The 144,179-nt window shown below is 46.7% G+C and overlaps 3 protein-coding genes and 1 pseudogene across 4 annotated transcripts in view; 2 read left to right on the forward strand and 2 right to left on the reverse strand.

Moving 5' to 3' along the window:
• Window positions 1-15,112: 15,112 nt before the first annotated feature.
• Window positions 15,113-31,470, forward strand: LOC146187983 (uncharacterized; annotated as a pseudogene).
• A 1,374-nt stretch (window positions 31,471-32,844) lies between these two features.
• On the reverse strand, window positions 32,845-96,612 carry Rpn5 (regulatory particle non-ATPase 5). Of its 2 annotated transcripts, XR_014707457.1 has the most exons (11): window positions 96,513-96,612; window positions 94,642-94,759; window positions 94,491-94,550; window positions 92,454-92,690; window positions 90,409-90,663; window positions 73,336-73,470; window positions 66,476-66,588; window positions 58,374-58,536; window positions 50,697-50,944; window positions 40,434-40,511; window positions 33,085-33,222 (listed from the first exon to the last, which is right to left on the reverse strand). XR_014707457.1 is itself a non-coding variant. In XM_084603577.1 (10 exons), the coding sequence occupies exons 2-10, from the start codon at window positions 94,744-94,746 to the stop codon at window positions 32,977-32,979; spliced, it is 1,392 nt and encodes a 463-aa protein (XP_084459703.1). In that variant the 5' UTR covers window positions 94,747-94,759; window positions 96,513-96,612; the 3' UTR covers window positions 32,845-32,976. The 2 variants fall into 2 exon arrangements, 1 of the variants encoding a protein (XP_084459703.1); XM_084603577.1 differs by lacking the exon at window positions 50,697-50,944 and having other exon boundaries at window positions 32,845-33,222.
• A 102-nt stretch (window positions 96,613-96,714) lies between these two features.
• On the forward strand, window positions 96,715-107,723 carry LOC146187985 (uncharacterized). Its single transcript, XM_084603579.1, has 6 exons — window positions 96,715-96,852; window positions 97,534-97,632; window positions 98,800-98,946; window positions 99,306-99,481; window positions 100,532-100,613; window positions 107,614-107,723. The coding sequence occupies exons 1-6, from the start codon at window positions 96,751-96,753 to the stop codon at window positions 107,698-107,700; spliced, it is 693 nt and encodes a 230-aa protein (XP_084459705.1). The 5' UTR covers window positions 96,715-96,750; the 3' UTR covers window positions 107,701-107,723.
• Window positions 107,724-116,529: 8,806 nt separating this feature from the next.
• osp (myosin phosphatase Rho interacting protein outspread) overlaps window positions 116,530-144,179 on the reverse strand; it is a 183,299-nt gene continuing 155,649 nt past the window's right edge. Inside the window, exons 22-25 of the mRNA XM_084603580.1 lie at window positions 142,851-142,937; window positions 130,248-130,371; window positions 118,705-118,815; window positions 116,530-117,980 (exon numbers count right to left, since the gene is read on the reverse strand). Of these exons, the coding sequence (XP_084459706.1) occupies window positions 117,922-117,980; window positions 118,705-118,815; window positions 130,248-130,371; window positions 142,851-142,937 (381 nt within the window). The 3' untranslated portion in view covers window positions 116,530-117,921. The remainder of the gene's footprint in view (window positions 117,981-118,704; window positions 118,816-130,247; window positions 130,372-142,850; window positions 142,938-144,179) is intronic.

The following is a 144,179-nucleotide window of genomic DNA, read 5'->3' on the forward strand; positions in this document are numbered from 1 at the left end:
AATCTGTCACAGCGGTAAAAATTTGGAAAACGATCCAGGCTGGTGCTTTGAACTTCAAGATCAGAGAAGGTCAAAGCAGGACTTAGTCTATTTCGCTACTGTCAAGCTCCGGAGCTGGAGGCGGCCGCGGTGGGTATCGCCAGCTACGCTGTCGTCTGCTGCAATGCGCGAATCCCGTTCGGTTCATGTTGTCGTATGGCGTTTGACTTCTTTTTAAATGTAATTCTGTCTAAGACATATCACTGGAGCGACAGTATTATCAAGCTTATATTTACCTTATGCGGCAGCATATCAGACTGTAAGCAAACCTGAGCGATTCGCTACTCCCAGCTTGCCTTTTGGCGGCGTCTGGATTCATAACACAGGTTATTCGGGGAGTTTTAAAAGTAGACTGACTCCGTAATGACGCACCATACACTTCTCACTTCAAAGCGCTGGTCAATGTTTAACGACCGGCCACCGCTTTTGATGCTCTGCGAAATGAGAAAAATGTTCCGGTAAGTTGTGTTTACGTGTATTTCTACGGGTCGCCATCCCAACTCGCACCCCAACATGTTTCTCGGTGTTTTAAAAATACTTCGCCTTGTTAATGAGATTTCATACTTTCGTGATCTGTTCTAGGATGTTCATAGTTGCTTTGTACCGAATAACGACATCACAGGTGCCCTGTGAAATGAGAAAACTGCTTAGAAATATTTCGGTTCCATGTATTCCTATGGGTGCTAACCCTATTTTTCACCCCCAGTCGGCTGCGACGCCGCGAGCGCCCCCTTTGTTTCTAAAAACGGTGTTGGTCTATAGTCACAATCCACAAAAGAGGAACCGGAACAGGACAGGATAGAAATACACGTTATACCAGTTATTATGCATTGGGTAAGCCCGAATAGGCTATCATCTAAGCGACTACCACTCGTAAACCCGTTCTGAAGTTCTCCAAACATCTTGTTACCTTCTACCCATCAATGCATTTTTAATTTCAGCTCCTGCGTTGTGGGGCTGTATATAACAGATTATCGTAGTCAATCTGCAGGATATTATTTTCCGCGTATCTGATCTCCGTTTAAACTCAAATTTATGTAACTAATACCAGCTGTCTGACATTTGCTTGATCTTTATGACAGTCTTCAATGCATTGAACAACGTTTTCTTGCTTTTTGTAAAGAATTAGCTTGATTAGAGTTTCATCTATTCTTGGGGGTGTGCTTTTTGTGAATATTTGCATCAGCACATTCTTAGATTTGACTGGTCTTTTCTAAGACATTTCTTTTATGTCCTCTGTTTCTCCCTCCTTTGCGGAGAGTACCACGTCGTCGCTCCTAAATGACTGAGCTATGACTGATGTAAGGCAGTTTGAGGCGTCGTCTTCGTCTAAACATTTTCGTCTCAGCATCCTGAATCCGTTCCTGTTTTCTTTGATCCCTTTTACGTCCCCGGCCAACTTGTTCCGGAAACCGTCTAGCGACTGGGGGATCTCTACATTTTATTTTCGTCGAGGTTCTATATTTCTAGTTTCTTATGTCGATAAGGTTCACATTTTTGGTGTATTTCCTCCAGAAATACCTGTGCCTTCTATCCATGCTCTCTTGAAGCCACCCGTTAATGCTCGATGGCTTCCTTTATTTCCTTATTCCGCCAGCTTGGCTTCATCTATCCGTTCAAGCGGTTTGCTGCTTTTACTTCACATACATAATTTACATACTTATGCATAGTTATACTGATTATAATCCCACTTTTCTATAGTGTTCGTCTATTTCTGGTTAGGTTTGTGGGGTTTAACGTCCCAAAGCGACTGAGGCTATGAGAGACGCCATAGTGGAGGACTCCGGAAATGTCGACCACCTGGGGTTTTTTAACGAGCGCACAGCACACGGTCGCCTTACTTTTTGCCTCCAAAGAAAAACGGCCGCCGAGGCTGGGATTCGACCCCGCACCCTTGGGAACACTAGTCGAGCGCCGTAATCACTGCGCCACCCCGGCAGGGTGTTTGTCTATTCCTTCCTCAATTTCTGCTGTTATTAGCGCTATTTGTTCGTCGTTTAATTATGCGCTCGCTTTTTGTCTTTCCTGCATTTCTGTTTTAATTGTTGCCCACATCATCAACCAAATGCATCTATGACAACTTACCAGCATGCTGGGAGATTGTCGCGCCTCTAGCGGCAGCGGAAAGCGTGACAAAGGGAGAAAAATTAGCAGCGGCTTAGCTCCCCTATGCCTGGATATACGTAGCTTAAAGCATGCGCAGTAGCGCGCGACGCAACTGTCGTTAACACGGCTCCACCTAAACATGATGAATAAACAGCTCTACAGACTAGGACGAAGGTTAAGAATAAACAGTTTAGCGTGACAGATTCAACATTTGCCAAAGTATATGGCACAAGTGCTGCTGAAAACTTGTGTTTGGCCGAGTTGAAGCATTAGCAATCATCACGAAAATCTCACATTCACGAGATGCAGACAGCCCTCCAGCCCATCGAAGGTCGTGGGCTCTGATCAAACCAACTCCATATGGTTGTTTTTTTTTCTGCAACGTTTTAACCAATTGTCGTCATTGTAGCAATATCATTTCACAGCAAAAAACGCCAAAACTCATATGCTTTCTTCGTAGCCATGTGATGTTATCGCGCTTAGTAACGAGCAGCTCATTTGCCTGTATTTGCTTACTACCTTTGGTCGAGAACGAGCTACATATGCGTATTAAAGCACGCGTTCATTCGGCTGGGTCAAAAAGCAGTATGCGATCGCACGAAGGCTCTGAATGTCAGTCTCAGCGTCATCCAGTTTAATCCAACACGACAGTAGAGACACTGCGGTATGATGGGAGAAGTTAGGTGTTGCTAAGAACATGACAACTATATTTTATGAAAATATAGTTTTTTTACGTTTACTGTTCGGAATCCTTATTCGCGTGAGATAACGTTCCTGTTATGTTACTTTCAGCAAAAGGCTTGATGTACAACAATACGAACCTTATTTTCTGGCAGATGCCTTCTTGGAATATAAGCGCAGCGAAGATGACTAAAACCTTTAGCACAATCATCGTCTGAAATTTTTTTTCCGGCTCTACAGAACTATAACCGGCAGTCGTCGACAACGAATTCTGTGTATAGCTCCACGCAGCGTTAAGAATCCGCACTACAAGACTCTAAGATCATAAAAGATGGTAGATGCTATAGTTCCTTCAGATGCTCAGCTGTCGTTTAGTGTTCGTTTATAGTCTGAAATTCAACGACCATTCCATTATTTTCTCTTAAAAATACACTTTCTTGCAGCTGTGAGATCTAAGGCGCCTCTTAAAATTTAGACGTCCCACACGTTAAACTGAGCTGAAAAATGTAAAATGCTGTCTTCTGCCGTAACAGCATCGACACAATTACACGCATGCAAATATGAAAGCGAGGTATCCCTGAGTCGAACTGTCAAATGCTACTTTGGGCAGCAACATCAACTAGGCCTCATTTCAGCAACATGGAAACATATTGGAAGAATTATATGGCTTTATGCATAGGCTATTTTGGAGTTTATTTAGATTGCAGATGATTTTATACTTGCCCCTGTGGTAATATAAAGGCGTATAAAAAGTTATTTATATAAGCTGGCAAAGCAGCCAGTCATGACAGAAAATTCCCTATTGACGCATACTAGCAGATATACTACCTGAAGATTTCTATATATTAGGCAAGAAACTAATTTTCGTGGCTACACTACTACAGGACGATATTTATAGAAATTTTCAGGCGCACAAAAACAGCGCTTCCATTAGGTGCCCTTTTTGCACAATCACATTCAGATAAAAGCCGGACGAAACAGTATACGTGCCATCGGCAAAACACCAGTTTCCACCCGCATGCCTATTTTCAGCGTGCTCATTCGCAGCCGATGAGCAGCGCAGGTTGTGTTTTGTGTGGCACGGCGATGAAACTGAGCAGGGCCTGGCGCCCGTTGAGAAAACAGAAAGGTTAGCTTACTTGAGGTCAGGTCAGGTCAAGTGAGGTCGGGTCAGGTCAGAATAGGAGGTTAGATTAGGCTCGGTTGGGGTGGGTTAGGTTAGGTTAGTTGGGTTAGGATAGGGCTGGATGAGGATAAAACAGAGGCTACAGACGAGTTCGAGAAAAATGTGGAGCCGACAATTATCTCAACTGTTGCATTAAGTCAAGAACAAGTAGTGTCAAACTATGTCGAAAGCTCAAGATGTCAAGGCGGAGTAGCGATTTTGAAGAACAGCGCGACTTGGACAAGGACGGAAGGAAGACATACACGGACAGGCGCTGACTTTCAACTGATGTTTATTGCTCGAAACGTGGTAATATGTATATCAGGCTCCAAACAACGAAAGAAAACACAGAAGCAATACACACATGATTGTGCACTGGAAAACACATTTTGATGCCACCACGTCACTTCCCTGTAGCTAGATATCTTATTTCCTTGGCTGACAACACCAAGCACGGGCTGCTGACACAGGCGTCATTTGACCAAGCAATCAGTGCGGCTTCAATAATTTCACGGTTTATCTTGTCCCGATGCCTATTTAACAGTTTTGTTTTCTTGAAATTTGACTGGCAGTCTTTACTTTTACAATCTCTGCAATGGATGCCGAGATGCCCTTTAATGGAGTTAAAATCAAATTTATTGTTTTCTTAGGAGCTCTTTAAGGCATGTGCCCGTCTGGCCGACGTACTGTTTGCCGCAAGATAATGAGATGGAGTAGATAACACTACCTTTGCATACAACAAATTAATTTTCATGTTTTGTAGTGCACTTTTCTCGTGTAGATTCAGCATTAACAAGCTTAATTGTGCAAGCAGACGGGCGCCGCGGGAAAATTGAACAAATTAACTCATGTAACATCACACTCCCCGTCTGGTTCTATACCACTATATGGTGTTTCAGTCCTCGCGCGGAATAAGCAGGATCGTTTCCGTCACAGGACGGTATCATTCCCCGGGTTGCCGTTTTGATCTCGACTTTTCGCACATTGCCGTCCACACTTTCGATAGCGTTCACAATGAGTCTCATGGGCCACTCGTTGCGATGAACCTGGCTGTCCCTCAGGAGCATGATGTCGCCTGCCTTGGGGTTACGAGTTGGGTACTGCCACTTGCGACGACACTTTAGCGTAGCAAGGAACTCGCGTCGCCAACAGCCCAAAAACGAGTCTGCCAACTTCTGCTGTAGCTGTCTCCCTCGGAGTTTGCAACATGTAACACAAATGTGCATGTAGGAAGAAATGTTACGCTTAGCTCCGAGGATCTAGAACCCAGCTGCTCTGACCGCTCCCTCAGTGAAGTGGCATCCTTGATGTCTGATTTGCTCGTGGCAAGGCTACACAATCAAGGTGGTGACGTGGTTTCGCCACGACACGATGATGGGCTTCTGCTGGTGGAAGTGCATGGTTGGCTCTGTCGAGGCGGCCACCAATTCTCAAAAGGCCGTCGGAATCAATCCATGGATCCAGTCTCCACAGAGAGGTTGACTTTGAAAGTCGCTTTTCATGTTGCAAGCTCTTCAACTCACCTGAATAGACTTCTTCCTGCACAGACAGGATAATGATTGCTTTCTCTTGAGTCACGTGTTCTGCGGAAGGTCGTATTTGGTGATGAGCTGTTGCGCGGACAGGCCGCCGACATATCATGAAAAGTACTCCGAAATCTGCTCGCCAGACGTATGTTATAGTTCAGATAATAATTTATACACCACTAGCTGCAAATAGCATTGAGTGAAGGATGCGTTAGTAAAGTAATGTATAGCTCCAAAGGTGGGGTCTTGATCCCCACCTATTAATACAGTTTTAATAATCTCTTGGCACGAGTCAACCTAATGCAGCTTGAAAGGCACTCGAAGCCGAGTTCTTTCGCACTTACGCACGTTGCGAGAACATTTGCCTGGGGCCGCACCTCCGTGTCAGAATCAGCATCAACCAGGTCTAACTTGCTCTTCAGTACCCGCGAACAGTGTTCTTGATGATACAAGAACTCCGGGCCCGTCAGCCATGTTGCTCCTGCCATTTGGGCTGCAGGCATAAACCTTGTTCCGAGATCCGCAGGGTTCATGTCAGAAGGAACGTAATGCAACTGTTCTGGACGAGTCGAGCTTCTGATGTGTTCCACCCTGTTACTGACATACACTTAAAATCTTCGGGTCTCATTATATGTGTAGCCTAGGACCGCCTTGCTGTCAGTGTAGAAGTTTACAGCATCAAGTATCATGTCCATTTCACGATTAATGACCTCTGCTAGCTCTACTGCCAACACTGCATCGCAAAGCTCAAGCCTTGGGATGGTATGTTCCGGATGCGGTGCTAGCTTAGCCTTTCTGATGACGAACCCGACGTAGTACGTGCCATGTGAACATATCACTCTGAGGTGAGCCACTCCAGCCACAGCCTTGGATGAGGCATCTCAGAAGATGTGCAGTTCTTTGCGCTGTGCGGTGGTGAGTGAGGTAGGGGCACAAGTACGAGGTATGGCCAGCTGCTCGAGTACTTGTAAGGAGGCTTAGGACTCCCATCTGGTTGTCTGGTTATCTGGAAGTGGACAGTCCCAGTCGCATGTATCGGCGACAAGCTCTCGGAGGAGAGACTTCCCTTGAATGGTGACTGGAGCAACAAACCCAAAGGGGTCATACAGACAGTTCACCACTGACAAGACACCGCGCCGAGTGAATGGTTTTTCTCGGATTGGAGTCGTGAAGGTGAAGATGTCCTTCATCAGGTCCCAAGAAATTTGCAGACTGCGTTGGATCGGCGGTGCACCTTTTTACAGACCAAGATCCATCAAATCCTTAGCGCAGTATTCCTCAGGAAATGCTTCTAACACGGTTGGGCAGTTAGAGGCTATTTTTTGGAGCCTAAGGTTTGATGCTGCCAGCATTTGTTGTGTGCGGCGTATCAAGCTGATGGCTTTTTTGTCTGTAGAGAGATACTCTAAACCATAGTCAACATAGAAATCTCTCTCGACGAACTGCCTGACGTCACTGCCAAATTCTTCCTCTCCTTGTGCTGTTCTTCGAAGTCCACGGGTTGCAACTGCTAGTGAAGGGCTATATCCAAACACATGTACCTTCATTCGGTACTCCACTACGTCATCTTGGATGTCGTTGTTGCGGAACCACAGATATCTTAGATAATTTCGATGGTTGTCTCGCACCAGGAAGCAGTAGAACATGTGCCTGAATGTCCATGGTTACGACCACAGGTTCTTTCCGAAATCTGATAAGCACTCCAAGCAGGCTGTTCATCAGGTCTGGTCCAGTAAGCAGCACACTGTTCAATGACACGCCCTTAAACTGTGCATTGGAATCGAACACGACTCGCGTTTCACTGGGCTTTCACGGGTGGAAAACACCAAAGATGGGGAGGTACCAGCATTCTTCTTCATCTCGAAGCGATAGAACTGATAGAACTGAGGGAACAATTCACGAACTTCATGGACAAGATGTGCAAGAACGGCCATGCTCAGGAAGCCCCACCGCTTCGAGATGAAGAATGCTGGTACCTCCCCACCTTTGGTGTTTTCCACCCGTGAAAGCCCAGTGAAACGCGAGTCGTGTTCGATTCCAATGCACAGTTTAAGGGCGTGTCATTGAACAGTGTGCTGCTTACTGGACCAGACCTGATGAGTTACTGTCCTTGTTGCGGTGCAAGCCCCACTCTATCACATCTCTTGGGAATGCCAGGACAAACCTGACCCAACGTTAATAGTGCCATGCCCGACACACGAGCAGTGGGAGGCGGCCCTGACCAGCGACAACCTGGACCAGCAAACCTGAATTATCCAGCTAGTCCGCAAGTCAGCTGCTGCCAGCGGAGCCCTTGACTAGGGGCACCGACCACCCAGCTCCTGCGAATTTTTACTGATTATATGCTCATTAAAAGTTTTCTCTCTCTCCCTCAGTTCTGATTTCTTCTTCAAGGTCCGTTGGAGAGAAGCGAGACGTGTCTGGGCCAGGTTCTTGTTATTCGGAAGCCTAAGTCTTGAGAAACGAAATTTGGGAAGAGGCGCTACCCAACTGTTTGATTCGTCCCGTGAGAATTCGCCATCCATTATCTTCAAGAACGTCCTGTACTCCACGGAAAGTGAAGCTTTGTTGTCACCCTTCGTAGTCTGGAACAGCGTTTCCGCGGTTCAATTATCATAGCTGTCGTTCTTAGCAGCGTGCTGAGCACGTTGGAAGCAGTGTATCACCTCAGGAGTGCTTGCGATTGTCTCCTTGACCAGGAAGTGATTCTAGCATGGCTCAAAAAGGGAGGGACGTCCATTTTCGAGGACGTTTGTCTTGAAGTGGTTGACACAGTCTGGTGTGCGACTTCGACTTACGCAGACATTCCCTACAATAACCCATCCCAGGTCCAGTCTCTGAGCAAATGGTGCATCAGCTGGCCCATTGCGCTGTTGTTGAACCTTGTGAACTCTGAGGATGTCTCACCCGAGGACAAGTACAATTTTGGCCTCCGAGTACAAACAAGGAATGAATCTAGCGACAGATCTGAGATGAGGGTGATGCATTGCCACTTCCGGTGTAGCAATCTCGTTCCTGTTGTTAGGCATGTCGTTGCACTCAATGAGTATTGGTAAGGGCAGCTTCAAGGAGCCATGAATGTCTTCAATGAGAAATCCGGATGCCATTCTTCCAACTGCTTCCGTAATTCCAGCACACGTCCTTAGAGTGTAGGCAGAACTTTGTCCATTAAGAACGAAAATGTGAAAGAATTCCGTTCTTGGAAGGGGCCTGTTGCTCTGGTCGTCTAGGATGGCATACATTTTTGCAGTCTTGTGAGGCTGGCTCGGATGACTGACTTTAACCAAACAGATCTTTGAGCACGACTTATCACTGTAGCCTTGCCCGCACACTTCTGTACACTTGAACGATACTTCAAGTGAGGAAACCTGGTCTCCTCTGGCGTCTTCAGTTCTGCGTCAAGGACAGAAGGCCCATGGATGACGTTTCCTGCGTGGAGTGGTATGGCATGCCTATCGCTACCACAATCGGCACACTTGATAACTATTTTGCAGTCTTGCAAAGTGGTCTGTAGAAGCGCAGCACATGAAGCAAATTTCATATTCTTTCAGCAGGGACTTTCATTCATCCAGTGGCTTTTCTCTGAAGGAGCAACACTTCCGGAGAGGGTGAGGTTTCTTGTGCAGAAAATAATGCTTGGTTGCATCCTGCAGCTTCGGCGTGTTTGGGGGTGGATGCTCAGTGCCTGCCTCCACGTCAGTCGGTTGGACTGGGCTGGGTGCTCTTCTCATGCCCTCATTCGTTGCATATCTGTATGCTTTTGGGAGACTTGAAGGGGAGCTACTTGCTGAGCTCAATTTGAAGCTGGGGTCCTTTCTCATTTTTGCCTGGTCCCTGACAAAGCTGGAGAAGATCGCGAAGAGGGGTAAGGCGACCTGATAATCTTGCTTGTACTTGGAGCCTTTTGTGATCCACATCTCCTGCAAGCGGTGCGGCAGCTTTTCTACGATGGGATTTACCCCACTTGCGGTGTCCAAATAAGCTAGCCCAGTCGAGTGAGGGTCCTCTTTTGCAGCCTCAACCTCAACAAGCAGATCTCCAAGCTCTCTCAATTTATGGGTGTCTTTCTCGGATAATCTGGGGAAGCTTGAAATTCTCATGAAGATGGTCTCTTCTATAATTTCTGGGCGGCCATAACATTCCTCGAGTCTTTCCCATTCTATCTTTAGCCCGGCCTCGGGGTTGTCCACGTGCACTGAACGTAGCCTCTTTGCATAGCTTGACGACTCTGCCCCAAGCCACTTCACGAGGTCAAGTTCCTCACTTCCCGTGACTTCAAGAGTCCGTGTCATTCTCTTGAACGTAGATTTCCACGACCGGTAGTTTTCAGGGCAGTCATCGAACTTCGTAAGGGCGGTACTCACAAGATCGCGTCGAATCAGATACTTTGCCGTGGCGGTTAGCTCCGGCGCATTAGCTTGATCAGCTTGCTGACTCGCAAAATTCGGCGCGGCCCCTTGGTTGCGAGCGCTTGGTGTGTATGGAGCGTGGCCCTCAGGTGCCGTTGTAGCATTCTGAGCGACGTGGTGCTCCCCGCCGTCATGCTGCTGCGATTGCGGACGCCGGTTGTTGCGCACGTGAGCCTGGTTAAGCACGTAGTCCAAAGTACGTTGAGCACGGTCTTCGGATGCCTCAGAGACAGTCCGACAGATGTGATGCTCCCCGCCGTGCGGATCTACGGCAGCTTCCAGCACCTCCGCTTGTGCTTCCGCAGCGGCCGCTTGCCTTTCCAACTGCATGACTTCTAACTCTGTATCCAGCTCGGCTTTCTTCCGCTCGATTGCTGCAGCTGCGCTTTTTTCCTGCTCTTCGAGTCGCGCTTTTACCAGCTTCACATCAGCTTATTTCTTAGTCAGAGATGCTTGCACTCGCACCGCGGCGGCCTCCGCCCTTGCTCTGGCGACGAGCATGCTCGGCGTGGTCGAGGCGGCCGAACGCTCCGAACAAGCTCACCGTGACGAATGCCGTGACTGCAGAGGGCTTTCCGTTCTCTCAGAGCGTACAAAGAGGGTTTGGTCTGGACTCACGTGAGCAGAGGGCGACTTACGGTCGGGAGACGTTATATTGTCCGTGACTGCGATGTGAAGTGACGAACATCCCAGCCAGCGGAGCGGCGGCGATGCCTAGGCCGGCGGACCGGCGATCATCGCTTTTTTACTATTCTGATTCCATGGCACGCGTTTGGGGTGCGGCCACTCCTCAGATAGATGACGGGTCGCAGAAACACAAGGTAAATAATCTTTATCCGGGCATTTTACAACCTGTAAAAAACGCGGTGCTGCCGCAGTCGCGCAGCCCAGTTAGAAAACGTAAAGTTTCTCACGTAAGATGAAACTTGGAGAGGGAGGTTTGAGACAGAGAGAGAAAGCACGAGGGCGAGAGAGAAGACACGTGAGGAGAAGGAAGAGAAAGCGCGTGGAGAGGAGTCCAGTGTTTCCAGATGATGGTTGTGCGTGGCGGGAAAATTGAACCAACTCATGTTCACAGCAGCACAGGGGCACCTGAAGCTTTTCCTGAGCACCCTGGTGGGTGCGATGTTAGCTAACAAAATTAATGCTGCTTCCCAAAACAAAGCAAGAAAGATCGCACTTTTATAAGGCACCATTCTCATTCAGAAAGGAGGTCGCCTGTCAGGTAGCACAACTACTGTGTGACTTCGTCTATCCAAATGACGACTCGTGGGCATACACAGCAAAACTGTAGCTGCATAGTGCATTGGGCTTCTCGAAGGTAGTTTACCCACTGACGAAGCTCACTAACAGGCGAGACCCGAATATCATCTCTTGGAATGAAAAGGCTGAGGAAGCATTTTGTGAGGAGAAAAGGGGACTGACGTTGTTGCCAGAGTTGGTCACACCTGATCGCAATCAGAAGTTCCTTTGAACAATGGACGCCTCGGAGGTAGCAATGGGATCACGTCTGTCACAGTCAGTTGAAGGGAGGCAGAAGCCGATTGCATTTGTGAGCAAACATTTGATGCCATGCTCTAAGCAAATGGTGCACTATCGAAAGAGAAGCCTTGACACTCATGTGGGCATTGGGGAAACTAGAATTGGAGTTAACCTAAGACCACATCCCGCACACCTACCTGCCTGTTCAACGCCCACTAGTACACTGTAGACACGTGGTCATAGCACAAGTATGACCTAGAAGATGTGCATATCAAAGGTTCACTAAACAAGTGCGCTGATGCCCTCTCGCATCAGGAATACAATGAACAGCCGCCCTACGAGACGTTTTTGCTTATATCTATTAGCTCTTCTACACATGTATCGGTTGTGGGATGGTGCTATTTCGCTTGCTTTGACAGTCGTGGTGAAAGGTGAAAATTAGGGGCCAGCCTGGCAGATGGCACACAGAGAACGGAAATGGCAAGTTCTGGAATGTGCTCCTTGTGCGCGTGGAACGAATCAATTCTGCGTGTGCGCGCTGTGATGCTCGAAAATTTGCAGCTGAACTGACATCTCACACTGATGTAAAGTGTGCGCGTGATATTCTTGGTTGGGAGGTGAAAAGTTCACAAACTTCCCGATGCGGTAATTCGTCCTCCGCATAGAATACATTACCCTGGGTAGCTGCTTCGAGATGGCAGTGTGCACCTGCGGGCCCCAGTCCCGGTGATTACCAAGTTAGTGGACCCACACCCTGTTCTTTCTCCCTGTCGCTCATCTCTGACTTCCTCTACCGCTTCCTCACTATCCCTTTATTTCCGCCGCCCTGGTTCAGGTGCTTCAGATATCAGGTATCAGGGCTGGCAAACATATTTTCCTTCTGTTTGGATATATTGTTAAGTTTATTTGCCGAGATGACTCCACATTAGCCTGGGGAGTTCACTGAACGTTGGCGAGCTTCCTCACCCTTCTTCTGGTTAGCTTCTTTTCCGCACTTCATTTGTCTCTCCTCTGCGCTGCCTGACATTTCGCCCTTCGCAGACGAAGCCCCCCGAGCTATCCGTCGGAGTCCCAAAAGTGGCAGCGCTTCATTCGTGCAACATGTACAACTTGTGCTTTCCGAATGGGGCGGCCTTGAGAACATTGGCGAGACACCCCGTAAATCAAGTCATTGATGCGTGTGAGCACAATAATTAGGCCTGTGCTGTGCGACAACAGCTTCTGTGACAAACCAGCTTCTGTGACAAACGGACGCCTATGAGGTCAACACCCACTTGCTCCTATGGTGTGGTTGGTGGTGTCACCGGATGTAAGCGGCCGGTGAAGTCGTGGGAACCTTGAATCGCTGGCACTGCACACAGGAGGTCACGAAACGCTGAGTCGTTCGAAGCATATTTGGCCGGTAGAAACGTTCCTTATTGCGGGTAAGGGTCCTGGCAAACCCTATTTGCCCAGCTGTAAAGTCATCGTGCATACGGTGTAGAACAGAGGTGTAGAGGAGTAGAGGCTAGCCAGAACGACGAGCAGAAAGCGCGCACCGCCAGACGAGTAATTTTTATTTCGATACCAATACTGCGCCAGGTTTAGTGCCGTCGCGTGGTCCCGGCTGAGGCCACGCTTGACCTTGAACAGCCGAGGAGGAGGAGGAGCCGAAGAAGACTAGTAACTTACGCTCTCGCGTCATACTCCGAAAGGATGCGCTTAATTTTCCCCATTAATGTAGCACTTTACACTGATAGGGCGTGATAGGGGAATAATATAGCAGGCAAAAGAAGCTTCCGCCGTTGCTATCGCAATTCAACTAGGGTTACCCAAAGTTAAATCACAATTAATTTTTTTTCAGTAGAGCAAACCATCCTGAATGCAGAAACTTCAATAAAATTTCCATGCACTCTTGGAGTGGTTCATGCCATCTCTCTTACATGTGGAACGACCTACATCGGACAGACAGGCCGCTGCATTAATGAGCGACTCAGGGAACATGCGCGAAATGTAAAAAACAAAGATGACAAAGGTTTGCATATCATGTCGCACTTTCTTGATTGCAAGTGTGCACCGCGATTTTCTGATACGTCGATTCTGGGCAGAAGCAGAAATGATCGCGCTAGGTTGGCACTGGAAGCCTTTCACATAAAGAAAAAAAGAGGAAGACTGCATTACCGATACTTCTACTTCACTTTGCGCAGCCGAATATAAGTTCATGTGCTCGCGGCGCTGATGATTTGCATTGAATGACTTGGTGCCCTGCATTGAATGAGTTATCGATTTTGCTTGTTTTGCTCTGATTTTGCCATGGTGGCAGAGGGTATATATATGCGTTATCATGAAGAATAAAGCAGTTGTTAATTAGCGCCTGTCCTTGTGTTTGCCTCTTCTTTGTGGATCGTCTTTTGTTTGCGCTTCAATTTGCCTTAGGAGTGAATGCAGAAAGGGTTCGCAGATGCTGGATCACGAGCTTTTTTAAAAAGTGTTACCAAGTCTTGACCTTTTCGTTGTGCTCGCTGGAATGTGGCAAGATCCGGAAATTATGCGGAAATGGCGGCAAGACAGTCGCCAAAGTTGTCGTCAACGCAACGAGTTGTCGCAAGAGGCAGCCAGCGTCGGCGTGTTGGCGGCCACTTTTGTACGACACTGTAAAGTTCAACTCCTGAAGGCACACGGCTAGATTATTCCCGAATAAATCCTTGTTGCGTCATATCACGGTCCTGCTCGTCAATTATCTTACGTTCTGAAGGTAAGACACGGTATGACGTCTGTCCAATCGAGTGTGCAGACCCAGTGTTAATCATGTGATGGGTGCGGGAAGGTGGAATCGGTGGTGGCTGATCTCGAGCAGAGTCGAACCCGTCCACATGTTTCATAAGAATTTCCATCAATATTCGGCGTCGTTGGTGGATACCGATTCGTTCATCATCGGCTGGAACTGGGAATCGGTAAGATCAAGACGTCTAGTTGAACGTTGAGCAACTCAGCCACTGAACGCGGCGAGTTTCAAACCACGCGGCAATACGGCAGGTTCATTGGAGTGGTTGACAGTCCAAAGCGTGGTAAAGCCCTCGTTCCTTCGAACAACGCTGCGGGGCACCAACACAGTTTTTCGCGCCGGAAAGAGAAGCGGGTTCCACCAGAGCGTTGAAGGCGTTGGGAACTGCACCCGAAGACACAACTGGGACGAAGATGGCTGACGTCGCCGGAGCGACGGTATCTTCGAAGACAGAAAACGCTTGAGCAGCCTTTCAGCTTTATTTATGCAATAGGGGGCACTTTGGACCACTAAAATGTGATGAGGCGAAAGCGTCTGCTACGCGGTGGTCTGAAGTCTTGTGAACCTAACGAAGTCTGATTGCTTGCGGGATAGAAAATATACTAGTTTCTTCGCCGATGAATGTCATATAGTGAGACATGTTTCTAGGAAAGCTGAGAAAAACTGAGGCGGAATGGTGAATATCTGATGTTGTGTGTGTGGTGTCACTGTTTAGCTTTTTTTACGTTGCATGTTGGCAACCAGTGTAACTCACTGAGTGTGCTGGTAACCGTGTGCCGTAGGTTATATAAGCTCGCGACTGAAAATAAACGCTCTCTTTGTTGTGTTCACTGTTAGTTGAGATTAAGGCTCTCCGCCCGGTGTGTCCTTTCTTCCGCGCCCTTCGCACAGGCGCCTCGCGATACAGCTGAAATGACAACGGGGTAAAACTGTATTCTGCATGACGCACGCCTACCAGCCTCCTCCCGGTGCATCGTCTACTTCAAGGATGCGAGCTCGAATTGCGCCGTCTCCGACAGCAGCCTTCATCGTTCGCGACACCACGCCGGCAAGTTAGACCTCGCAGATCGCTGGCCCGCTCTGTTGACGCCTGCCTACGCCTCACTCCACGCCGGTAAGCTATGGCTGCCTTCTTCAATTGCAACCCGCCGCCACCTCCATTTCTTGCTACGCCCGGTCCTGCATCAGTGCCATGAAAACAGTGGAAGCTTGCTTTCTTGAATAACGTATGAGGACCGTTGGCAGTATCTCTCCGGCCATCTTTTGTCTTGTTCATGTATCTACTGTGCCTTTCTCATTCCTCGGCTCAGTCACACATCCAACTCACACTTTCAAAACACCGAAAGGTATATGGAATGCCTGTTGCTCAGTGGAATGGCTAGAAAAAAAAAATAATGATAATGAGAAGCAGGGAGGGCACCTTTATCAAGGCCAGGTGCTTTAAAAAGGGGACTTGAAAATGAATATACCCAAGGGTGCTCACACAATACATTATGCGGTTCTTACCTTTTTTTTTCCCCTGAAAAAGGCAAAGTTCTTAAAATTGGAAAGCGTTAAAGAATGAGCCTGGAAACACCCCCAGCCTTTTTTCGAAAATGTGTGCTTTTGATGTGATGTTTTGCTGAATTCTGTCGTGGGGCACGGTCACTGGGTCTAAGTGTTTGAAAAAAATACCACTTCAATCGCACTGCGTGGTTGGGTGCAGAGCGAAGTTGACTTCAAGGCAAACCATGAAAACAGAGGTGGTAGAAAGGAAGTTGCGATTCGGTGCTTAGAACCTGAGGACAGGGGGGGGGGGGGGGGAGGCGCCGCTCGCCTCCGCACCGGGTGCGGGTAACCCTAGAGACGCCACTGCGGAGAACGTCGCGCAGCGACACAGAAAGGCTATCCTACTGAATGCACTGGGTTTGGAGGGGCAGCAACCATATTACAGTTTGGCGCCACTAACCGAGTCGGATCTCATCAACGTAACGTCAAGACCGAGCCTAATACCGATGTTTTCGACGACGCACTTGCAATACTCGACAAGCATTTTTCTACAAGCGTCAACGAGCTGATGGAGCGACACCGCTTTCGACAGCGCCGTCAGCTGCCGGATGAGCCCTTCGAAGCGTATGCCGCTGCACTGCGCGAGCTCGCCGCTAGCTGCGACTTCGGTGCCCAAGCAGAGAAAGCCGTAAAAGACCTGCTACTTGAAGGGATTGCATATACGTGAACGCCTGCTTTTCGAGCGAACATGCCTTACGTTGAGTCGCGCCGTGGAGCTTGGAAAGCACGTCGAACAAACGCGTCACGAACTCAAGGAGCTGTCAGCTGATTCGGTAGTGCAGAGAATAGTTGACAAGCCTGCACATGGGACTGCTACTGGCTTTACAGCATGCTATCGTTGCGGGTGTACCGATCATCGTGCGAATGCAAGAGAATGTCGAGCCAAGGAGGTGAAATGCCGAAATTGCGGCAAAGTCGGACACTTTGCATCGGTGTGCAAGTCAAGCGATAAATGCGATTCCCGTTCTCAGCCTCAGTCCTGACAGTGCGCGAGATGAACAAGGCCATCTTAGTGGATGGGTTCTCCCTTCCGCACACGGAGGAACTGCTGCATCATCTGGTATCACAAGAACGAAGCAAAGGCTTCGTAAAAAAATATTGGTGGCCCAGAATGGACCCAGAAGTGGAACGTGCTGTTAGAAGTTCCCATGCTTGTCAAGCTGCTGACAAGTCTGCAAAGCCTGATAATGCACCTCTACAGCCTGTCACATCCCGGAGCTGCCGTGGAAGAAGCTGGCTATTGACATTGTAGGTCCCCTCAACTTTCAGCAAGCCTACCCGAAGTTCATAATCACTCTCACATGCTATCTATATTGTCTGAAGTGTACTTCGTCAATACACTGACATCTCAAAATAGTCATAAACTTTCTATGTGATGTCTTCAGCCGTGAAGGCTACCCTGAAGAACTCGTCTGCGGCAATGGACCGCAGTTTAAATCCCAAGTGTTTAAGAATTTCCGAAAGGAGAGGGGCATCAAACATAGTGGATACTCCGTGTTATCACCAGCAAGCCAATAGCTCAGTGGAAAGGTTTCACAGAAGCTTGACAGACTTCATTGAACTTTCTACTTTGCAGGACCGATGTGTCAAGTCGACTGTCGTGGAGTATTTGGCTGTGTACCGGGAGACCCCATACGCTACTACAGGAGAATCCCCAGCTGTGTTATTCCATCGCCGCCAGCCCAGGACTCGCCTTGACATTGTAGGCATGCCGTCCAAGGAGTTTTTTGAAGAGCCCGCTTTGGCTATGCGCCAGCTACGTGCCCGTGTGCAAGCAACGCCAACATATATGAAGGCTCATACGGACGAAAAGCGAGTGGCGAAGGCTCCAAAGTTCCTGGAGGGTGCCTACGTGCGAGTTCGCACCCCAGAAAATTCAGGAAGGGCGAGACTGTCCTATTCGAAGTCTTTGCGGGTGCTAAAGCAGCTGGGATCGAACACGTTCCGGCTGGAGGATGGAAAGACCTGGAACTCATCCTAGCTGGTGTCTGTTCCTTAAGATTACAGATCAAGTCGAGCCTCCTGCCTACTGCGGAGGATCCAGACCCGGGTGATGAAGTCAGTTCCCAACCGTTTCCGAAAGACCCTTCGACGCCTGCGAGATCCCCACATAGTTCACTTCAATCCCCTGCAAACGACAGATCCGGGATTGAGGTCAAGAGTGCCGTCTACAATGGCCCGACGGATTCCCTCGCCTTTTTAGGACTTCTACCTGTGATTTTTTTTTCTTTGCGAATGGATGATGTGGTGTTTCAGTGTTCAGCTTTTACGTTGCATGTTGCCAACATGTTAGCTCACTGAGTGTGCTAATAACCATGTGCCGTAGGTTAGCTCGCTGCTTAAAATAAACGTTCTCTTTGTTGTGTTCACCGTTACTTGATTTTGGTGCTCTCCGCACGGTGTGTTCTTTCTTCCGCGCCCTTTACACAGGCGCCTCGCGATACAGCAGTGTGGATGTACTAATGAGGTACAGATTTTCAGGGAGGAAGTTTCTCCTTCAGAAGTCTGTTAATTGGCTGAAAGATAACTTCTTTTTGCTTCCTGCTGATAAAGATGGAGGTTTTGTTGTTTTGGACAAGGATGCATATGCCTCGAGAGGTTCGGATGCTCTCCTCGCTGTGTTTGACAAACGTGACGACGTCCAAAAAAAAAGCAGCGCTGTGTTGTGTCCTCCTTTCTTGTCCCATCTTTCGCGCTGTGTATACTCCGTTTCATACATCAGGTGCAACGCAGCGAAAGCTACCAAGTAGTCCCGCAAGAAAAAAAACAGGAGGCGTATCACTACGCGCTCGTTAGGTAGGCGAGTGGTTCCTGCCGAAACGGGCTCTATTCCGAGCATACACGTTTGCAATAACATGCTTCGCATGCTTAGACATCTTCAAGTTTTTACAAAAATCATGAGAGACAAGCATGCATCATCACACACGGAACTGACACAGATTCAATGTATATATCCACAGGATACTTTGCAGACTTATATACTAAATTCGTTCAACAGTGCGCTATGACCAGTGACACATCTCTGTTATTCAGAGTTAACTTATTTAATTAGACCAGGACTTACAGTGGACACAATAAAATCATTAATAAGATTAAGTGGTATATACTTTTTGTAACAACTTAAATTTTTCACTGTTTTCTCTTTATAGAGGTATGTATATATGTGCACATCTCAGTCAGATATCACTGACTTCACTTTCCCAATGTTTCGTTACGACCAATTAGAACCAATGGAAAGCTCAATTGGGCGTCCCAATTGGTAGTGAAGGCATCCCAACTGGGGTTTGAAGAAACCCTTTGGGCTTTCCAATTGGGATGCCCATTGGTTTCTTCACTCCCAATCGGGACGCCCCAATTGGTTTCTTCATTCCCAATTGGAAGTCACGAAACCAACTGGGCGTCCAAATTGGGAATGAAGAAACCAACTGGGCATCCCAATTGGCATTGAAGAAACCCATTGGACTTCCCAATTGGGAGTGAAGAAACCAGTTGGGTTGGACAGTACCCACTGGACAAACCATTTGGGACTGGCATAACCAATTCAATCTGACTGGTCGTTCCAATTGGACCCATCGATTTTTTTTTTACTGGGCTGCTTATTTCTGACTGATCTGTCACATGTTCACTTTATTTACCAACAGCGAAAACAACGTTAGCAGGTGTTTGATGTCGTAGCCGTAGTTCAAACTCGCCGGGCTACGCTTCGACAGCTCACGGGCTCTGTGAAATGCCTTCTCGCCGAATAGAGTTGGCCCAATGACTCAAATAGTCTTCAATAGGCCTAGACCGAAATGCATATGCAAAAAAATAAATTAATTAAGCATTAAAGCGCAACTAAACTGTTTAGGAAAGCATCACTCAGCAGCAGCTCAACGCGCGTTATCCTACTTTGTGCGTCATGCGGCGCATCTAAGAGGTGGCGCCACGGTATGTCCTCGCGCTCATATCATCCCGAAAAAGTTGTGTGAGACGTACATGTGAAGCCTCCGTCTGTTGATGTTGTCTGAACCCGAGGCTTGAGGCGATTGCGGGAGTGTTGGCCTTATAAAGGACCGACAAACCCCCTTTCATTGCTATAGATTGTAACTTGACAGGTTCTGTACGCTTTCATAGGAGTTTTTAACACTTTCTTCACCTCTTCCCTGAGTTGGCTGAATGTTTGTTTTTTCTGCCTACTAAAGCAGCACGAATCAACCAGCCTCTTCTTCAAATGAGGAGTCGCAAGGCGCACTTTTTCCATTGGTTACTATAGTGCACTAGCTTCACTAATGCACTATAATAACCTACCTTTCTAGACAGGAAAAGTAGAAAGGTAGGCTTGAAAATCAATATGCAGAAGACTAAGGTAATGTTCAACAGCCTCAGGAAGGAACAGCAGTTTACATTAGGTAGCGAAATACTGGAAATAGTAGGCGAATATGTCTACTTAGGACAGGTAGTAACCGCAGAACCGGACCATGAAAAGGAAATAACAAGAAGAATAAGATTGGGATGGAGCGCATTTGGCAAGTACTCGCAGATTATGACTAGCAGCTTACCGGTATCGCTCAAGAGGAAAGTATGCAACAGTTGCATCTTGCCTGTACTCACCTATGGGGCTGAAACATGGAGGCTAACCAAGAGAGTTCTACTTAAGTTGAGGACAACCCAGAGGGCTATGGAACGAAAAATGGTAGGGGTAACATTAAGAGATAGAAAGCGTGCAGAGTGGGTCAGAGAAATAACTCAAGTTACCGACATTCTAGTGGAAATTAAGAAGAAGAAATGGACATGGGCAGGACATGTAGTGCGAAGAGAGGATAACCGATGGTCGCTGAGGGTAACAAACTGGATTCCAAGGAAAGGAAAGCGTAGCAGGGGGCGGCAGAAAGTTAGGTGGGCGGATGAGATTAAGAAGTTCGCAGGGGTCAAGTGGATGCAGCTAGAACAAAACCGGGTTAAGTGGAGAAATATGGGAGAGGCCTTCGCCCTGCAGTGGGTATAATCAGGCTGATGATGATGATGACGATTATAGTGCACATTTTCTTTTCGGGGCCTTCACCATTTTCAAACACTTTACACCCCTTTTCTACCTAATTCAGAAATTCGCAATGTTTTTGGTAGGCAGTCCCTCCACTGTTAAAGGTGCAAGAGGTACTGCATAGTTTGCAAAGCATGCATAATCGCCTCATTTGCAGTTACATATATGAGCTACATTCACACCAGTTGGACAGACATTCCGCAACTCATGAATTCGCGGACCCCGGAACTAGCTTTTAGTGATATTCCTGCCTCGAAAAAAAAAAAATCAACCTATGGCCCATTTTTATCCGGAGCCGCCGATCTCTAAATAACCATTAAGTGCTATTTTTTTTCACCAGTTGATTAAAGTTCATTCAGCTGATTTACTCGGTATCTCCCGAATGTTGCTTTGGGTTGTGCCACTGCTTGTAAATTCTCTGTCTTTTTTTTTAAGATTTCTGCCTTTTTTGATTTAGGCAGGATGATTAGGACATGTGCTAGGAACTGCATCATGCTTGAGGGACGTACCATGCCGCCCTCTATATTGTGACCACTTCTTTGGTGATCGCATGTTTATAGAATTTAAGGATATCCACTTCCCAAAACTGTGTCTTGCACACGCTTCATGTTGTTCACAACTTCTTGTCTCTCGGGTGTACCGTTCTCTCCCAGTTACAAGACAGCCATTGAGCGGCGGAGAGAAGTGCCTCTTCTCGTTACGTCGGTGACTGTTGTAAGCATGGCTCAAAACGCATTGGAATATGGTTGCTCACTATAACACATCCTAAAAAGATATCTGAAAAAGCCCACTATGCTCTGAGAGCGATAATTTTCAATTTGCACTCGAGATATCGCATGCGCCAGCGCATGCTCCTTGTCGATTAAAAATTTATGGACAATGTCGGCCCCCCAACTGAACTGCAGGGTAACCTGTTCAGAACAGCCGACAATGCACAGGCACTCTGAATAACGGGATATCTGTATTTAAAAAAATGCGAAATAAATGCGCGCACCTACTGCAGCATCCGCAGCGCTGCCGTATCTGTGCTTAGGCGGCATGGCTCAAACTGAAAACCCTTCAATAAACTAAAAGTAGCGCCATCTCCTCTCTCCTCCTAAAGCGCCGCCGCTACACCTCTCGCATTTCGACCGTGGCATTACCTACGCGGTGCAGGGAGAGAAGCGCGCTTTAACTCGAGACCGGCCGTGTGCCGCGCGCGCGCCGATCGAGGCGGCCGTGCGCCGGTAAAAGCGCTGGCGCCGGGTCTCACTAAAGCATTTCAGCTTGGATTTTGCCGCAATGTGTTCAGGTTAAAATATTACTCGCTGCTGAAACATCAATACCGAATGTTGACGGGAATTTCCCGCCAAAATAGTTTCAGCTGTCAGTGTCTTACACCACACGTACGCAATTTCGGCATTTCGGCGTTGGTTCAACTCGCCTTCACCTCCGTGCGTCCGTAGTTCGTCACCCGTTGGCCAAATTGAGCGGCATGCTTTAAAAAAAATTGTAACTAGGCAGCTGACCGTAATAATTTAGCAAGAGCCTGTGTATGGTTTCTTTGTCGCTTTGACTGGTTTGCGAGCTGCCGGTAAACTTGAGAAGCGTGGCAGCAGTTGTCTTCCATGTATTTTCAACTTCAATTGCAGATCTATTAGCGCTTGCATGCGTGGCGTGCGAAATCGAGAACTAGCGCACCAAACGAAAGCAAAGCACGAAATATGCGGCTTTATCCGGTCGCCTAAGAGCCGTCACTGTTTCGTTAAATGCGGCGACACACCGAAAACATGCACAGCTTACATTCACGACAAATACGAGGCTGAGTAGCCAAAAACCATGGAGCTTATTCTATAGGGAACCTACAATGAAGTTTGCTGTATCGATTGCCGCGCTGTAACACAGACTGGCGAGAAGAGCAAATACTTTATAGGCGCTCCCGTAAGGCGTCTTCACGCCACCTGCATGTGCTTACAGGGGTTAAATTGCACGCACTGCCGAACCCATGCATGGCGTTCCTCAGTAACTGGGCTACGCCGAGAGCGTCTGGGCAAGGACGTTATCTGCCACACGCGTATCTATAGACATTTTTAGTTTCGATGCCTGGGTGCAGCCATCTTAGTTTGATGGTGGCGCCCCGTATGAGCCAGACTGGGAATGTCCGCTCCGGCGCTTCTTGGCGCCATCTTGGGCTGTGCTGTGCGTGTTGATGCTGCGGTGCGGCAGTGTAAAAGTGCTGTTTCGCGGTGCTCGTGAAAGCTATCCGACACCTTGGTGCTATCTGTGCTTTGTTTGAACGCGCCAGCAAACCGTATAACATTCATTTGACATAGCGGCTGCTGTTGGAAACGGCACTAGCGGCCGGGGTGGCTGCGAAGGACTGCGCTCCACTTCCGCAGTGAGAATGTATCTGTTATATCTTTCACGATACATGTATTTTCAATTATATTTTATAATCGCAATGGTAACTGCACACACAAATACACAGCGAATGAACCGTACGGGCAGCTACCGAATTTAAAATGCAGATACTCCGAAAGATGCTTTCCAGTTATCGCCGCATTGATTTAACACGAAGTGCGACCCATTTCGATATACGATCGAGCTGTCCTGCTTCAACAATGTATACTTTCAAGTAAAAACATGGTTCAAGACTAGCACTTAAAAGAAGTAGGGTCTAAAGTGCCACCTGTCGACGTTTTTATAAAGCCTTGGTGTTCGTCCTGCGGCACAGCAACGTATACCCCCGTCCCGTACGTCGTAGCAGCATCGTTTGCACGACGTATTGTTGAACAAAATGTCGAAAAACGTGCGCTCTCAGCTGCATCATGAAAGAAAACGACAAGTTCACAGCACATACAGCGGCGCTTACGAAAGCGGCGCCGCCCGCTGGCGCCGCGGACTACGGCACTCTCGTCGAGCGCTACTCCCTAGTAGTCGCTAAGCCTAAATTGTCTCGCATCGAAGGCACACTCGATGACGTTTTGTAATTGCTCAGCGCAAGAGTAAATGGTCGCTCATGAAACTGCCTTACTGTCGATCCCATTGTATCAGTCAGTAAAAGAAAGATGTAAATTTCGGTGACGCCTTGGCAGCGGAGCCAGCGTGCAAACGATGAGCCGCGCGCCGCACCAGCGGTAACGTGTTGCGTAACTTATATGTATTGCAATTATCAATAACACAGTATGAGTCAGAAATCCGCAAGAAAGATTTTTTTTTTTTTTTGCTGTCGACTTATTGTTTAAGTGAAGAACATATTTTAGCACGCTCTTGTGTTGGCGGAAAAGATCCACTGCATATCGTTGGCGTGCCCCGCCGGGGTGGTGCAGTGGTAGACGCCCGACTATTGTGCCGGAGTTCCCGGGTTCGAACCCGACCTCGGCGGCTGCGTTTCGATGGAGGCGAAACGAAGTGGCGTCCGTGTGCTGTGCGATGTCAGCGCACGTTAAAGATCCCCAGGTGGTCGAAATTACTCCGTAGCCCTCCAGTACGGCTCCTCTTTCTCTCTTTCCACTTTCATTCCCACCTTCCTCCCTTCTCTTACGGCGCGGTTCGAGTTTCCACAGAGCAAGTGTGACAGTTACTGCGCCTTTTCTTCCTGTGAACCAATTTAATTAATTTAATATTGTTGGCGCGGAGGGCTTGCGGGAGGCACGGCCTGCCCGGCGTGCGTGACTACTACAGCGGAGGAAGTGAAATGGTCATCATAGTCGTCAGTCCGTCATTGGTATTAAGTTTATCTGGCTTACATAAAACGTTCACAGGCGAATTAAATAAGGTTAGACTGAAAAGTGGTGAAGCAGAAACATATCACAGCCGAACTCGGACTGTTGATGCATGCTTCCCACATACGCTCTCGGCAATCATATGTTGCGATTTCTTTGAATCTTTGCGCAGTCCACGATCACGCATTGCTGTCCCGATGACATTACCACTAAAAGGGGCGCTAATAAAGGCATTCAAGTCTCTCAAACGACAATATACCGAGGTGCAAGGTCGCTCTGCTATGCATGAAGGATGCGAATGCACAGCCCACTCGGTGCTGGCAACAATGGGCCGGCGCAAGGAATCTGGTTAGAGAGTATTTTCCTCCTCTCCTGCTCGCTTTCGGTAAAAAAAAAAAATATGGTCGGTCGTTTATCTCGAACTAAGCGGCTAACAGCAGCAGTTTTTAGGCACGCCGTAGAACAATTGCAGCGCCGCCTAAACAGTGCAGGTTCCCCATCCTTAGATATACAACGCGAAAAGTGTAAAAAAAAAGATATGACGCGCGGGCATGTGGCGCTTGGCAAGGCGAAAAAAATTAGCAAGTTCATAGAGAGTGTGTGGCGGTATATTAGTTAAAAGATGAGCAATTGCTCACTCACAGAGCCGCGACCGGCAGATTGGGTGCACCGAAACCTTCCTCCGCGCTACATCTCGATTCGCGGAAGCAATAATAAACAACCGTTTGTCATCATGCCCAAGAGTGCTGCACCAGAAAGCGCAACGATATGGCATTTCGAACGAAGCAAATTAAAAAAAAACAGCGTGAAAGAGGCGCGAGCCGTAGCAAAACACAGGGGGGTAACGAGGATATGCGCCGCGCGCTAACGCCACCTAGAGGAAATTCTTCCAGGCCGTGGAGCTCCCGTGGCCACGTGATCATGCGTCATCGTTGTGGGGCCGTCGTCTTCCAACGGTCGTCTTCTGCGCGGCGGCGGCTGCAGTGTCAAGTTTTAACGCGCACGTGGTTGCTGAAAAATGTGGTCGTTTGCTGGAATCTTTATTTCGGTGCGTGAACCTGCGACTGACATCGGTGTTTATCTCGTGTTATGTGTGCCGAACAGGGCTGTGCAGAATTAGAACCAACTGCGAAATACCTGGGAAGTGTTGTGTGCCGCTGTGCAATGGCAATTACAAGACAGGCCCCAAAGTGCACGTCTTCTCGTTCCCTAAAGCCGACGAAGCAAGAAAAGCCTGGATACGTGTAACTCCACTTGAGAACCTGATCGTGTCAGCAATTTCTAGGGTGAGATATCTTTGCTGCTTATTATTTTTCCAGCAAATTGGTTCTACCATCGGGGTTGCAAGCTTTGCTTCAACTCCTTTGTGGCACGTAAAGGATAAATGCGTCACGTATAGCTCGCGATGTCAAGTAGCCGTACTTATGGTAGGATATATTTATTTTGTTTAGGTCTACGAACGTTACTTTAAAGCCAAAGACATCATTCGAGAAGCAAGCTATAATGACCAAGCTACCGGCCGCACAGTTACCGAGTCACACTTGCGTTTGCGGCTTCGAACTGAGGCCGTACCGACGGTATTTTCCCATTGCCCATGCTACCTGTCCAGAGATAGGACTACACGAGAGGACCCAGAGAGCAAGCGAATGCGCTTAGACGCCGCTGCCCTTGAGAAAGTGCTCGCGGAGTCAATTATCATTGTCCAGAATGAAGACGAAGCAGACAAGCCTTGCGATTTGAAAGCTTTGGCGAATGAATGAAAACTTTATTGGTTCTTTAAGAAGTAGTAGCGGTAGTGGACGGAGTCTTCGTCTTGAAGTCTGTGTCCACCTTGGCCGTGGGTGGGCCCCTAGTCCAGGGCTCCACTGAGTCGGGCCACCTCGCTTGCGTGTGCTATGAGTGCCCTTTGGGCCTCTAGCTCGCAGCTGGTGAGCCGGCTCTCCCATTGCTCCGCACTTGATGTTTTGTGTTTGTGAAATGCTTGATTCCTTTCGCACTCCCATGTGACATGATATAGTGTTGGTTTTGCTCCGCACCACGGACAGTTGGCGCTATACTGTGTTGGGAACATCTTATTTAATATGTATAAATTTGGGAAGGAGCCTGTTTGCAGTCTTCGCCATCCGGTGGCTTCCTCCTTCGATAAATGTTTATGTGGTGGGGAACTTCTTTCGATACAAGCAGCTGACATTTTGGCATGTCATCGAGTGCAATGAACACGTCATTTTGGCTCACATTTGTAATGATGAGGCTCCTTGGATTAAATACTCTGTTGTTATAAAAAACAACCTGACTGTGACAGTAAACGTCGTAAAAGCACCAGTGAAGCTGCTCGGGTCCCAAGTGCTAGGTCCGTCGGCGGTCGACAGCAAACGACGGCTGCTATGTTTGTTTGAGGGAGTCGAGGATTTTGAAGTGCCGTGAGTTCAAGTTCTGAAAGTTCAGACGTGCACATCAGCGAGGCTGTCGCTTCTCTTCTGAGCGAAATATCTGCAGCGCAAGATGATAACTCCCCGACCATTCAGCTGCTGACCGAGCAAGTGCAGCTAATGTCAACAAGAAAAGAACGACGGCGCTACTCTGCACACTTCATGGTTTACTGCTGCATACTTTTTAAAATATCGCCTCATACATACAAATACACGCGAAGTCACGGGAGCATCATCATGCCACACCTAAGGACTACTCGATCAATGTGTTCATCACTCGAGTCTTGGGGTGAACCCACAATTAAAGCAGCAAGACGGCACATTCCTCCGCTACATCGCCAAGAAGATATCCGAGTTTAATGGAGTGATTCGAGTGATTGGAGCGAAACACAACCTAAAACACCACGAAAAACTGCCAGTTTCATAATAATAAAATTGTCAAAAATTGTCCTACGTCAAAACTCCTCTCAAGTGACTCAGACTAAGAGATGAATATCAAAAACCCGTCTACCCTTCTCCATTCGACTCGAGGCTTTGCTTATTGAGCGATTTCCTGGACTGGTTGCAGGAATGGAAGGAAAGGAGGGTGGACGCCTGTAAGTTGTCTGGTGAAAATTATGGCGCTTTGAACCAGACGACTCAACCATTTGTTGAGATTGCAAGATACTGCTTTGAGGAGCTCAAGATGTTCTTTGTGCTCCAGACCGACTTTCTAGAAGACCACTATGGACGTTACCGACGACTGGCTGGTTCTCAATATCATTTGCCTGTAAGGCAAATCTGTGAATGTGAGAACAAGTTGCGACTAGAGAGCACACTTCCACAAATGAGCGCGGTCTCTGCAACCGACAATGAGAAAAATCAAAACTGGCAAGAGCTTCAAATGCAAGCAGCCGTGCCAAGCAGACAATTCAACATTGTTATGACCGGACAGGCGCTGTCAAAACTGAAGGATGCAATTCCAGTCATTGCATATGTGGCACCCCCTTCCCCTCTAGGCCTCAGGTCATCCTTCTGAATAGATTTATGAATGAATGCGCAGTTCCAGAACTGAAAAGGATCTATAAACGATGGTCTCTCCCCACGTTGTTTACATTTATCGTCCTATTTATCATCTTTCTGGACGTGATAGGCCCAGACGTGTTTGTAATTCCCTGCCTGTAGACGCCACTCTGCGGTTGCCTCTTCGTTGCTCACACTCTTATCCGGTGGTGGTGTCACCAGTTTTCTACTTTGTCTATAATTTTCGACTATTCTGTACAATTTAATAGACGTTCGAACATGTTCTAGAAATCGGGTGGCTCCATGGTTACTCGGAAGTAGAGAGCTCGGGCTAACTCGTGTGCCGCCTCGTTACCAGGAGCAGACGCACTGGTAACGTCACCACCATGTTGTAACATCATGACCGTATGTGATGTACTCGTGACCGTACTAGTCTAGTTAGCCGTTATATAGCACTGGTTAGTGACTAGTTATAATATAGCCATTAATTACAACTTGTTAGTTACTAGATAGCTCTTAGAACTACACCGCTGTTGTAGATCACCAAATGTGGTGTAGGAGCGGTGCGACCCCGGCTCGGCCACCGCCAAGAATGCAACTTGGCGACCAATGTAGCTATCGCATGGAGGAAGGAAAAACTAGGAGGGAGCATGACGTCACGCGGCCAACCTCCCCTGATGGTGCTGGGACAGGTAGGCGACGGGGGCTAGCCTGCCACCGAATTTTTCTGTTGTAGGCCGTCATTGCACCCGCCACCGTTTCGGTGGTGGACGACAGCTGTTGTTGCGGCGCGCGTCTTTCTCTCCCTCTTCCTTTTATTCTTTATTTTCTCTTCTGTCTAAGACGCCCGACTACTGTGCCGGAGTACCCGGGTTCGAACCCGACCTCGGCGGCTGCGTTTCGATGGAGGCGAAACGAAGAGGGGTCGTGTGCTGTGCGATGTCAGCGCACGTTAAAGATCCCCAGGTGGTGGAAATTACTCCGTAGCCCTCCACTACGGCTCCTTTTTCTCTCTTTCCACTTTCACTCCCATCTTCCTCCCTTCCCTTACGGCGTGGTTGCGGTGTCCGCAGAAATCAAGTGAGACAGTTACTGTTCCTTTCCCTTCCTATAAATAAATCAGTAAATCTTCTGTCTGCACGAGGCAGCGGAGGTGGCTCAGCTACAGAGCCAGTAGTAGGCTCGTGCATTTTGCTGGGCTTCGGAAGCCGCCGAAAGACACGGTCTGACGGCCACATCACGAAGCCAACGAAAAGAATCCCATTGATCGTCTGACAAATGTTTTTCTTTTTTTTTTCTTAACGGAAAAAAAAGTTTTCACCACCACCGGTGACTCCGTTCCATGCATACGTAGGCGCTACCGGCATTTTCTCGCTTAACGATGTAAATCCAAGTTGCAAAGCTACGTTCACGATAACCGCGGTTAGCAGCGTAACAATATATCATAAACGAGGTCGGTTTTGCATGTAAACAGCAGTAACCATGCATGTTTGCGAAAAGCACGGTGTAAGCTAACATGCCCGTGCGACATCGCGATGCATTTTTAGTGAAACCATGTACTGAAATGCACAAATAAACTGAATATTAGCTTGGGGTAATTATGACTGCAAAAAGCGTCACTAAACTTGCCCGTGTGACTGGGGTGTAACCCTCCACTACGGCACCTCTATCTCCCTCTTCTTTCACTCCCACCTTCCTCCCTTCCTTTACGGCGTGGTACAGTGTCCGCGGAGAATTGTGACAGATACTGCGCCTTTTCTTTCCTGTAAATCAATTTCAAACGCCATATTCACAAGGGGTATTTCATGGAGGAAGGAAACAACTTAGGAGAGGCCCTTGCCATTCATTCCCAATGCATTGGAGATAGTGTGGCGGAAATGACGTCAAAATTTAGGGTTAGCCAAGTCGGGCCATTAGCAACGGCGACGCTGTTGCTATGAGAACTCGGACCACTAGCAACAGCGTTGCTAAGGGCCCTAGGTACGTGAGCGTCGCGCAGAAAGAGAATGCGGAGGGTAAAGGAGGAGGAAAGACGTTGCAGTGTCCGGTCGCGGCGCGGCCACGCCGGCTTCAAAAAGTTACGTCAGGGCCTCTGCTAAGTTCTTTCCTTCCTCCATGGGGTATTTCGACGAGGATGGATGTGGAAAGGAGGTGAACGATGTCACGGGCTGGGCAAACTCGCCGCCGCTCCCGAACTCGCACACACGGGCGATGAAGAGTCGCCGGAGAGGAGACTGTTTCAAGCCGCACGTAGCAGGACAGGAACGGAGAAGTACACAAGACAGCCGTTTCTGACCTACTAACGTTTCTTTGCCAGTCAGTGAAAAAAAGCACGCAAAATAAACTCATCCGAAATGGAAGGGGCCCGCCGAAGATAGGTCGAATACAAAAAGCCCGGTAGGGTAGATTTTATCTGCTCGCACCCTGCAGCGCGCTTTTCCCCTCTCAGGGTCTCTCAGGGAGCGTTTGTACCGGCCGGCGTTTGTACAGCGGCGAAAAACCGGAAGCTGCGACGTCCAGCAGCCTCTCGTAGGCGTGACGTCAGCACAGTCGCCGTCGCTTAGAGAGGGATTCCAGTGCTCGTGTGAATGCCGCTAAAGCGCTCGGCTGGGGATCCGAGGGATGGAGGTTCGATTGGAGGTGGAACCATCTCCCTCGAAAGTGTGACATCCTCTGCCGACAGCTCCTGCTGACAACGATGAGGCGTTAAAGGCTTTAGAAATCAGAGCAGATCGCGTCGAACCGTGATCGAGCCAATGCGTTTATCGGGTGCGCCGGGGAACTTTGCATGCCGTCTAGGAGGGAAAGTGTAAGGCACTGTTGCTAGACATGGCCGTTCTGAGGGAGAGCTTCTAGCGCACCCCCTCGAGACCGTCCGTGGCCTAGGGGGCTCGCGCCCTGTCTCTGCAAGGTGGAGCAGTCCATTCTTGAGGGTGCGCTTACCTTTGTGTGCTGCACTATCCTCCCATATTTGCTTTGTCCAGGCCCCCGCTTCGCGGTAGCACACTTTAAGGCAGGCGTGCAGCAGCGTTTGTGCGCGTATTTCTAGCGTGGTTCTCCTAGTGTGCCATCATCGTTGCCATGATCTTGCTGGCTCTGGATTTTCCGTGAACAGCAATGGAGGATCCTCCTTCAGGAAGCGCGATGCTAGAAGTTAAGCGGAACATTGTACGTGAGCACAAGGACGGTGTAAGAAAATGCAACTTGGTGCGCAAGTACGGCCTGACGCAACCGACAGTATACAATCATCCACAATGCACTCAAGATTGAGAACGAAAGTGATGCCAGTGCTGCGCATGCAATGGACGGTCAGAAGAGGGTGCGACACGGGGCCTGCAGAGACGTAGAACAAGCGCTCTAACAGTGATTCTTGCACGCCCGTGCAGCGAACCTACTGATAGTGGCCCGATTTTAGCTGAGGGCGAAGCACTTCGCATACCTCCTGCGCAACACCGACTTCCAGCCTGGTGGTGGTTGGATTCAACGGTTCAAGGAGAGACATGGAATCATCTACAAGGCAGCCATGGGCGAGACAGGATCACTCGATGTTGACGCTAGGCAGAAGTGGCTTGAGGAAACACTGCCCTGCATCTGAGGACCAGGACTTGTACAGTGGAGATGAGACTGGGCTTTATTCCCAGATGCTTCCATCAAAGGCGATCCCTCTAAGGGCGGAAAGCAGATTGCTCGTGACCATTTTCTTGTGTGTGTACATGGACGGCAGCAACAAATGCCCTGCCTTCGTCAGAGAAATCCAAGAATCCCCGCAAGAATCCCGGTTGACATTTCCGCGAGTTGCTGGTCTAGCTTGATCAGTGGATGCAGCGCAAAGGCAGGAAGGTGGCATTGGTGCTCGGTAACTGCACTGCGCGCCAACAGCTCGGAAGATCTCACATGTGGAAGTTTTTTTCTCCCACCTAACACCACTGCAGGCTTGTAGCCTATGGATGCAGGCGCGATTGCTTGCTTCAAGGCACTGTACCGCCGTATTTTTAGCAGGCTGGAGCTGAACCTCGACATTTCTGTCCAAGGATGCCGACCAGCGCCAGACTTGAAGATTTCGCTCTTGATGGCAGTGCAGTTCATTTTTGAAGCATGGGCAGAAGTAAGCTCCTCCATCATAAACTGCTTCAGGAAGGCGGGCTTCGCTGGAGATGCCGGTGACGCGGAAGGTCGCGAAGCTCCTGCAGACACAGCGATGACCGAACTTTGGTCTATAATGAGCGTTAGTGAGAGCGACGCGTCGGGTCTTGAGGAATTTTTATATGCCAACGATACAGTCGTGACAGATGAGGCTATCTTCGAAGCAGTTATTGGCATGGAGGACTGCAACAGTAGTGACGACGAACCGGAACCTGTGCAGGTTGGGTCTCACCAGGGGGTTTTGAGAATGATCCGACTCCCTCTGGGACTTGGTGTTTGCTAAGAACCTTCCAATGCACTATGTTCAGCAGTTGGATGCCCTGCAGAAAGATGCCGGCCAGATTGCCGTGAACTAGAAAACGCATGCAGATTACAGGTTTCTTCCTGCTACGAAAAAAAAGTTTAAGCTACCTCATCCTCATTAAATGTGTAAGTTATATTGTTTTCAGTCTTTTTGGCCAAACCGATTATAACAATGACATTACCATTGCACTTCAATATTGTTATAAGCGGTTTTGACTGTAGTACAATGACAAAGAAGAGAGGAACGAATTGGCTAGTGTGACATGAGTTAGCGACCATAGGACCATTTTGAGAACGACGTGGCACCAATTTCGGCGCAGTGTGAATAGACACAGACATCAGAACCTTTCCCGAATTTTCCCACTGAAATGTGTAAGCTGCAGTCCCATTAACATTATCACTTTGAACGCATCGAAGCATATCTTCCTGGGAAAAGAATCATTTCAGCACTTGAACTTTCAGCTTTTCCAAAATGTGTATGTGTGTGTGTGTGCGGGGAAAACAAAATGGAAGACAACTGAAATGCAGCCTTTGGAGCAGCTTTTATGCGACGTGTGTCCACGAGAAATCATGCTTTGCTGAAACAACAAAGGGAAAAAAAAAAAGGATTGGGTCAGGCTGTCTCTATGTACAAGGTTGATGTTTCACAGGGGTGTCAGGTCTCGGCGGTCGTGGGTGGTGGCGTCTGGGCATGCAGGTGTCGGTGTACCATCTCCTCCTTGGAGATGAGGTGGCTCGTCTTGCTCAGCAGGGCCATGAGGCTGTTGAGGTTGTGCGACCACTCGTTGAGCACCTGGTTGGGTTCCTTGTGGCGGCTGAAGCAGACCACGCCTGCCAGACGGTCCACCTTGGCCCACACCCGGCCGGCCACCACCAGCTCCGACAAGACTTCCTCCGTGCCCTAGCATGCGCATGCGAAAACCATGAAACCAAGGCCGAACGTGAATGCATCATGATAAAAAGAAAACACAGCCCACTTGAACAGAATGCAAATAGCAAGAACACCACCAGTGCTGACATGCAACTGAAGTTTAAGGGGAATAAAAAACGAGCAAGTATGTACTCTACAATCATCTGAAACTGCACATATCATAGCCATGTGGAAGCAAGTTAACATGCGTGGCATGAAAAAGGTTATTGAACAGGAGTGGAGAATTTCCTATCCAACAGAGCCACAGCTGATACACCTTTCCTTTAACACTTTGACTGTTTTTTCCGTATGGGTACTGCCGCTGCATTCAGCCCCGTGGAGTAAAGCTGTATGGGTACAGCGCTAAATGCATAGCTTAAAAAAAATTTGCCATTTCTTCTGCTACAGCAAAGAGTTTTTGATACAGCAAAGAAAGCATGTCTTTTGTTTGGAGGAGCCTTGGTAATTCAACATAAGACATTGTGGAGAAGATTTCTATTTCTAAATGATCTAGAGTTACCAAGAAGTGCAATAAACATATTTGAATATTCTAGGATAATTTAGATGAAAGTTACAGCTCATCAAACTTGAAAGAGAAAAAGCCTGTTTCGGCAACTCATACAAATTATATATTTTGAAAATTTTCTTAACCAGCCAGTGGCTTAGAGTTAACATTATTGCATAGCCGATTGGTTTATCTGCCTAGCAAAAAAAGCATCATAGCAATAGCTGATATAGAACCAGAGATATCGCTCCTCCAAAATGCCCAATGTGACAGAAATGCAGTTTCTAGAAATTGAAGAAAAACGCATTGGCAAATTTTTGAAGCACCAAAGCTATAAGTAACTCCTTAAAGTGGGTATTGACAGCTTCCGATGTCAATGCATCATTTACCATCGATATAATTGCCCTCGAAAGACTGAAATTGCCGGCGAAAGAAATGCATGGTCCAGAGGACGAGTGCATTTGCATCGTGATCTCCACAAAAGTTGGTGCAAAGTTCTGGCGCGTGATCACCATTCTCACGTTCAGGCTGTAAACGCAGTCGGCCTCCCACTAGTGATAAGTGCCAACTGCTCGTCTTGCACCGTGTAGCATTCAGAAGCAAGTTTATTTCGACAGGGTTTGGGATTCCGCGTCGCGAGACGCCGTTTCACGACTGCCGCTGCGGCTGGTCGCGGCACTGCCTCACAGGGCGATCTATCCGGCGTTGAAGGCTGCTAGGCATCACTTGCTCATCTGCACCATCCCAATTAAGGTGCCATATGCGACAGAAATTGCCTCGACAAGGTCATGCCGCTCCTCACTGTCACGTTGAGTACGACTGGCTATGCTACGCCATTATCAGGCCATCACTTCATTGATTGCAGATAACCAGATACAGGGATGCAGCGTCCCCGGGCGTTTATTTCGTTTCGCTAATTTTTTAGGCTAATAACGAAGCACGAATCTAAATATTGAGCATTTCGCGCTGTGGTCACGACAAAGGAACGACGCTAGGCCGACTAGGCCTAACGGAGAGACCTCAAAATGGCGCCGGACTGCGAGCAGACGACGTCGCCAGCCAACCAAAGCTCGCCATTTTGCTCATGTGCAGCGGGAGACCAATAGCAGTGCGTGTTTCATGCAATTTTGTTCCTGTCTTCCGCTTCGCAGGGCTCGTTGATGGTCGCCAACCGAAATATAGGAATGGCCTGAATCGCGATCTTTCAAATGAGACCAAGATTATGCAAGCAGATCGCATATTTATCCAACTGCGGGCGATCGAAATTCGCCGTGATTTGACCTCAGTTTAAAGGGCCATGAGCGCAGATTCCAGTCTTTGGAATGCTGTAAAGTGAAAAAAGAGGCGATAATTATCAATAAAACTTCGGAGGTGGCTGCGGAAAGATCTCAAGAGCGTCAAATAAGGAGATCGAAAATCCACTTCTCTGACCGATTTTCGGATCCCCCCCTTAATGTAAATAGGACACTCTATTATCTCACAGATTACTTGATCTTGGTTACAGAAGAAAACAGCAGTAATTGCAAATCTGGTAGTGTGCAGATAACTTGTTTTGCGAGTCATTGCGAGTTGGATGCAACATCCGCCCACTAGAATTTCTATATAATGAAAAATTGCTGACGCAAAACATCTCAGAAATAATTTTATTACGATATTAGCAAACCTGACCAGAAACATTGATATCTATGAAACTGATCATGAAATTTGGCATATCCCATCAGTGCGCACAAACTACGACACAGTTATTGCAGTTCACGCTACCGTAAATACTAAGCATGCATGGGCTATGAACTCTGACAAAAAAGGAATAATAGATTGTGAAAGGCAAGGGAAGGAAGGGAAGAGGGGAACTGGCTGTCTTTTTTTTTTCTGGTTCTAATCTGAATTTCATCCCAACTTTTTGTTGCAGTCCTATTGTATATTTTTTGTTATTATACCTTCTATTACAGTAAAACCTCGTTAATTCGGATCTCACCAGAGTGAAAAAAATGTCCGAATTATCTGAATGTGAAATTATCGAATGAGCAACAAAACCTGCATATGAATTTTTTTTTTTGATTGCATACTTTTACTTCGTGAAGAAGTTAGGAAAGCTTGTTTGCTTTTTTGCGGAAAGCTGGGCAGTGAAGACCAGTTTGTGGACATGGGACAACCCTTCCAGGGCGAGCGTGTTGCCAGGAGCATCGTAACAGAAGTCCTCTAAAGCTGCAAGAGCATCCGCGACTTCTGTAGCAGTACAACGCACCGGGGGCTCATCACTCGGGGGTTCATAATTATCGAGCGAGCCCTCTTCGCCGGGCGCCTCATCTGCCACATCGAGGGCATCGCTGATGATCTAATCATCGCTTACGTAAATACACAATTTTAAGTAGACCCCTTTTTTAAAATTCGAAAATCGAAGTTGGGGCGCCGATTCACAATCGAAACCAAAGCATGGCACTGATAACAAGAGCAAGACAATAACCATATCAGGGAGGCTACGGCAAATTTCTTTGCTCTACGGCTTTAAGTGCACCATTCAGTTACTGTGCGTGCTTCTCTGGAATAATTTTTCTTGAGCTTTTACTGCGCAGCACAAACTGCAGCTGTGCGTGTGTCGATAGTTTACGGAAGAGCCGCTGTTCAAATCGCGGCGATGCTTCCTTGACACGGCGGCACTTCCAGGGAGTGCAGATGGCTGATGGAAGAGCCGGCACCGATCATTCGTTCAGTTCAGGCTCGTTGCACGTTGGCACATTTAACTTTACGACCAGCTAAATGCTTCGTCACTCTCCAGTCCAAAAAGCACACGGCGCTCAATCCGTGCAGTGTTCAAGGAGGTGGCTATCATTTATGCCGAAGAAACAACTGCGCCGTGGGTGTTGGCCGTGGGCTGCAAGTTCGAAGCTTCTTAACAGGTTCCGGGAGTGGCGGTGGTAGCGAGGGCAGCGAGACAAAATTTTGAACTTTGATGCAAAGCGAAGAGGCTTCCAAGAGAAACAGATGGTATGCTATCCAGAGCTTGGATGCCAAGCTTGCCGTGTATATCGCCGAAATATGTGATTTAAGTGGAGACGAGTTGTACAGCCAGGCAATAAATTTTAGTGGTCGAAAGCACTGGAGTTACAATCGTATAAACATGGTAACTGGCCAGTGACACCGCCATCATCGATGGAAGTGTATTCTGCGAGATTCACTTTGGTGGGCAGCTGGCTGACGAATGACCCATCGTCGTTGTCTTACTCTGCTGTTGGTGCTGCAGGCTTCTGTTAAGCTTGCGGTAGGCTGTACAAATCCATAGTGCCTGGAGTGTGTGCCCACACGCGAGTAAGAATATGAATGGCACTCAGAAGCATGATGACGCAAGCCTGCTTCCGATCCATGCAAAGAAGCATACACTCCAGTACCTGCCTGCGACTCTTTGATCCGTAGGGCGAAGCGCGGCAGTAGTGTTAGGCGAAACACCAGCTGGATCGTCGGCACACCAGCGGAGTTGAAGATAGATAGATGATGGCTGTAGTGATGCGTGCCTAAAACCCACTATTTTTGAGTGTGTGTGTGTGTGTGTGTGTGTGTGTGTGTGTGTGTGTGTGCGTGTGTGTGTGCGTGTGCGCGCGTGCGGAGCAGCGCCACCTTCCGTACATTATTGAAATAGTGGTTTCCGGTGTTTCCGCTCCTTGAGGAACGATGGCCGCAGCGATTCGTGCTCGAAAATTAATTTCCGTGGCAGCCTCGGCCTGCCTCCAGTCCGAATTAACCGGTGTGCACGTAATTTAGCGCCAAATTAACGAGATTTTGCCGCTATAGACCTATGTACATTTTTGAAGGGAGGGAGTGAGCAGGCCGAATTATTCGAATTAACGAGGGCCAAATTAACGAGGTTTTACTTACTTGGCTGCTAATAGCATTTTGCTGTCACTACAATTATAATTTTTATGTTATTAATATTTTTCATGCTTTGTATTGCATCTACAGTAGAATCTCGATGATACGAATTCCAAGGGAGCACGCAAAATATTCGTATCATCAGCTTCCACATGGGAATGAACTGAAAATAAACCAAACTTTATTATGGCGAACTACTTGCGGCCGAAAAAGTCCGTAATGCTTGTCTGCCTTTTTTGCTGTTGATGTCGCGGACAAGCTCTGCCTGAAAGGCACAAAACCGTGCCGCGGTTTCGTCGCTCACGCTGCCTGCACTTACGGTGCAGTGCAGAACGTCTAAAGCGTGAAGAGTACCTGCCGTTGACGGCGGCTGATCACACTCGTCGTCAGCGTCACCATCGCTGTCAGGCTCATTTTCGCAATCATTCGCTTCATTGACCAAGTCTTCAATAGACCTCAGCCCACAGGTCGCGACATTGTCGTCCGCGGTAACGAAGTCCCGAGCCGAAGCTTCAGTTTCCAGATTGTCCCAGCCATCAATCGTGAGGTCTTCATCTGGCTCTTCACAATCTCCTGCCGAAGCCGCATCAAGTCCGATGGCAAATCCGCACTTTCTAAAACAGTTCGAGATTGTGTCTGAAGTTACGCTATCCCACGACATGGCTAGAAAGTGCAAAGCATCTAAGAGATTGATCCGCAAGTTTGCTTCTTTACGGTCAATTTTCGCAACCAGACGCCTCACTAGAAGTCCTTTGAAATGATGTTTCACATTTCTAATTATCCCAGCGCCCAATGGCTGAAGATGGCTGGTAGTGTTCGCCGGCAGGAACCTGACTTTCACGTTATTGAATGTCATTTCCTTTGGGTGCGCAGAGCACTGGTCCACGAAAATCAAACTTTTCCAGTTTCTTGACGCCATTTTCCGATCAAGGCTTGTTAAGAACTCGCGGAAAAAACCTCCAGTCATCCACGCCTTTCGGTTACCTTTGTAGAAGACAGGCAAACACTCCGCCGATCGGAAACACCTCGGTTTCTTCGACTTACCGATGACGGTAAGCTGGAGTTTCTCGGATCCATCCGAGTTACAGCAAAAGGTAAGAGTACTGTTACTCTCGCCTTGCTTTTCTGGCCGCCCTGGCATGCCTGGCCTTTTACGCACACACTTCTTTCCGGTTGAAGTTTGAAAAAGAGGCCCGCCTCGTCGGCATTAAATATGTCGCGTGGTGCGTACTCCAAAATCAGCGCCGGTAGCGTGTTCAGCCGCTCATCTACAGCTGACTGGTCCACTTTCTTGCCTTCACCTGAGACGACCCGGTAGACAAGTCCGTGCCGCTCCTTAAACCGGTGCAGCCATCCCCCAGACGCTTGGAAATTTTCAATTCCAAGCGAAAGCACAACAGTGTCGGCTTTTTCACGTAGTACTTTGCCGTCCACGTTGACGCTGGCCGCTGTCACTTCGCGGAACCAAGTCAGCAGAACCTCTTCCAGCTTGACATGGGTCGCTGTTTTAGCCTGCTTCACGTTCACACCGAAGTGCTGCACATTCTTCAAGATGACATCTCGCTGTCCAACAATGGTGCAGAGCGTCGACGGTGCCAACCCTAGCTCTTTTGCTAAGTCGACACGCTTCTTCTTAGGGTTTTCGTCAACCCTCTTCAGCACTTCAAGCTTTTCCTTAAAAGAAAGGGCTTTACGCTTCCGCGACATTTCGGCAGCAGCAAACGCTTGCATCTTTCTAACGTTTGGGCACTTCACATCACAGCGAACTACAGAAAGAAGCGGCGAACGGAGAACTACTGCAGCGGCAGCCAGCGTCAGAGGCCTCGTGGGAACAGCTGGCGAGACAACTTTTCGATAGACCAATGAGCTGCCAGCGAGTGAGTGACGTACACGACTGGGCCCGTGCTAGTCGGTTTGCTACGAAAGGGAGGTGGGGGTAGGGTGGCTAGTGGGGTGAGGGGGGTTGGAGTGGAGAGGCAGCGGCCACGGTGGGTACCCTCTCCCCCTGTGAGCTCTTGCGCTGAGCTGCTCGGTGGCTTTGTGCGTTTGTACAACGTTCGTTCGTATCATTCGCGGCGGGGGGGTGGAGGCGTTAGCAGCGGCCGCGTCAGTTATGTTACCCTCTTGAGGCCAGCCGCGCCGGCCCGCTCGCGTGCGCGACTGGTTTGCACGTTCGTATCAACCGCGGCGGGTTCATAAACTCTTCGTATTACCCCGAATCTTAACATATTCTATACAATGTAGTCCGTTCAAAGCATTCTTAAAATTCGTATCATCCCGAAATTCGTACCAGCCGTAATCATATCGTCGAGATTCTACTGTATTGCCGTAAAGACTTCCACTGCCAATGCTATCTTTACAATTAACACATGTACATGCATTGTAAAGGGGCACAGACACAGTCAAGCAGTCTTCAGCATTTTAATAAGAGCGAGTTGGCGGGCTAGTTGGTTTTGCATATTTAAGGAACAGCGCAAAGGATGGGACACAAGAGTCCACTTGCTTGTGTTTGTGCCTTCTTGCGTCTCTGTGTGCAGTCCTTTGCGCTGCTCCTTAAATAAATAAATAATTCAGCATTTTGTCTGTGCTCCTGACCTCTGTAAAGAAGTCGAATAAAATGACTGATTTTTGAGTAAACTGCGGAGCTCGAAAAGCCTCACATAACACAGCGCCCTGTTTGGCTTCCAGCCATTGATTTCCAGTTCATTTGTGGTCAAATTGCAGCCACTAACTTTGCACATGAAGATACACTGAGGCACACAAAATGGTGTGAAGGGACAATTAAATGTGCACAAAAGCATGGCATTAATAAACAACAGCAAAAAAAACCCACCTTTTTAGACAAGTCGAGGAGCTCAGACATGCGTTCCAGCGCAATGCGTGTGTAGTACTGAGACATCACCCGGATGTTCTGCAGAACAGAGAAAGAAAACATGAAAATACAAGTGTTTACGTCCTGTCCAAACAACCATTAAGTCTTGAAATATTATAACAAAAAAATACTAAAGAAATGGCTGGCCAAGAAATAGGCTCATTGATTTCCTGGGATTGACAATGTGGCTAGGGCCAGCTCGAATTAGGCTTGTCTCAAAATTTAAAAGCCTTGCGGTATACCTCAATGAACAATTATCATGGAAAAAGATATAGACCCCAAGATAAGCAAAATAGCTCAGGTAGTGGGCATTCTGTCTAAGCTTTGGTATTTTTTACCACAATGTGTCAAAATAATTCTCTTTCAGTCATTGGTATGGGAAACAACCACCTTTTCAAACCTTAGCAAGCTTCACAAACTACAAAAATGAGCCCTTTGAATTATTGTCAGCATTTCCTGAGACACATCTATATTTCATCTCACAAGATGTTTGCAGCACTGCCAAAGGCAGAGGCACCCCGGTCCAATCAGGATCACGCTCACTACAATAGGCAATTGTGCTCCTACACACCCCTCACCCCTTAAATTGGTGGGGGTGACAGTACGAGCACAATTCCACACCTGCCAACTCTTCCGAATTTTCCGTAAAATGTTTGTGTTGTGTTGTGTTGGGTTTTATGGCGCATAAGCAACTAAGGCTATCATGCGCCAAGAGCAAGGTTAATGTTAAATCTATAGTTTATTTAAAAAGTTTCCTTCTTCTAGGAAACTGAGAACAGATGCTAGGTTTACAAGTGCTCTTTCTCCTAAAAGCAAGGTGGGATGAAATGGGATGGTATGATTGTAAAATATAGTAAAATGTTTTCTCCGTAGTGCCTCAAGTTTTGAGCATGTAATTAGAATGTGGTTTACAGTGAGTATCTCGTCGCATTCTTCACAGGTCGGTTTGTTATGTTTCATTAGCAGAAAGTTATGTGTAAGATGAGTATGTCCAATACGAAGACGGCATACTATCACTTCCATAAAACGTTGTTGATGTGTGCTCGATTTCCATTCTCCTAGTACAGGCTTTATGAGACGCAACTTATTATTTTCTTGGTTGTGCCATCTGGACTGCCATTTATTCATCTGTTTATGTTTTATTAATTTCAAGCAATCACTATGTGGTATGTTTGCTTTCTGAATCAATTTGTTGTGGGCAAGTGCAGCACATTTGTCTGCTCTTTCATTGCCGTCAATGCCTACGTGACTAGGGACCCAACAGAACACTATGTTATGTCCTTGTGTTGTGATCATTTTTACATTATGTATTATGTCACCGATTAGAGGCATGGCAGCATTTCTGTGATTTAAAGCCGTCAGTACACTCAACGAATCGGTGTAGATGACACTGTTCCCAATGCCTTCATTCACTATTTTTCCTACAGCTGTCAGGATAGCATAAGATTCAGCTGTAAAAATTGATGCGCACTGAGGAAGCCTAATTATTTGTTCCCAGTTCTCTTCAACTACGGCACAGCCAACATAAGTAGAAGTTTTTGATCCATCTGTATAAAACTCTGTATAATTACTGTACTTTTCTTTTATTGTGCGAAATTCTTGTATTATATGTTCTTTAGGAGTTTGGCTTTTGTTGAAGCGTGTTAGAGTGAGATCACAGACATTTGGAAGTTTGTACCATGGGGGTAGGGGCCTGTTTTTTGGTGCAGTGTCGGGCAAGGTGTCCAGAATTTCTAGCTCACTGCAAATGTCTTCGAAACGCATTATCAGTGGCCTCGTTGCTTGTGGTTTATTTGTGAAAATTACTCGTGAGCGGCATGTTGAGACTATTGGATAGCAGAGGTGTTTTTTCTGTGATCTTATTCTAAGGACATAAGCACATGTGAGTGAAGCCCTTCTATCTTTCAGCGGAGGCTCGTTCGTCTCTGCATACAGACTATCAACAGGGGATGTTCTGTAAGCGCCACAAGAAAGGCGTAAACCTAGGTTATGTACCGGGTCCAATTTCGTTAAATATGATGGTCTAGCTGACCCGTAGACTATGGACCCGTAGTCCAAGCTAGACCGCACAACAGATCGATATATATGTAGAAGACACGCCCTATCAGACCCCCAATGTTTCCGAGAGAGAACCTTCAGTATGTTTAGAGATTTTATGGCTTTCCTCTTTAGGATGTTTATGTGAGGCAGGAATGTTAGTTTTCTGTCGAACGTTACACCCAAAAATTTATGTTCGCTCTTTACTGGCAACTCAATCCCATTTAGGTGTAGCTTGGGATTGATCTGTATACCTCGTTTCAGCGAGAACATTACTGCCACTGTTTTCTGTGGGGAAAATTTGAACCCATTTTTAAAAGCCCATGAGTCTAGTTTATTTAGTGTTAATTGTACTTGTCTTTCACAAATTGATATGTTTGAGGATGTGCAGGCTATTTGAAGGTCGTCGACAAACAGCGAGAACATAATGGATTTTGGGATTACCTTGCTAATAGAATTCATTTTTACAATAAACAAAGTTGTACTTAAAATGCACCCCTGAGGTACCCCATTCTCTTGAATAAAGTTCCTCGAGAAGGTGGTACCGAGACGTACTTGAAATGAACGACCTGATAGAAAGTCCTTCAGAACATTTAGCATCCGGCCTCGGATGCCCAAATCTGCTATATCGCGTAGGATCCCGAACCTCCAAGTCGTGTCGTATGCCTTTTCCATGTCAAAGAAAACGGCCAGGCAATTTTGTTTATGTATGAACGCTTCCATGACAGTATTTTCAAGACGCACTAAGTGGTCGGTCGTTGCGCACCCTTTTTTAAAACCACACTGATGAACATTAAGAAGTTTGTGAGATTCTAGGATGAAAGTTAGTCTGATGTTTAAAACACTTTCAAAACATTTTGCTAAACAGCTGGTCAGAGCTATGGGTCTGTAACTGCCCGCTGAGGTCGGCGGCTTTCCTGGTTTCAGAAACGGAACAATAACAGCTTGTTTCCAAGCCTCTGGGAGTTTACCCAGAGTCCAAATTCTGTTAAAGAATTTCACAAGTGCCTCTACAGAGGATTCAGATAAATGAGCCAGCATTTCGTAATGAATTTCGTCAGGGCCAGGTGCAGTCTGTTTTCCAGCAGCAAGGACGTTCTTTACTTCTTGGAGTGTAATAAAACTATTATATGATTCATTTCTGCCACCACTTGTTGGGAGTTTTTGTTTCTCAGCTATGTTTTTGTATTTTAAGAATGTTTCTGTGTAGTGTGACGAACTTGAAACGTGTGTGAAATGTTCGCCTAGTATATTGGCCTGTTCTTCTATGCTAGTCTGAATACCAGGGGCTGTGAGGATGGGAATTGTAAACGGGGAAAAGTTTCCACTGAGTTTACGAACTTGTTCCCACATTTTCTTAGACGTCATTGAGCTATTTATTGACGTGACATACTTCTGCCAGGATTCTTTTTCAGAGTTGCGACGGACGTATCGAGCTTTAGCTTTGGCCTTTTTAAAAGCTGTAAGATTTTCGTGTGTAGGGTACCTTCGGAAAACACCCCATGCTTTATTTTGTCGCTTTTTGGCCTCCTTACATTCCCGAGACCACCACGTCTTGTGTTTTTGTCGCACCACACCTAAGGACTGTGGAATGGTGAGATGAGCGGCAGTGATAATGCAAGTCGTGAACAACTCATTTAGTCTGTCGACACTAAGGGCATCTGAGAAAACTGCTCCTAGATTCGCCTCTACTTTAAAAAGCTCCCAATCTGCTAAGTGAAGTTTCCACCGTTTCGGTTTGGTCGGCATGACTGATGGTGAGGATGATAAGCTGATTATTGCTGGCAGGTGGTCGCTACTATACGGGTTGTTCAGAACATCCCATTTAAAATCATTAAAAAGGGAAGGTGAACTAAAAGCCAAATCTAAAAAACTCATTTTTCCTGACCTTGGTGAACAGTACGTGGGCTTACAGGAGTTCAATAAGCAAATGTCTGAACTAAGAATAAAATCCTCGATAAGCTGTCCACGTGTATCACTTTTTTCACTTCCCCACAAAGGGGAGTGTGCATTAAAATCTCCTACTACTAGGTAGGGCTCTGGTAGTTGGCAAAAAAGGTTTTCTAGATCATGGAGTGTTATTTTAAGATTTGGTTCAAGATAGACAGAACACACAGTAAGAGTTTTAAAGGCAATTATTGTGGCTGCTACAGCTTTTAAGGGAGTGTTTAATTTCAGTTCTTGAGCTGGAACTCCACTTTGCAATATGATGGCCGCACCACCCGAAAGCCTGCTTGCTTGCTCTCGATCTCGGCGGAAGACTTGATATTTTTTCAGTATATTCGAGTGCATGCAACCTAAATTTGTTTCCTGTACGCACAGTGCAACTGGCGAGACTGTATCTAGAATGTCTTTTATGTCATTAATATTCTTTAGAAGTCCTCTACAGTTCCACTGTACCAGGAATGCCATCTTATTTTGTTGAAAGCTTAGAAATTAAGTTAGGTTTTTTCCAGGGCCCGTGATTCGGGCCTTGTCTGTTTTGGTTCTTTCCAAGGAGCTCTGCCGTCTCTGTGACGAAGACGGCAAAGAGCTGTCCTGGCCTATGTCCATTACCTCGTCTGAGGTGCTGGACGAACGTGCCAGAGGCACGTGTTCTTTCTTTTTAGACCTTGCCTCGTGGGCGGAGGTCTTGTGGCCCGCCGACCCTGAGGGACGCGTAGCCTGTTTTGGGGGTGGTGGAGGAGCGGGAGCTGCTTCCACCGGGGCAGGGGATGGCACTACCTCAGCCTCGTTTGAGGTCTGGGTAGGTGCCGAAGGCCGTTGTGGTGCCCCGCCCTGTCGCACCACATCGGCGAGATTTGGTTTCGCTGTGAACTGAAATGCGTTCTTGGTTTTGTTGTACTGAGTACGTGCCTCTTTGTATGTGATGTTCTTTGTTGTTTTTAGTGTAATGATCTGCTTTTCTTCTTTCCATTTTTGGCAGGATCGAGAGTATGCGGGGTGATCCCCCTCACAGTTTGCACAGCGTGGGTTTGCGGTGCAGTTATCAGAGTTGTGGTCGTTCGCAGCACATTTCGCACAAGTTCTGCGGCCACGGCAACTTTGCGAACCATGGCCGTATTTCTGGCAGTTGAAGCATCTCCTCGGATTTGGGATGTACGGTCGGATGTTTATTTTGATGTATCCGACTTCAATTGACTCTGGGAGGGTGCAGCTATTGAAAGTCAGAACCAGATGTTTTGTAGGGATCTCCTTGTTATCCTTTCGGATTTTTATTCTGTGAACTGCTATGACGTTTTGGTCTGCTAGTCCTTTTGCCATTTCATCTTCAGTGAGAGCAATGAAGTCTATCTCAGATATTACTCCTTTTACAATGTTCAAGGATCGGTGGGGAGTGATGACGACAGGGATGTCCCCAAGCGACACAATGTTTTTCAGGTTGGAGGACTGGCACTTGGTTTGTACTTCTAGCAAGAGGTCACCATTTGCAAGTTTTGATACTTTATATCCAGGGCCCAGGTCTTTAGTGAGACACTTTGACACTATGAAAGGGGAGATTTTTCGAGCGGGTTTTTCAAGCTCCTCGCTATGTATGACATGGAACTTTGGGAAAGTCTCTTTTGTTTTCACAAAGAAATGGCTTGTAGCATCGGTCCGCCCTCGTTTGTTTGGAGGGCGATCATTTGTTTGGGAGAAAGAATCCATGAAAGGGTTTGTGTTTTCGGTAGTTGTGCCTGCCACCCACCATGGAGCCCAACGAGGGGACGGGACAGGAACTTGCAAGAAGTCCTGCCCACGCCAGCAGTACACCGCTACTATAACCAAATATGGGCAACTCAGGGTAGCTACTCCACACAAGGTTAACCCTCGCCGCCAAGAAAAAAGGAAAAACAAGAAGTGAGGAGGAGACAGGACAGTGCTGAGAAAAGAGATAGGAAAGTGAAAGATGAAGTGGAGGACAGGAAAAGGCGACTGCCGATTTCCCCCGGGTGGGTCAGCCCGGAGGTGCCGTCTGTGGGAAGCGTGGGCCAAAGTGGTGTGTTGCCTCCGCCGAGGGGCCTTAAAGGTCCAAACACTCGGCATCGGCTCAACCACCAGGATCCCCTTTTCCCCAGACATGGCGATGCCACGCACGGCTAAGCGTGGGTGCTCGGGGTCCGTGGTGTCGCACAAAACACACAAACACCTGCTTTAACAGGTGCCCCCTGCGGGGATTTTTTCCGTAAAATGTATGAATTTTGACCAGTCTTACGATTTTATGATCTTGCGTGACATTTTACAAAAAATGTTTTATTTTTGAAAAAAAGAAGTGCGGACATCTATTAACACTATTATGGCACCTTTCGCGGCCACAAGTGGGCAAAAAATGTTTGTGATATCATCAGCAGCCGCAAACGTTGCTGTGGCTTCTGCCGTCTACTCGGAGAGACACGAATCCATATCCAAAACTCAATACCGCCTCTGCCAGACTAGTAGCTATAAGACACGAATCCATATCCAAAACTCAATACCGCCTCCGCCAGGGTAGTGGCTATAATATCTGTAGTCAGGCTGGTCAAGCCTCCATGCGGCCTCTGCAAACCTTTGTTCAAGTGTTTGGACAACTTGGGTGTTGGCCTTTGTTTTTGTTTGATCTGTGGCCACATCCAACACAGTGAGACTCCAGTGTTTCAGCAGTAGCGGTTTTGCGGTGCGATGGCGGGCTCAAAGCCGCAACAGTACTTCGAAGTATTTTTGAAGTCGTACACGTCAGAATTTCCATGCTTCGTGCTGTCTAAGAAAGGAGAGAAGTTCGGATTTTGCACCATGTATGCCTGTGATGTTAACATTTCACATAGCGGCAAGTCCGACATTAAGCTCCACATCGCTTCAAAAAAGCACCAAGGATATGTGTGAGCCACGGACAGCCAGCCAAGCCTGACAAGTTTTGTACGCAGTGATAGCGACCTCGATGTGGTTCGTGCAGAATGCCATTTCACGGCGTTTTTAGTTGAACACAACATCCCGCTAAATGTCAGTGATCAAGCTGGACCACTTTTAGCAGGCAATGTCAGCAACCGTAAAAGCATTACAAAAATAGTGACACAATGGAGTTTTCGCTCATTACTCTACAGGACACTGATTTCGCCTGTGGGTGAGTGAGCAAGCTTGTTGCTAAAGGTAAATTCTTGGAAAGAGAATGGCGTGAAAACACTACATAAGTGGCGAGAATGGACTGGCCTGGAGAAATCCGCAAGGACCATTGCGGCGACTCAATGTCGCAAGCGGAGTACCACACGTGACAACAAGGGCGGCGTGGAACCTACATTATGGCTATGTATTCCGCCTTGCCCTCTAAGTACGCATTTTTTATTTTCGGGGGAGGGGGGGGGGGGAGGTGATTTTTTTTCACCTCTGCTGACCGGCGCTGCAGTTCTTCTGCATGCACTTTTGGTACAGTCTATGGGGAGGGGAAAGGTTCGTCCTCCCTTAGCATGATGCAAAGACCTGACAGGGTCAGAACTCTTGGCAATAAAAAAGGAATGCGCTAGGTGCAGCGCATGCATGGCATTGCTTGTAACGGATGCAAAGATGCATGGTCCACTTGCTTGTGGAGTTAACCATAAGAAACCAGACAGAGTTTAAAAGGTAAACAGAACCTTGTGATTTGAGAGCCTGTTATTGCGTGGCTGCTAGCTGAGCACCTTGAGAGTGCTGCAAGCCCGAAAGAGAGCTACAGAAAATAACAGCAATAAAGAGGCAAGTATGAAATGGGACACAGCAGAAGAAAAAAAAAAGACAGGCCCATTCAATACCCTTTTTATGTGTGATGATGTGAGCTTGTTTTAGAAATGCCCTCATTCCTCAGCTGCATAGTGCAAGTACCACACCAAGCCATATGAATGTGCCTGCGTGGGCTAGGGGTTAACGCGTCTGACTCGAAATGCAAGGGTCCTGGCAGGCTGATTTTGATATCACCCTCCCGTAAAGAAAGGAGAGCGTTGGCAGCTGTTGCCAAATGTAACATCGGGCAACCAAATGTCAACTTAGTGCTCAGCCAAGTCAGCGGCCACCTGCCAGCCCCACTACTAGTAATGTTTTTATCGGAACACAGACAATGGTGATGCCAGATTTTTTTGGTGACTGGGGCCTTTTAACGCTATTGCATTTATAAATGCTCCTCTACCAATTTATCCTATTGCTAGCAGAAAATTTTATTATGTTTTCTGATAAATATCTGGGTGTCCATAGAACGCTCATAATAAAGCTTTACTTGAGACATTTGTGACAAAACAAGCTAATCATAAAAAGAACGCTCATGGTGCCGTCAAATGCATTTTGCAAGTAGTCCACTTTACGAAATCCCCCCCCCCCCCCCCTCCATTTGCTTTGCTCTAGATGAGTAATCATGCTGTTCAGAGCCTGAAAACGCATCATTTTTTTTTTTATGGTTTCTTATCTTGCTCCTTCGACAGTGTGACAATGAGTAATTACACAAGCAGGCACACCATGGATGCAACAGTTTGTACAGTTTGCAAGGATACAATGCACATGGCATCAAATATTTGGCCATGTCAGATCTCTGCCTTACAGAACCTTGTGTTGAGACACTTGATGTTGAAAAACTGCCTAATTTAATTAGGCCCAGAGTTCAAAAGAACCTGCATCCCGTGTCTATGTGCAGTGCAATGAACTGCACGACACGACACATGGGACACAGTGATTTGGCCACATCAAAGCTCTGCTTGATAATGCCCTGTGTACTACGCACCAAAAAAAAGCAATATAAGAAATTCTCTTCGCACATTCATAGAAAGGTGCAGGAAGTAGTCTTGCGCTAGAAAAGATGCTTTATCCTCTTTAGGAATTACACATGTGCACTGTCAAATTCTCAAATAGGAAGTGCAGTGTGGGTCCCATAAATTGCCGACCCGTGCTATCAAGACCAAAAATGGTACTCAATGCCTAGCTGCCGGCAAAGCTTGGGACGATCGCACAGCGATGCACTCCTAGCTAGCCAGCATCTGGGAGCTCGCACTAGATATGTTGATGATGATGATAGCTACAGCCCACTGACTATACACACAAAAACGGCGGTTTCTGTCTTACACGAAAGTTGCGAGCTGCAGCACTGTTAATTTTAGTTGAATTCGTAATACTGATGTTCCTAGTTATATAGGAAAAAATAAAATACAAGGTACGCTATTCTGAAATATATGTTACATTGACATTTGTAATTCTGCAATAGTTTGACACTGGAAACATAAGAAATCTGCTGGGGATTCTTGAAAAATTCATTAATGTGGTGTTCGTAGTAACGAGCTTTCACTGTACACACAAGCGAAGAAAAATGGGACAGAGCCCAATTAAGTGTAGAAAGCTGGGCTAGTTGGTTTCTAGTACAATTGTGAGACATTCTTCCAGTGCATGAAAAGACATGGACGAAGGTAGAAGAGACAACACGAATGCCGGACTTCAACTAAGGTTTATTCCACAAACATGTGCCTAGCCAGTAAAATGTGTTTTGGTTTAGACTTTGCTTGCAAAAATTTCGTTGAAGGGGAAAAGCGCCGCAAAAGTGGGTCATTGTTCAGAAAAATTTAGAGCATTAATTCCAATGGAATATCAACGAAGAATAAAAATATTCTTCATTGTTGCGGAAATTTGGTTGTCGCAGTATGTGTTGTGGCAGGATTCAACTGTATATGTACAAAAAGGGGGCAAGTCAATAAAAGTATACTGCGACCAGATCGAAACATACATAATCAGAGACAAATGCAATGTCACTTTTTTCTTTATTTCCTATGCTGATGTGAAAAGAGAATAAAAAAAGAAAAAGAGTGACATGGCATTTGTGCCTGATATGTATGTTTCATCCCTCCCTCCAACGAAGTCAAGCTGACTAACACGGAACTGAGGTTTTTTCCTCCGAATTGCATGTCTGTTCTGTGATAGCCTGAAGTGCGCTTACCATCATCATCATCATCATCAGCCTGACTATACCCACTGCAGAGCGAAGAAAGCCTCCCCCATATATTCCTCCAATTAACCCGGTCCTGTGCTAGCTGCATCCACTTAACTCTGGCGAACTTCTTAACCTCATCTGCCCACCTAACTTTCTGTCACCCCCTGCTACACTTTCCTTCCCTTGGAATCCAGTTTGTTACCCTAAGCGACCATTGGCTATCCTCTCTTCGCGCTACATGTCCTGCCCATGCCCATTTCTTCTTGTTGATTTCCACTAGAATGTCAATGTGCGCTTACCGCACGGGGTTAATTGAGCGGCTGCTCTTCAACTGTGAAACCGGAGGAGAAACGAAGGTGGATATGCACATGGCACTGCAAATGATGTCTGCTGCCTGGAGCATACTGGGGCACTCAGTAATAGTGAACTGCTTCAGGAACGCTGGATTTGCCGAAGCTCGACCAGTAAACTTTGCTGGGGAAGCACCAGATGTTTCAGACGTCGACGACGATGAAGAGGTGTCACCGGCTCCGGTCATCACGGCCACCTGGACAACGGTGGAAAAAACGGGAAACGTGCCGCCTAACCACGAGCTCGACGAGTACATTGGCGCTGACACTTGTGTGAAAGTTCACGAAGAACTGAGTGTTCAGCAGATCATCAAAGCCGCCCGGAATGAGGAGGACTCTTCCCATGACGAAGATGACCTGCAGGAAGGACGTGCTCGCTGCTGCAACTACTTCACAGGTGATTGCCACTTTCGATGTCATCAGGCATTTTTTTGCTACCCATGATGACCAATGGATTTACTGATTGAATGTGAACATCGCGTGACGGCATTTGTGGCTGCTTGGGCAATTCTTTTCGCGTTTCACATCGAACTTTTGCTTTTTTTCCATGCACCATAAATTTTGTGCGGCAGGATTCAACTGTATGCCTGTTTGTAGAAAAAACCTCAGTTGAAGTCCGGCTTTCGTGTTGTCTTTTCTACCTCCATCAGTGTTTTTCATGCATTGGAAGAATGTCTCACAATTGCACAAAGTGCCATTCATAAGTGGTATATATGTACAGTAAGTGTTTTCTGCACCACAAATCAGTTGTGAATGGCACTCTGTCCCGTTTTTCTTCACTTGTGTGTATGTGGGTGCGTGGTTCTTGGCGCCTTTAAATTAACAATGATCAGCTACCAAGTAGCCCAACAAGTTCTCTTGATTCATTTTCTTTTAGTAGTTTTGAGACTAGTTCTTATGATCTTACGACACGAATGAGTCTAAAGCAATACAGTATAATCCACTTATAACGATACCAGATATAACGATATATCGGTTATAACGATCAAATAATTTAAATTTATCAATTTTCCCATTGCCCCTATGTAAAAATAAACCACATATAACGATACGATTATCGGCGATATATCGGATACAACGATAGAATTTTGACCGCCTGGAAAATATTTACTAGCAAATTTCGTATGAATATTTGCGAAAAATAAAATTATTTGATTAGAATGACGTGAAAAGTGCCGCAAATAGACCGTTGTGGAGAAATCCGCAAGGAGGCGATGCGTACGGCCTTTGGAAGCGAGCGCCATCATCATCGCAATCGCTGAAGAGAGAAGGTGGGGAGAAGGGGAGCGCGTCCTTGGCCGTTGTACGTGGAAGATGGCGCCGACTAAGCGGAATCTCTCTCGAGGTGAAGCACCAAATTCACCAGGATTTTCGGCAGGGCTTCAAGGTGGGAAGCCTCACTAAAAAGTATGGGCTTTCGCAGTCGACGATTTCGACCATAATCAAGGCTGCAGATGTCCTCGAGAAAGCCGGCTCCAGCGGCCACGACGACCAGCGAAAGACGGTTAGAGACCCTTTACACAGTGATGTGGAAGAGAGTCTCTACCAGTGGTTCCTGAACGCTCGCAACCAGAATGTTCCCATCACAGGACCGATTCTTTGTGCAAAGGCGAAGAAATTCGCTTTTCTTCTGAGACGTGAAAACTTCGAGCCTGGCGCAGGATGGATCCAAAGCCTCCCCGACCACGTTTCTATAAACGTGGTCGGGGAGGCTGCCTCGCTGGACGTGCCGGCGAAAGACGAGTGGCTGGCGACGAAACTGCCCAAGCTGCTGGAGCGCTATGAACAGAAGGACATTTTCAATGGGGACGAGACAGCGCTTTTCTACGAAATGCTGCCTTCAAGGACGCACGCTCTCAAAGAAGATCCGTGCAGCGGTGGGAAGCACAGCAAAATCCGAGTGACTGTTTTTGTGCGCCAGCATGGACGGTACCGAGCGTCTGAAGCCGTTTGTGATTGGGAAATCGAAGAGGCCCCACTGCTTCAGGAACCAACACATTCCGGTCCGCTATCGGAATAACAAGAAAGCGCGGATGACTCGCGACCTGTTTCAGGAATGGCTGCTTGAATTTGACGACCTAATGGAGCAAAAGAAGAGGAAAGTGGTTCTAGTCCTCGACAATTGCACAGCACACAGCGTCAGCGTGAAGCTGACGTCTGTCGAGTTGCTCTTCCTGCTCCCGAACACCACGGCAGGTCTGCAGCTCATGGACGCAGGCGTAATTGCCAATTTCAAGGCCCTCTATAGACGTCGTATGCTCGAATGGCTGATCTTAAAAATAGACCGTTTGGGATCGCCAGAGGATGCTTCCGGGCCTGCTCACCTGAAGGTGAGCTTGATCGAAGCGGTGCGGTTTGTGTATGGTGCGTGGTACGAAGTGAAGCAGTCCACAATCCAGAACTGCTTTAGAAAAGCAGGCTTCGTGCACCACAACTGTGCGGTCTCAGAAGAGACAGATACAGATGACTTGCTCCCCGAAACTGCCGATGTGTGTGCACTATGGGATCATGTTGCATCTTCCGACAATGCCGGCGGAGCGCTCTTGGACGACTTTTTAAACGCTGACAGCGCTGCTGCTTCGTGTGAGGAATTTACCGATGAGGCCATTGCCGAAGAGCAGCGACAAAAAGCGGCATCGAGCGATGGTGAAAATAGAGACGACGATGACGCCACCATGGACAACGATGGCAGTGACACCACCACGCCAGCTCCATTGTCGTCACGAAGTGCAGTACAGTCCATCCAGTCGCTGATAGGCTTCATCCATGCTACAGGACTGCCGCACATGTACGCGCAACAACTGGATACTATGCAGACTGAAATTATCAAGCGTCAGCTGCCACTCAAGCAAGCGCGGATTTCCGACTTCTTGAAGCGAGATTAAGTCATTTATTCCCTTTATATATAGTACAGCAATAAAGTGTTGAGTGTTCTTTAGTGACTAGCTTTGTTTTATCCGATTGAATCATCGCTGGCAAGTAGGTAAGTCTGCATGCACGAGCAAATGCATGTGCGCTCTCTTGCTTTTTTTTTTTCTTTAGTTTTTTTTGCCGGTCCAGATACAACGATAATCGGTTATAACGATCGGATTTTCCCGTTCGCTCAATATCGATATAAGTGGATTGCACTGTACAGTCGAATCTGAATAGAACGACCCTCAATTTACAAAATATGCAAAGTAACACTTTTCTTTTTTATATTCCAGCCACTGCCCCATTGAGATGAAAAGCATGAATTTCTTTTTTTCCGATTTAACAGAATCAGCACACTTTCAACCTGGAAAACTACTCGCACATCACATCTACATAACAAGAAGCCTCCTTAAGATGACAACGAAAAGTTTCAACGAAACAGATCATGCGCAAATGTAAAACAGAACAAGAGCTAAATATACTTCTGAGCCATCTGTTGTATTGTTGAGAATCCTGCAATAGTACACTCCACCACTAGCCACTTGTGTAGTGTAGGGAAGCCTGCCATCTGCCATTGGCATTGCCTGTTGCAGAAAGCAGCTCGCTATGTTTTCAAGCCGTCGGCGTGGCACTGTGCCCCGTGACCATTGCCTAGCAACTGTCACGTGGCCTAGACCGAGAGGTGGGCCAGGAGCTGGAGGAGGAAAGAAGAAGAAGAAGGTAAAAGAAGAAAAAGAAGTAGAAGACAGATAACTCTCCAGTTGGTAGAGGCGAACGACAACCTCAAGTTGCTAGGACAGAAGGTTCGTTCAAACGCTGTGACGGCGGCACATTAAATCCAGGTGTCCGCAAAAATATTCTCTGCAACACTCACAGCTTTCGTTCCATCACTAAGTTCAAGCCATGCTTAAACCCCAACAATCCTTTCTATCTTTTTATTTATTTATTTATTTTTTTTTGCTGTTACAGTAGAACCTCGGTGATACGAATCTCACAGGGTTGCGAAAAAAATCATATCATCCAAACGTTCGTATCATCAAAATGAAAGAAAATAAGTGAGCAGAAGCATGGAAAAGGCAGGTGCACAGACCTGCCTACAGCCAAGGTTTGTTAAAGTTGCACGGTCACAGCTTGCCGCTCGCGGCGCACACAGCGCGACAGGCCACGTGGCGCCACAGACTGCTCACGATGCATATAGCGTGACAAGTGGTCGCAAAGTTTACGATGAGTGACCCGTGCGTGCCTGCTGCTGACTACTACTCATGGCCACACGCTGCTGCAAACTTTTCGCGGCGTGGAAAACGATTGTGATGCCAGCGATGTGTGGCTTGCCGGCCTCCGTTACTTTTTGTGGCGTGTACAAAACGACAGGAGAAGGCGACATGGAGGCCGCGCAGCACCGCAAACTGCTCGCAGAGACGAAGATGTACGGTCTGTGTGCGCCCGCCGCCGCTAAGTGCTGCATTTGCGACATCTACGGTTTGTGGGCCACGCGCCGCTGAAAACTTTTTGTGCTGTGAGCGCAACAGACAATCACAATGTCGAAGAGGTATGGGCCCCGCATTATTGAAACTGCTCAGCGCGGCTGGTGACCACAGAGTCTACATGTGCGGACAGTGAGTAGTGCTCAAGGTTGTGGTCGCAGTTCACGCGTTCGTACCATCCGCAAGGAGGCGGGCGAATGTTCGGAACATTAAAGTTTTCCACATTGTACGCAATACCCTTTGGCCAGAGAATTTAGCGATTTCGCGTCAACTGGATTCATATCACCAAGATTTTACTGCATTTTTATTCGGACAAGCCCGTAATGCAGTCTTTTTTCCGTCTACCTGTTGTGCCACAGTCCCTTCTGAATGACATCACCATGGCTGGATGCCTGGTGGTTCGCACGCTTGTACAGTAAAAGCTCGTTAACTCGAACTTCACGGGACCGGGAATTATCCGATGTTCAAGCTATCGAATGGCTTCGAAAAAACTGACCAAAACCGTTTGTACTGCGGTAAATGTACCGTATTTAGTCGCGTAACGAACTCGCTCGCATAATGAACCCACCCAGCCCCGATTTCTGCCTAGGAATCTGAAAAAAAAAAAAAATTATAATAATAAAGGCGTCAGTCGTTAGCGCGTCCCTCTGTTTCGGGCCTTCACGGTCCACAACACATTTCTTGGCAGTGCGCCAAGATGCTGCGCGGCGATAACGGTGTGTTTATCTTTTGACTTTAGCTCGGGCAGGGGGGGAGGAAAGCGAACTTGGCAAAGTGCCAGCGCTTATCCGGTTGTGCGGGCGGCGCCGTCTACTGCCACTCCAATCATCGGAGCGAACGGCGCTAAAAGCCGGCGTCATGATCGCGGCTGACTCGCGTGCTTCCGTTGATGACTGATGGGTGGAAGGATGGATGGCTATCGCAAAAAAAAAAAAAAAAGAAGAAGTTTAACCCATAGTGCCCGTCCGAGATCATAGCCTTTTATGGGCATTGGCTGGGACCGCGCCGACAGTACTTATCCCCATCTCCAAATTAACTTAGTTGCGAGCTACGGAGGTTGCGCAGAAGAGAGAGCAGGCAGCCGCCGCCGCGCGGCCATGCACTGACCTTGTCGCGGCCGCGTCCCTTCCCTTCAACGTCGCCGACCGCCACGCCGGTCATGGCGCCATTTAAGTTTTACCCACTGTTCCATGGTTTTACCTGGTTCCTTATTCTGCCCCCGTTTTGGACGTGCGCAGCCTCTAATTATGCCTACCGATCGCGGAGGTGTTTCTTTACTTTTTTTTTTTGCCGCGTGATGTGCGCCAAGCCGCCCGGACGCGGCGGCGCGTAGTTCGAATTGTCCGTAGTGGAACCAACTCGCGTTCGAATTAACAGGCTTTTTTATACACAGATCTCTATGGAGCTTGGCCGGACCAAGTAGTGTAGTTCGAATTATCCAAAAATTCGAATTATCGAGGTTCGAATTAACGAGCTTTCACTGTATCATCAGCTGCGGCTTGGGAAATTGTTTGCAGTAACCCAAGTCGTAACGTATTGTATATAGCACATTCTGGCTGGGCTGATTCCAAAAGCGCACCATCTTGAAATTCAGATCAACCATATGATTCTACCGTATTTACAGGGAGTCATCTGACCACCAGGGTGTTTAGCAAAGCACTATTTTCAATATCCCTGTTTTTTCCAGGTTTTCTTGACCATTTCAGCACAAATTCCTCACGAGTAAAGAGGTTAAAAAATGTAGCTACTGATAATGAGCATAGATGAATAATTCACAACAAAAAGCAATTTATTAATCATATTCTGCAATTTACAATAGTGAAAAGGCTGGCATCAGTGTTAATGGCCATTAAGGGCGTCAAAGTTTACTGAGGATTAAAAGCACACACATGCCATACTCGGAGCACGCGAGCCGCCCACCCTTCAAACAGCCGAGTCAATCCAATCCAATAATGGCTGTGCGCATGCTTGGCAGCCCAGCTATGGTGCTTGCCGATCACTTTTGCACTGACAACTGCCGGCGCAGCTGTTCCTGCTTTTTGTCACGTACAACTCTCACGCAGCGCTTCCGCATATATTATTCAGTACCCACCCCGCGTGCGCATTGGTTCTTCTATTGTGGTAGCTCAGCCATACGCTGCCTCGAGTTGCGGCGCAGCCGCCGTGACAGCCGCGCACTAGCGAGACAGCACAAAAAAAAAAAAAAAAATTGGCTGGTGGTTAACTCTGATTAACCAAATGATGTTGCGAAACCAACTTGCTGGCTGCCTTCAGAGTCGCCGAACTTGAAGTGTCATCTCTGAACGTCGTCACGGATTCACTGTCTGAGGCTAAGCGAGCTCATCTAGCCGCGGCGTCATTATGACGCTTAACTGGCCGTTCGATACGCTCTTCTTCGCTCTCTTTGGCACGCTGTCATTTCCTTGTTTCGTTTCGATGCCAAAGTCTGGCTTCTTTCAGTCTAGCTGACTCGTCGCTCTCCATAATGGCTTGCCTCCTGCTTTGCCAAACCGTATATATACACACACTGCGACACCTCTCCCCTCCTCTACCACGCATGCGCACAATTGGTGAAGCGAGCGGCGGCGGCTCTGCAGCCGGCGTTGCGCTCGGCACGCCGACAGCTGTGGCGGGTGCTAGGCAACAGCTCAAGGTCAGAGTGCGACTACGGCCATCGCGCGCCGTTACGAGGAGAGGCGCCGTTATGCTACAATGCAAACTGGCTGGCGTAGTGTTGCTTTTGCACCAAAAAAAATATCTGCATGAATAACACACTTGCTGTGCGCTAGCTTAAAATGGAAATGCACTGCATAGCACATCGTGCAATTTTCCCTGACTTAACGAAATTTGTTACTGTTTTCCTGACACTTCACTAATTTTTCCCGGTGCATAAAATTTTCCTGAGGATTCCCGGTTGCTAGACACCCTGGACCACGAGTCTTTTCAATGCAGCTCTATTTGGACTTCTGAATCACAGGGACTGCAGCTTAATATTTGTGATTTAATGAAGTTCATGGCTGCAAATACAGCTTTAATACATTGAAGTTCAACTGTACAATTGCAACCAGTAAACGGCCCTAAATCACAATGGGGAGGTGACCTAATCTGATGAAAGTCATTCATCTTATCTGGGAATTCATCTTGATCGAGTTCTCTACTGTAAAAAAGTAGACTGGAATCAGCGTCAATGTCCACTTGGAAAAATTTGCCTCTGTGCTGGCCAACTTACATGTTCCACAACTCGGCTCTTGAAGTCGTTCCAGCGACGGTCGCCCATCTCATCGCCCACGGCGAAGATGGTGCCAGCCGTTGTCCGCAGTTCCTTCTCGTATGCCTCGCACATGCTGCGCCAGTCGATCAGTTCGGGCGTGATGAACAGCTTGAGCAGCTCCCTGCAAGCAAGGCACCGTCAGTTTATCTGCCGCACCCACGTCAAAAATGTAGGGAGCACTGGGACCAAGAATGGCCAAAAGCACATGCAGTGTCATTACAGGGCTTTCAAAGGTAATGCAATTGCAATTTTTGTTCCTTGCAAACACATATTCTTGTTCAGTCCTGGTTGCTGCTGTTTTTTTTCTGTTTCAAAGCCTTAAAGGGGCGATGACAAGGTCGTTCGATGTATTGCCGTTTTATACCTCTGTGAATATACAGGTCTCTGATTCTGCTCGCAAAGTTTGAGTGCCTAGTGCGCGGCGGATGTTACAAAAGAATGCGATAGAAATCAGACACCGAGAAGCTCCTCCCACCGAGAGCGATTGCCATTTTGAAATGCTCGTGTTACATCACAGAAGATACGCGGCAGAGCGTCGTCTGCAATATAGGCTGCAATATCAAAGGACACGTATCTCTCTATTTTGTGGACAATTGACACAGTAGTCGTACCTCACGCAGATGTGTTACTGCACAAAAGCGATGTAGAGTAAGGCATGTTTTCTTCAGTGTAAGGCGCTGTCACAGTCAGTGGGCTGGACAGTTAGGCTCCTTAGCTTATCGATGCACTCATCTGACACATTACACCGGCGACGACGCCAGCGCAACCAACGGTCGGTCGCCTATCACTGCAGTGTGAGGTTTTCGGCCCCGCTACCCCGACAGAACTGATCAGCGGACAGTCGCCCGATCTGTACTGGTCGGATAGGAGGCCGAGTGAGAACTTGACACCCGATGAAATAAGGCTTGAACAGCTGCGCTTGTCTGTAACTTAACTGTGTTAGAAAGAGGAAAACAAGCGGCTACACTTTATATATTCCCCCTTTTCATCAGCAATGACCTCGGCCAGAAATGTTAGTCGGCACCGCACTGCCAGCCTGTTTCGTGACGAGTAGGCCTAGCGTCAGTACGCGGGGCTCGGGTCTAGTGTCGGCGATTACGGAGCGTGCATTCACAAGATTTAGCGGTTGCATGTGGGTGCAACCGCTAAATCTTAAACGCCTTAAACGCATCAACATTGCCATCACCAATATGGCCGCGACCAGAGAGTTGTTTTTTGGATTTCTCTGCTGTGATTATCGCTTCGCGTTGTTGCATCCTCCTCAGCGTGCTTGTGATTGCTATGCAGATATTTGAGCAGATTAACGAGCTTCTGTGATTCGGGAATGGTCAGAAATCGACACTCAATCGTTGGCAAAAGCTTGAGCAGTGAGTCGTCATCGGCTGATGCAACAGAATCGGCTGCCTGGATTATAAACGCAGTGCCAGATATCCTCGAGCACTACGATCCAGCAGACATATATAACGCCGACAAGACAGCATTGTTCTACTAGATGCTGCCTAATCGCACACTGGCTTTGAAAGGTGATCGTTGCGACGGTGGCAAGCATAGCAAGCTACGGATCACAGTCCTCCTGTGCACCAACATGGATGGAAGTGACAAGCGTTTGCCGCTTGTTATTGGGCGCAGCAAAAAACCACACTGCTTTAAGAATTCGCGGCAACTCGAGATTGCCTATAGAGGTCAACGACCGAATTTTCGGACATGCCCGATATTCCGGACATCTTCGCGGCACCGCCACGAGCCCCATAGAATCAATGTATAAGGGCATCTGAAATTTCGGAGGCTCGAACCCCTGCCATCCAATTTTTCGGACTTTTTCGATGCGACGGAAGGTCTGAAACCGCAACTGCGTCATACAAAGCCGCCATTTTGGCTATCTCCCAGTCTGCGTACCATGTCACATCTTTGAACAACTAGCCTTACCAAGCCGCCACGCACCGATTTGGTCTGGCCACTCTAGCTATGTTCACCAGCGCCTCTTCCGGAGTTTTTGGAAGTGCCGTCGACGCCGCGACCGTTTCGCCTTTTCGTTGCGCAGACTTATCGCAGACCACATGGTTTTGCTACATGCTATGTATTGTGTCAAGTGTGCTCTGCGACGTTAGGCCTAGGTGCTTCGACACTTCGCAACAAGAGGATTTTGCTTGCCCACTATAGCCCCCACTCCGTCTTCGTCGTCCTCGCCGATGGCATCGATCCGCGGAAAACAGTACTGTCGGTTAACGATGGAGAAGAAAGCTGCCATTATTAAAAAAGTAATGAGCAGATGATCGCAGGTTGACGTGGGTTTCGCCACGCGGTCTTCGCACTCACCACAGAGGCAGCAGACTTGCCTGAATGTGACAATGTGATTGACATGTGCCCGCCCATGAATGTAGCGATCAACGACCTCCGCTCTGCTGGGATTTCCATACCGACGGAAATAACTTTTCAACAGTTTGTCGACGCTGACGACGAGCTCAACGATGCGAAAAAACGATACTGTATTTGTCGCGTAATCAACTCACTCGCATAATGAACCCACCCTCTACTTTTGCACTCGAGAATTTGGAAGAAAAAAAAAGGCGTTAAGGCCAGCTCGCTCACATGCAAGCGATTAAGCGATCTCAGCGACGAGCGGCAGCGACAGAGCAAAAAATTTCCAACTAGTTGAAACTGCGTCCCTCTGCCGTACGAGCCACCGCAGCAGCTCAAAACAAAGGTTTGTGTCGCCGCAGCAGAAATCGCCAGCGTTATCGCCTGCATGTCGCACTCCGTTTCGGTCGTCTCAACCACAGCTCATTTCTTGGCAGCGTGCCAAGATGCTGTGCAGCGATAATGACCCAGCGTGTTTATCTTTTGATAGCTCCTGCTGCGGCGGGGAGCGAACTTGGCAGACTGCCCATGATGGCTTGATTGCACAAGCCTGGTTCGATTTATCACGCCGCGCTTGGGGCGAGTGTAGTCTACTGCCACAAAATCATTAGAAAGCGTGATAAAGTAGCTGCAAATGCTGTTTGATGCGCAAAATGCTAAAAGCCGGTGTCATGATCGCAGCTGACCGCGTGCTTTCGTTGATTCATACATGCAAGGATAAACGACTCCTGCACACACACACAAAAAAAAAAGCCGCTTCGTAACGCCATATCTTACGTTACGCCACGGGTACAGCACAACGATAAGAACAAACGACTCTCGCAAAAAAAAAAAAAAGATAGATCTGCCGCTTCTTAACTTCCGCAGGCGCCATAGCCACGTCAGCAGTCGCGCCATAGGGTTCCCAACACACGCTGGAGAAAGTGTCCGACGTTCTGTCTGAAAACGGGCTGAGCTGGCTTGGCGTACGCGTAGCACGTGCTACTGTAACGAAGGCCGGGAAAGAGGAAGGAGAGGGATAGCTCGGCAAAAGAATGGGCACACCCTTGTGCTTGCTCCATCACGTTTTTCCCCTCTCATTCCCACAGGTTCTTTCTGGTTCATTCACACACATGGCTTGCAAACGTCACATGCTGGCACGTGGGAAACGATAACCGCAGATACGCGCGCCTTTGAGAAGTGGGCGCGGCGCTGCCCTAGCCAAACTGTCCCCTCTCATTCCTTCCGCACGTGGCTTGAAAACGTCACGCGGCAAACGGCCAAGGGTGATGCGATCGTCTTGGGGAAGGCACACTTTCCAGTGCGTGGTGCAGAGTTCGATATATCGAACGACAGGTGAAATTGAGTTCGATATATGACGAGGCTTTCCTATACTTTTACATGGGATTTTCAAGGGGATATTCCGTAAGTTCGATATAACGAAAATTCGATATATCTGGGTTCGATATATCCGGGTTCGACTGTATTTCGCTGAAGTGCCACATGCTGGATGCGAACTTCGGACCACAGAATTTCAATCTTTCCTGCAAGCACATGCCTCAAGGCCACACGGCGGAGAACTTGAAAAATGCTCTACTAGAGCTTGCTGCTCAATGGGATCTCCCGCAGGATATTCCAGTCTATATTGTCACCGACAATGGACGGAATTTTGTTTCAGCAGTGATGTGGACGCCTTGGCCTGCACTTCAGTGCTTTGCACATACACTGCAGTTGTGCATCAGTGACGTCAAGAGCAAACATCCCACTTTGAGGTGCTTTGCACCAAAGCGCGAACAATTGTCGGACATTACAAAAGGAGTGCTGTAGCTAGGACACGCCTCAAGGATGTACAGTAAAACACCGTTAATATGTAGTTGGCGGGGACGCGGCAAAAGTATATACTATCCGGCAGTACACCTTAACCGATTACAACAAATTTGCCATTATTCACCTTCCAAAAGTGAAGAAAACATCTTTAGTCAACTCCAGAAGTTTTGAAAGCATGTTGGGTTTAAAAATCGCATCACATTCTTTAGTCTCCTCTGTCTGGTACAATAGGCCATTTTCCAAAATATCAAGTATACAGTAGAGTCCACTTATAACGATACCGGTTTTAACAATATATCAGTTACAACAATGAAAACCTGCTGTACCGTCCACTTTTGTATGTTTTCTATGGTAAAATAACCCGCTTACTACAATGCCCCCTTGCCACATTATCGGATATAACAATGAAGTCTCGTGCCAAGAGGTAGTTGAATGCGAAATCCTTGAAAAGAAAAAAAAAAAAAAGAAAGAAATTCCAGCTGCTGCACCCTCCCCGCCGCGCGCTCATTCAATAGAACCTGTTTTCTGGCCTTCTCCGCATTGTAAGCCCGCGCGCCTTTCTCCCGCTGCCCTTCCACCCCTCGGAACACAAATGGACTGCGCCCATAGCTATGCGCTGCGCCACCCTCCAAAACACAAATGGACTTCCCCAACGCGCCGACAGCGCTGATCCGCTGATCTGCTCACTCACCCGCTCGCCCCTCATTTTGCGCAGTTCTGCAATTTTGCAAACGGATTTGGTTGTTTGTGCAAGTTGATTGCCTCGAAGTCGTTCCTGGCCACGCGGTTTCTTCGTCTCGTTTGAATCGCCGCCGAAACGTAAGATGGCTGATCCATCTGCTGATTATCGGACAACGTTGCCGGTGAAAAGAAAGCGCACAGCACGGCTATCGATTTGGAGACGACAAGTGCAATATCGCGAAGGAGTACGCACTATCGCAACCGACGGTGTCGACGATCATCCGCTCCTCTGAGAAGTTCAACAAAGAAAAGTCCTCGCTTGACAGTGGGCGCAAACGCGTTCGACAAGGCGCCTAACGACGCGGTAGGGCAGGCTGCCTCAACGTTGTTCTCGCAAGAGGCCCTGCAATTGATTCAGTCCCTCTGGGGCTTTGTTTTCGCGAGGGACCTTCCGCTGCACTACGTGGTGTACATAGATGCATGGAGAAGGATGTCAGCACGTTTCGCGTGAGGCGAGCAAGGTTAACGGACATGGGGTTTTCTCGTGCAAGCCAGTGAGATGTACGTGGTAAGATGCTTGCGGCGATTTCACCCCAGGGGCCTGCATGCTCCTACCTCTTCTGCTTTTAAATAAAAGTTTCGTCTTTCTCTCTCTCTCTTCACCCCAGCGTTACTTCGGGATTTCTCAAGCTGAGGGGCAGCCGCGGCAACCTTCCCGTATTTTTTACAAGGCCCCTTTCGGGGCCACCAAAACGATGTCTCGGCGGAGCTCGCATGTCACTTGCCGTCCGTGACCCCTCTCTGCAGTTTTTATGCTTTTTTTCGTGCAAACCGTTTATAACAATTATCGGTTATAACAATGGAAATTTTGCGGCACTTGAATAATGTTATAAGTGGACTCGACTGTAGTCGAAACTCGCTATAATAAACATAGATATAGCGAATTACCAGATAAAACGAAATAAAATCAAAGTTTGGTTGGTTTATGATTTATTTCTGTGGGAGTTCTTTGTATATAACGAAAGAAAAATTTCATAATTTGACGCTAGATTGGTTATAAGGAAGCAGTATTTTCCCATTAAGACTGCAGAAAATGCATAAAGAAGCTGGAAAAAACATCAAGAAACGCAATTTTTAATCTATCGAATCGCCTGCAGCAAAAGTGTTTAAATTGCCCGTGCGTTCGCGTCACTAGCGGCGGCAGCAAAAACTACCGCCAACAGCTTATGGCCTCGGAGATAACACACCCGCGCACGGTGATCTTGGAGATCATGAATGGTCATGGCTGGACTGGAGCGGGCGTTGCCAAAGTGTATTTAAATTGCCTGCGCGTTCACGTGCCGCGTCATCTAGCGGCGGCGACAAAACTAGCACAAACGGCCCATAGCCTTCACACATCCGCGCGTGGTGATCTCAGAGGCCATGAACGGTCATGGCCGGACTTGAGCGCCGCTGCTGCTCAAGTCCGCCTATGCAATAGATGACAGGCATGTGACTGCCTATCACCATTGCCTCGTCATGAAGGGAGCCCCTGCCATGCCTCTGCCACTGCGGCCGACCCGTGCTTGCGGGCTACACTCCCCAAGTCCGTTGGCTCTGTCGCGCAAATTGTGCGCGGAGGCAGCAGCCCTTCTTAGTATTCATGCTTGTTCTCTAATACAGAACAAAAAGCGAGACTTCATGCTTAGACCAAGCTTTTAATTAAAAAATTGTGAGTTTTCACACCTTTGTGTTGTCCATATTAGTGTGCATTTTGTTTCGTTTTATTAGCAGACTTATTTACACGAATTTGGGCATGCACTTTTATAACGAATATCGGATACAAAGAACAAATTTTCGGGCCCGTACTACTTCGTTATAACGAGGTTCGACAGTACAAGTATCAGAAAGGAGCAAAAACCAGGAAACCGAAAAAGAAACCCACCAGTGACATGACTAGCGACCAGTGACATGACTACTGACCAATATGTGCCCTTGATATGGCCACAAATTGTATGGCATGTTCGCATTGATTAGCTAAAATGGCAATTGCAAGTTACAGCTAAAGTTACTGTCTAAAATGGCCAAAAGGAAGGCCAAACTTTTGTCCTGCATTAGGCACAAAGCAAATACAGACAGCCATGCAATGAGTGATGGCAAGCACTTATGGGTGTCCAAAGAAACCTCCCCGATTGAGGCCACAAAATGGGAAACTTTAAAAATAATTTTCACTGCAACAACATTGAATCCCTGCAAAATCTGGCACAAATGACCAGCAAACTGAGGAGGACATATACTAAAAGTTCCAGTAAAATCCAGCGAAGTTAAAAAGAAAACGCCAGAGTTGCCCTTTAAAGGGTCCTGCAACGTATTTTGAGTGCACTGCTTTGTTTGTTTGTAGCAATCGAGTTATGGCAATGCTATCTCTACCGGTCAAAACATGCATATTTCGGTACCTAACATTTTAATTTGCTCAAGAACTAAAACCATGGTACCAACGGTGACGGCACGCAGTGCTAATTCTGCAGCGGATATGACTTCAACTGGCAAGCATTTGACCAATTAATAAATCAATAGCGAATGCCGTGCAAATTGTGTCCATTAGAAAACGTTTATGTCACGCTTTTGTATTTTATACTAGGTCAATGAATCCAACATGCTTATAATTACACAGCTACTTATGGCTATGCGGCCAAAGTTTGGCAGGAAAGAATTGAACGACCTGGCCAGTGGCTCTATGCTGTTGTAGGACACCTGTGGACGAAGAGAAAGGAACGGTCAAGGAGCGGGCTCACGAAAAAAGCACAATAATTGGGGGAGCATGATGACAAAGGCATGTGTCTTTTTCATGCCTGCTCCCGATCTCTTTGTTACTCATTCTATTTTTGTGAGGCGCCCCCACAGTTTTAGCCATGGAAGAGTGGTCATCAATTTTACCAAAAATGTGTTGCAGCGACCAGATGAGAAGCCATCTTCAGTGAAATTGTAGTGATGTGCTCATTTAGGATGTTTCAATTGGTCTCGCAGGTGAAATGGGAATGTGAAAGACAGGGAAAATTAGAGTTGAGGGCAATTTTTGGTTTGCTTGTATTTTGAAAATTTATTAAAAACTCCTTTTCTAGTGCCCTGACGTGACAAAGAATTGACTTAAAGCATAGCGGACAAGTGTTGCAGGACACCTTTAAAAAAAAAACCCACACACATGCCCCTACAGGCATGCCAGAGAAAGGCCTCACTTGTACTGTGGCAGCTCATCGAGGTTTTTGTCCAACTTGGCACGGTGGATGAGGTCATGCTGCTCGTTGTCGTGTGGCGACAGCATCAGGAACAGCAGCATGTTCCTCAGCGCCTGCCAGAAACCATAACACCAAGGGCATCACGTGTGTGCAACAGCACCATTACAAGAATGGACAAAACTTCCTAAGGTATCCGAACAACTTTTTCTCTTTCGTTAAACTACACTCTAGGCCAGACTGACATAAAGACCGTATTCTGAATTCATCCTAGTTTTCATTTTCTACACCACTGGCTGAAGCAGTCACAGGACACAAAACAGTGATGAGCAGACAGAGCGTCAACTCTGCCGCATGTGGAAGACAAGGAAAATGATTACAGTGGACGCCCGCTAAACGAACCCGCATAAACGAAAACTCCTTTTAAACGAAACAATTTCAAAAAAAGTAATTGGTTTCATACACGATCTGTGCAGAGTCGCGCTCGACAATCGAAACCCCATTTTACTTGCAACTCGGATAAACGAAACCGAAACTGCGCATGAGTCGTCTTTGTTGATGTTGATATCCAGAATCCAATCCAATCCAGTACCTTGCACGCCTTGTTTTTTATTGTGCGGGCGCCATTTTGCTCTGTTCCGTGATTGTGTTTCGTGATTTCTTTCCGGCGTGCAGTAAGGAAGAAGCTGCTAGAAAGCATCCCCATAATGAGTTGTCTTTAAAAGCCAAGATGAAAATTCTTGATGATGTGAAGTGTTCCAAGGAGTCGAAAACTGCTATCGCGAAAAGGCATGGCATCCCAAAGTGCACGCTTTCAAGGATTCTGAAGGATCGCGACAAGATTGAAAAAGCATATAACAGCGACGCTTTCGCCCCCGGTAGGAAAAGGATGCATCTGGCCGAACATGAGGACCTAGAGAAAGCACTTTTCCTGTGGTTCAAGCTTGCTCGAAGTTCCAATCTTCCAGTTTGGTTTGGTTTGGTAAAACTTTATTTCCCACAGTAGGGGTCCTGGAGGACACTGAGCTAGGCGCCAGGTGTAGAGGGCAGCTCCCACGTCGGCACAGAGAGCCCGAAGCTCTCCGCCGCCGCGCGGGTCTCCTGGACAGCCCGAAGCTGATCATGTAGGGAAGCACTTTTTAAAACTTTGTCCCAACGTTCTTTGTTCTTGGCGTAGGCGTCACTCGATGCACAACCACACAGCATATGGTTTAAGTCTGCACGATCACTGCACCGTTCACACACATGTTGTCCGTCGTAGTCTGGGTCGATGTGCTTCATGCGCCAAGGGTTGGGGTATGATTTCATTTGGAGCAAGCGTAACGTTACTGATTGGCTGCAGGTTAATTTCTTATCCGGGAGGGGAAATGCTCGTCTGCCTAGATAAAAGTGCTTAGTGAGCTCGTTGTATGTGAATAATTGATCTCTGTACTCGATATGTGGAGTAGCAGGGGAAACCGGAGGGACGCGGTCGATGAGTCCTCGCGCCGCCTCGTGTGCGATCTCATTGAGATTCGGCAGGCCGCCCCCTAAGCTGCCCATGTGTGCCGGGAACCATACGATGGAGTGATCGGTGATGTTACTTCCGCCTAAGATCCGTAGCGTCGTCTTGTCTATCCCGCCCTTGGCGAAAGCTCGAGTGGCTGCTCTAGAGTCGCTGTATACAGTTGTGAAGTCCGAGTCTTTTAGAGCTAGTGCTATCGCTGCTTGTTCAGCTACCTCTGGCTTCTTGGTGTAAAGTGTGAGTGAGTTGCGCGTACGCCCGTGTCCGTCGACTAATGCTACCGAGTAGGCATGCTTTCCCAGTATGTACGCTGCATCCACGAAAGCTGTCTGGTCGGGGAACTGTGCCGCGTCCGCAGCGAGGGCTTTGGCGCGGGCGAGCCTTCTTCCTTGATTGTGGATCGGGTGAACGTTTCTTGGGAAGGGGGAACTTTGATTGCTTCTCGCACGACTTTAGGTAACTGCAGGACGTCCTTTTCTACTATGGTGTTCAGGCCGAGCTTAACGAGAATCTCTCTGCCCGCTTTGGTGATTGATAGGTGTGCAATCTGTGCCGTGTGCTGTGCCTCGATGATTTCGGCAAGGGTATTGTGCACTCCTAGCTGTAAGAGTAGTTCAGTGGAGGCATTATCGGGGAGCCCCAACGCTGTCTTGAAAGCTCAGCGTATGTGTACTTCAAGCCTTCTCTGATGTTCCTTTTTCCAGTTGAGCATTGCAGCCACGTATGTGATGTGACAGAGTACAAAAGCATGGACCATTTGAATAGCGCAGTCCTCGCTCAGTCCCCTGTGCCTATTCATGATGCGCCGAAAAATCCGGATCGCGTTTGCAATCTTGATCGTGATGCTGTCAGGCATCGCCCAGTTGGACCCGTTGCTTTGGATGATTAATCCTAGAATTCGTATTTTATCGACCGTGGGTATGCGATTTCCATCCCTGTCGTGTATCTCTATGCATGGTGTGTGGTGTCGGCGCCAGTCGTTGGACGGGCGCCCTGGTCTTGAGGGGTGGTAGATGAGTAGCTCGGATTTTCTAGAAGAGCAGCGAAGTCCCATTGGGGCAAGATGGGCCTCGGTAACCGTGATGGCTTCTTGCATGCGCGCTTCCAATTCCGCATCGCTGCCACCGGTGCTCCAGATGGTAACATCAAGTGACCGGGCCTATTTTGGAGGAGAAGGCGAGAGACATTGCACTGCAGATGGAAATTGAAGGCTTTAAATTCAGCGATGGCTGGTTAAGCTGTTTCAAGAAGCGCCACGGCCTTGTTTTCCGCACAATAGCAGGTGAAAGTGCCATGGTAGATAATGATGTTTGCTCTGACTGGCAGCAACAGAAGTTTCAAGACATACTTACAAATTACGAGCCGAGCGACGTCTTCAGCGTGGACAAAATGGCGTTTATAAGCTTCTGCCGAACAAAACTCTCAGCTTTAAAAGTGAGAGGTGCACGGGTGGTAAGCACAGTAAGGACCGTGTCATTGTTCTTGTGGGAGCGAACATGGACGGGTCCGAGAAGTTGAAGCTTCTCGTTATCGGGAAAGCAAAGAAACCGCGAGTTTTTAAAGATGTCAAAAACCTGCCGGTTTTGTATGAAGCGAATACCAAGGCCTGGATGACTCCGAGAAGTTGAAGCTTCTCGTTATCGGGAAAGCAAAGAAACCGCGAGTTTTTAAAGGTGTCAAAAACCTGCCGGTTTTGTATGAAGCGAATACCAAGGCCTAGATGACGCAGACCATTTTTGAAACCTGGCTGCGGCAGAGGGAAGCAGAGTTTACTAGAAAAGGCAGAAAGGTTGTGTTTTTTGTTGACAATTGCCCAGCGCATGGTGAAGTGCGAGACCTGACTTCAATTCACTTGGAATACCTCCCCACGAACACGACAGCCATACTCCAGCCTATGGACCGGGCATGATTGGAAATGTTTAAGTGTTCTTCCGTCGCCACGTCCTGAAAAGGATGATGCTGTGTATGGACAGCGGCAAAGAGTACACCGTAGACCTCCTCTCTGCCATCCAGATTTTGGCTCACTCGTGGGATGAAGTTACAACAATTCAACGCTGCTTTCATCATGCGGGCTTTTCCAAAGCAGTGGCCGCTGACCAAGAAGAACCTGATGAAGTTACTGAAGCACAAGCTGTTTTTAGTGTCCCAAGTGTGGCACTGTGACCATGGATGATTATGAAGCTATTGATGATGATGCTGTCCCCTGCCGTGAGGACACCTTGACTGACATATTGAAGGAAGTCGACGAAGCCAACAATAATGACAGTGAAGAGGAGACCGAACATCATAACAATCAAAGCACTCCAGTGTCGACTAATGAGGCTAGCCAAGCAGTTCGAGTACTCCAGCAGTACTTTGAGTGAGAGGGCTGCTTGGAGCACACATGCAGCCTAGCCAAGATGAATGCCTGTTTAGTGAAGCAGCGGCATGCCAACCTGAAACAAACTATGTTGCACAGCTTCTTTGGGGGTCACAACCCTTAAACAAAACTGCCAATAAATGAAACAGATTTCCTTGTCCCCATCGAGTTTTGATTAAAGGGAGTCCACTGTATAAGCAAGAATACAGTCCTTATATGCATGTAGCACAGTAATGCAAAAACATCTGCGCAAGCCTCAAACAGTTACCAATACCATTTCCACTCATAGCTATGAACAACAGTTTACAGCAATACCCACTGAGACACATTTTCATTCTTTTCTGTTTCTTATTGCAAGCAGCTGCAACAAACAGTATCAATGAGCCTTTTTTCTACAAGTCTTAGACAGTTCCTGCAACGTCAGGAGTAAGCCGAGTGGTGATGAACTGCAAGCAATTGCAAATTCTATTCCACTGCTGCCAACTGAGCTGCACCATTTCGAACAGATGCAAAGCGTTCAAGAGAACCGGCACAATACTGTACTGTGCACATGCTGAACACCGCTGCAAACACACGGGTGCAGCAGATATTTCTACACTTATGTGCTTGATTTGACCTCTGCACTGAGAGCGCCAGTGGCAGGCTCCCCCCTCGTCACAAAAACTGGTGCTACACCAGCACGACACTTTTGAGAACGAGTGCAATAAGTGCAGCAACATCAAGCAGGCTTGCACACTGTTCCCTCTGCAACCCTTAGCATGCACACCATGGCAGACATGACAACTGGATAATAGTCAAGCTATGAGTGTCGCTTTAGGAGTAGCCGCGGGGGCAAGGCAGGTTCAGCTGACCATGTCGCCCAGCCAGGCAGTGCACTGTACAAATGGAGGGTGCGTGAGCGCTTGGAATGCCGATTAGCTTGCCAATGGCCTTTTCCTTTTCTTTCTTTTTTGAAGCATCTTACAGCAGCAATGCGAGCTTCCCTCACTACCATACTGGCCACTCATCACACACTGCATGCTATGGGTGTGGCAAAGCCTCTCCTCACCACCACCCATGAGTGAGGAGAATGCACTGCTACCATGTCACACTGGGAAAGAGCTCGCAGGGACTGTTATCAATGTGGAGTGGTTTCCGTTAGCGACTAATTGTGACAAACCTCCACTGGCTGGCTTCCGTGTTTTCACCCCAAATTTGCCACTATACAAGCTCTTTTTGCAGCCTTTTATGCCTTATCAGCACAACACCCGGTAGTATCATTGTCCCCGGAGTGTAGTACCAAAAATTGAAATAAATGGAGTCGCAACTTGGGTAATGCATACAGTGAAAGCTTGTTAATTCGAACCTCAATAATTCAAATTTTCAAAAAATTTGAACTACACTACTTGGTCCGGCCAAGCTCCATAAAAATCTGTGTACAAAAAATCCCATTCATTCCAACGAGAGTTGCTTCTGCTACGGATAATTCGAAGTATGCAATCCGCGTTTGGCCGGATTGGTGCACAGCTAGTGGGGAAAAAAAAAACCACAGTGAAAGAGCGTCATAGTATGAGGCTGCGCATGTCTAAAGCGGAGACTGAAGATGAAGCCAAGTAAAACCATGAAAGAGTGAATAAAGCTTAAATGGCGCCATGACCGGCGCATATAGTGTCGCCGGAGGGTAGTGGTTGGTGGCCGCGGTGGCGGCTGCCTGCTCTATCTTCTGTGCAACCTCCGAAACTCGCAACTAAATACTCGTTAATTCGAGCCCCGTTAATTTGGAAATACAGATAAGCCCTGTAGACATGGTCCCAGCCACGGGCGCTATGGGTTACGTGGGAAATTTTTTTTCTTTTCTTTTTTTTTTTTTTTTGTGAGAGTCGTACACCTTTCCACCCATCGGTTGTCAACAAGAGCATGCGGTGAGCCGGGATCATGGCGCCGGCTTTGTTCGCTTCAAACAACGTTTGCTGCTATCGCGCGCGCGTTCAAATAATTGAGTGGTTGTAGACGGCGCCCATACTCAATCATCCATGGCATGAAACACAAGCGTACTGAAAACAAGGCTTGCATCATGGACAAGTACTGGCACTCTGCCAAGTTCGCATCCCCCCTTGCTAGTGGTAACGTCTAACGGTCTCAATGCCAAGAAATGCGCTGTGGACTGTGACAGTGTGAAATGGAGGGACGTGCTAACGAATGACGACTTCTTTTTGCAATTTTTCACATTCTTAGGCAAAATCAGACGCGGATGGGTTCATTAAGCGAGCGGGTTCGTTACGAGAGTAAATACAGTAAATTTACCATAATCCAAATGGTTCTTGTCAGTTTTTTTTCGAGGCCATTCGATAATTTGAACATCGGATAATTCGAACCTTCTCCCTGATCCCGTGATGTTCAAATTAACAAGTTTTTACTGTGCGCAGCAACAGACCACATGTCACTGCATGATGAAACAAGGCATTGTGCCAGGAGAGGAAAAAAACGCCATGTAAAAGGAAGGAGCACGCAGCCACTTACACATCAATCAGTTCCTCCTGTGTGTGATTTGATGTAAAACAAGCACATGTATCTCAAGCTAGCCATCACATGCAACCATGTGAAACCTCATCGCTTTGCAGCACAAAGTTCTAAATTGTGCAGTCTCGTGGCCAATGAAAACACAGAAACACAAAATAGCAGAAGAACATGTTACATAAATTACTCGAAAGAATACAACAGGGACATACCTTTCACACTGCCACATGTAGCACACAGTCCTATGTGCCTCTGCCAAGTTCACTCATTCGATCATTTTACCATTATGTAACTGGAACAACTGTTTTCCATTACAAACTACAGAGGTTTACTGTACGAGCCATAAACAAATCATTACCAGTGACAATAGTTACGTTACTTACGTGCTTTGTCGACAGGGACAAGTGTTGCAGCATAGATAACCACCAGAACATGCACCTCCCAAGTAAGGATGGCAAGGCATACAAGCTAAAGCATGCGATATCGCAAGGAAGGGTTAAAGACCTCTTTCCGTTGTGTCTCGTCCTGCTGGACACTCTCGGTGCGGTACAGGGCTGAGTAGTGGCGGCAGATGGCCAGGTACGAGGCCTCATGCTGGTCCAACTCAATCATGAGCTTGTAGTAGCGCAGCTTCAAATCCTGAAACCAAGACACGGACAACATTTTCAAAGGCATCTCACATTGCTTACGTCTCACATCTCAGTGAAATGTCTCAAAAGCATAATACTACACAGGTCATCCCGTTTGCTCCCACAAATTGGAGCTTATAATTTGTTTTGTAATGTTTAAATAATGCTCGCATCTACAATTTACTTTTATTTCTCCTCCCTTTATTTTCATATATCGAAGGGCCACTCATAGCAAGGCCATGCCTTACGTGTTCCTCAAAATTGTAATCAAATGCTATCCGGGCGATAAAAACACTCATAGTCAAAGCTTGAGGTGCTAACTATTCCGAAGGAATGAACCAGTTCGACTTTGCCTGGCCATTTTGGCTTAGCTAACAGTGTGAGTTAACTGAACATGCTTAAGAGATGACCAGACATTCAAGCAAATGCAAATGGGAACAGTGGGACTCCCTATATTTCTGCAATCGTTAAAACCCTAGACCAGGGGTTCTCAGACTGGAATCGGTTTGCTTTTACAGGGTTCAAGGCACCAAAGCAACTCAGGCTATAACGCTGATAGCTCCAGATAAACACTGACCACCTTCAACATGTACTGACATTGCACAATACATGGGTGCCTTGGTTTCTGTATACATCGATTAAGCAACCACAGGGATCAAACCTGCACCTTAGGTACTGTAATTACACGATTATAAGTCGATGACCCCAAATTGCACTGTGTTTTTTTTTTTAATCATGCACCTACTAGCCCTCCAGAGCGCATTATTAAGATACCAGTGGCTGCTTTCGACAACGAAAATTTATTACCTGGCTGTGCTACTTGTCCACTTCACACCATGTATTTCAGTGACTTACTTGGCAGCGGCGACAAGCCAGCGTCCACATTTTTTATAACTTTTCTGCATTTCTGCAGGCCACATTTGACATAACTGCACTCGGTGCTGATGAAGATCAAGCCCTAACCGTGCGTGGGAGCGCTTACAAGAGGCAAGGTGAACACCCTTCTGACCTGGTGGGCTTCAGCAGTCAGCTACAACTGTGACCTGCTACATCAGCAACCACATGACGTCGTCTCTACAAAAGAAGCATCGACAGCCTTATACGCCACATGACAGTGGTGACAAGTGAGCGTCCACATCTTTGATAACTTTTCTAGGTTTCTGCAGGTTAGTGAATATACCAGAATAACCCTTGCTATTCCATTCTTGACTTGTTGCTGCTGCCAAGCTTAGTGTTGTTTCTTGGTGCTCATTTCAGTGTTCTTTCTGTGTATATTTTGCTCTAATTATTCACGCAATTAGAGATGTCTAAGGAAACTGCCAAACTAAAAGAAGACTTGAAAGCAGAGCTCTCAAAACTGAAGGACGAAATAAGAGCTGAACTCAAAACGCTCCGCAAATCTCTTGAGCGGGAAACGTGGAATGAAATCCGCAAGATTAAGAGCGAACAGGCTGCCTTGCGCGAGAGTATTGTATTTGCTCATAGTGAGATCAAGGATTTGGCAGAGAAGCTAGATGGGAAGGTAGCCAAAACCAAGGAGCTTGCAGGTGGCCATCAGGTGCTTTGCAAGAAACATCATGATTTAGAAAGTCGAATCATGGACGCTGGAAGGCAGCTTGTTAGCTCTGAACAACAATATTCTAAAAGAGCCAATATTGAAATTCAAGGAGTCACTAAGCATGATAATGAGACGACTGTTGAAATAGTTTCGAAGACTGGCATGGCAATCAACGAGCCAACCTTAGAATCTGATCTTGAGGCTTGCCATTGTGTAGCCACAAAAAATCCCAGTAAATCCAGCATCGTCATACAGTTCCGGTACAGAGCAACACGTGACACTGTACTTCGCAAGGCAAAGAAAATGCGTCTAACAAACAATGACCTTGAGCTTGACCATCCAGCCCCCGTGTACGTAAATGAGCACTTACGCCCTGCTCAAAAAAACAAACAAGAAAACTGCTTGGTCTGGCTACCAAGAAAAAGTATGAGCACTAGAAATCTGCATGGTCATACAATGGTAAGATCTATACGAGGCAGACTGAAAAGTCAGCCATCCTACTGATAGCAAAGGAAGGTGATCTAAGCAAGACCTCTGCAGCGCCTGTCAATGACACCGCCGCTGTGAGCAAGAAAAGCAGCTCCGAAACTACCGCATGAAATTTTTTTCTTCTGCCATTTGTATATATAGCGAAATGATAAATTACCGCCAATTTTCCTTGGCTCAAACAATCAACCTTAAAAATCAGTTTTCTGAATCAGCCATTTATCTTAACGTCTGCTCAGCTTGCAACAAAGAAGATGAGATTGCTATCCTTTTGAATCAATTTCCTTCCAAGTTTATTGTTGTAATGTTGACGAAGACGAGATACCAAGATGGTTGCAAAACGCTAGAACTACCCGGGTATGAATAATCTTTTCTTAACCGTATGAGTAGACGTGGTGGAGGTAGTGCCCTTTATGTTGCTTCCTACAAAAAATGCCATATCCTACCAGATTTTAGCATGAAAACTGCAAATTATGAGTCTAATGTTACGAGCTGGTAATGAAATTATCTTTGTCTTGTACCGGGCCCCCTCCGGCAATGTTGCACAGTTTATGAATTTTTTTTTGAGTTATTAAAATATACTTCTAAAGAGAGTGTCGGATCGCGGCGATTTCAATATTAATGTTTTAGAACAAAGCAATGTGGTTCGTGATTTCTCAATGCTGTTGCTCTCGTCTGGTTATGTGAATTTAATCGAAACCGCAACTAGAGTAACATGTTCTACTTCAACTGCACTGGATGTTTTCATAACCAATATTGAAACTGATGTCGACAGTGTCGGAACACTGGCTTCTGATGTGAGTGACCATTGTCCCATATTTGTCACCTATCGAAATGGAGCCTCGAAATGTAATGTAAAAGCCTTTCTTCGTACAACATATTACAAATCGCGCTTTAAAAGCCTTCAGATGTGCTATCTTACAACACAACTGGTCATCTGTTATGTGCAACGAAACAGCGAATGATGTGTATGATGCTTTTATTGCGCAGTTTTTACACATTTGCATCAAGCATTGCCCGCTCGTAACAGCAACGTGCTATAAAAAGATAAGAAAGTCGTGGATTACTCATAACATCTAAAAATGATAAAAAGTAACAATAGACTATCATTTGTTCTTGCGCATGCGCTCAGAAGACATTCTGAAGTACTTCAAACAGTTAAAGAATAAACTCAACTCAGAACTTCGCAGGGAAAAAGCTGCATACTACGAACATCAGTTTACCGACACTACTCGACAGCCCAATAACATTGCCTGGAGAGTGATAAATGACGTCTTAGGCCGTCAAAAGGGATACCTCACTCCTAAGGTAATAAACTTAAATGGTCTCGAAATAAAGGGCAAATCACTCGCAAATTATTAATGCGAAAGCATTACTTCACTATGTTCAAAGATTTCTGTCCGCAGATTGTGTCCACAGGCCGTGCCAGCAAAATTGTGTCCGCAGCAGTTGCGAGTAATTGAGAAGTGGTAGAGGTTAATGAGTGCTGTCGATCAGTAGAGGGTGACATAATGTTATTAGCAAAAAATAATTACGCCTATAAGTTAATTAAGTAATTAATTACAGGCAAAACATGTAAAAGTTTTCCGCAGCAGTTGGGCGTAATTGAGAAGTGGGAGAGGTTAATGAGTGGTTTCAATCGATAGAAGGTGACATAATGTTGTGTCCGAAAGAAGAATTAGGCCAATAAGTTAATTAGGTAATTAATTAGAGGCATAAAATGTAAAAGTAAAGGCAAAAATGGTCTCATTAGCCAATGGCTTGGCACCACATTTGAATGTATCAAATACTAAAATAGTTAATCAAACCAGTCAAATAGGGTGACGTCAAGGGTGTGACGTCACGCAACCGGAAGTAGAGCCAAAAAAGGACATAGCAAGGAATTGGAGCGCAATTAGAAAGTAGCAAAGTCTAAAATGGGTAAATAAAAAGTGAATTAATGTGACCTAAAAAATGTGATCTCACACAACCGGAAGTAGAGCCCGAAAAGGGCATAAGAAGGGATTGGCGCGCAATCTGAAAGTACCAAAGACTAAAGTGGGTTAACAAGACAGCACCATCCGTGCTTTCAACATTACTCAAATGCAGATTCTGCAGTGCTCTAACTTTTTCAATAACCACTTTGTGAATACTTTCATTCCTTGTTCCAGCATTACAAATACAGTTAACGAGGTGAGCAGTTGGACTCAAATAGAGGAAAGCATATTTTTTAGAGCCAATGGATGAAATTAAGTTTATAATATATTCCTGGGCTTAAAGAATACCAAGGCTTTGGGCATCAATAACATACAGATTAAACCAGTAAAACACGTCATTGACTTACTTTCCTCTGTGCTCACTCAAATTTATAACTTGGCGCCCGAGTCTGGAATTTTTCCCATTGCTATGAAATCGGCTAGAGTTTCGATAATTTAGGTGAACACAACTTAGCTTCAAAATATAGACCAATTTCTGTACTTCCGGTCTTTTGGAAAGCACTAGAAAAACTTATTTACATAAGTATAATGAGGTTTCTTTATAAAAGGCATGTTTTAAGTGAATCGCAGTTTGGCTTTAGAGCTGGCAGGTCAACAGAGACCGCATTGCTAGCCCAAAGAAAAGATATTGCAAAATATTAAGATAATTTTTCACCGTAGGCATTTTCATCGATTTTAGCAAGGTGTTTGATTGCTTAGACCATAAAATCCCAATGAATAAGTTATACTCATGTGGGATACGAGGAAAGCCGCTATCATTACATGAAAGTTATCTCAGTTGTAGAACACAATCTGTAACCCTCCATAATGTAACTTCCAGAGTTTCTACCTACCCACTTTGGTGTACCGCAAGGTAGTGTGCTGGGGCCCTTGCTGTTCAATGTATTCATTAATGATATTATCAACATAGCACAGTTCAGTTTATAATATACGCTGATGACACTACACTGCTTGTCTCTGGCATCGACTTAAACCATGTCTTAATGAAATGTAATGCTATTCTAGATAAATTATCAGTTTGGTGCCGCTTAAATAGACTTAAAAAACTAAAGCAATAATTTTTCAGGCAAAAAATAAAAGCTTGCACCACAATTATGTGTTAGGTTTTGACAGACAGGTGATTGACATTGTTGAAGAGCATAAATCATTAGGAGTATATTTTTCATCTAACTTGAGTTGGGAAACCCACATCAATTAACTTTGCAAGACTTTTTTCTGCTATAAGTGCACTGTCATGATGTCGCAGCACTCTGCCCTTAAAATTTAAATTTCAGATTTATTATGCACTCTTCCATTCCCATTTAAATTATTGCAATTTAGTATGGGCTATGATGAAAAAGACTAATATGGACAAATTAATCGTACTACTAAAAAGAATTGTTCGTCTGATTGCTAACCCTAAACGATCATGTCCCACAATAGACGTTTTCCAAACACATAACATTATTTGCATCGACACTCTTTATGAATTCCGTCTTCTGCAAACAATGTAAGTATTTTTCTTCCACCAATGTCACAAATTATTTATCAACGTTGGCACCTTTAGAATTGCGCCATACTTAGGTGGACACAAGGAATCGTGATATATGGACAATACCGTTTTTTTTTTTCGTAATAATTGCAAATTGCAGTCTTTAATTCATAACCTCCCTCGCACTTTGAACACTGCTGGCTATACCACAAAAGAACTACTGAGCTATTTTGTAAAATTATGACATAAATACAGTCGACGACCGATTTTTCGGACTCTCAACGGATCACGAAAATGTCCGAAAAATTGTTAACATAAATACAGTCGACGACCGATTTTTCGGACTCTCAACGGATCACGAAAATGTCCGAAAAATCGGGCAGTCCGAAAAAACAAATGTGCACCAAAAAGCTCACTTTATTGCCTATTATTCACTTTGAGGCCGGAAAAAGTCATGAATGCTTTTCTGCACCATGCTCCGCTTCCGTGCTAACAGGTCCATCTGAATTTCGCTTGCATCAGCTCAGCTTGCGTCGGCTGCGCTGCTGCAGGTGAGTCATCATCGTCCTCGCTTTCAGACTCCACAAGCACTTGGCGAATAATTCCTGTATCTATGAACCCAAAGCACAGTTCCAACTGGTGGTCCACGTCTGTGAACTTTGAAAACGAGACGGCCGATGGAATTTCGACACCAGCAGTGCGAAGGGCGTGAATTAACTGCTCACTGCCTGACAACTGCTCGACGACGCTCACCTCGTCCAAGGCAGCCGACTCATCATTCAGCACAAATCCCGCGTCGCGGAAGCAATTGCGCAGCGTTGTGGGTGCTACAGATTTCCACGCATCGGCGAGGGTACTAAGTGCTCCAAACAAATCGACAGAGTAGGTTTTCCCACTGTCGAGGCACACCACAACCACCAAACACTGAATCACGACACCGACTCCGTTGAGTGCCTTCTCGCTGCCGCGTTGCATGAAAAAAAAAAAATCTTATAAGATCCGGAAATAGAACTGAAGCCGATTCAATAAAATGCGAGCCAAGTAGCAGTTCTCGCATCAGCATGACCATGGCTAGGCCTACTCGCTATGCTCGGCGACGCACGTGAAACGCATGACACACAGAGGCAGTAGAAGCGATCACGCTAAAAAAAAAAAAAAAGCACTCCGGCAGCGACGTTGTCCCAGAAATGGAAGCTGCTAGGCAAATATTATAACCTCGATTCAGCGTGTTTAGCTAAGGAGCGGCACGTAAGGCCGGCACCGGTTTCGAGGCTATCGAAAGAAAAAGTAAACAAACAAGATGGCGGCGACACCGCTCAAAATGTGTGGCAGTTGGCCCGGCTGACGCTTGGAATGTCCGAAAAATCGAGTAGCCCTCCTTAGAGTGTCCGAAATTTTGAGCAGCGTAATACATTGACTTTATAAGGTATGTCCTGGGGCCGGGAAAAAGTCCGAATAATCAAGCATGTCCGAAAAATTGGGTGTCCGAAATATCGGTCGTCGACAGTATATGTTGCTTTGTTTTGTTTATCTACGCATTATTTCCACATGTATTGTGTTATCTTTGTGCAAATGGCTGCACGGTTCTTTTATTTACTTATTTGCATTAACATAGCAATCTTATATTTTCTCTTATTTAACTTACAGCTCTGTTACTTTTGTATGAAAAATAAATTTTTTTTTTATGCTTGTGTCTTTCTGATGTATATTGAGAGTTCTCATTATGTTTGTATATACAGTCGAACCCAGATATATCGAATTTTGGTTATATCGAACTTCCAGAATATCCCCTTGAAAAACCCATGTAAGAGTATAGGAAAGCCGAGTCACATATCGAACTCAATTTCACTGGTCGTTCGATATACAGTAGACTCCCGTTAAGACGAACTCGCTTAAGATGGACCCTCGGTTAAGATGAACAGTGGAGATCGTTTGTTTGGTTCCCCATAGAGTCAATGAAAAAAAAATCCGCTTAAGATCAACACTTTGCAATCGCTAATCGGTTAAGATGAATTTTCACAGCCGGCCACACCCCACCCGCGCAGCTTACTCGACCGTCCGAGCAGCGCTTCAGCGGAAAGAAAAAAAAAAAGCTTTTCAGTGCCACGACCATCTGTGCCGCCGACGCACGCAGACCCAAGCACATCGGCGTCGGAGATGCGATTCTACAAAGGCGGAAGAGTGCCGCTGCTCGTCCTCTCCCACCGTTCCCCCGCTCACTTCTTTTTTTTCCCCGCAGTAGGAGTAGGTTCGCGTTTCGCGTCACGCCGGCAGAGAGGAAGAGAGAGAGAGAGAGAAAAAAAAGAGCATGCGCGGCCCGGCCAGCAAAACTAGCGAAACGCGGGAAAAAAAGCGGTGAGAAGAAAAAGCAGCCAATGATGTTTCCCAATGGTGATCACGTGATAGTGTCATCATGCCAGTGCTCCGCGCCCTTGTTGACCGCCAACGACCCCTACTACGCAGTGCACAGATCCATTGTTCGTGGCAGGTGTGCGCGTCGTGTCCCGCAATTTTCTACCAGACTGTACGCTGTCACCTCGTGGTGTGCGATGTTTGTTTTCGTGCGCGCCGTGTTCGCCGTGTTGCTACTATGGCTAGTCGGCCAACAACTCGAAAAAAGCCGCTTGAGCTTCGTGAGAAGGCCGAAGTTTTGACCGAAGTTCGCGCCGGCCGGCTTTCGAAGACTGAAATAGCGCGCAAGTTCGGCATCGCGAAAAGTACCGTGAGCGGTATCGTAAAAGACGAAGTGCGGATTACCAGTGCTTTGGAAGATGGTGAGTTTGCGCCGAAGCGGAAGAGGATGCGCACAGCTATGCAGAAAGACCTTGAAGACATTCTGCTTGCCTGGGTGAAGAGAGAGCGCAGTGTGAATTTGCCTGTGGATACTACTGAAAGCTAAGGTGGAAGAAATTGCCCTGCGACTGAATGTCGAGTTTGCGTGCAGCGATGGGTGGCTCGACCGTTTTTGGAAAAGGCATGGACTGGCCTTTCGTTGTGTTGTCGGTGAGGCCGCTACAGTGGATGAAGCGGTCTGCAGCGATTGGAGGCAGAACAAGATGAATGAACTCATGGACGAATATGACCCTCAAGACATATACAATGTGGACGAAACTGCGCTTTTCTACCAGCTACTCCCAAATAAAACGCTCGCTGCTGGTAATGACTGCGTGGCAGGCAAACGGAGCAAGCTTCGAGTAACAGTCCTCGTGGGCGCAAATATGACTGAGACTGACAAACTAAAGTTGCTGGTGATTGGCAAATCTTAAGCACCACGCTGCTTTAAAAACATAAAAACGCTGCCGGTCATGTACATGGCTAATTCAAAAGCAGGGATGACGCAGGCACTTTTCGAGCAGTGGCTTCATGAGATGGATCGCCACTTCCAGAGACAGAAGAGAAAAGTTCTCATTGTTGTTGACAACTGTCCCGGACACGGCCACGTCGCCGGACTTCATGCCATCCGACTGGAGTTTCTACCAGCGAATACAACGGCGAAGCTGCAGCCTATGGACCAGGGAATAATAAGTAGCTTGAAGAGGCACTATCGTCGCTCTCTGCTGCAAAGGATGCTGATTTGCATGGAGAACAATAAGGAGTACACAGTTAACCTGTTAAGTGCTGTCCACTTACTGACGAGCGCCTGGGAGCAGGTTACTCAAGCCACTATTGCCAACGCCTTCCGCCATGCAGGATTTGTGGCGCTTAGTGATTGCTCAGTGCAGAATGACTGCGATACTACGAATGAGGACCACACTGCGAACTTGGAGGATAGAAGCATTGTTTCTGCGTTGAGCAGTAAGGGTGTGTTCATTGACATCAGTGCATATGTCAGCATTGACGAAAGTGCGGAAACGTGTAGGGCTGACACACTGGACGCTCTGATTGAAGAAGTGCTTGACCTACCATCGGAAACTGCTGCTGAAGATGACAGCTTGAATGTTATGCCTGAATCTGCACTAGTTTAGTGCAGTTTTTTGAACAGTGTGAGGGCAGTGAAGGGTATCTTCAAAAGTTAAGCGAGATGTCTGCTTTTGTAGCAGGCCGTCGATTTTCACGACAGACACAAAAAAAAAATGACTGGGTAACAGTCAACAATGCCTGATGCCTTACTACTGCAAAGTGTAGTAGACAATTATTAGTCCAATAAATGCTTGTATTGCAGTGTATTTTCCTAAAAGGCCATTTTATTCATTTGTTCTCATCTACGAGGTATTTGGACACACTCTGCATGCTCAAACATCATTTTTGGAAGCGCTCCTGATTAGACGAACTTCTGATAAGACGAACAATTTTCATGGTCCCTTGGAGTTCGTCTTAAAGGGAGTTTACTGTATCGAACTCCGCGCCACGCACTGGAAAGTGCGCCTTTCCCAAAGGCGGTCGCATCACCCTCGGCCGTTTGCTGCGTGACGTTTTCAAGCCACGCGCGGAAGTACTGAGAAGGGACAGTTCAACTAGAGCAGCGCCGCACCTATTCCTTAAAGGCACGCGCATTTGCAGTTATCGTTTCCCGCACGCCAGCACGTGACGTTTGCAAGCCATGTGCGTGAATGAACCAGACAACCGGTGGGAACGAGAGGGGAAAAACGCGACAGAGTGAAGCGCAAGGGTGTGCCCATTCTTTTGCCGAGCTATCTCTCTCCTTCCTCTTTCCCGGCCTTCGTTCGCAGTCGCACGCGCTACTCATGCGCCAACCAGCTCAGTCCGTTTTCAGAAAGAACGTCGGATGCTTTCTCCAGAGTGTGTTGTGAACCCTCTGCGGCGGCGGCTGACGTGGCTATGGCGCCTGCGGAAGTCAAGAAGCGGCAGATCTTTTTCTTTTTTTTGCGAGAGTCGTCTATTTGTATGGTTGTGCTGTATGCGCGACGTAGTGTGAGATATGACGTTACGAAGCGGCATTTTTTGGGGGGGAGTCGTTTATCCTTGCATGTATGAATCAACGAAAGCACGCGGTCAGCTGCGATCATGACACCGGCTTTTAGCATTTTTCGCTTCAAACAGCACTTGCAGCTACTGTATCACACTTTCCAATGATTTTGTGGCAGTGGACTACGCCCGCCCCAAGCGCGGCGTGATAAATCGAACCAGGCTTGTGCAATCAAGCCATCACGAGCAGTTTGTCAAGTTTGCTCCCCACTGCCACAGGAGCTATCAAAAGATAAACACGCCGCGATGTTATCACTGCAGCTGTGGATGAGACCGAAACTGAATGCGACATGCAAGTGAAAACGCTGGCAATTTCTGCCGCGGCGACACAGAAACCTTGTTTTGAGCTGCTGCGGTGGCTTGAACGGCAGAGGGACGCAGTTCCAACAAGTTGAAAATTTTTTGCTCTGTCGCTACTGCTCGTCGCTGAGATCACTTAATCGCTTGCATGTGCGCGAGCTGGCTTAACGCTTATTTTTTTTCAAAATTCTCGAGTGCAAAAGTGGAGGGTGGGTTCATTATACGAGTGAGTTCATTACGCAACAAATACGGTATCGTTTTTTCGCATCGTAAGTGCCGTCCCAAGCCGATTTCTGTATATCGAATTATCAATACAGATGAACCTCGATATAACGAAGTCCTACTTGCAGTCAAAAATTTCGTTACATCGCGAATTTCGTTACGTCGAGGTTCCCATGTTTCAGCTGTCAATAAAGTATAACTGGTTCGTGGAGCACTGCTAGTTGATGAGAACTTGTAAAACACTTATTGAGGAAATACGCAAGAAAATCTAGTAATAGTAGCGCTAACAAGGGCACCGGATGTTTTTTTCTATATCAGGAGCATAATGAGTGATAGCAAACACCGCGATGGCATCATTTTTCTCCGTGTGTGCATAGCAAAGAAAGAGCGCAGCGCCTAGTACTCAAAGCCGCCACAAGATGTCGCCACTGGTATCATCATCATTAAACATTTGCAGGCGGGGACGCATCAATGGGGAAAAAATAAAGAAAAATATGTTTGATCGCTCGCGCCGGCGCGGCCAACATTACTAGACTAGTAACGTTGGGCGCGGCTACCTTGGGCGTGGCTCGTTCTTGCTGACGATGGGATTGTGCTCGCGACGAAGCGCTTGGCGAACGCTTATGTGACGGTTAAGTGAACGGTTTCTATCAGTGCTTAATTATGTCGGTTTTCTTGCTCTGCACTTTATTTTATTCGCTGTATGCGACCAGGGCACATTTTTATTTTATTTTTCTTTCGCCGCTCGCCCGTTTTAACGGTACGATCACACTAGCACTATCAGTTTGTCAACACTGGGCTTTTTCTCTTTTTTTTTTTTCGTATGAGGACATTGCACACACACACAAAAAAAAAGGATGCTGCAAGAAAATTCGGTCTACTAACTCAATGGTCGTGTTATTCGTGGAATTACGAGACTGTTTCATGAATGCGAAAAATGTTTATTCGAACTTTGTGGAGTACGTGCAGTCGATCCAGTTCATGTGGCAGCAAAGAACTCCGTCAACTTCAACTGACACTTTTTAATAGGCGTCGGCATTATAAGGTGCTCGTATGTAGACAGGGCTACCAAGGCCTGCTCAAGTGAATGCGCGCCCGCGTGCGCACGCAGAACATCCAGCGCATCCATGACTTGCGTCGGTGAAGGCGCGCTGCTCGCCACTGTGGGCGTCTTGGTCAGAGTCGTCATCCTCCATTCCCGTGTTGGTGACACTCCGAATTACAGTGGCATCATCCAGCTCTCCGGTTGTAAGAGCACAAGCGTCGCTGAAAACAAAGTCTTCAAGCGTCACGTCGCTGGGAGCACCACCCTGATCGCAGAGCAGCTGCCACGATCCACCGACTTCTGTGCTGGATGTGGATGGCATGCTTTCGTGGTCGTCGTCATTAGCTTCGTAACCCAGTTCTTGGTTTGAGTGCATGCTATCCTTGAAGCCCGCCTTTTTGAAGCAGTTCGCTATAATCTCGCTGCTGGTCGACTCCCATGACTGCGATAGCATCTCCAAGACCATGAATACGTCTATTTTGGTCTCTCTTTTGAGCTCAATGTTCAGCAGCAGCCTTTCAATCACCCGCTTGCGGTACAAACACTTCACACTGTTAATAATACCCTGGTCCAGTGGTTGTATCAGGGAGGTGCAATTTGCAGGAAAATATTCGAGCTCGACGTTGGTGAGCGCACAGTCTTAACATGATGCGCGGAGAAGTTGTCCACAAGTAGGCAGATGCTTCTTCCCTGCTTGCGCATTTCAGCATCCAAGTCCTGCAGCCATTTTCTGAACAAATCCTGCGTCATCCATGCCTTCGTGTTTGACGTGTATTTCACCGGCATCGTTTTCTTGCCGCTAAAGCAGCGCGGCTTCTCACTTGTTCCAATTACGAATGGCACGCGTTTACCGCTGCCATTCATGTTGGCACAGAAAAGAACAGTTAAACGCTGCTTACTGTGCTTGTCACCATGGCATTTTTCATTTCGCAGCGCCAATGTTTTCTTTGGCAACAGCCGATAGAACGTCGAAACGTGCCAAAATGCCCGGGACACTATCACGCAGCCATTCAGATGCTCCAATCTCGTTCGCCTCAGCAGACTCGCCGCTGGCCACCTTTCCAACAATGTTGTGCCTCTCCTTAAATCGTTGGAGCCACCCGCTGCTGGTTTTGAAGTCGTCGCACCCAAGGATGCAAACGAAGTTCAGGGCCTTCTGTTGTAGAATGGCCCCGCTCAACGGCATGTTTTTGGCACGCATATCCAAGAACCACGTGAAAAGGGCCTTTTCTACGTCGACGTAGCTTTCCTCCTTTAATCTTTTCCGCTGCAGGCCCGAGCCACCCGCACTAACGGCAGTCATAATGCTGTCTTCCAATTTAAGAATAGTAGACAGTGAACTTTGCGAAAGTCCATACCTTTCGGCAACAGTCTTCTTCTTCTTTTCGCCGTTCATTACTTCAGTGATGATCTTGGCTTTCATGTCCATAGACAAAACTTTTCTCTTGCTCCCCTGCACGATGAACGGAGCAAAGTCGAAAAAACGCTGCTGCTGTTCGTAGGCCTCAGTCGAGCTCAATAGCGACGCTCTTTGTCAGCCTCCTCAGGCCTCACGTACGCGTATTTCCGGTTTGCGCTTTCACGTTCCAAGTCTCCGACAGGCCAGTGGCATCATGGCGGGACGCGTCTTGAAACTTCTGTGCCGCGGGTTTCGTATGCGTACGACAGATGGCACGGCTGTACGTTCTCGCAGATTCCTAGACTGCCGGCAAAATTGTCACGTAAAAGGGCAAATACAAAATGCGTTCTGTCTCTGCTAAACTTTTATCTCTCATTCGATTATGAAAGTCTCTCCTGGCGCATGCATGCGATGCGCAAGGACTTCGTTACATCGAAAGTGCGGTACAAAATTACTTCAATAAATCGCGAAAAAAAAATACGATTTTCAATGGGGAAGTGATTGGGAAATGAAAAAAATATGTTACATCGCGAATTTCGTTACATCGAGGTTCGACTGTATATCAAACTATTTCGCGATCCCCTTCGAGTTCGACGTATCCGGGTTCGACTGTATTCATAATAGCATTTTGTTGTCACACTTGCTGTGTACGCCATGCCTTGCAACGGTTTCCTGGACTTAGTCAAGCTGCTATCCAGGAAACCTTCCTACAAAACTGGAAATAAACTGAATTGAATTGAAGATTGGCCTCTAGCTCTGGATAGCATACCAACTGTATCCCTTGAAAACCTCTTCGCTTGGCATCACAGTTGAAAATTTTGTTTCGCTGCTACTGCCACTCCGGCATAACCCGTTTAGAAGTTTCGGACTTGCGGCCCACAGTGCAGTTGTTTCTTCGGCATAAATGATAGCCGCGTCCTTGAACGCTGTGTGGAACAAGCGCCGAATGCTTTTTGGACTGGAGAGCTCATGGGGAAGCATGTGGCCGGTCGTAAAATCAAAAGTGCGAACACAACGAATGATCAGTGTCGGCTCTTCCATCAACCATCGACACTCCCTGGAAGTGCCGCCGTGTCACGTGACCCAACGCGACTGACGTGCAAAAAGCGAGCGTCGCCGAGATTCGAATAGCGGCTCTTCCGAACACTATCGACACTCCCACAGGTTAAAGAAAAATTCTTCCAGAGAAGCACGCACAGCAACTGAATGTTGGACTTAGAGCCGTAGAGAAAACAAATTTGCCATAGCATATCTGATATGGTTTTTATCTTGCTCTTATTAACAGTGCCATGATTTGGTTTCGATTGTAAGTCTAATCCCACACTTCGGATTTTCGAATTTTAAAAAAGTGGTCGACTTACAATCGTGTAAATATGGTATCCTTTCAGTTCTTCAAAGAGTTGTTTGGGTCCTTCTAGCATTTAGAGCCACGCATACCTCACTTCTGTGCCAAACCATTTGTGCTATGAGATTAGTTAGACTGCAATAGATGACAGCAGACTATTCCGCAGCACAACCAGTCATTATTAACTGACACTGAACACAAATAACCACTACTATAGTCAGTCGCTGACTCCAGCACTTTCTGATGCACGCATGCTTCTGTGGTGCACGCATATTTCAAGTCATTGTTGTAAACCTAAGCAACATTACACACCCCACCAGGTGTCGAGAGCTGGAAGAGCAACTGGTAGTGGCTGATTGCTACCTCGCTCCACGTGGCAGTTTTTGCATAGGAGGAACAGTGTATTGCCGTCAATGAACTGCAAAAGCTACAGAAATGCACTGAGCAGTTCAAAACACTGTGGTGCATGCACAAATGGCTCGTCCATTGCCTCAGAGCACATACACCTTCGTGCAGAACTATGCCACTGACAAAAAAGTGCACTGATCCACTCATCCCAGGGGAAGGAGCGATATTTTGCAGTCGCTTTTCAAGCACCTCCACCAGAGAGTCCAATTATTTAGTTTCAGTCCATGCATTGCAGTGTGCTGCACAAATTTATCCACATTTTAGTTGCTCCTCACTGCTCTCGAAGAGCAAAGGGTGCAAGAAATCTTACACCAATCCTGAATAGATGTCACCAAGTTTTATGGAGTTTCAGAAAGCCATACATTATGTCCCATGTGCACTCTATTTATCAGAGGCCAGTGCTATCAGAAGAAAAAACATTCCCAGCCATTTCTCACTGCTGGTCTGTTCACTAACAGTAAGAGATGTTTTATTATAATCGGGAACAGCTCAAGAGGGCCCCGCAAAGGACTTCGGCCCTCCAGTCAAGGGCAGTGATCAGTTCCTATGACATCGCGGTTAGTCCCCTGGTGTGGAATCACGGGCATATAGTAGACACTCCCGTCAAAATGGAATACCAAATCTGCTCGCAAAAGAACCCATTCCTCAGTTATGCCACTGAGAATGTCTCTACTAGTGTGTCTAGTGTGTTTCTCTGTTTCGCACCACCGTCACGTGACCGCAGTTCAAAGTGCATTGCAGAGTACCAAGATGCTGTAATAACATGCAGTGGCCAGCATACTTCCGGACTAATGTTGTACACTGTTCACGCCAAGACATGCCTTGCCCATACATGCACTGTGCTACAAGGCTTATACAGTATAACCTTGTTAAAATGAATCTGGTTACTATGGGTACGTACTCTTAAATTTACAATAACACATGACACAACATTTACAATAAGCTTTGATAGATTAAATAGCTTGAATCAAACTAACTGCATTGTTAAAATGACAGTATGAATGTCAATTTAGCAAAGCACACATTCAAATAGACTGGTGGGCTGCAAGTAGTACAAGTTATGGCTTAAGGCCTGGCAAAATTAACCACCGAGACTCACTGAATAACGGGGACATTGTGGTCCATAAATATTGCTTCAAATACATTACACAACCTACAAAAGAGGAACTGTCAAAGGATACAAACGGCACGAAGCCTGTAGACGAGACCAGACAACATAGCAGACGCTCATCCTGAGTGTTCTTTTAAAAGCCCACGAGACAATAAAAAAAAAAAAAAAAAAGAAGAAAGAAAAAGAAAAAAAAAGACCATATCAAAGTCGCATAAATGCGTTTAGGTTTTCATTCCTTCTGAGCTCAATTTCAGATTGGAATTTACTCCCGGATGAGATCGTATCTGCGGCCAATTTTTCACTTGCCGTCGAGAACATTATATGAATCTGTTTTACATTTCAGGCAGTGTACTCTATTGTGGAACAGAGTCACAAATTTTTGTTGGGTGTGTCTTTTACACTTGCCCCTGAATGTGCTTCCATTCTTTTTGTTAAAACGCCAGTTTGATTTTTTGTTTTTTTTTTTTAACTGATTGTATGCCTTCGCTTCCGGTTTTTCTGTTTTTTTCTTTATGTTTGCAACTAAACACCCTACGATAATGCCCAATGGGTGCTGTAGGTATTTGTAATAAATAAATAAATGTCATCCAAAGATAGAACCACACGCAATAGACCTTTCCCCTAAGTGTGCATAAAGCAAGATCTGTCCCAAGAGCAGACGCCCTCCCTCGGCATCCCCAGTTGAAGGAATGCAAGGGTACCTGCTGTGCGGGGTCGTCAAAGAACTTGGGGGCGATCTTCTTGCTGATGATCTGGGTGCGGATGTAGTCCTGGCGCAGGAGGCACAGCCGCATCTGCTCCAGAATGAGCTCCACCTTCTCCCGCTTCTCCATGGAGCCAAAGGTCTCCACCTGCAGCTCCTGCATAAGTGAGGCCGCCTCCGCCACGTCCCCGTCCGCCTCCTTCATCTGGGCCAGCTTGTGGGTCAGCCGGGCACGCTCTACCTCCACGTAGATCTGCACACGGGAACCACTGCTGAAGCATGGCACACAGAGCCCCACAAAATGTCCTGAGAAAGACATTGTAGCAGCGTGCTGCTGGAAATTAATTTAAACCACTTGAGGCTCTAGTAGATGGGCACAGACATGGGACTTCTTTGTTCATCCAATCCATTCTTGCACCTTGTATCTACTAGTCATGTACCAACTAGCCCAACAGTCCATTCTTCTGAACACTTCAGGTTCTTTGGCAAGCGCTGCAGAGGAGCATTTTTGTGTTTTGCCTTCAAAGGTGGCTGCCAAAGGCTGGATGGATAAGTCAGATCCAAAAAAGTGTGCAGTCAGGCAGTAACAAGAATGCACAAGGAGTTTCGCAGTGCCAAAAAAGAGATGTTCCATCGAGTATACCCACTAACTAAGGACATTACTTCTTCTGATGTTCTCAGGCTGGGCGTGCATCCAAGTAGTTTTCTGTATCAAGCAGCGAGTGTTGAAAAATAAGGTTCACTTTCATCCACCCATATTGCAGCCAACCCTCTTAACATCTCTTAATAAACCCTTTTAACATCTTGCCGTTTATGCCATTTTTGAATTGCTTTAAGTTCTGTTTTTCCTTTTACAGTCAAACTGTGGGATAATTCAAATTGTGCGTTACGTCAATTACCCGAGGATCAGTTTGGGCAAGAACCGCCAAATCACTTGATTTTCTAATGTTATCTTGTATTTTACTAGGGAATTCTTGTACCCTCGGTTGCAATTATGCACTTTTGCTATTGCTCTGTTTTATGAGAAAATTTTCTGTATCCACTCCTGCAATGTCCCGAGCGTCATGGGGTAGCAGCATTTGTAAGTAAATAAATAAATAAATATAACGCAACAGATGCTTGGTTTGAGCTAGTTGGTTGGGCTAGTTGGTAGCACCTGTCCTGTCTACATCTGTGCCATCCTTGTCTATATTTGCGCTATGTTTTCAAGAAATAAATATAAGAAGTCTTTGACACGATCTTGCTGTCACCAGCAAAAAAAAAGAACGGACAAACACAGACGGAAACTGCAGAGAGAACAAATCCTGGCACATGAACTGTCCAATATATTAAAGAACCTTACCACATGCAACACCTACCTTATGTCCTGATGTATTTCTTGTTTTTATTTTAATTTTTTTACTTTTATGCCCCTCTTCTCTAAGTCCTGTTCATCACAATGCCTAATCTTGAGCACCGGTGATTGGCCTGACTGTTGTTCAACTGCCCTCCACACGATGGCTGCTGAAGCATCGGAGCAGATACAACACATACAGTATGGTGAGGCTACCCAAAAATAATAAAAAATAATGTGCCTCTGCCCGTGCCACTCCCCTCAGCCTGAACAGTCGACACAACCCACAACCACAACAATTGGAGAGCTGACCTACAAACTCAAATGCGATTGGCTCTAAAGATAAGTCAACCTTCACCTGCTCGTAGGCCCTTCTGTCCCCCATATCTACGTCAACCCTGACCATTTTCATTACCAAGAATCAAAAGCAAAATATGCGCAATGGCAATGCACATTGTACCTTCCGTTTCTACTTCTGTGTGTCTATTTTTGTGGCGCTACAACATTGTGAGTACACAATGCATTATTTCCTCCCCAACCCTGCTTCTCTCTGTATTACACTCGAGCTGGGCTATCCATGCCTGGTGTGGGACAGAGTGGAGGATCATTTGGAAAGGCCACTATCCAGCAGTGTATCTAACCAGGCCTGTGGCCATCATAGTCACCATTGAAAACTGCGTCAGAAAAAGCCAAGGCCAAGCGCTTTGCACCTTTCCGGCGGTGACGGTTCGCAGAGTGTCGATGAAGGCCAGCTGCACCTCCTTGCCGGGCATCTTGTCGATGTAGGTAAGGCACTCCTGCACCATCTTGGCCACGGCCTGCTTCATCTGGCTGCGCCGCTTGGACAGTGCCAGCACCTGCTCTGACAGGCCAGTCCAGTCCTTGGCCTCAAAGCAGAGGCGCACGATGGCCACCAGGACACGCGAAGTCGAGTGCGTGTCTCCCCCCTGGCATCAAGGGGGAAGGAAAGCTTATCAATGACAAATGTAAAGAAAAATAGGAAAGCTGGAAGGCAAGCAGAACGCACAATAGAGGAGCTGGTCACAACTGTACAACAGAGAGCGAACTTGGTGTGGTACTGAACTGTTTTCTAGAAACCTTGTTCCTCAAACACATTTTCAGAAAGCATGGCCAGAGATAAGAACGTCATCGCCCATTAGCCTCCAGCTGAGCAAATCCACCACACACAATGGCTGTGGAAAGCAACAGAGCCTCCATAGGAACTTTATAGACGAAAAAAATTCATCCTGGTCTCAGCGCTGAACCAGAGACCACTACCTGTCTGGTGCTAGTATCAACACTTGACCTGGTCGGCTAGCAGGTAGCAGGGCGAAACCGCAACACCGAATGGGAGTCCTGGGGCCGCATTACGTAATAATCTCGAAAACCAGTCAGGAACAAGTCCATTAGCCCTGCTCCTACAGGTCATCCCGGACTAGCAGAACTATTCATCAACAGGGGTGGGTATAACGGATCGGTCTGCGAACATTAGATAACTATGTAATTCAACCAGTGAGGGACTTCAGGGAGCTTCCAATGCAATAGTAAGCTAAAGATTAGCCACGTGACGTAATCACTGCATTGCATTTGAAATCATCAAAGCTGAGGTAAAAAACATCCTGGCAGCTGCACGGTTTAACTGAGTGAAGTCCATCAATTGGGTCTCTCAGACATTTATAAAGGCACTTGTTGGATCATAAGTTAATAACACACCAGCTAAATGTGGAGATACAATTTAAATGAACACAGGCGTTAGTGCCAAGCAACAAAGGCAGTATATGCTAAGGTTTTCATGGCTTCCATTTACAATGGTCACCAATGGCATTATCAGCCAATTACACCAGAGCAGCAGAATCTGCCACAGCGTTTTAATTACGAGACCATAGAAAGCTGTTTCAGGCACCTGTTCTATTCTTTAAAATGACCAATTAAGCTTTATAATCCATGTATGACTGTGATATTTGCCTGCAACTATTAAACAATATGTAACTGAATTTCTTCTAGATGCTGTTTCAATTTCATTCAATCAAACATCAGGCATGATGAACCAGAACCGTTCAGTTCATGTGAGGCCCCAAAAACTTATACAACCGGTGATACGTCATTTGCGATCATTCTATCTCTTGAAACAAGCTGGACCCAAGCCCAAGTGGTGACCCAAGCTAGATTCACCTATACTAAAGACGGAAGGTCTTTGTATTTTTGTTCCACGGAAGAGAATGCATTTTCACCTTTATTATTCAGCACAATATGACATCTCGGTGGGGAAATCGCACGCTCCCTGCCTAAAAATCCACCAGTAATCTCAAACCAAGTGAGCAGTGTTATATAGAGTTTTGGTTTCTATTTCGTTTTCATGAATTGGATATACTTGTTTGTTGGCAATCTGTGCCATGTGTCCCAAATCTATAAATGCCTCTGCTTATTGAATAAAAGTCAGTACGAATCTGGTCATGACCACGTCAAATTGAGTAGTGGCTCCCTTCATCACGGCCGTCCAGCCACTACAACAAGCCGGACAAATGACCATCCGACGGAGCAGAACAATAGTTTCTCCATATCAACCGTCAGAGTTTGGAATTCTGTGGGACCCTTTAGAAGGGCACTGCATAAGCAATAAATTAAGTTTCAAAATTCTCAAAGCTGGTTTGAATTCAAGTTGTGGTTTCTGTAATATATGCACACTTCAGGTAGCCAGAAATAAGCCGTTACGTCTGGTAAACCAGTGATTAAAAAGCAATACTTACTGTTCTAGTTTGCTTTTCCAGCGACAGCAGCTGGTCGAGTGCACCCTTGAGGTCCCCTTTCTGAAAAAGTTATCCGAAGAGCATGATCAACTGACACCTGGAGGTAAGAATGACAACAGAAACATGACACAGGCAAACAACGTGGACATACTTTGACAAGGTCTTCACACTGAGGAATTTTTTCGTCGCAGGTTTTGCTGTAGTCCACCTCCATCTTGACCAGCCTGCCACCATCTGTAAATGTGTCTGTCGACATCTCTGCTGATTTCCTGGAAAGATGGAACAAGAACAAATGTGTCAGAGTGTATTAAACACAATGCTGTGCCCTTACATTTCAGTGGGAAATGAAAACAAAAGTTGAAGTCATACCCACGCTGCAGTTTCATGAAACTATCTTAAAATCTAAGGAACAGTCACAATAAAAATTTATGAGGTGTGAAGGCAAGCAAGTGCAAATATATGTCTATATTAATAGGCAGTCAATGACCGCTTCTCAAGAACAATGGAATCAACTCATAAAAATGTCAAACTGAATAATGTAAAATTTTCAATTCACAATACTCTGCAGTATTTGCATCTGAACACCGTCTGAAGTAGATTCGAAAGCAAATGTATCCGGCACTTAAGTGGGAAACTCGCAAAGTTACGTGCTCCCTTCAACACGTTTTTCATGCTCACACACCAATATCACATGACTACAGACTTTTCAAATTTCAGCACCATAGATTTCTTTATTTATTTACAAATACTGCTGTCAAGGAGACCAAGCAGGTGGGAGCATACATAAAAAAAATGATATAAACATCAGCTTAGCAAACCCATCATTCCAGGGCAACAATCAATCAAAGAAAACGGAAAAAATGAAGGCGAACCGCATTCGATACATGTGACAAAACACGTTCTTCAAAAGCAGTGCTGTCACGAAACGCAAAGGCACATGCAGACAATGTATTCCATGCTGCGCTAGTGTGTAGAAAGAATGAGTGTTCGAACATACTGGTACAGGCAAACTATGGGCAAAGGCTATGCCTGCGAGTATAACGAGTCTGTCGTATGGACTGGGACCTTAGATATGGTGCAGGAATCATGCTGAGTTGTCTGGAATACAGTGAATAAAAACAAATGCTCTATAAAAAAACTAAAAAAAAAAAAATAAAAAAAAAAAAAACTAGTGCTCTTCAGTTGACTAAAGTTGGCATGTTGTTGCTAGTCATCAGAAAGGAAGGTGATATGGAACTTCGATATGCGTTAAAGATGAAGCGGACGGCTTTTCTCTAGACTATTTCAAGTTTGTATATGGCCTTTTTCAAGAACGGATCCCACGCAATGCAAGTATACTCGAGATCACAGTCTCCCGGACACCTACTGGGGATCACTTAATTATTTGACGTAACATTGAGACACCAGAAACAGCCACATGAGCTAGCGACGAAAGACAGCACAGAAGTGGGCACGAAAACAAGCGTGACAATGCAACGAGCGGCCGTGACGGTGCATTGCGGCAAGACCCAGGCGCACACCATTCGAGCAGCATGACAAAAATGAAATAGGTCAGTGACCCATCAACAAGCCGCAAACAAAACCCAGAGGACCGAACTGCGTGTCACTGGAACGCTCGATTCTCAACAATCGATTTACGTCCTTTTAAACGCGCCTTCTAAACGGGGAGCAAGCGCCGCTCAGACCATTTGGAGCCATTCATTTAAACCCGACGGCGACAACCGTGTGGCGGTGATCTTGCAAGACGGCGCAGGGTATCGCGCGTCGAAGTTCACAATAAAATCGGGAACCGAGGCAAGGCCGCGGACACCGCGGGTTCTAGCGCTCCGAATACACGTCCAGTCAGGGTTATGTTTTAGGCAAGTCACGCCGGTATCACCCTGCTCAACGGCAATAACTATAGCTCAGACAATTTGGTAAACGCATTTAATGCAGCTTATAACATTTGAAAGTTCCAGCTACGTGCATGAATCATGCGCTACGGCTCAGAACACTGAGAAATAGAGACTCTTGACTACTCACCGAAGACGTTCGATTAGGAGCGCTGACCGCTGTGAATGCTGGCCGTGAAAACCTGATGAAGAAAAAACAATTTATCTTACACTATTGCTTCAAATGTAAATAATTATTTAAATTTTTAATGCTATTTTTTTAAATAGGCTAAAGTAAGCGTGTTTTGATAGCGTTATTTGTTTTACTTTAGCGTCTTTTTTATTTCGTTGTGGTCACATCGCGTTGTGCTTTGTCCGGATATTTAAACATGTCTGATAGCTGGATCTGTAACTTGGCGTACGAGGGGAAATTTGAAGCGCTCAAGCAGCAGCTATGTTCAGATGCGACGCTACTCACCAAAAAAGACCACGTAAGCGCATGCTCGTAGTATTTCACGCATGTGCATGTGATGTCGTTGAAACGACAGAGCGATCGGAAGTCGCAAGATGCCATCGTTTCAATGGATGACGGAGCACATATCCAAGTTTGTGGGAAAACAGCGCGGAACTACGGGACAAGACACAAGCGGTGGCTTACAACTCAGATTTTATTTCGAAGAAATTTAACACGAATTCTTGTGACACCTGCACCACACCTCAAATCACATGTGTAACAGCGTAACAACCATGTCATCGAGGCAATCTCAAACGACAGGCAAAGACTTGTAATCAAAAAGGCGAATCACATTCTTAACATGTTCAATTCCTTGTTTGTTAATGCAACAGACAGCGTGCTGATACACCTGTCGCTCAGCCTCGATAGTTTCTTGGACCAACTGTTCTTTGTGTTTGACAATTACGTAGAGCTTTACATATCCTTAATTAAAAAGTGTAGCGCATGTAACTAGGACAGAGACATAGAAGAAGACATGACGAGCGCTCATCCTCTCGTCTTCTATGTCTGTGTCCTAGTTACATGCGCTAGTATTTCTAATTAATGATGACACACCAACTAGCCTAGCTTTCTGCCTTGTTTACATATCCAAGGCAGCGTTGATTTGAGTCACGTTTTGAGCGTTTTGGCACCAAACTATCCATTTCTTGTCTCACAGGCAGGACGCATTCCCCTTCACTGGGCGATCTCGGGAAAGCGCAACGATGTCGTCAACTTTCTGTTGCAGCAAGGCTCCCCAGTTGACTCTGTTGACGAGGTAATTCCTGCTGAAACAAATTTCCAGTATGCAGCTTGCGTTTTGTGGCACGTGACCTTAAGCAACCCAGCGAAATGCTACACATTTCCATTTCACGTCAGAATTTGTTAGTGCGAAACGATATCTGTACATTTTTATAGGTTCTTTGGGATGCGCACGCTTGAACCGTTTGTTGGCAGCCTGTTGGAATGTTTACACACAGACACTCTCGTGTAGGTGCCATAGTTGCACATTTTCAAATCGTAACTGATAATTTCCTTCCCTTTTCACAGCGCCTGCTTAAGAAGACTTTGTTGGCATGAAAGGCACGCTACTGTGCTTGTAGATGTGATTCATAACAACAGTGCGACAGACGGGACATGGAAGAACAGACGACAACACAGAGCGTTTTTTTGTTGTTGTTGTTGTTTTTTTTTACTTTTGCCTCACTGTGATGGCTCTATAGTTACGTTACTTGGCTGCTGAGCAGTGGGCCTGGCTGTGTTTTGATAGAGGTGAAGCGTCCGCATTAAATCGCATCTTAAAGAAAGCCAAGTGATAAAAATTACCGGAGCTCTTTGCATGGCGTCCTTCATAGCCCATGCCGCATGCCGTACTACTTACCTTCACTTTAATCGTTTCGGCACTAATTTCGCCTGGCCCCTTTTTTCCGGTTTGGTTGTCTCAACAGAAGGTTAAACCCTTATACCATGTCTTATTTTTCTCTTTACGATGTGTTCACTTCATCTGCTCTGTGTAGTTCTCTGTTTTATTCATTATTGATGCATAATGCCGTTACTTCTCATTTTATTAGTTTTGTTGTGGAAACACTCACATAGCTGGTTACTTTTATTTTTAGACATTTTTCATTTGGAAATTGCTATTTAGTGTTTTTGTATGGCCAACCGCTGTATATTGATATGGCTGCAGTGGGTGATGTAGCGTAAGTTGCAGTAATAAAGGCAGTACATCAGTTTGAATTAGTAGTTCTTGCAGATGTTGCTAAGAATTTGCAAAGTAGTTTCAGGAAGATGGAGAGACTTCTCTCATTCTTGTTGCACTAAATAAAAAGCTGTACACAGTCATAGGTTTTTCAGAGCACACAACTGTTATGAGCGACTGTTAATGCTTTGTTACTGCTATGCATGGGCTTTTTAAGAAAATAAGCATGCACATGCATTATTGCAGGCCAATTGGACACCACTCATGATTGCATCGTCCGTCGGTCACGTTGAGATAGTGTCTGCTCTCCTGAACAGAGGAGCAAAGGTGGATGTCGCCAACCAGACGGGCCAGACTGCTCTGCATTATGCAGCGTCCAAAGGACACCTGGAGGCAAGTTTTTGCTTTTGGAATTGATGACCTGAAGTCATGCTTTGACTTCGTTTGATGCAAGGAGCTATCCCCAGCTGTGTGTGGCTGAAACAGCATTGTGTCTCTTGCTGTGTTCTCTTGTATAGACAAGTTTGGAATTACAGGGCACACATATCTCCGTTACTTCACCCAAGCTGAACGAATTGTCTGGGCCTTTCTCGCATGCACTGTATGTATAGCAGGTGAACCAATGTTTTTGAAACGGCAGCACGTGGAACCAAACGTTCGAACTTCATAGGGCGGAAAGTATTGCAAGACTCAGCTGTGGTTCTTTTATTGCGTCATGTACAACGTACATTTATGATCATGTTGCTGCGCAGGTTGCTCGGCTGCTTCTGGAACACCATGCTGACATAAATGCTCATGACTCGTATGGAAGTACCCCTTTGCATCGGGCCGCTTCTCTGGGGAGGTACCCCATTCTGCAGCTCTTTCTCGACGGCTACCGGAACAAGCTCGACATCAACTGCGTCGACCGAGCCGGCAACACGCCCCTGTGAGTTGACTTGCCTGCAGCCTAGAGTTCTTTAAAGCTAAGAGGGAGAATGGTTGCCACAGTCCTTGTTCATCCACTGTGTGTTGGTGTAGGAATACTATCAACTGCATGGTTTGCATTATAGCTTGGCTGCAGTGCTTTGCTGAAAGAGGGGTTTAGTTGCAACATTATGTCTTTCTTCTAGAAAGTCTCAAAATATACTGCCTTTCTCATTTCTGTTGACATGTTTTTGGGCTAAAGGGTGTGCCTCATTTGATCCGTGGCAGCGTTGCGGAGGACATACTCGCACTGTCAGCCTATGGGCAGTTGCACGTGTTCTAAATTTCACAATAAGCTGACACTTGTTTGTACACGATGGCGGTGCCATGTTTCCAGTGATTTTTTTTTTCTTCTCGAGGGTATAATAAACAAGAGACGAGGAAAAGTTAGCTGTCTGTCATTTGAAAGGCAGGTGTGGAATCGGGGCAGCAAATCAGTAACATTTCTAATGAATGAGTAAGCACGATCCAATGATAGGAATTTCTTTTGCACAAAAAACAAGCTAGAAAAGGTTATAACACTATCCCTTGTCAGGGTTTGAGCGATAAACCTGCACTATTCTGCTCTCTTTTTCATGCTCATAAATTTTGTTACTTCTAGTATGACTATAGAACAAGAGGGCTGAGTAGGGCTGGTTGGTTTATGCTAAAAAAGAATCAAGAAAGCAGCGCTCACATCCATGTGCTGTGTGATGTCGGTGAGCATTAAAGATACCCAGATGGTCCCACTGCGGCTCCTCTTTCCACTTTTGTATCCAAGATGTCGCATCACTGGGGCAGTGGCCGGCTTGTCTTGCTTCGCCACTGCCACATGCGATAGGAACATCAGACGTCTTTTGATCGAGTCGGGCAAGTACCCCAAACAAATTTGGTGCTGAAAATTGCTTCCGACCAAATGCCATTTCTGTGCGGAATCTGAGGTTCAAGGATTCAGCTTGGAGAAGCAATCTACTATGTGCATGTAAACTGTGCGACGCGCTGTACTTGCTCACACTGTCTGCCACCGTTTCAGGCACTTGGCATGTGAGGAGGAGATGATGGACGCTGCCAAAATGCTGGTTCATGCTGGGTGCAGAACCGACATCATGAACAAGGTCAGAAATCCCAACTTTTTTTTTTCCTGCAGTTTGCTTAGCTTGCATGCAAAGTTTTGCCAACTAATGTGCGTCTTTCTCATGCCGGCTGCATGTTCCCAATTGTTAGAAGGCACGTACGAGCCGGTTTGAGGTTGCTGTATTCTAATGAACCTAAATTGCCAGATTTTATTTTGTTCTTAATTAGTTACATCAAATTTGGAAGCCAAGCAGCATTTCAGTAAAGGTCGCTTATATGGACACCATTTTATTTTTTATGTCATTGTTCCCTGCTTCACTAAAAAAAGTTTTGAGGCTCACCGTATTTACTCGCAATAATGCTTGCACATTCTTTTGCGGAGAATTGATGTGAGGTTGGAAATGCGTATGCGAGGAAAAATTTCGAGCAAATGTTTTGGAGTGCTAAAAGCAAATTTAAATAGGTGTGACTCGGGATTCTTAGGCCAGCTATTGTAAATCTCGTTACAAGAGACACTCGGTTATAAGAGACATTTGAAAATGGTTTGGTTGGTTTTCCTATGTCTGCCATGTTAACAACATTGCATATAAGAGACATGGTTACAAGAGGCACTCTGTTACTAAGGACAACTTTTTCAGGTTCCTAAAGTAAATTCACTATTTAGAAGAGACACAACCCAGGCGTGCTCATGCAATGCAGCTGAAGTGTATCAACTCATACATGATGCACTTCAGATTCCTTTAGCTAAATTCTGTTCCATATCAGCATCTTTTTTTCTGCAATATCTCAGAAACTGAAAAAGAGCGCTTCCCCATGATCGGAAAGTCAAAACGACCCTGTTGCAGTCTCTACACAATAATGCATTTAGCCCCCTGCCCCTGCTTCCCTCTCACTGCCCAGCTACACACCCCCAGCGCTAACCTTTCTGAGTGCCAAAAAAATGAGGAAAAAAAGAAACACACACGGCTGGACGAATAATGCTGCAGGACAAAGCAGCATTCATACTGTAATGTGCATTTCTTCTTCAGCCACTGGCATTGCATTACTGCCACCTACGAAGCAAATCAAAATGCATGAATGACATCCAGCATTTTAACTCCTCAATGTTAAAATTTGATCACAAGATGAAAGCTCAGAATCCTGATGTCTTTCTCTTTGTGGACAATGCTTCTTGCAGCACTAAAGTTCTCGTGCTCAAAGTCACCAATGTTATTTTTTTGCTCCAAACTCCACACCCTACCTTCAACCAATAGGCAAATACATTATGCACTCTGTCCAGTTGCTGTACAAAACAAAGTTGGTAGAATGCTTGTTGCTCGACAGGCGGCAAGACTACAATAGTAATTGATGCGAAGTTTGCTGTTCAGGTGATTTCAAGGCGTCTGGAATGGCCTGAGAAGTGAAGCTGTGAAAAACTGTTTCAGACAAACTAAATGTAGTGACATGGTGTAAGAGGGCTTATATATAGATACTGTGGAAAGCTTCCTTGAAGATAAAGCTTGGGCGTGCATCCAAGAGACTGCTGAGGTATCAGAACCCTTTGAGGAACTCGTATCTGCAGATGTGGATCTTGTGTGCTCCCAAAGGGCTTACATAGTGTGCAATTCTCGCGCAAGTAAATGGCACATGTGCCATAGAGCATGATTACGAGGACATTTCAGAGGGAAAGTGTTAGCATCTGAGGGTGACAAGCATATAAGAGTGCCTCAAAGGTATTACAGCAACAGGAAGGCTTGCAAAGTGAAGTGCTTTACCTCCCGAATTTGGGAAGGAATACACTCTGCACTGACAGAAATACTTACTACAGTCGAACCCGTATATCGAAATTTGGTTATATCGAACTCACGGAATATCCCCTTGAAAATTTCATGTAAAAGTATAGGAAAGCCGTGTCATATATCGAACTCAATTTCACCGGTCGTTCGATATATCGAGCTCCGCACCACGCACTAGAAAGTGTGCCTTTCTCAAAGACGATCGCATCACCCTCGGCCGTTTGCCGAGTGACATTTTCAAGCCGCGCACGGAAGTAATGAGAGGGGACAGTTCGGCTAGGGCAGCGGGCAGCGCCGCGCCCATTCCCTAAAGGCGCGCGCGCATTTGCGGTTATCGTTTCCCGCGCGCCAGCACGTGACGTTTGCAAGCCATGTGCGTGAATGAACCAGAGAGAACCGGTTGGAACGAGTGGGGAAAGACGCGACAGAGCGAAGCGCGAGGGTGTACCCATTCTTTTGCCGAGCTATCTCTCTCCTCTCTCTTTCCCGGCCTTCGTTCGCAGTAGCACGCGCTACGCATGCGCCAAGCCAGCTCAGCCCGTTTTCAGACAGAGCGTTGGACGCTTTCCCCAGCGTGTGTTGCGAACCCTCTGCGTGCAGCGGCTGACGTGGCTATGGCGCCTGCGGAAGTTAACAAGCGGCAAATCTCTTTTTTTTTCGAGAGTTGTCTATCTTTATCGTAGTGCTGTACGCGCGGCGTAGCGTAAGATATGGTGTTACGAAGCGGCTTTTTTTTTCTTTCTTTCTTTTTTTTTCGGGAGTCGTTTATTCTTGCATGTATGAATTAACGAAAGCAGACACCGGCTTTTAGCATTTTTCGCTTCAAACAGCATTTGCAGCTACTGTATCACGCTTTCCAATATTTTGTGGCGGTGGACTACGCCCGCCCCAAGCGCGGCCGGCGTGATAAATCGAACCAGGCTTGTGCAATCAAGCCATCACGGGCAGTCTGCCAAGTTCACTCCCCGCCGCTGCAGGAGCTATAAAAAGATAAACACGCTGGGACGTTATCGCTGCGCAGCATCTTGGCACGCTGCCAAGAAATGAGCTGTGGATGAGACAACCGAAACGGAGTGGGTCATGCAAGCGATAACGCTGGCGATTTCTGCAGCGGCGACACAGAAACCTTGTTTCGAGCTGCCGCGATGGCTGGAACGGCAGAGGGACGCAGTTCCAACAAGTTGGAAATTTTTTGCTCTGTCGCTGCGGCTCGTCGCTAAGATCGCTTAATCGCTTGCATGTGAGCGAGCTGGCCTTAACGCTTTTTTTTTTTTTTTTTTCCAAATTCTCGAGTGCAAAAGTGAAGGGTGGGTTCATTATGCGGGTGAGTTGATTACTCGACAAATGCGGTATCGTTTTCTCGCATCGTAAGTGCTGTCCCAAGCCGATTTCTGTATATCGAATTATCGATATATCGAATTATTTCGCGATCCCCTTCGAGTTCGATATATCCGGGTTCCACTGTAGTATGAATAACTTCTTTAAGCTTACCTGAACAATTTCCTGTTAATGCATGTGAATGTATTTATAAGCTGATGTGCAGTAAACTGATCAATACAGTGCTTTTAGAATTTTTAGTTACAAGAGACCTTACTTACAAGAGACAATTTTTTCGGGTCCCTTGAGTGTCTCTTGTAACGAGGTTTTACTGTACAGTCGAACCCGGTTATATCGAACCCGGATATATCGAATTTTGGTTATATCGAACTCACGGAATATCCCCTTGAAAATCCCATGTAAAAGTATAGGAAAGCCGTTGCTGTGTCCGAGCTAATTTATTGCTCAGAAGGCGTCGGCGTGTCTGCGTTTGCTCCACGGGCATCTCAGCAAGCTTCGTCTGCATATGTTCACCTGGTCTGCACGCACGCCTCAACAGCCGTTGTCCTCACCCATGGCCATTTCGAAGCACCGATTTGGTCGCTTTGTGTAGAAACGGCCTGACTTCCCAAGAAGAGCCTGGCCTGTTAATGACCTACAGAGGGGCGGCGGCGGAGCAAGCGACCGTCGTCGGAACCGCGCGGTGTCGGGTTACAGTGCTCGACATTGGACAAAAGCGGAGGGAGAAGCCATCGTCGGCTTCGCGCGAGCTCTGGCCTGCTGGCTGAAGTGTTTGCCGCTGAGGGGGAGACCCACAAGGCGCCAGACCGAACGGACAAAAACAGAGGCAAGCTGTGAGGATGGAACGATGGGGGGTCGCTTGTGAACTGGCGATGTGTTTGTTAAAGTGTAGTGGCACACGTGCAAGAATGTGCGGGGCGGGGCTCAGTGATGCAGTGCGCAAACTGTCACCTCGCGCTTTGCGATTGGCCCGTGCCAAAGATGAACTAATTCCCTGCCTAGGGATCTAGGGAGACCCAAGAGAAGAAAATCTGGTGTCCGACATCTGGAGAGGGCTTCCTTCTGAAATCTTCAAAGTGTACACATGTAAATAAACTACTTGTACTCAGCTCTAATGAAAGCTCCACGTCTCCACGGTTCTTGTGCGTCCGGCGTCGCGACACCGCGTCATATATCGAACCTAATTTCATTGGTCGTTCGATATATCGAACTCCGCACCACACACTGGAAAGTGTGCCTTCCCCAAAGACGATCGCATGACCCTTGGCCGTTTGCCGCGTGACGTTTTCAAGCCATACGCGGAAAGAATGAGAGGGGGCAGTAGGCGACGGCTGGTCTAGGCAGCGCCGCGCCCATCCCCCAAAGGCGCGCACATCTGCAGTTATCGTTTCCGGCGCGCCAACACATGACGTTTGCAAGCCATGTGCGTGGGTGTGCCCATCCTTTTGCCAAGCTATCTCTCTCCTTCAGCACGCGCTACGCATGCGCCAAGCCAGCTCAGCCCATTTTCAGACAGGCATCGGACGCTTTCTCCAGCGTGTGTTGTGAACCCTCTGCGCGCGGCGGCTGATGTGGCTATGGTGCCTGCGGACGTTAAAAAGCGGCAGCTCTCTTTTGTGTGTGTGTGTTTTCTTGCGAGTCGTCCTTTCTTATCGTTGTGCTGTTCAGACGTTAAGAAGCAAGTTTTTTTTTTTGCGGGAGTCGTTTATCCTTGCATGCATGAATCAACGAAAGCACGCGGTCAGCTGCTGCGATCATGACGCCCGCCCCACGCGCGGCGTGATAAGTCAAATCAGGCTTGTGCAATCAAGCCATCACGGGCGCTCTGCCAAGTTTGCTCCACGCCACCGCAGGAGCCATCAAAAGATAAACGCGCCCCGACGTTATCGCTGCGCAGCATCTTGGCACGCTGCCAAGAAATGAGCTGTAGATGAGAGACCGAAACGGAGTGACGCGTGCTATCGACATGCAATCGAACACGCTCGCAATTTCTGCCGCACCGAAACCTTGTTTTGAGCTGCCGCGGTGGCTCGAGCAGCGAGAGGGACGCAGTTCCAACAAGTTTGAAATTTTTTCGCTCTGTCGCTGAGAACGCTCAATCGCTTGTATGTGAGCGAGCTGGCCTTAACGCATTTTTTCTTTTTTTAATTCTCGGTGCAAAAGTGGAGGGTGGGTTCATTATGCTAGTGGGTTGATTACGCGACAAATACGGCATCGTTTTTTCGCTTCGTAAGTGCCGTCACAAGCCGATTTCTGTATATCGAATTATCGATATATCGAACTATTTCGCGATCCCCTTCGAGTTCGATATACCCGGGTTCGACTGTATAACCAAAATAATAATTTCAAGCAGAACTTACCTTTGTTATAAACATATAGGGTTGCCAGAAGTATGAATTACTAAAGCACTTTATTTGCCGCACATAGGTCATTATCACACCCCGCGTTTCAGGATATAATGTTCAAAGCAGACCATACAGTTGTACTCTTATCAGAGCCTTGATCCGCGTCCGTGTGAACACTGCAATTGCTGTCTCCAGTAACGTACCACGCAGAACTGGACCCCGAAGTGCTTGCCTGCAGCGCGGTTGACATGCTCTAGTGCGCACTCGATAAGTTTCAGCTTAAAAATAGCTGTATAGACTGCATACTACCCCATCGCAATGCAGCACCAAGAACTTGGTAGACGTTGGAACAAAACAAGCGACGCAGACAGAATGAGGGAACAATGACGAGACACCTCTCAAAATGGCAGAAGCAATGGCTCATAGAGGAAGGAAACAACTTAGGAGAGGTCCTTGCCATTCCCAATGCATTAGAGAAAGTGTGGCGTAAGTGACGTCATAATTTAGGGTTAGCCAAGTCGGGCCATTAGCAACGGCGACGCTGTTGCTATGAAAACTCGGGCCACTAGCAACAAGTTGCTAAGGGTACGTGAGGTATGTGAGCGTTGCGGAGAAAGAAAATGTGGAGGGTAAAGGAGGAGGAGAGATGTTGCAGCGTCTGGTCATGGCGCGGCCGCGCCGGCTTCAAAAAAATGACGTCAGGGCCTTTCCCATGTTCTTTCCTTCTTCCATCTAGCAGCTAGCATAACCTATGATGATAATAATATACTCCAGCACGCTATCATCGCTTGATAGCGCACACACACAACTAGGCCAGCTAGTTTCAGTAGCGCTCCAAAGATGGAGCTTGCTACTACTAGCAGACAATATACAGATGACCCTCGCGGTGGTAATTTTAGTGGTGTGATGATTATGCGAGGAAAAAAGAAATTCCAATTTTTTACAGCCAGTATGGGGGGTGCGAGCATTATGCAAGTGCAAGCATTATGCGAGTAAATACAGTATACACGATTTTACAAGAAGGTGAAGGATGCTGCCATATTGGGGAGCTGGGCTGCTATCGTAGCACGGGAAAGTGTTGACGACTTCCTCCCTTAACAGCCCAGTCAAACCGGTTTCTCCAAGGGTCGTAACATGGTCTATATTAGCCCATCTCGGCCATTTTAGGAAAGGGCCTATCATTTTCAGTTACTACTCCAGTCACTCAACATGTGTGCAGGTGTTTTTCTAGTAAAATTTTAGGTGGCCACGCTGCGATCGTGCAGCAGTTAGGGCGCTCGTCTGCTGTAGCCGAGGATGTGGGATTGAATCTCAGCCATGGTGGTGCTGATGGAGCGGCTCCACACGTTACATTACAGCAAAATTTCGTTAAAATTAAGGCCACTGCGAATAGCATTTCTAACCCATCATCCTACTGGTTAGTGTTGCTACTTAGGACTCTTGAATTGGTACTGTTGATGAGGGTTACCTATTAGCAGTGAATTATCATCATTAATATATAGCAGCTATGCATACAGCAGTGCTCTCACATATACCTTTAAGCATCCTCCAAGTTTAATTTCTCACTTGCCTTTCCTGTGCAGGAAGAAAAGACGCCCCTTCAGATGTTACCGCCTACCTTGTCAAGGATGCTGCAGTCTCTGCACGTAGCTTCAGCTGGAGATTATTAAAGTTGTTGTTAATCAATGTGTAACCGTGACCCCACTCCTGGTGTTGTAAGCACGAGGCGAGTAATTGCATCTGCTGTAAATGGGCACTCTCTCTGTGGTGGTTTGCCGTTGCTCTGTCACCGACCTAGATAATCGATGGCGTGCCAGGGGTGCAGTGATGGCACAACGAGCAACAAATACCGGTTCAGCAAGGCAAACAATGCACACCTTTTGCCACTTTTCTCAAATACAGTGGTGGAACTGCTGCGTCAATTGTGCCAAACTGCGCCAAATCAGAAATCCTGCTAGATGCTGCTACAAAATCGATTTTTTGCCTACTTCTGCGCCACGCCCTTGCCAAAAGTCGCTGAATAACTCTGCCGACAGCGAAACTGAACTGTCTTGAAACCAAAACTGACGTCTACTGGCAACAGTGTGCAAGGCGGAAGAACATTTTTGCAGGTCCTGGGTGGACAATCACGTGACACAAAATTGACGTTTGTCTACGTCACTTCTGCATCTCCTGCCGGTGTTTTTTTTTTATCTACTGGGAGTGAGTGAGAGGGGGCTGCAAGATATCTCTCAAGTCCAATGCGCAGGAAGGGTGGAAGAAGAGGCTGGCAGGCTGGCCGTCGAAGGTTCGAAGCACGTTGAAATGTGTGATGGCTTCGAGCTGCTCTGGGTGCACGCTTAATTTGTGTGCGTGCATGCTTGCACGTGTGTGTGTGTGCAAAGGATGCGCGAGCAGGCTGGCCAACACACAGAGAGAGAGAGAGAAAACTTTATTTCAAAAAGAAAAAGGAAAAAAAAAAAAAAGAATGCAGACGGCGCGGTTTCAAACAAGTGACGATTTGGAACTGCCCCCAGCAAAGCACAGTTAGAGCAGTATGCATGCTTGCTTCCTTTTTTTTTTCTTTCGTACCAGTGAAGTATGGGCTGCGATGGCCTGACTAGCAGCGGAGGGAGCGCTAAGGATTTGACAGATGTATAATTTCACAGCTTAACTCATGCACAGGTACTCAATATATTTGCAGCCCCGCATACGGTCAGTAAGTACCCTTAGACGTTTTCATTACAATGTGGAAAGCAACGCACAATCCCTGAAGTGCGCTGCGAAGAAGCAGACTCACGACTCTGAGTCCCTGCGTCGCTTTGATTAACCAGCCACCTGCCAAACCACCGGGAGTGGGGGTGGCTGCTTCTGGCCTCGCAGGGTCAGGACTGGTTGGTCACTGCCGCTTGCGGCGGAGGCTAGCCTGCCACCATATTTTTATCTGCTGTAGAACGTCATTGCACCCGCTACCATTTCGGTGGTAGACGATGGCTGTTGCGACGCGCGTCTTTCTCTCCCTCTTCTTTTTCTTTCTTCTCTATTTTCTCTTTTGTAAGCAAGAGGCAACGGAGGTGGCTCGGCTACAGAGCCAGTAGCAGACCCGTGCATTTTTTTTTTTCTTTCCTTCAGTTGCAACAACAACGATCGGAAGAAAAAACGAAAGTAAAGATTACGAACGAACGAAACCTGCACTCACTCTACATCCCTGCGCATCGCGCCTTTTGACTGAGCGGCGCCAGCTGCGCGCCTTTCTCGGGGGGAAAAAAAAATGTCCACCTAGGACCTGCAAAAATATTCTTCCCCCTTCTCCTCCAATCAGCACGGGTCTTGAAGGAAAAAGGCGCCTCGACGTTCCCCTTATGTACAGCCTCGTCCACTTCTAGCTATAACACGGTCACTGCTTTCAAGGTGTCATTGCATCCGACCCGGCCACGCAGTAATCTAAAGTGGCTGGCCATGTGAAGCAGCACATCCGTGTCTCTGTGTGCTTGCATCGCTTTGCATCGATATCTGCCTGCGTCAGATACAATGTTGCTTTAAAAGCAGTGACCGTGTTCTAGCTAGAAGTGGACGACCCTGTACATGATAAGGACACCCAGAAAGAGGTCAGAATAAGGAAACGGTACAGGAAGAGATCAGGCTGGCCAGGAATATGAGCACCAATGCTGAGCTGCTTTTCTCAAAAGGCGTCAAATCTAAAAATTTTGCAGACGTTGAGAGTGGACAAGCCCTTCTGAAGAATGGACAGGAAAGGCTTGCAGCAGCACTGTCCAAGCTGTAGTCATCAAGGCAAGAGAAGAAATGGTGTCCTAAAGTTGCAGTTTTAAGAAGCGGCAGTTCTGAATTTCTACAGAGTTTTTATAAAGACAGCTAGCTACCTTTTTCCAAGGCTACGGAGTTTATAATGTAGTTGCATATCTCGTTATGCCTTCCCTCTGAATAAAAACGGGTTTGTTTTTAGGTAACCCTCCCGTTTGCTTAATTTGGGGCTTTTTAAAGGGACAGAACACTGAAATTTAGGTCTGAAATTTTTTTTGCTGCAATGAAAAGATTGATGTCTAAAATGTTAGATTCTTTAGCGGTTTTGGTAGAAATGGTGTAGAAATTTTTTGTGAGAATTTTTCGATCAGTGCATGCGACCGTTTTTATGTAGTCCGATGCTGGAAACCATGAACAGCTACCGCGATGACGTCTAGTGGTTGACAAAAACGACTTACTGAAAACAAATATAAATTTCACCTGCCAGACAGTAATTAGACATTTTTTGCTTTGAGTAACGTTCCTTTCAGTTTCACGCTCGAGCTGTTGCGGCACAATAACGTAAGCCTGGTTGACGAAAGTTTTAGTGGGTAGTATCATCACTTCATTCGTGTAATTCGAAACACTGGCGCCATTTAGTGGCAAAACCTGAAACCGTGCCTCTAGCGGTGCGAAATGAGGGGTGTCTTATTTAAGGGCGCAGTGCAAAGATCGCAAAATATAATAAATTATGACAAGCACTCCTAGAAGTAACAAGAACAATGTGCACTTGCGAAAATCAGCGATATTTTGCCGATATGTAGTCACGTGGGGTACTACACTGAAAGTAATAGGGTTTCTCCGCTAGATTGCGCCTTGGTTGTTTTTATGCGATTTTCAATGGCAAATTAAAATTGTAAAGCCTCTTTTTTTATATATTTTAGTGCTCGATCTCTACTATATGAGGCAAGGTCTTTTCATCTCCACCATAATTCTATGCCATATTTCGGCCAGTGTTCTGTCCCTTTAAGAAAAGAACAGCATTTGAGTTTGAAACTTTTTGTATGGCTATGGTCGTTATCAACATCTGAGTAATTGGGTTCCAGAAATAAAACAAGCCTTTTTTATTTATGTGTGTAGAGCTTTGAAATTTTGCTACAAAACTTTTTTTTTTTTGCTACAAATGCTCAAATATTTGCTACAAGATGCCATTTTTCTTGCTACAAACTGCGATTTCTTCTGCTACAAGAGCTGCTACAAGAAGCCAGTTGCCAGTTTCACCACTGCAAATAGCAACAAAAAAAGAAATTCTAAACTGTCATAGCACAATGTAAAAAGCGTGCAACTTGTGGGTGCTTTTGTTGCATATTGCTATCGAGGCCTGCCCTAAAAAGGACCTAATGACAGAAAAATTGTCCCTGAAGGCCTGTCTGCACACTTTGTAATGCACAGTTATTGTAATGGTAACATGAAATTGCTTCTTTTATTTGTGACCAGTGATGCAGCATAAACCCCCATTGCAGCCGGGTACTGACCAATAGACCGATCCCACCGGCCAGTTTCACGACGCCGCTGCTGCCGCGGTGCATGCTGGTAGATGTAGTCACTCGGCCGCTCCGCCCACCTGGAGTGCCTGCGTGCCGCGTTTCCGAACAATTTTTAGCTCCTGTGTATGCCCGAGTGCGTTGGGAAAATTCACCTGTTATGTTCCTGGATGCGAGAACAATAGCGCAAGGGAAACGAACTCCGCTTTTAGGTGTAGCTTGTTCAGCTCGTTCGGTCGAAAAGCCGTCGGCGCTGTCATCGTCGTAATAGTAGTAGTGCTCTACAACGCGTGTCGAAAATATTCGGGGGCTGCGGGAAAACATTTTATAATGCTGATTTTTGGTTGTAGTGATTGATCTCATATTGGTGTGTGATTGGCGATGACAAATTAATAAAATCATTGTAATTTATAATTGAATATTTGGTGAATTGGAGATGGAAAAAAATTTAAAAAAGGGAGTTCAAAGATGTCAAAATATTCAGAATGAGAAACCAATGCTTGCTGATACTATCTAAAATGTTTAGAAAATGCAATTCATCAATAGTCAATTGAAATAAATTAATGCTAAATACGAAAAAGGGCTTGGTAGGTGTAAAAGTGCTCGGAATAGAAAGCCAATGCTTGATGACGCTAATTAAAAAATTTGGAGTGTGCAATTGATTGATTAATTACCTTTATTATCATGATGGTACGTCAAGGCATTATTTTTTTATTGACGTAACGTGCTACACGGGACACTTGCAACTACTTGCCCAGGTCACTCTGGCCAAAACTCTGGTAAACTTTCACAATTCCACTGTGTCAGCGATATCTCTGAAATCTCACCGTTTTCGCGCGGACACAAAGACCCTAATCCACTAGACGTCAGTAGATATCACTGTTGCAAAGGTCTTTTAGCAAATATCGGCTTTCTGCAAAATTCAGATGACGATTAAACACGAAGGACTGGCGCTACAATTCAAAACTGTCGCTAACCTCCACTGCATCCCTATGGCGTTCGTCACTAAGCTAAAATAACGTAACACGCATCGCAAAGCACGCGTGTGCTAAAACAAAACTTCCAAACAATCGTTCTCCCTCAAACTATTCATACATGGCTCAAAGATAACAGAAAAAAAATTAAGGGATCACTTCAGCTCCGCCGCTACGGCTAGGACTCGATAGCGTTTCACACACACGGATATTTCTTGCTTTCATTTTTTATTTTGTGTTATATTTATATTTTCTGCTTTTTATTTCTGTTTTGTTTTTATTCCTCTTTATACATTAATACTTAGCATCAGCAAAAATTGATTTTCCGTTCTTAGCAGCTTTATACGTTTGAAAGCATTTTTCGTTTTGTTCAATTATTGAAAATAATAAATTCATAACACTCTGAAATTTATTCATTAGCATCTTGACGCATTGACTTTTCATTCTCAGCATTTTGAAACTTTTGAACCCTCTGACTTATTTAATTTTTTCAATTCGTTTAATTCATTTGATCATTTACATGCACTAACTTCTCTTAATTAGCATAATCAAGCATTTGATTCTGATTCCTATCATTCTGACACCTTTAAGCCCCCTTTTCCTATTTTATTTTTCAATTATTTCAATTAATTGGTTCATCAATTAGTCTAAATTTTCGTAATTAGCATCATCAAGCATTGACTTTTCTTTCCGAGCAGTTTGACATTTTCATTTTTGTGACTATTTCAAATAACAATTATTGAAAATAATAAATTCATAACACTCTGAAATTTATTCATTAGCATCTTGACGCATTGACTTTTCATTCTCAGCATTTTGAAACTTTTGAACCCTCTGACTTTTAATTTTTTCAATTCGTTTAATTCATTTGATCATTTACATGCACTAACTTCTCTTAATTAGCATAATCAAGCATTTGATTCTGATTCCTATCATTCTGACACCTTTAAGCCCCCTTTTCCTATTTTATTTTTCAATTATTTCAATTAATTGGTTCATCAATTAGTCTAAATTTTCGTAATTAGCATCATCAAGCATTGACTTTTCTTTCCGAGCAGTTTGACATTTTCATTTTTGTGACTATTTCAAATAATTGATCAATTATGCACTCTAAATTTCCTTTAACATCACAAAGCATTGACTTTTCATTCTGAGAATTTCAGCACCTTCGATCCGGTTTTTCCAATTTCTTTTTTTTTTCAATTCTTTCAAGTAAATAGTTGATCAATTGCACGCTTTATATTTTCTTAATTAAAATAATTAAGAACTGCCTTTTAATTCTGGGAACATCCCCTCACTTGTCTCTCAATAACGTTTTTCCGTCAGCCAGTCACCATTCTGAGCATTTTGACATTTCTGGACCCCCTTTCTCCAATTTTTTATTTTTCAATTACTTCACATAATTTTTGCATTACACACTGAATTTTTTTAATGAGCATCACCAAGCATTGGCTTTTCATTCTGATAATTTTACACTTTTGAACGCCCTTATTTCAAATACTTTTGTTATTTCTCATTTCTTTATTCACAATTAATCAGTTATATAATTATTCCTTTCACTCGTCATCGCCTATCACACACCAATTGGTTATCAATCACTAGAACCACAAATTGCCATGATATATTTTTTGCTCAGCCCCCTATTATTTCGCACATGTGCCGGCTATGCGACGCCTTTTCAACCATACAAAGTGTATATGCCATCGCTAAAAGAACAGGATGGTTAGAAAGTTTGCCTGGCATAAAACAGTCAGCGCAATTTTCTAAAATAATGACATGACAAATTTTTCTCGGCGACAAAGTCTGAGAAACGTGCGATAAGTTCGTGTGAAGCGGTGATTCCAGGAGTGCAGTGGCATGTGCACGCGCTGACCAGCGGACTACAACTAACATGGCGGCAGACAAACTTCCGGGAAACCGGCGTATGCGCAGATTGGTCAGTTGGATTGGTCTATTTTCTAATCCACGCAACATTTTCTCCAGCCTAGTAGTAAAAGTTCTGTTCTCTTCCTTCTGCACCTCTACTCTTAAAGGGGTTCGTCAACTTGGCGGGCAACAGGTAGTTGACATGGAGATACAAAGAACGACGAACTCTAAGCAATGGACGAAAACTTAATTTTATGAACAGTAGCAGCACAAAGTACAGAAAGTTATTTACAAAAGAGAGAGTGGTGAATGCTCTTCTACAATAAAGACTTGCACTAAACAAAATGCTCTATGAGGTAACGCACTACATGGCACTTGAGCTCACATTCTTCTATGACAACTTTCTCTAAAGCTTGGGGCCTGCTTGCATCAGTTGTCAGAGTCTATCTTATAATCAACAGCGGCGGTACAGTGTGCTCTCAAATAATGTTCGAACATTCGAGACGGGAGACGAGTGCAGAGAGAAAGCGCGGACCCTACACTGCTCATAAGGCTGTGTTCCCCTCAGCTAGAATGAGCTCGAAGCTTCTAGAGCCTGTGCTCAGTTGCACACTTTTCAAGCATACAATGAGAGAGAGAAGGCCCTGGGCTGAGTGCAGAGGCATGAACGCAGCAGACTGTGTCTTTGCAATTTTTCCACCCGCACCGTTTTCTTTTGCAGGCGTGCTGAAACAGTTGTAAATTCACCACCACGGTTGGTGTCACTCTGGTGTACGGCCCTCCTGGGGCAAAATGCCTTGGTAAAGGGTCTTGGACCAAACCATTGCACTGACGACTTAAATACCCTCGTGGCTGTGTTCAAGCTTGGACGGTGAGGATTTGAATGCACAGGCTCCTTTTTCAGGCTGCCTGCCTTTGTAAGCCAAGTGCTAGGCCAGGGGATAAGCCTGAACCAATCAGAATAACCAGCCAGCAGCAGTAGTCAAATGCAGCACCTCACAAAGTTAAGGAGGGTGCTCTACCTTAACATCAGTGTGTCCAGAACCCTTTAGCCAAGGAACCCCAAAAGGGCCAAGCTGGAGATAATCTTGTAGCCATTGGCTCCGACCAGTGACAACCTGGACCAAGGAGCTTGGATCATCCAGCTAGTTCACAAATCAGCTGCCACCAGCAAAGTCATGGACAGGAGGCACCCATCATCTAGCTCCTGCTAATTATTGTATTTAATGGTGTCTTTGGCTGACGGCACTAGTGAAGTTTTCTGTGCACTCAGAGACTCTTATCTGTCTCTGAGGCTATCCTACGTTCCTACAAATGGTGTGTAGAGTTAGTGCTAACTAGAGACGCCAGCGCATGGTGCAAAATGTTGAGATTTTGGCGGTGTTGGTTTGTCAGGCACTACAACAGTACTCCACGGGTGCCGTCAGCCGAAGACACCCATAATAAACGTTTCTTCTCTCTCTAGTAGCCATTGGAAAAACCGGCAACTCTGGGGATCGAGCCTCCCGAATGTGAGATGGATGCTTTGCAAGAAGTTCAACATCTTGAATTGATGCATGGGCTGTGAGGGACGAATGGCACAGTGGTGGGCTCCAGGTTAATTTATACCATGAGGAGTTTAACGTGCATTGACATCGAACAGCACATGGGCTTGGAATGCACATGAAAATGCAGCCAGGATTTCAACCGCAAATTTGGGAACATCAGCCGAATGCCTAAGCCACCGAGGTGGATATAAAAAAAATTATTGAAGAAACGCAGAGATTCATTCCACCTGCTATTTTTGCAAGGCTATTTTGTGTGGAGTTTGTGGGTATGGTGATGTTCTTTCATAAGCAAAGGATGTGTTTATTTTCGAGGAAACTGGAGTAAAAAATTTACCCGCTGCCGAATTTACCCGCTGCTGACAAACCTCAGTGATCATTTCTAATCTAATGCCAGTTTAGCCCAGCCCCGAGACTCCACATGCAAGAACTGTCGACACAGTTTGCTTATGAAATTGAGCATGCTGGTGTCATCTCTTCTATAAGGAGGTATCTGGTGACCTTGCAATGTTTTACAGCAGCCTTCAGTAGGCTCAGCTGCCATGTAAGCATTAGTTTAAGGAATTATGAACAATTCTGTAAGCCTTTAATAGCCCTTACAAGTACCTATATTTCGGGAAGTTAAATTTGGTTCGCAATAAATTTGTAGTTTGTATTTACCATGTGTAATTCTGCGGGACGAAACTCTTGCAGCCCTTCCAATGGCCCCCGATGCATTACATCAAAATAAAGCTGCTCCGTTTGCAAGGCTTGTAAACGAATCACTACTTGCTTCGTCAGGTATGGCGGTGGTATGACCTCAGCCCATATTGCAGGTGCGTCTAAAGGCACAAGAAAGATACATGAACAGGTTGCAGACGCATTCATTTTTTATTGGGTTCCACAAGAAAAAAAAAAAAGGACTTGTTTAGTATTGCACATCTACAAAAAAAGAAAAAAAACGCGCGCGAGACCTGAGGCAGCCGTCGAGGCTCTCTTTTTATATGTTTTCACTTTTTCTGAAATGGACCTGAGTAGAGACGGCGCGTCGTTTGGGTGCTCTCCCAGCAGCGACGCGCCTCGAACGGCTGCCTGGACGGAGAGCGCCATCTAGCAGTTGTGGTGGCAAACTACTGTGCACGAAAAAAAAAAAAATAAAAAACATGTTAAGGCTTACTAAGGCTGCTAATTATATGGACGGCAAAACAACACATCCAAACTCTGAGGGTGCTCCTACGTTGCTGTACCGGTGGCGGAACAGGGGCAGCCGCGGAAGGAGCGATCCCTTGTCTTGGCTAAAAAAAGCTGACCTTTGCAGAAACTCTCTCGTCCCTCAACTACTACAGTCCAGTGCATCCGTGTCTGTTTTCCACGTTGATTGATGAAGATGTTGCTTTCTCGACAATGTATGTACACAAACCACATCCTTTCATTCCCCGTCACTGGCTCTGTTAACAAGGAACATCTGTAAAAATATATAATATATAGAACTCTCTCTCTCTCTCTGTCTATAACTTTGTCTGTTTCTACCTATGCTTCGTATGTGTGTGTAAACATAGAATATATCGTGCCAGTTGCAAAACTTGCCTGAATGCCGAGGTTAAAGAGACATTTTAAACATATATAAAGGGCAGTTTGCCTTTGTGGCAGTGTTTCCAATAATAAAGTGCTATTTGGATCTCTTCAGCCTTCTCTGCTCAGATCTTTAAAAATATTCCTCTCGACAAAGAGCAGCATGCTGCCTGGTTTGTACAAAAGGCACTTAGTTAATAAAATTGCAGCACCTTCTTTGCTGCTGCCTAGTTAGTCTCTAACGTAGCTGCAAGAAAGGTTGGCATCTCTGAAATACTCATAGAGGTTTCAAAATGCACCCTCTACTACAGCAAACAACACTGGGCACAACCAAATAGTACGGTCAAGGCGAGTTAACAAGCATTTTCATGACAGCCAGTGATGTACGTCCGAAAAGCTGCAAAAAAAAACTTGGTAAAAACATTCTACACTATGAAGCAGCTCAATTCATGCTGAAGTTATTTTTCTCGCTTGTACAACACATTGGGCTGGTGCACAACTCTTGATTCGCGGTAACACTGAAAGAATCTAAAAACGAATATGAAAGGACCAAAACAATACATCTGGATTGGGCATCAACCCTTGGACAACTGTCTACAATGGTCATTAGTCAGCTCGTTCGTCGGTCGATGACAGTTTTCCTCTCTGTCCAGCAGAGATGGAAACGGGTGCCTGCACTTCTCGGCTTGGCATCAGTTGCTGTGAGTGCTGGTTGCAGACTCGGGACGGCTGAACACCTTGTGAGATTCGGCTGCACACCAAAATATGGCACATTACAGCGCAAATGCTCATCAACACCCTTAGTCAATGACAATGCTCATCTCGTGATTTTTCGCAACAAAATTAAACAACCTTTGCCCAGTAGGCAGCTGCAAAACCTAACAGTCTCTAGATTCCAGGGCCAGCCTTCAGGTTGATCCCAACACTAGTTTTCCTATTCAAAGAGTCTCCTTGGGCACTCACTGTGTCAGCATGAATCAAATAAGATTGGATTAAAAAATTCTGCATTTAAAGAAATGGGCATTGATATGGAAAATAGAAATGGTGGATAAAGTTTTGTAGCCAGCAGCAATCCCTGGTAGTAAACTTGCGGCTTTATTTTAGTTTATTGGCTTTACAAGACCATGCCACCAGCCGAGTGCAACCACTCAGTCTGTGAATTGGATTGGAGAAACTGTATTGATCAAAAAGATCAATAGGATGGGATTTAATGGCCCCGCAACAAAGGGCAACCTCTCCTACCCAGTCCACAAGCTTGGCTCGTGTGTTATTGTTCGGCTCCCTCAGGAGCCTAAGCCACGAATACTAGTTTGTGGCACTGCCATGACATGAAACTGAGCGCCACTCCTCCGCTTTTGTTTTCCTTCATAGTATGGCAAGACAACAGCAGGAAAAATGCCCTTAAACCCACTTCACACTAAAATATCATTGTGGTGCTTGGTGTACACCAAGGTGTCGGGGAAGCGCACACTAACCTTTAGAGGCTGGCGTCTGAACCTGCTTCCGGATCACCAAGGAGGAACGACGTTCTGGCACAGGCCTACACAGCGGAGATGATGTAGCCTGCATGGCTGTCACTCCTTCATCTGCAATGGGAAAGCAGCAAACCAAACCACCTTCAATAGAAGATTGCCGAGCCCACTTAGGCCATTCTAGTCCAAACACATTCATAGCGCAATTGTACACATCTCGTGCAATGTTCACTGACTGCAGAAGGAAGCTTGCACAGTTCAGACTGTAATCCATCCACCCAAGCACAGCCATATGACTACAAAGGAAAGCTATACAGCTTTCTCAGGAACTTCGTAGTTAAAGAAAAATTCGTCCTGATCCAGGGATTGAAACCCGGCACCATCGCCTTTCCGGGGCAGTCGTTCTATACCAACCGAGCTAACCAGGACAGCCAGCAGATCAGATGGTAGAGTGAGAGCGAATTGTTCAATACCTCAAAGTGGGAGCGGCATTGATCGAATATTTTAGGGGAATCCCCCAAGGTGGAGTAGATCTGTAATAGGGGAGGGGGAGCTGTATAGCTTTCCTTTGTAGCCATATGGCTGCACTTGAGTGAATGTCAAGGGGTAATCACTCCCCTATAACAAATCTGCTCCACCTTGGGGGATTCCCCTAAATTTTCTATCAGTTCTGACTGCACAGGAATTCACACACTTCACGAGATTCAATGAGACGAGTTCTCTAAAATGTCGGCCCATAAAATGTCTGCCTGCAGCCCCAAAATTTAGCCCTCCTCGCAGCCAAGATTTGACCTCATCTGAATTTGACCAAAACCGAAGCGGTGGCCTTGTGGTAGAGCATCCGCCTCGCATTCGGGAGGCAGGCGGATGCTCCAACATAATTTGAGCATGGCTAATTCATTAGTAGCCTCCAAATTTAGGTGGGCCACGTGTGAAATTTGACTTAGTCAAATAAAACTGGCCAAAATTGATGTGAAGCTTAATTAGTATCGCAAATTCAGTGACGACTCCCAAGCTTAGGTGGTCGACCCCCAAAATCCGGCCCCACGGCTCCTAAAATTTTTGTCCAAATATGACCAAATTTTGTGTCCAACCTAAGTTGACTACGGAAAACACAATGGTCACTTCCAAATTTAAGTGGGCTATGCCAAATATTTGGCATGCCTACAAATTCTCTGCGCATTGAAGCAATGAAGCCTATACTCCGTTTCACACATCAAGCGCAACGCTGCCAAAGCTAGAGCTGTTGTTTGCGTTTCCTGCATCCGCGATGAAAAGTAGTACCTGCTCTTGACGAGAGGAAACTATAGTTTCTTTGTCTGCAAGCTTAATAAATCTTACATTTGCCATCAACTCCATAAAAAGTAGCTTTTTCAGGGAGTAAAAATTGGATTCAGTGAATTTGTATGTTCTGTTTGTTGTTTTCGTTCGTGTCGCGCTTTCGCTGCCCCGCAAGCCTGCCAGCGGTGCCCTCCGTTCTGCGCAACGCAGCGACTTGACTGCCTCTTCGGAGCAGGTTTTTTCTATAAGATCCGCACTGCGAAGATGCCCAGGCACGCGAAGCAAGTTATTGCAAATATATATGCTCGGAATAGAGCCCGTTTTCGCAGAAACCACTCTGCCACGAAACGAGCGCGTAGTGATACGCCTCCTTTTTTTTTTTCTTGCGGACTACTTGCGTAACTTTTGCTGCATTGCACCTGATGTATGAAACGGAGTATAGTGAAAGGACAAGTAGGTAGCGTCTTTTGGAAAGCGATCGCTTTCAGCCACCATGATAATGCAGCCCCTCATGAAGGTGATAAGGCTATGCCCATAAACCTTTCATACTTGCATTTACTCTATTATGGGAGAGACAGAAATTTTTTGATAATGATTACAAGTAAAAAAAGTGCATTTAAAAGTTTAGCATGGCTCACTTGGAAAAAGAGTTCAGAACAGAGCAACACGATTCATTTTTGTCTAATTATTTCTACTCTTAAGTTTCTCAGTACTAAAAGCACAAATAAGCTTACCTTGTCTAGCTTCATGATGTAGAATTGTGCGTCTTAACCCTTTCCATAAATTTTTCTATTAACTGCCCTCTGATAACCCATACATAGAAAGGGCCCCCAAATCGCCTGCTCCAGCCACATTAATGCAGTGTATACAGGTGCATACTACTACTTTTCAGCAGTCATTTTTCCTGTGCATAGCACAGGACTCGAATGGCCTGCCCACCAAAGTCGCCACAATCATCGACCTCAAAGTAATCAGGCGGCTTGTCGAAAACAATTCATTGTGACTTTCCCTATATTTGTTTGCCATATAACGCCCACTCCCTCATGTATAATGTCTCACAGGAGACCTTTGAGGAATAGATAAGGGAGTGTACTGGATACTGTCATGAATCACTATAAGGTGAATACAGTAAAAGCTCGTTAATTCAAACTCGAAGGGGCCGAAAAAATTGTTCGAATTATGCGGAGTTCGAATTAACAGTCGGGCACTGAAATGAGCGTCATCGTGGCCCACCATGCTGGCCGAGCCCACATGTTGACTCATTACCATGAGTAAAGAGGGCTAGGCGCTACTGCACGTTTACGGAGGGCGATTCCAATAATTTTTGCAACCGAGCCGCAATGGCGAATGAACGAGACTAATCGGTCAGTCATGTGCCGCAAACAAGAACCGGAATGCATTTGTGTGAGTAGCGAGCTTCAAAACATGTTTATTTACACGGAAAAATAATCGGTAATGTGCGTTTGCTTGCGTTCCTTGTGCCGCGACTCCACAAGCATCGACTGCAGCTTGCCCAAGAGTTCCAGTGCAGGATCCGAATTCTCATCGGCGGAGAAGTATCGTGCAGCAAGATCGAGCGCCGACACTACTTCACATGCACTAGGGGGTGGCACCGGATCGTCGCCTTCGTCGAACTCTTCATCGCTTTCAGCCGTGTTCGCCACCCGTGAGCCCTGTGGAGCACATGCAGCCGCGATTATATCCTCATCACTCAAGGGCCCAGACGTCTCCACACCGTTGTCAACGTCAACGTAGGCTTCAAAGGCGACACCCTCCGACAAAGCCGCGTAGCCACGGTCAAGCACGACAGAGTCATCATCAGACGAAGCCTCCGCTATTTCCGCGCTGCATGCTTCTGGGGCGTCACCGAAGCCACACTTGCGGAAACAATTTTTGATAGTTTCCGGCTTGACGGCGTTCTACGATGATGCCAGCATGTGGACAGCTCCAAGCAAATCGATGTCGTACGACTTGCCACTGTCCAAACAAAGAAGAAGTCTCTCTAGGAGGTGGCGCCTGTATAGCGTTATTAAGTACTGAATAACTCCAAGATCCATAGGCTGGAGCACAGAAGTTGTGTTTTTAGGCAAAAATGCCAAGCGGATTGCTGTGAGTCCACTCACGTCACAATGAGCTGTACAGTTGTCCACGAACATGAGAACATTCCTGTTCTGTGCAGCGAATTTCCTGTCTAGCTTGCGCAGCCAGTCGGTGAAAATTTCCCGTGTCATCCACGACTTTTTTTTGCGGTGTAATCAACAGAAAGCGTCTTGATGCCTTTAAAACAGCGAGGCTTTTCTGCCTTGCCGATCACCAGCAAGCGGCACCGTTCCGTGCCCGTCGCATTTGTGCACATCATGACGGTGATTCTTTCTTTGCTTCTCTTTCCGCCAGCACAAGTGTCGCCTTTGTAAGTGACGGTCTTGTTGGGGAGCAATTTGAAATACAGCGCCGTCTCGTCAGCATTAAATACATCGCTGAGCGCATAATCAGCGAGCAGTTCCTTCAGTTCACTGGAGACCCACTGTTCACACGTTTCCTTGTCGACTTCAGCTGACTCCCCACAAACGTTTCTATATGTCAGCCCGTGACGCGCCTTGAAACGCGACAGCCAGCCTTCCGACGCGCCGAACTCGCTGATGCCCATTTGGCTGGCAAAGACTGCAGCCTTCGCAGCAATCCGCCTTTTGAGCGAGTTTTCTGCGCATGCGCGAAGTCGTAGCGGCGACCGATGGAAACACATTGGACGGCGTCGACGGCGTTTCTCGGCGCCGCCATTGCACGGGGGCTGGTGGCGCCGGGCGGCACGGTGACCCGTCACAGGCTTGGCAAAGCGATGCCAACCACACCTGCACGTACGGTTGCCACTCTCTAAGCGTGCCGAGATGCAAGACGCGGTTTTTCAGGTTTCTTTCGGCGAGCCGCGACCAACAACGACGTGAAGCTTGAATTAGGGCCACCAAGCGCAAGATGTAATGGCCGACCTTAGCAACCGACTGCGCACGCTCGACTGTGCGAAAAATACTTCATTACAGGTATGTATGAATCTAAAGGAAATGTGCATGATGAAAACGGAATTTGCACCAAGCCTGTAACCCAGCAGTGATAGCCGCAATGAGCATTTGTTCAGCGCGACTGATGGCTATGTATTTTGTCGTTTGTTTTCTTTATGTGCGAAGGGGCAGGGTAGCGCAGATATCACAGGTGGCTGTACGCGCCACACCGTAATATTTAGCATGTTTTATCACGACTGCCGCCTGACTAAGAAGAAAAAAATATTGGGCGTTTGTTGTGATGCACCGGCGTTCGCGAGCCGAGTGGTTGAGCTAGTCGTGAGGCTCGCGAACAGCAGTGCATTAAAACGCCGTATTTTGTTTTCTTGTTAGTCAGGTGGCAGTCACGATAAAGCATGCTAAATATTACGGTCAGCACGCACAGCCGCCTGTGATATCTAAGCTACCTAGCCCTTTCGCACATAAAGAAAACAAACGACAAAACACATCGCCTTCAGGCACCGGCGCAACTAAAGCAATCACGCACTGAAGAAATCCTCATTGCAGCTATCACTGGTGCATTACAGGCTGGGTGCAAACTCCAGTAGGTACTTTTCATCATGCATACAGTAAAAGCTCGTTAATTCGAACTTCACGGGACCAAGAAAAAAGTTCGAATTATCCGATGTTCGAATTATCGAATGGCCTCAAAAAAACTGACAAGAACCATCTGCATTACCGTAAATTTACCGTATTAGCTTGGGTAAACAACCCACTCGCATAATGAACCCGCTCAACCGCGATTTTCACCTTAGAATTCGAAAAAAAGAAAAAAAAAAGCCGTCAGTTGTTAACGCATCCCTCTGTTCCGCGCCGTCACGAAAAAAAAAAAAAAAAAAAAAAAGGGCTCCAGCCATTAACGGGTCCCTCCGTTTCGCGTCCTCACGGTCCACAACACATCTTGGCAGTGCGCCAAGATGCTGCTCAGTGATAACATAGCGATGTTTTCTTTTTATGTTGGCTCTAGCAAGGGGGGAAAGCGAGCGAACTTGGCAGGGTGCCAGCGCTTGTCCGGTTGTGCAAACCTCATTTTCAATACGTTCGCGTTATCATGCCGTAGGCGATCGGGGGGCGGGCGCTGTCTACTACCACATGCGATAGCAGTAAACGCCTCTTGAAGCGGACGATGCTAAAAGCCGCCGTCATGACCGCGGCCGACCACCGCCTGTGTTGGTTGAGGGCCGATGGATGAAAAAGTGAACGACTCTCGAAAAAAAAAAAAAAAAAGCGCGCAACCCGTAGCGCCCATCCGAAGTCATAGCTTCTTGTGGGAGTTTGCTGGGACTGCGCCAACAGTGCTTATGCGCACTTCCGAATTAACAGGGCTCGATTAACGAGTATTTAATTGCGAGTTTCGGATGTTGTACGGAAGAGAGTGCGCAGCCGCGGCCGCCAACCCCTACCCTCCGGCGCCGCCGCGCCGGTCATGGCGCCATTTAGGCTTTACCCACTCATCCATGGTTCTATCTGGTTTCATCTGTCTCTGTTTTGGAAGCGCACAGCCTCTAACCACGCCGTTCTTTCTCTGAGGGATTTTATTTTATTTTTTTTTTTTTTGCCACGTGCTGTGCGTCAAGCCGCCCATATGCGGCGGCGCGTAGTTCGAATTATCCGTTGCGGAACCGACTGAGTTTGAATTAGCGGACCTTTTGTGCACAGATCTCTATGGAGCTTGGCCGGACCAAGTAGTGCAGTTCGAATTATCGAGGTTCGAATTAACGAGCTTTCACTGTATTTCCTTTAGATGCATACATACCTGTAGTATCTGTGTTTTTGCGACTCGGAGCATATGATGCACTTGACAATCTTGCACGACGCACAGTATTTTTTTTTTTTTTACCTTAAAGGCTCGTCTTCGTGCACGCCAAAGCATTCGGATTTCGTCCCTTTGGTGTACGCAATCAGATGCACTTCGTTAGGAAGCTATCATAGACTTCGTCCAACCGTTTGCAACGGCAAGGAAACCGCCCGGCAGAAATGAGTCTCCTGGAGGGTTCATGCTCGTTCACTTGCAGAGTGGATCGCTCTGGACGTAGAACAGGGTTGGTTCCTGACCGAGATGCGTATCCGATATGTAGGAGATGCACATGTGTCACCAAGTCGTTGATTCCGCAGAAATCGCGGCGACGGCAGAAAGGTTGTGGATCCTTTCACAACAGAATGACCATTCGCTGTGCACTGAGAACCTGCGACCACATCCCTTCTGACTCCTGAGGGCAGAAACCGGCTACAGCGCTGAATCATCCGTTTCCAGAAAAATGCCGCGCGTTTCCTGCAGGTGTGCATTCCAGCCGGGACGATGCCCTTTTCAGGGGGTGTGTATAAGTGCCTCTCTGCCAAGCTTTGTAGATGAAATCCTATAGCTGACGCGAGGAGGAAGCGACGCCCATTGCACCATGCCGGTGCCGCGGCGACCACGTTGTGCTCAGTAATTCAAGACACTCCGAGCATATGCGCCGCTCGAAGTTACAGGAGACGATTCCACCTAGCTCTGCAGCATCAACAAACCCCTGGCTGCTTTGTCCTTTGAGATCCCTCTCTTTCTCTCTCTCTGCCTCTGCGCTCTCCTGTCTGCCGAAAACCTGCACGCTGAGAGCGTCTCATTCTGTCACGTCGAACACGGCCCGCGCTACACGCTCTTACAATACGAAGATAGTATATGCGTGCATTATGAGTGGATTGTGAAAACGCTGTACATTCCCCCATACTGCATGAACATGATATACTGCAATCACTGTCGCTACTTTCTGCCCAGAGGCCAAAACAGGGGGGGAGCTTTCGCTTTCTACCTGCGTTGGCGTGGCCTTTTCATATGGTGCGCTTTCGCGTCGTCTGCTACACTGCCGTCCAATGTGTTTCTCGCCCACTCCCGCATGATAGCGTTACATCCTCCTGCAAAAGGCAGATTATGGGCCCGCTTAACGGAATGTCCCGGCTGCGAACTTCTTTTATCCATGCCATTACGGCACTCTCCACTTCGGGATGGGCCGACGTCCGTAGCCTTTTGCGAGAGGGCTCCATAACGTCTTTACGAAAGGCAGCACTAATCGATTCCTTGTTCCTGAGATACGTTGACAGCGTGCTCTTCTTGATGTCGTATTTTTTGGCTATATCCGTCTTGGATAGGACACCACGTCCCACCTCACTCAAAATCTCCATTATCGTCTTGAGGTCCTTTGCCGTGTATTTACCGCGGTTTGCCATGGCTGTCACAATAGATGAGTCGTCGCTGGCAAAGCGGTGAGGCAACCAAAACGGTAAAAATTGGACCACCGCGGCACGAACAAATGCACGACACTGATAACTGCGTTGTGCACACAACGTGACCGCAAGACAAAAAGAAAAAAGGCTTGTCAAAAGTGCACCCAGCAACCGCGGTGCAGCCAAAACCTGCAACGGCTTGCGCCGGACCGTTGGTGTAATGGAGCCTGGCGGCACCCGGCAGCGAAAACCTGCTACGACATGCACCGGAATGCTCGCTGTGACTGTCGAGTGCGCACCTCGTCTCGTGCGCGCGGGCAGATTTGAAAGATTTTGTTTTTTGCGTCTTTAATAATCTTTCTGCGCATTGTACATGGTATGGGCCGGCTTCTGTCTGCAAGGAGCTGTGTGAGCCACGGGCTCCTAGTTCGAATTAATCGTTGTGGATACTGGCATGTTCGAATTATCGGGCGTTTTCTCCTATTGAAATACACAGGGCCATGCCGGGACCCGAGCATCAGTTCGAATTACCAGAGTTTGAATTAACGAGGTTTCTACTAGGGGTGTGTGAATGCAGTAGCAGTCGTGCCTCTTTGCAAATGGCCCCTTCATGTTATGAGGATGCTTCACCGCACGGCCTGTGCAGTGATGCACTTGCACCACTGTGTCACGCGCGTCAAAACATGATAGATCAGTGTACCTCAAGCACAATGGAAGCACTTGGGTGTAAGGGAGGGAACTGAGAGTAGACGTTAGAACAGTGTGCCGCCATCAGAAAATAAAACTAAAAGACTAGTGACACGCAAAGCACTTTCCGAAATGGTGTGACAGGCCAATTCACATGCTCAATGACAGCAGCGGGACGGTGTGAATTTAAGAGAAGCAAAAACCTATGCTGCTGGACTATATTTCCGCTACGGGAGATTTCCTATGATCGTTGCGCTTTCTATGGAGCGCACACCTGAGATGTTCGGGCAATACCGCTCTAAGCAATTCATGTTTAGGGAGGTCCATACAGATGGTCGCTGGTTTTGTGGGTTGCACCTCGATGTCACCCGATTCAAATTAACGAGTGCCCAGTGCCATAGATTTACATGGGCATCAGCCAGGACCGCACTCCTTGTTCACATTATCCGAATTCACGAATCAACAGGAGTCAAATTAACAAGATTTTACAGTACATCGTCTTCCTTGCACCGAGCGTGTTGCAAAATATATAGACTATTTTGTCTTCCAAATACTAGGTACAGTTGAATCCCGCCACAACGAATACCGCCACAACGAAATTTCCGCGACAACGAATAATTTTTTATTCCCCGCGAGTATCCTATAAGAATTAATGGCCTAAATTTCTCTGCACAACGAACCATTTTTGCAGAGCGTTTCCGCTTCAACGAAATTTTCGCGTTCAAAATCGAAACCGAAACTAGTTTTATTGGCGAGAAGTCCAAGTCAAATCCAAAGCCACATTAAGCATGAAATCACGTGATTGCAGTTCCACCATTTTGGCTTTGTGTCGTGGTCGCGTTGTTCACTCGCTGCCTTTCTCTTCGACAACGACGAGTTTTCATCCGCAGGACACGATGGCAACGCAAGTGAAAAAACGCAAAACTCTTTCCCTTGAGCAAAAAGCTCAAATAATCGCCCAAGCAGAAAGCGGAAGGAAGAAAGCGGCAATTGCTGAAGACTTCGGAATTCCTGCAAGTTCGCTGTCAACGATTCTAGGCAATAAGGACAGCGTGAGAATGGCACTTGCTTCAGGCACATCCTCGAAGCACAAAAAGGTGACGCGGCCCCTCCATGAAGAGTTGGACAAAGCAGTGCATGCGTGGTTTGTGGAAGCACGAGCCAGCAACGTCCCCCTGTCCGGAAGCATCGTCCAGCAGAAAGCCTTGAACTATGCATGCCTACTTGGCATTGATGATTTTAAAGCCAGCATTGGCTGGCTAAACCGTTTCAAGGCCCGCCATGACATCGTTGGAAAAGTGTTGTGCGGCGAGTCAATGTCAGCAGACGTGGACGGAGCAGCTGCTTGGAAGGCGAGTAACATGGCCGGAATTTTAAGCAACTTCGCGCCTGCAGACATTTACAACGCCGACGAGACCGGGCTATTCTACGAGATGTTGCCGGCTAGGACGCTCGACTTCAAGGGGCAGCGCTGTCACGGCGGCAAACACAGCAAAAAACGCATCACAGTGCTGCTTTGCACAAACATGGATGGCTCGGACAAGCGTCCGCCGTTAGTCATAGGCAAAAGTGCCAAGCCGCGCTGTTTTAAGGGAACTCGTAGCCTACCTGTGCAGTACAAGGCGAACAACAAGTCATGGATGACCCGCGCTATTTTCACCGAGTGGATGATGGCATTCGACCGCGACATGAAGCGGCAGGGCCGTAAAGTTTGCTTGCTTTTGGACAATTGTTCAGCGCATCACTCCGACGAAGTCAAGCTCACTAACACGGAGCTGAGGTTTTTCCCTCGCAATTGCACGTCTGTCTTATAGCCTCTCGATCAGGGCGTGATTCTTAGCCTGAAGCGCGCTTACCGCGGGAGGTTAATTCAGTGGCTGCTTTTTAACAGTGAAACCGGCTGAGACACGAAGGTGGACTTGTACGTGGCACTGCAGATTATGTCTGCTGCCTGGAGCACACTGGGGCGCTCAGTAATTGTGAACTGTTTCAGGCACGCCGGATTTGCCGAAGGTCGACCCGTACACTCTGCTGGCCTAACACCAGGCGTTACAGACGACGACGAAGAGGCGTCACCGGCTCCGGGGATCGCGGCCGCCTGGAAAACGCTGGGAGAAATAGGAACCGTGCCGCCTAATCTCGAGCTCGACGAATACATCGGCGCTGACGCTTGTGTTGTTGTTCACGAAGATGTGAGTGATGAGCAGATCATAAAAGCTGCCCGGAATGATAAGGACTCTTCCGATGAAGAAGACGACGACGTACAGGAAGCGCCGGCTGCGGCAACCGCCGTACAGGTGATGGACGCTTTTGATGTCATCAGGAATTTCGTTGCTGTCCGAGACGACGATGTTGCAATGGGTTTGCTGACCGAGTGCGAAAATCGCGTGACGGCGTTGTTCGCCGTGAAGCGTAAGCAAACCAAGCTTACAGATTTTTGGCATTAAACGCCTTTGCTGCTGCTTGGGCAATTCTTTCTGCGTTTCACGTCAAATTTTTGCGATAACGAAGTTCCGCGAGAACGAATTTTTTTTCGTGCACCGTGAATTTCGTTATAGCGGGATTCAACTGTATTCAATTCACAGATCGAAATAATTTGCGAACTTGTTATTCAATTCGTATTCTGCTATTGGAGTGTTCATGCACTCCTACTGAATACCTCCTTACTGGAGGAGTGACATCAGAGGGTGATTAAATGCGAAGCAATGTGCTTGCAAAATGTAACAAGACTGCTCACGAAACAGACAGACCAGCAGTGACCTGGGCAGCAATGCTAGCGAGACTATCCCTACCGTGCTCCCTTGCGATACATGGAGATGAAGTTTTGATTGTAAAATCGACCCTAAACTCGGCACCCACCCCTTGCATACAAGTTTCGCTAGACTGCAAGTCCCGTGATGGGCCTCAACACATTTCATACTTCTCTGCGGCAAGAGCAAGCCAAGTCATGTGACAAGGGCAAGAAACTGGCCTTGGAAATGTCATTATTTTTCACTGCCAATTCAGACCACCAGAAATTCGTAATTTCTAAACATTTAAAGGTTATCAAAATGCATTTTCATTGCACAAATGCAGTGCGACTTGAACCAAATAGCAAATACTACTAGAAAACTACTGAAAATTTAACTGAACTTCAAATACTATCACAACAGAAAATTATTCAAAATTTCGGATATTCTCATACCCCTACTTTTCGGGGCTCAAATTTTCAGAAAGAAGGTGTTCAGTAGAATGGATTCAACATGGCAATTGCAATGGTGGCAGTGCTGCATATCACCATGAGCTTTCCATGCTTACAAATGAGAGACATGTAGGCGTACACACCGGAAGGAGCAACCAGCCCCTCGAGGCGGGCCTGCAGGTGCTGCGATTCGGCCTGGTGCATGGTGCGCTCTGCGCGGAGACTGTTGCTCAGCTGCTGGCATTGGCTGTTCAGCTGGTTTATTTTCTGCAAGACATCAAGCATGGGAAGGTGAAGTCATTGTCATGACGCCACACTCTTCAAAGTTCAACTTTCTGGAATTGACGCCAGCAGTACTGTAGAGATCATTTTTCGGCTGAAGGCTCGTTTTCTGTGGCATGATAGATGTAAGCAGACATTACTGTCACAACCAATCTGTTTTGTGTGGCCATGAAAGGCACCAGCTTGGATTTAAGCAGATTCATTTAGACAGACTAGCTTGGTTCTTTGTTCATCATTGCCATTTGAGGCAATGGCATAAAGGTAGCTCTTCATTGTCATCGCAGTGACCTACAAAGCGCTTGTGATCAAACTGAAAATGAAACATGAGCATCATCCGCCACGCACCTTCGATGGTGCCGCCGCCCGTGGGGCACAGTGGGGCACAGTGGGGTGGAAGCAGGGCGGTTCATTCACGTAGGCCGCTTTTTTCCCGTGACTTCCATCTAGCAGTCTCCTTGACCGTTACTACCCATGGAAACTGAATGTTATTGCCTTCCATGGCACATGCATTCACTCGCGGCATAAGCATGAACTGCAGCTGCATTACAGTTGTGAAGTAGCATAGACATGACAAAAGCATGACTGGCTGAGGCTGTCTAACTGGAGAGTTATAGTGGTTATAGCTTAGCACATCCACTACTGCAGGATGCCACTGCGCATGCGGAGATATTGAGCAAGTTGCAAGCTTCCCGGCAGCGCACATGACTGCTGCGTCCGGACCAGTCAGTGTACATGTACTGCCAGCTGTACAGTCGAACCTGGATACATCGAACTCAAAGGGGATCGCGAAGTAGTTCGATGTATCGATAATTCGATATACAGAAATCAGCTCGAGACGCTGCTTGCAATTGTGAAAAATGATATTGTATTTGTTGCGTAACCAACCTACTCCCATAATGAACGCCTCCTCCACTTCTGCCGCCAAGAATTTGAAAAAACAAAACAGGCGCGTTAGTGGTGCATCCCTCCGTTTCGGCCGTTGCATCCGCAGCTCATTTAGTGGCAGCACGCCAAGATGCTGTGCAGCAATAGCATCACGGGTGTGTGGTGGCGAGAAATGAGCTTGGCACAGTGCCCGTGATGGCTTGATTGCACAAGCCTGGTTCGATTTATCATACCGCGCTTGGATCAAGTGCAGCCCACTGTCACAAAATCACTGAAAAGCGTGATAGCCGCAAATGCAGTTTGAAGCAAATAATGCTAAAAGCCGGTTTCATGAATGCAAGTGACCATGTGTTTTCATTGATGCATAGATGCAAAGATGGACGACTCTCGCAAAAAGAAATCTGCCGTTTCTTAACTCCGCAGCGCTACGTCTCACGTTCAGCACGATGACAAGGATGGAAGACTGTCGCAAGGAAAAAAGAAAAATACAAATCTGCCTTCCTAAAGTCCGCAGCCGCCATAGCTTACGCCACGCCGAATGTTCAGCACAACAAGGATAGACAACTCTTGCAAAAAAAAAAAAAATCTGTCGCCACTTAACGTTCACAGCTATAGCTTACACCATGGCGCACGTTCAACACGGCAAGGAGGGACGACCGCCGGAAAAAAAAAAAAGAAAAAACAAATTTGCCACTTCTTGATGTCCGCAGCCGCCCTAGCTGAAGCTATGCCGCACTTTCAGCATGACAACAAGAATGGACGACTCACACACACACACAAAAAAGAAATTCTGCTGCTTTTCAACACCCGCAGCCACCATAGCTTACGCTATGCCGCATGTAAAGCACGACGACACGAGATCGCACGTCAGCCGCCGCGTGCAGAGGGTTCACAACACACACTGGAGAAAGCGTCTGACGTTCTGTCTGCCACGGGCTGAGCTGGCTTGTCAGCACATGCGTAGTGAGTGCTGCAGCAAACGAAGACTGGAAAAGAGAGAGGAAGGAGAGAGACAGCTCTGCAAAATAATGGGCACACCCTTGCGCTTCACTCTATCGCATTGTTTCTCCTCTCCCGCATAATCGTCAGCATTGGCTGGTGGGGACGGCCAGCGCGGCAGCAATATCCAGTGGACTACCGGACTAGGCGGCCCACCCACATAGTCTACAAGACTGTAAATAAAGACGTTTTCAATCAACTTCCCTCTCTCGAACACCACGGCTGCATTGGATGCGTCAGCTCCGTATCGCCCATTGCCAAACCGGTTCCCTCTGGTTCCTTCACGCACATGGCTTGCAAACATCACGTGCTGGCACAGGCAAACGATCACCGCAGATGCGTGCGCCTTTGGAGAAAGGGCGCAGCTCTGCTCTAGACCAGCTGTCGCCGAACCAGTTCTTTAGTTCTTTCTCGTTCCTTCCAAGCGTGGCTTGAAAACGTCACGCGGTAAACGGCCGAAGGTGATGCAATCGCCTTTGGGAAAGGCGCACCTTCCAGTGCGTGGTGCGGAGTTCGATACATCGAACGACCGGTGAAATTGAGGTTCTATATAAGACGCAGCTTTCCTATACTTTTAGATGGGATTTTCAAGGATATATTCCATGAGGTCAACATAACCAAAATTCGAATTATCCGGGTTTGACTGAATTGGATCACGCTAGCGCATGCGTACCGGTATGCCATAACTCCCAATCACCCAAGATATAAATGAAGCATTGGCAAGCAGTGAAGGTCGCGATATTTAAATTCAATTTTTCATAGAAGAATGATTCTTTCAAGTTCATCAATTTTTCTGACTGATAGATTATTGGACCACCATCATGTGTGCCGGGAAGGCGGTCCGCGCTGCTCAGAGTGCTAAAAAAGCCGAGGAAAACAGCTGGAAACCTCCCAAAATGTCGCTTGAGTCAGCACCGCATAATCGCTAAAAATCGCGAGTGCTGCTGCAGACAACCCCATTCATAAGACAAAGACTCATGTATAAGTGCTGCCAAGAATGGCTGCTGACGATTGGGAGGTGCACACCCAGAGAAGTTTCATTTTTACAACGAGGCCTCAAAAGAGCACTCCCGATCACGTGGTGGGGCATAGAGCATATTACCAGCCGGTCTTCTTTAATGCTCTCCAAAGCATATGTCCTAAAAAGGAAGGGGCAAAAAAAGCTTCTCGTAATAACAATGGTAACAACTGCCATGCTCTGATTAGACTTGAAGACACAATATGCACAGATGAGCTACTGGAAAGCCATGCCTGCCTGTAAACACCTACCCAACTTTTGTTTCATACCTGCACCTTTGCATTACATTCGGGCAAATACGATACTCACAGGTGAAAATGCACAAATCACTGCTTTCGAGTTTGCAAGTTCCTTGTCACTTGCTGTATTAAGATCCCATACAAAGGAAGAAGCTGTTACAAAGCACACATAACCAGCTGTACAGAAACTAGAAACAGACCCCACAACACTCCCCGAGTTGATGACCGATTTTTCGGACTGTCAATGGACCGCGATAATGTCCAAAAAATCAGGCAGTTTGAAAAAACAAATGTGCACTAAAAATATTGCCTATTATTCACTTTGAGGCCGGAAAAAGTCATGAATACTTTTCTGCACCACGCTTCGCTTCCGTGCTAACAGGTCCGCCTGAATTTCGGCGCAAGTCGTAGTGTTGCCGTAAGCCAACGAAAGGGTAGCGAATTGCATCAGCTCAGCTTGCGTCGGCTGCGCTGCTGCAGGTGAGTCATCGTTGTCGTCGCTCTTAAGACTCCGCAAGCACTTGGCGAATAATTTCTGCATCGGTGAACCCAGCGCACAGTTCCAACTCGTGGTCCACGTCTGTGAACTCTGAAAACGGGGCGCTCGATGGAATTCCGACAGTGCGAAGGTCGTCAATGAGCTGCTCACTGCCCGACAGCTGCTCGACGACGCTCTCCTCGTCCAAGGCAGCAGACTCGTCATTCAGCAAAAATCCCGCGTGGCGGAAGCAATTGCGCAGCGTTGTGGGTGCCACCGACCTCCACGCATCGGCGAGCATACTAAGTGCTCCAAGCAAATCGACAAAGTAGGTTTTCCCACTGTCGAGGCACACAACCACCAACAACCCCTGGATCACAACACCGACTCCATTGAGTGCCTTCTGGCTGCCGCATTGCACGCAAAGAAAGAAGAAACCCTCCAAGAAAGAAACCCTCCTTATAAAATTTGGAACCAGCTTCTTGAAAAACTAAAGCCGATTCAATTCAATATGTGCCACAGTAGCGACAGAACGTAGTTCTCGCATCAGCACGACCACAGCTAGGCCTACTTGCTATGCTCGGCAACGCAAGTGAAACACTACAAACACACAGAGGAACAGGCAGTCAAAGTGATCAAGCTAAAAGAAAGAAAAAAATCACTCTGACAGCAAGCAGCGACATTGTTTCGAAAGCTGAAGCTGCTAGGCAAATAATATAGCCTCGATCCAGCGTCAGTATAGCTCAGGAGCGGTACGCAATGCCAGCACCGGTTTCGAGGCTATCGAAGGAAAAAGGAAACAAGCAAGATGGCAGCGACACCACTCAAAATGTGTGGCAGTTGGCCCGACTGACGCTTGGAATGTCCAAAAAATCGAATAGCTCTCCCTACAGTGTCCGAAATTTTATAAGGTATGTCCTGGGACAGGGAAAAAATCCGAATAACCAAGCATGTCCGAAAAATTGGGTGTTCGAAAAATCAGTTGTCGACTGTATTGGCAATTATAAGTCGATATTTCTTTTCTTCAAATTATCACCTTCCAAGTTTAGAGGTCGACCGATAATCTGAGTTAACCTATGCGCAGAGTTATGATTTCGATCTAGTATATATGGGGTCATAAGCAGTTTTTACCAAGCTGTGCTTGGCCGAGCTGCGTCGGGTGATATCACAAGCATTCAAGCATAATTCCATAACAGTTGTCGGACATGGCATGAAAGTGACGAAAGGACAGCGCGATAAAACAGGGACAAAAGAAAACACGCAAACACAGAACGTACGCTGACTATCAGCTGTCCATTTTTTTAAAATCGAGCACAATAAATTCTGCACACACTGGATCACATGGTGTGATTGGCCGCATGATAAAGCAAAGGGCCCTTGAAATAAAAGATAACACACCAATACCAGGACATCAATCACACCATGTGATCCAGTCTATGAGGTGTGTGTATAGCGCTTGATTTTCAAAAACACAAGTTTGTGAGTGTTTCTCCGCAGTTTCTTCACACCGTTCTTTCGTCACTTAGCCATGAACCAACTAGCCCAGGCAAAAGCCTTGATGGTACGAAAGCCGGCTGCTTAAAAAACAGGAATTTATCTAAAGACATGCCCCAAATTTTTGTTTCCATATGTCAGAAACGTTTTGTAGATGAAACGTGGCCATTCACATAAAAAGTGGCAACACCGTGCCTCAGATCCAATCCAATCCCGAACTACGTGGCCAGTCACATGCTCTCAGAAGCATCTTCAAGCGATTTTTTCATCGCTTGTCACCACTTGTGCGTTACACTTCATTAGCGCCAGATAAATGACCATCAGTGGTGCGTGTAATTTATGTTGTCAGCAGACCCCAATATGCCACCCCATCCTCGGCAACAATACAGCGAGACTTTCAAGCAGCAAGTGATCCCCTGCGCAGAATCGGAAAACAATGTTGCAGCAGGGTGAAAGTTTCATGTGTCGAAAAAGTGAGTGAGAAACTGGAAGAGTACAGTAAAAGCTCGTTAATTCAAACTCGAAGGGGCCGAGAAAATTGTTCGAATTAAGCGGAGTTCGAATTAACAGTCGGGCACTGGAATGAGCACCATCGTGGCCCAACGTGCTGGCCGAGCCCACATGTTGACTCATTACCATGAGTAAAGAGGGCTAGGCGCTACCGCACGTTTACGGAGGGCGATTCCGATAATTTTTGCAATCGAGCCGCAACGGCGAATGAACGGGACTAATCGGTCAGTCATGCGCCACAAACAAGAACCGGAATGGTGTGAGTAGCGAGCTTCAAAACATGTTTATTTACACGGAAAAATAATCGGTAATGTGCGTTTGCTTGCGTTTCTTGTGCCGTGACTCCACAAGCATTGACTGCAGCTTGCCCAAGAGTTCCAGCGCAGGATCCGAATTCTCATCGGCGGAGAAGTATCATGCAGCGAGATCGAGCGCCGACGCTACTTCACATGCACTAGGGGGTGGCACCGGACCGTCGCCTTCGTTAAGCTCTTCATCGCTTTCAGCCGTGTTCGCCACCCGTGAGCCCTGTGGAGCACATGCAGCCGCGAATATATCCTCATCACTCAAGGGCCCAGACGTCTCCACACCGTTGTCAACGTCAACGTAGGCTTCAAAGGCGACACCCTCCGACAAAGCCGCGTAGCCACGGTCAAGCACACCGGAGTCATCATCAGACGAAGCCTCCGCTACCTCCGCGCTGCATGCTTCTGGGGCGTCACCGAAGCCACACTTGCGGAAACAATTTCTGATAGTTTCCGGCTTGACGGTGTTCTACGATGATACCAGCATGAGGACAGCTCCAAGCAAATCGATGTCGTACGACTTGCCACTGTCCAAACAAAGAAGAAGTCTCTCTAGGAGGTGGCACCTGTATAGCGTTATTAAGTACTGAATAACTCCAAGATCCATAGGCTGGAGCACAGAAGTCGTGTTTTTAGGCAAAAATGCCAAGCGGATTGCTGTCAGTCCACTCACGTCACAATGAGCTGTACAGTTGTCCACGAACATGAGAACATTCCTGTTCTGTGCAGCGAATTTCCTGTCTAGCTTGCGCAGCCAGTCGGTGAAAATTTCCTGTGTCATCCACGACTTTTTGTTTGCGGTGTAATCAACAGAAAGCGTCTTGATGCCTTTAAAACAGCGAGGCTTTTCTGCCTTGCCGATCACCAGCAAGCGGCACCGTTACGCGCCCGTCGCATTTGCGCACATCATGACGGTGATTCTTTCTTTGCTTCTCTTTCCGCCAGCACAAGTGTCGCTTTTGTAAGTGACGGTCTTGTTGGGGAGCAATTTGAAATACAGCGCCGTCTCGTCAGCATTAAATACATCGCTGAGCGCATAATCAGCGAGCAGTTCCTTCAGTTCACTGGAGACCCACTGTTCACACGTTTCCTTGTCGACTTCAGCCGACTCCCCACAAACGTTTCTAAATGTCAGCCCGTGACGTGCCTTGAAACGCGACAGCCAGCCTTCCGACGAGCTGAACTCGCCGATGCCCATTTGGCTGGCAAAGACTGCAGCCTTCGCAGCAATTACGGTCCTGCTTAACGGAATGTTCCGGCTGCGTACTTCTTTTATCCATGCCATTACGGCACTCTCCACTTCGGGATGGGCCGACATCCATAGCCTTTTGCGAGAGGACTCCATAACGTCTTTACGAAAGGCAGCACTGATCGATTCCTTGTTCCTGAGATACGTTGACAGCGTGATCATCTTGATGTCGTACTTTTTGGCTATATCCGTCTTGGATAGGACAACACGTTCCACCTCACTCAAAATCTCCATTTTCGTCTTGAGTTCCTTTGCAGTGTATTTACCGCGGTTTGCCATAGCTGTCACAATCGATGAGTCGTCGCTGACAAAACGGTGAGGCAACGAAAACGGTAAAACTTGGACCACCGCGGCACGAACAAATACACGACACCGACAACTACGTTGTGCACACAACGTGACCGCAGGACAAAAAGAAAAAAGACTTGTCAAAAGCGCACCCAGCAACCGTGGTGCGGCCAAAACCTGCAACAGCTTGCGCCGGACCGTTGGTGTGATGGAGCCATGGAGCCTGGCGGCACCCGGCAGCGAAAACCTGCTACGGCATGCACCGGAATGCTCGCTGTGACTGTCGAGTGTGCACCTCGTCTCGCGCGCGGGCAGATTTGAAAGATTTTGTTTTTTGCGTCTTTAGTAATCTTTCTGCGCATTGTACACGGTATGGGGCGACTTCTGTCTGCGAGGAGCTGTGTGAGCCACGGGCTCCTAGTTCGAATGAACCGTTGTGGATACTGGCATGTTCGAATTATCGGGCGTTTTCTCCTATTGAAATACACAGGGCCATGCTGGGACCCGAGCGTCTGTTCGAATCAACCGAGTTCGAATTAACGAGGTTTTACTGTTATACCCATGCCACACAGGAAAATTAATGTCATTCCCATCGAATGACATTCGTTCAGTTTAATATCATTTTTTCGACGCGCTGCTACACGACCAAAACTAAGGTCATTTGCAAATGATGGCAATTGCGATGGATACACAAATGTTGGTGTGCCTTCAATATGTTGCGAAAATGATTAGCGCTACCAACGAAAGCAGCCTTTAAATTCATATTCATGTCTTGCATGACTCGTAACCAACCTGTTGATTACGACTACCCTTTAAGAAGTTAGCAACTGCACCAGTTGCGTTTGTTTACGAAAAGGTAGGAAACGTGCACGCATTGGTGCCTGGGTGTGAAAAGCGGACAAATTGTTTCAACAATGTACACTTTGTACATTTGCATTGAGGACAACGCAGAGGGCTATGGAAAGAAAAATGGTAGGGATCACGTTAAGAGATAGGAAACGTGCAGAGTGGATCAGAGAAACAACTCAGGTCACTGACATTCTAGTGGAAATCAAGAAGACGAAATGGGCATGGGCAGAACATGTAGCGCGAAGAAAGGATAACCGATGGTCACCTAGGGCAACAAACTGGATTCCAAGGGAAGGAAAGCGAGCAGGGGGCAGCAGAAAATTAGGTGGGCGGATGAGGTTAAGTTTGCAGGGGTCATGTGGATGCAGCTTGCACAGGACCGGGTTAATTGAAGGAATATGGGACAGGCCTTCGCCTGCAGTGGGTATAGTCAGGCTGAGGAGGATGATGATGATGACACTTTGCACACTCCAAGTACAACACGTAATATAGGCAGCATCTAGTGTACTGACTGACGACGTTTCTATAGAATCTTCGAGTATCGCCCGACGGCGTAGCGCACCACAGCCCCGTCAAGTCCTGTCATCGCAAGATCGTTTGCTAGCTCTGCATAAATGCCCATCGAAAAACTCCGGACCACAGCCTCATCAAAAAAGCAGGCTACAAAATCGCATCTCTTGCCGCACCGGATCCCGCGACCTTACCAAAACGGTGCTGCCCGCGAGAGCGGTGGACGACGGCGCTCTGGCTGTGCGCTACGCCCTGGTCGTCACTAGGCCTAAACGGTTTCACATCGAAGCCACAGCAGATGGCACTTTGGAAATAGTCAATTGCCTATTCGTGGAACTGCCATATTATAATTTCAATTGTGTCATAAATTTTCTGACAGTAAATGGAAGGTGTAATTTCGGCGACGCATTAGCTTCAGAGCTACATACTACGTACAGCACGAGATTGGATGAGCTGCCTCACACCGGTGCTGCGGCTGCTACGGAGCTGTGAGCAGAAAATTACTCTGGTTGCTTATCAACAATCCTCAGTAAAGGTTATTTTTGATTCCTTTATTCAACCGCATATTAATTAAGATCAGCAGATTTTAACATGTTTTTCTGACGGTGGCGAAACGGAATCGCTGTACCTGCGCCGAAGGTTTGCAGCAGCCACGGCCATTGCCGCCCGCGCTGAGTGCGGTGGCTGGCAGGCTGGTAGCGAGGGTTGTAGTTTTTTTTTTTTTCGCGATGCTATTTGGCATGTTTCACATAATTTATTGACTAGCTACAAAATTATAGATGCACGGTAGTATTATAATGCCTACGGCACTTTTGCAGTTTATTTTGGGTGTATATTCTCACTGAGCCTCTGGTGCCGAAATAACACATGTCCTCGTTAGTCACATTTGAATGAGTTCCTCAAATTCATTCAGTACTTAATGTTGTTTTCACTGAATGTCATTACATTTTCTCGTGTGACAGCAAACAAATGTCATTCGATGGAAATGACATTAAATTCATTCGCCACTGCACGCTGTCCCTTTAATGGACCAAAGTCTGGACGATACCCTGCCGTTGAAGATGAGGTTCGAGACTGGGTTCACGAGCAAAGAAGCAAGAGTCTGAGTGTTTACTATAAAGACACTGAAATGAAGGCACATGCCGTCATGGAGATGTGTATAAAGGTGTCCCAGAAATGGGTAACAAATTTTATGAGATGGAAACAGCCTGAACCTCAGGAAACGCACGACTGTGTGCCAGAAGTTACGTGAAGTATATGGAGAGAAAAAAGTGCTTTTCTGTGCTATGTAAATAATGAGAGAGCAGAACAATCCTTTCTGCTCGGTCAAACCGGCAACAACCAAACTCCAGTCTGGTTTGACATGCCTAGTAAGAGAACTGTGTCCACGAATAGGGAGCGCCTGCTGACTGCGTGCAACATGCACTTCATGATGATGTTGTGCTGTACAGCTGATAAGCACAAGCTGCCACCCTTTTTCTTGGACAAGAGGAAAACAATACCAATGAATAAAAAAGAAAAAGTTTTCGCCCAAGGTTATCGTGTGGGTGAATGAAAAGGCTTTTATTTAAAGATGACACTGTCCTCAAGTTGTTTCCTCTAATGTGGTGCAGGCGTCCCGGTGCACTGCTGCAACCTCGCAGTATGCTCATGCTGAATGCCTTCCACAGCCACATCACTAACCGAGTTAAGAAAGCAGTAGCAAACACTGGATGCGACTTGGTCATTATTCTGGATGGACTTACAATTATCCTTCAGCCACTAGACGTGGCGCTGAACAAGCCATTCAAATTCCACATCGGCGCGTTCTAACTGCTCTAGCAGACACCAACTGGGCAAAAGGGTAAACGACACCTGCTATGAACTGCCAACCGACAAGGTCCCTAGGGAATTTTTCAAAGTGCGGCACCTCACCACCGCTTCCGGTGGCCAGCAGCAGCAGTGGCTCAGATGACCGCAACTGCGTCCTTCTTGTGAGTGATGACGAATCGCAAAAGGAGTTTCATGTACGAATAAATATCTTCGAATGACACAGTCTTCTGAATTTTTGGTGAGCTATCCACAGTGCGGTTTAGCGTCGACTTTTAATTCGGGGTCAAACTTTTTTTCTACTAAGAAGGTTCCGCAAGTCGGGGGGTCGACTCATAATTGGCAATACAGTCGAACCCGGTTATATCGAACCCGGATATATCCAATTTTGGTTATATCGAACTCACGAAATATCCCCTTGAAAATCCCATGTAAAAGTATAGGAAAGCCGCGTCATATATCGAACTCAATTTCACCGGTCGTTCGATATATCAAGTCCGCACCACGCACTGAAAAGTGTGCCTTCCCCAAAGACGATCTCATCACCCTTGGCCGTTTACCGCGTGACGTTTTCAAGCCACGCGCGGAAGGAATGAGAGGGGACAGTTCGGCGACGGCTGGTCTGGGCAGCGCCGCGCCCATTCACCAAAGGCGCGCGCATCTGCAGTTGTCATTTCCCACGCGCCAACATATGACGTTTGCAAGCCATGTGCGTGGGTGTGCCCATTCTTTTGCCGAGCTATCTCTCTCCTTCAGCACGAGCAACGCATGCGCCAAGCAGCTCAGCCCGTTTTCAGACAGACGTCGGACGCTTTCTCCAGCGTGTGTTGCGAACCCTCTGCGTGCGGCGGCGCGGCAGCGGACGTGGCTACTAATTCTACCATGGCTATGGCGCTTGCGGATAATAAGATGCGGCAGCTCTCTGTTTTTTTTTTTGTTTGTTTGTTTGTTTGTTTTTTGCGAGAGTCATCCTTTCTTATCGTTGTGCTGTACGCGCGGCGTAGCGTAAGATATGGCGGCTGTGGACGTTAAGAAGCGGCAGGTATTTTTTTTTCTTTTTGCTGGGATGTTTATTTTATTTATTTATTTTTATCATTTATCCTTGCATGTATGAATCAGCGAAAGCACACAGTCAGCTGCTGCGATCATGACACTCGCCTCAAGCGCGGCGTGATAAATCGAACCAGGCTTGTGCAATCAAGCCATCACGGGCACTCTGCCAAGTTCGCTCTCCGCCACCGCAGGAGCTATCAAAAGATAAACGCGCCCTGATGTTATCGCTGCGCAGCATCTTGGCATGCTGCCAATGAGCTGTGGATGAGACGACCAAAACGGACTGACGCGCGCCATCGACATGCAAGCGAAAATGCTCGCGATTTCTGGCCGCGGCGACACAGAAACCTTGTTCTGGGCTGCCGCGGTGGCTCGAGCAGCGGCGAGAGGGACGCAGTTCCAACAAGTTTGAAAATTTTCGCTCTGTCGCTGAGATCGCTGAGATCGCTCAGTTGCTTGCATGTGAGCGAGCTGGCCTTAACGAATTTTTTTTTTTTTGTCAAATTCTCGGGCACAAAAGTGGAGGGTGGGTTCATTATGCGAGTGGGTTGATTACGCGACAAATACGGTATCGTTTTTTCGCATCGTAAGTGCCGTCACAAGCCGATTTCTGTATATCGAATTATCGATATATCGATCCATTTCGCGATCCCCTTCGAGTTCGATATATCCGGGTTCGACTGTATACGGTGGCACAGGGAGGCAACGTTAATTCAAGGCAGCTCATAAAAGAAAACACCATTATAACCAATATACGAACAATGACATGATTACTAACCGTCTTTGCCAGCTGCAGAGAGTGCAGCACTTGAGCATTCTCCTCGCGCTGCTGTACAAGTTGGCTTTCACGCAGCTGGAGTAATTTCTGTAGGGAGAACAAAAAGTAGGAAGGCACCCATAGAGTTACACAGGCAAGAATAAGCAACAACAGCTTCACATGGCCCCCACCCAGTCACTGAATTCATTGACGAGTACACACTTTGCCAATCCCAGTGTCACGGCAATCCGCCTTTTTCACAAGGTCGTTATGTGCATCTCCCCTGGCTGAAAACAAACCATCAGCCGCTGCTGCGCATGCGCAGTTCTTGGCCTCTGCGATGGGCGCAGCCGGAGCTGATCTCGGAGGCCATGCGCAGTTCATATTCGTGACAAGTGTATGCGACAGATGGCGGTAGCTCTCAAGAACACATATCACCATTCAACAGGTGGTTGCGTCTCACGAGGACGTTTTCAACCAGTAGCAGGTGAATTTTCAACCACTCCCAGAGGATGCCACATCTTGTGAAAAAGGCGAATGGCCTAGAGCAATTTAAAATTGGGCATAAAGGAGGAAAAAAATTCAATTTTGAGCAGGCTCTGTAGACTTCGGTGAAATGCAGCTACACACATCTTAAGTCTTACTAACTGCTATACATTAAAGGACCATAGACACCAAATTTTGGTGGAATTTTTCTTCGTGTTGATGATGTATAGGTCATTCCTGTATATCGAACCGCATACAGTTTTTGCCTACGACTGCTAAATAATTTCTCCTTCATGGATCACTGCCTTGTCGTGGCGGAGGGGCTTGCAAACTCGATGAAGTCGTGAGCTCTGCTGTGTAGGGCCACCCAAGATAGACAGGTCACGGCAGAGAGTTCTGACAAAATGTGATTAACTGGAGAAGGTAATGGCAACCTACTCCAGTATTTCCTGCCAAGAAAACCCTATGGCCAGTCACAATACCAATAAAGATATGGCGCCGGAAGATGAACCCCCAGGTTGGAAGGCGTCCCACATGTTACTGGGGATGAACAAAGGGCGATTCCTAGTAGCTCCAGGATGAATGAAGCGGCTGGGCTAAAGCCAAAAGGACGCTCAGTTGTGGATGTGTCAGGAAGCGACCGGAAAGTCCGATGTTGCAAGGAGATATATCACATAGCAACATGGAATGTAAGATCTATGACGCAAGGTAAACTGGATGTCGTCAAGCGAGAAATGGACAGATTGAACATTGATATCTTGGGTATCAGCGAGCTCAAGTGGACCGGAATGGGAGAATTTAACTCCGGCGACCATTATGTCTTTTATTGTGGGCACGAATCCAAGAGAAGGAATGGGGTCGCTC

Source organism: Amblyomma maculatum, chromosome 5, assembly GCF_055883805.1.
Source record: "Amblyomma maculatum isolate TAMU_Amacu chromosome 5, ASM5588380v1, whole genome shotgun sequence".
NCBI classification, from domain to species: domain Eukaryota; kingdom Metazoa; phylum Arthropoda; class Arachnida; order Ixodida; family Ixodidae; genus Amblyomma; species Amblyomma maculatum.

What these genes read in the sequence shown, in the direction of transcription:
- Rpn5 (XM_084603577.1), bottom strand. Translation starts at nt 94,746, where the DNA reads ATGTCGACAGACACATTTACAGATGGTGGCAGGCTGGTCAAGATGGAG. An exon ending in TGGAAAAGCAAACTAGAACA is followed by an intron (nt 92,691 to 94,490) that starts GTAAGTATTGCT and finishes CCTTGATGCCAG; the next exon opens with GGGGGAGACACGCACTCGAC. An exon ending in ACGAGACACAACGGAAAGAG is followed by an intron (nt 66,589 to 73,335) that starts GTCTTTAACCCT and finishes GGTTTCTGGCAG; the next exon opens with GCGCTGAGGAACATGCTGCT.
- LOC146187985 (XM_084603579.1), top strand. Translation starts at nt 96,751, where the DNA reads ATGTCTGATAGCTGGATCTGTAACTTGGCGTACGAGGGGAAATTTGAA. An exon ending in TACTCACCAAAAAAGACCAC is followed by an intron (nt 96,853 to 97,533) that starts GTAAGCGCATGC and finishes CTTGTCTCACAG; the next exon opens with GCAGGACGCATTCCCCTTCA. An exon ending in CAGTTGACTCTGTTGACGAG is followed by an intron (nt 97,633 to 98,799) that starts GTAATTCCTGCT and finishes GCATTATTGCAG; the next exon opens with GCCAATTGGACACCACTCAT.